At 41.1% G+C, this 114,113-nt stretch overlaps 1 protein-coding gene and 1 non-coding gene across 2 annotated transcripts; both read right to left on the bottom strand.

Annotated features, from left to right (window-relative positions):
* Positions 1-31,073: 31,073 nt before the first annotated feature.
* On the bottom strand, positions 31,074-77,792 carry LOC124712184 (odorant receptor Or2-like). The gene is made up of 5 exons (XM_047242480.1): positions 76,975-77,792; positions 64,513-64,612; positions 50,910-51,011; positions 34,866-35,021; positions 31,074-31,130 (listed from the first exon to the last, which is right to left on the bottom strand). Exons 1-5 carry the CDS (start codon positions 77,790-77,792, stop codon positions 31,074-31,076), a joined length of 1,233 nt encoding a protein of 410 aa, XP_047098436.1.
* Positions 76,427-76,502, bottom strand: Trnas-cga. Its single transcript has one exon. It is a non-coding gene; the product is annotated as a tRNA-Ser (tRNA).
* Positions 77,793-114,113: the final 36,321 nt, after the last annotated feature.

The raw sequence follows: 114,113 nt of genomic DNA, 5'->3' as shown, positions 1-114,113 counted from the left end.
GTAAGAAACATTCTTAATCAAACTGAAATCTGATAACAGTGCCACAAAGTCTGGTTATTATTTGATGCAATTTGTTCGTAACATTTGTAATCTTAGAAACTCTTCAACTGTCTTTACCATTAATATGTATCAACACCTTGTATTCAATCACGTAAGTACTATGTGTCTCCAAAGGAAAATGCAGCCAGTAAAGAATGAAATTAATTTATTCATTCTTGGTGCAGGTATTGTACAAGACTAGGAGGTCATAATCAAAGCTGTTGAATACTTCTAGCACGGGTTGCCTAAATAAGTGCATACAGAATTAATAAATAATTATTTTTGTGCCATTTTGAAGTTATTTGTTGCACTGTATAGTGTATTTAAGTACCCAGACGTATTTTGGAAGGACGAAAGTTCTGAATTTTTGTCTCGTCTACGATGCTTAGTGAAATCGGTTGTCGCCTCGTCAATATAAACGTCCTAGAATTCGCTTTTATAGATTTATGAAAGTCATGAAGAAGCTAAATCAAATTGGTCTGGTTGGGATGTGAATCATGACCCAAATGTCAGTCCGGTGTTCCAATCACTGTGCCACGAGTTCTTTGACATGTTTGAGGCAGTGACCATTTTCACACTGAAGACATAAAATACTGCATGGTTGCAAGAGTTGCTTTAAAACCTTCACATGAGACGTTAGTCACGTGGCACTTTCGGAACAACACCTGTAACATGCACTTTTTTGTGACTGCCTCGGATGTGGCATCATTTTGGATACATACAGCGTAGCTAAGGATGACCGCAGTTTTAGTGCTGAAATGCCGTATCTATTTGTTTGTAGGTTAAAGCTGCACGGCAGGAGAAAATTCAGCGAGTCGGTAGACTGAGATTATCTGATTAATCACATTACGTAGAGCAATGTTCATAGTAATAGGGTTCCGTACATCAGCCGGTAAAGACGAAATACTTATAAGATCATTATTTTGTCCATCTGTCTCTATATGTGTAACTGCTACCACTCGTTTTTCTCAAGAACTGGTAGAGGTATTGAGTTGAAATTTATATCTCATACCTAGGTCAAGAACCACTAGGCGGAATAATAGATTCAAGCTGCTAAGTCAATGTAATCAAAAGATACTGCATTTATTTGTACATTCACGAACTAAGTCATCAAAACACAAAGGGTACTTTCTGTTAACTTAGAATCACGAAATTTGGCAAGAAGCAAGGTTTCACAGTACAATTAAAGGAAAATTTCCGATAATTGTCCATTTGGATCTATATCTCGTAAAAAACATTACAAACTTAAGTAAAGAATCTCAGGAACTACTCGGGACTTGATTTGATTTTCATTTATATGTAGAGTCGGTCATGAGGATAGTTTGTATATATAATCTACAAATATAATTACCGCTAATTGGCTGAGTTCCCTACCACAGTGAAAGCGATGCCTCTGCCAACTAGCTGTGATAGGCGTAAGAACACTCGTGTACCTCGCCACGTTGGCACAAGCATCACAGGTCCTTTACGAAGAGTTCTACGTATAATAATTCGCTGATTTTGCCATTGACTCGTTTTTAATCTATACAGAAGAGTCAAACAACCTGGCACACCTGCCTAATATCGTGTAGGGCCCCCATGAGCTTGCGAGAGAGCCGCAACACGACGTGGCGTGGACTCGACTAATGCCTGAAATAGTGCTGGAGGGAACTGACACCATGAATCCTGTAGGGCTGTCCATAAATCCGTGTGGTGTGCAGGGTTAGAGAGGGGCGGAGATCTCTTCCGAACAGCACGTTGCAAGGCACCCCATATATGGTCCCGTTGCATGGCACCCCATATATGGTCCTTTATGTTCATGTCTGGGGAATTTGTTGGCCAGTGGAAATGCTTAAACTCAGAAGAGTGTTCATGAAGCTACTCTGTAGCAATTCTGGACGTGTGTGACGTCGAACTGTCCTGCTGGAATTGCCCAAGTCCGTCGGAATGCACAAGAATGGATGCAGGTGATCAGACAGGATGCTTACATACGTGTCACCTGTCAGAGTCGTATCTAGACTTATCAGGGGTCCCGTATCGCTCCAACTGCACACGCCCCATACCATTACAGAGCCTGATCCAGCTTGAACACTTTCTGCTGACATGTAGGGTCCATGGATTCATGAGGTTGTCTCCATAAACGTAGCCGTCCAACCGCTCTATACAATTTGAAACAAGACTCGTCCTACTAGGCAAGATTTTTCCAGTCATCAACAGTCCAATGTTGGTGTTGACGGGCCCAGGCGAGGCATAAGACTTTGTGTCGTGCAGTTATCAAGGGTACACCAGTGGGCATTCGGCTCCGAAACTCCATATCGATAATGTTTCGTTGTGTGGCTCGCACGCTGACACTTGTTGATGGCCCAGCACTGAAATCTGCAAAAATTTGCGGAAGGGTTGCACTTCTGTCAACCTGAACAATTACTTTCAATCATCGTTGGTCCCGTTATTTCAGGATCTTTTTCCAGCGGCAGCGATGTCGGAGATTTGATGTTTTACGGGATTCTTGATATACACGGTACACTCGTGAAATGGTCGTAGGGGAAATCCCCACTTCATCGCTACCTTGGAGATGCTGTGTTTCGTCGCTCGTGCGCCGACTTTTTTAACACCACATCCAAACTCACTTAAATGTTCATAACCTGCCATTGTAGCAGCAGTAAATGATCTAATAAACGATCTAACAACTGCGCCAGACACTTGTTGCCTTATATACACGTTGCTGAAGGCAGCGCCGTCTTCTGCCTATTTACATATGTGTATTTCAATACACATGGCTATACCAATTTCTTTAAAGCTTCAATGTATAATGTTTTAAAGGTAACAAATACTAGTAGCTGATTCATCATTGCATTCTCATTGTTTGGTACGAGGTTCTGATATCACATGAAATGTCTGTTGAAGCGTTCCACAGAACAGCGTGAAATTTGTCTTACAAAAGCCCAGTTACAGGTTTTACCGTTTTCTTCTCTGGCGGCTTCCACCAAATCTTAGTATTAAGTGCGATGAGAACGAAAGCGGTCGAAGTCAGTGCGTCTGCAGTAGCCAGTTAGCATAGAATGTTAATCTTCAAAATTGAAAGTAATACATTCTTAAGACTCTTCGAATTCCCGGAACCTATATTTTTACCGATATCGATATCGATAACCGATAACACTCCTTGAGATTCTCGTTTCCTGGGATGAATGAAGTATCTACATACATAATTGTACGGAACCCTCAAAGGCCAACACATATACACTTGTCTGTTTTTTCAAAACTCATCTTGCAGTTTTCGTTGGGAAAGAATATGGGAGCAGCTGTAGGGATTAAAATCATGGTGACCGAGACTGAAGACTTGCTATTTAAAATTTTATTGGATATGTGGATGACGCACATAAACGGTAGAGGTTGGGGAACCCCAATCCATTTCCTATTTATGAGTAAGTGAATAATTGTGAAATTAACAACCATAGAGGTAATTCACTAACCTCGGTGCCTAGCAAGAAATACTCAAGGATATGAAAGATGTCATTGGGAAAAATTTGAGTACAAAACCTGAGGTAAAGATTTAATGAAAACGAGCAGATTGTGCAACTATAAAGCTGAGCCAAAAACACTATACTAGAGAAACTGCAAAGATTGTTTTTGACATGTCCAGCGAGCCTAAAAGAAACCGTCTTTCAAGATTAATTAAGGAGACAAGAGCAGAAAGAAAGAAAAGATGAGAACGTTCAAAAAAGCCATGGGGGAATGGAATAGAAGTGGCTCTGCAAGACAGGGGTCTGTCGATGGTAGAAGCAGTAACCGCGACAACAGTCACACGAGGTCCTGATACTGCGGCACCGTTAGGCAGATGAGGTCAGGGTAAAGTATGTAACCGTAAAAATTAATTACTCAAGTGTTTAAATGCAGCGTTGTACGAAGAAATCTGTAATAACTCACTGATGGTGAGGTGGTGCAATGTTTGAGACAATGGACCCGCATTTTCGAAAGTCTGGCCATCCAAATTTAGGTTTTCTGTGGTTTTAACTAAATCAACTACAGTGAATGCTAGGAAGTTTCCACTGAATAAGAATTTCAGCACCCCATAATTTGTACTGGATAGTGCTGCGTAACTGACCACTACACAACAACGACGGTAGGTTATTCACAATCTATGACTTATTGACCTAGGTGAAGTAAACCACTGAAATATTATTTAGCACATTTTTACACCAGTAAATATCTCGATTTAATTGGTGAAGATGTTTAAAGTAATAATTTGAAGGAGATTCCAAGACTGAATTTGTAATGTGCAGCATGTCTGTTGCTTGTAAATATGAATTGGACCATATTTTTGCAAACTACTGCTTGCATTGTGTTCATTAGCGTATAAATATCAATGTCGCGCTTCGCAGTTCACTAAATGAAACATTTTCTCGGCTGAATCATACATAATTATCTCTTTCTTGCAATAACTATGTGCTTCATTGCTTTTCGTAAACTCTTGTGTTAACGTCATTACTTTTTCTTCTCATTTATGAACAAGTATAATGAAATCTGACACATTTAATGTCAGTGCAGTCTATGTAAGTGTTTCAACCAAAGGAAATCGTACGTTCTCCAGACATATTAAGTCTCACCTGTATCTATGTTAATGAATACAGGCCAAATGAATGAATAAAAATTTGTGCTAAGGCCGGATGATGCAGTGGCTGTGGCATCTATCGAGCAGGAGACCCAGATTCGAATCCCAGGTTGTTAAATGTTTTAATTCAGTTCTTCGGCCTGTATTCATTGTCATGTAAGTTTCAAATTACTACTAACATTCGCGTCTATGTAAAAAGGTAAGTGTGGTGCATGGTCATTGTTGACTTGCTTTTCTGCAAGTGTGGTATATACTGTATATCTCTGTGTATCTCATGTGTATTATGTCATCAGTCTCCTGAAATGAGGCATATCTTATAATAAACTGTGTATCTCAATAAAAAATCTATTCTCACAATTTTTTATACTTTGACAATCTAGAGTTTTAGAAGCTGCACTTAAGACTGCAGTGCCATGTTTAATACTTCTGTCGTTTACCTCAATTTTTTTCCTTTTGACAGCGGTAAAATCAAGCCATTGGTTTGCTTTTCTACTATTGGGAGGACCACAAGTGGAGAGCGGAAAAACAAATGCCTGATGTAAAACTAATTTTTTCACTTATGTTCAGCTATGTAAGGTCTATGTATACACTTGCTGATGATTCCTGGAAATATCAACTCCTTTTGTCAATTTATTACTGAAGCACAAGTTTTGTTCCATTATTCTGAATGTATGTTGTAGACAGTCCAGTTCAAAGGAGACTCTGGATCGTATATCAAACACAAGAGAGACTTGCTTCGTTATTCACTGAAACTGTAATTCTAATGTAATTTTCTGACGCAGTATTCACTGACCTTACAGTACCGATTACACAGCGAAAAAATACTCAATACATACGTACTTACCGAGTAAATAAGAAGTACAAACTCAGAATGAGAACACGTGCTAATAATTATTATAGACTGTTTTACAGACACAGCAGCGGTATACTGAGAAGGATTACGATATGAGACACAAAGTGTATGCCTACAGTTCATTTACATTCATGCTATTCTTCCATACAAGAGGTATGTGTAATTTGACAGAGCAGTTATTTGTTTCCTGTGCCAATTTTTTGTCTTTTCTTCCTTTCTGTTAGAGTGGTCCGTTTGAAAACCAGCCATTTACAGAATTCGGTTCTTTTGAACCAAGTTTCATAAACTAGAAGGGGATAAAGGTGTTCCAAGTTTGGAATACAGATTGCCAGATCACTTACTAAACTTTAGAGCATTGGAAACTTTCCAAAAATCTAAGCCGTAACAGGGGAAAGCGGAGTTATCTCCACTATGATTCCGTCCGAAACAAAACTACACTGTGTCATCAAAAGTATCCGAACACCTCCAAAAACTTACGTTTATCATATTAGTTTCATTGTACTGCCACCTACTGACAGGTACTCCATGTCAGAGACCTCAGTAGTCACTATACATTGTGAGAGAGCAGAAGGGGGCGCTCCGCAGAACTCACGGACTTGGTCAGGTGATTGGGAGTCACTTGTGTCATACGCCTGTACGCGAGATTTCCTCACTCCTAGGCGTCCCTGGGTTCACTCTTTCAGATGTGATGGTGAAGTGGAAACATGAAGGGACACAAAAGCGTACAGGTTGTCTGTTGACTGACAGAGACCGCTGATAGTTGAAGAGGATCGTAATGTGTAAGAGGCAGACATCTATCCAGACCATCGCACATGAATTCCAAACTGCATCAAAATCCATTGCAAGTGCTATGACAGTTGGCGGGAGGTGGGAAAACTTGGATTTCATGGTCGAGTGGCCGGTCATAAACCACGCATCACCCCGGTAAATGCCAAACGACGCCAGGCGGGGTGTGAGGAGAGTAGACATTGGACGATTGAACAGTGGATAAACGTTGTGTGGAGTGACGAATCACGGTACACAGTGTGGCGGTCCGATGGTAGGGTGTGAGCATGGCGAATGCCCTGTGAACGTCATCTGAACTTCGATGTTTTAAGCATCTTCTTCCTTCCCACTGTTGAAGAACAATTCGGGGATGACGTTCGCACCTTTCGACACGATCGAGAACCTATTCATAATGCACGGCCTGTGGCGGAGTGGTTACACGACAATAACGTCCCTGTAATGGACTGGCCTGCACGGAGTCCTGACCTGTATCCTATAGAACACCTTCGGGATGCTTTGGAACGCCGATTTCGTGCCAGGCCTCACCGACCGACATCGATACCTCTCCTCAGTGCAGCACTCCGGAAAGAATGTTCTGCCATTCCGTAACAAACCTTCCAGCACCTGACTGAGCGTATTCCTGCGAGAGGGAAACTGTCATCAACTCTAAGGGGGGGCCAACATCATACTGAATTCCAGCATTACTGATTGAGGGCGCCACGAACGTGTAAGTCATTTTCAGCCAGGTGTTGGGACACTTTTCATCACATAGTGTATGAAGGCCTAGTGGGTGCGCATATGTACTATGCATAACACTCTAATCCTGTTTAGGTGTAACTGCATTCGCTGAGCATCGAAACTAACAGACTGAACATTAAGTACCAGTCTGTACAACTTGCTCCCATGTAATGAAAACACTACATTTCACTGCTCTTTCTTAGGTCGTAATTGTGGCGATGAAAGAAAGGAGTGTCTTCTTTCCGTTCTACAGTGTGTAAATACCTAATAAGTGAGCATTTAGATGGTCAAAACGGAATTTCAGTAGCCAGTACATATTTCCACCAAAGTCATGTAGCGTCCTGCAGGGTTTAAATGTCATGCTGTCTTTTGTAAAGCAGATCGCGTTCAAAAATATCTCGTGATTCATAAACGTTTTAACCATTTTCATCTGGAATGGACTTGAGTTAAGGCTTTGAAGACATCAACACAAGGACATTCTGGTTATTTGCGACAAGTGTAGTCACAGCTCAGAGAGGGACTCTCTTATGCAAAGAAGGAAGAAAACCTTCGTTTATTAGAGTAGTACTCGTACTGCACGTGATATTATTGGCTAGTACCTTTTTTAATAAAGTGTGCAACATTGACATAACATAGTCCTAGTCATAGTCCTAGTACATCAAAGTGAAAGCGTCCACCCGCTCCCCTCCCCCCGCCACAAATCGCCCTAAAAAAAAGCAGTTTCGAGGTATGAAATGCACCAAATTAGCGATATTTTACACACAGAAGTGCTTTTAGGAATGCAGTTTCCCTGCTTTTACTTTACGGAGTAGTCAGTTTCGTCATTTTCTTTCTTAGGGGAAGGATAATATAAATGGCACTTAATAATTCTGCGCGCCATGGATACCAGTAGCACAGTTTGCAGTTGTTACCAATTTTAAGGATGCATAATGGCTCTAAGATCAATATAATTCAGAGGAAATAATGTAGATGTCTTATATACATTTACAAATGAACACTGATCGGAATGTGAATATATACAATGGTTTGAGTGGTGGTGTACTCCCACACTACCGAATTTATGTAGCAAATGTGTCGTAAATATGAGGTCACGTAGTCACATAAATTAATACTGTGAACTCTTTACTGCACAGTGCCTACTATGATATGCATAGTTAAACCATTGTGGTATTTACCTACAAAAAGCAAATTTTCTTACATTGACGTACACTGAAGAGCCAGAAAAACTGGTACACCTGCTTGATACGTGTAGGGCCCCCCCCCCCCCCCCAAAAGCACGCAGATGTGTCGCAACACGACGTCGCATGGATAAAAGTAATGTCTAAAGCAGTGCTGGACGCAACTGACACCACGAATCCAGCAGGGTTGTCCATAAACCAGTAAGAGTACGTGAGGGATGGAGACCTTTTCTGAACAGCACGCTGCCAGGCATCCCAGATATGCTGAATAATGTTCACGTCTTGAGAGTTTCGTGGGCAGCGGAAATGTCTAAACACGGAAGAGTGTTCATGGAGCCACTCTGTAACAATTATGGATGTATTGGGTGACGCATTGTCCTGCTGGAATTGCCCAAGTCCGTCGGAATTCGCAATGAACATGAATGGACGCAAGTGATCAAACAGGATTCTTACAAATGTGTCACTCGTCAGGGAAGTATCAGGGGTCCCATATCACTCCAATTGGACATGCCCCACACCTTTACAGAACCTCCACCATCTTGAACAGTCCCCTGCTAACATGCAAGGTCGGCCGGCTCATGACGTTGTCTACATACCCGTACACGTCCATCCGCTCGATACAATCTGAAACGAGACTCGTCCAACGAGGCAACACGTTTCCAGTAATCAACAATTCAATGTCGTTGTTGACTGGCCCAGGCTAAGCGTAAAGCTTTGTGTCGTGCAGTTATCAAGTGTACATTAGTGAACCTTTGACAACGAAACCCTATATCGATGATGTTTCGTTGAATGGTTCGCATACTGACGCTTGTCGATGGCCCAGTATTGGAATCTGCAGCAGTTTGCAGTAGGGCTGCACTTCTGTCACGTTGAACGATTTTCTCCAGTCATCGTTCGCCCCTTTATTGCAGGATCTTTTTCCGGCCGCAGCGATGTCGGAGATTTAATGTTTTTCCTGGTTCCTGAAATCCACGGCAAACTCGTGAAATGGTCGTACGGGAAAATCTGCACTTCATCACTACCTCGGAGATGCAGTATTGCATCGCTCATGCGCCGACTATGACACCTCATTCAAAAGCACTTAAATCTTGATAACCTACCATGTTAGCAACAGTAACCGACCTAATAACTGCACCGGACACTTGCTGTCTTATATAGGCGTTGCCGACCGCAGTGCCGTCTTCTGCCTTTTTATATATCTCTGTGTTTGAATATGTATGCCTATGCCGGTTTCTTTTGCGCTTCAGTGTATTTCAGTTTGATAATTTACTACCGCTTTTAGTAATAAATTATTACGGTGTGAAAATCGGGTACATGAGTTTAATATAAAAAATTTATCTCGCCTCAGTGTTACACGAAATACGTACACTGATCAGGCCAGAAGCTATCGACGTAAATCCGATAAGTCGATAGCAGCGTTACCTGGCGAGGAATGACTGTTAGACACATGCACGGTGCATGTAGTATCAGTGACCGTGTTGTCTGCCTGCAGAATGGGGAGGTCGCGTGATGTGAGTTTGACCGAGGGCAGACTGTGATGCCCCGGCAGCTCGGCACGAGAATTTTGGAAACTCCACCACTTGGTTTCCGAGGAGTGCTGTGGAGAGTATCTTCAACAAGTGGTGGAACAAGAGTGAAACCAGGTCCAGATGAGGTTAGTTGGCCACGCCTCATTGCAGTTGTCGGACGTCGTAGGCTGGGCAGACTGGTAAAAGAAGACAGGCGGCGAACTGTGGTGGTACTGACATCACATTTTAATGCTGGTCTGAGATTACGAGCGTATCTGAACACACAGTGCATCTAACACTCATAACAATGAGCTTCCGCAGCCGGCGATCCTTGCATGTGCCAATGTTAACACCATGACATCTGCAAGTACGACTGACATGGGCACGTGAACAGCAACACTGGACGTCAGCGCTGTGGTGGAGCGTTGCATGGTCTGAAGAATCCCGATACATTCTTCATCATGCCGATGGGAGGGCGTGATTCCGTCGTCTTCCATTGGAAGAATTCCTTAACGACGGCAGGGAGGAAAGCTTGCGGCGGCTCCATTGTGCTCTGGGGAACATTCACGTGGACACGTGGATTCATGCGTCCAGTGCAGCAAGGCACCATGACGACCGAGGAGTACCGTACACTGGTTGCAGACCACATACAACCCCTTCATGACGATCACGTTTCTCGTCAGCAGTGGTATTTTTCAACAAGACAGTGCACCGGACAGGAGTGTGATCGAATGGTTCGAGGAACACAGTAGCGAGTTCCAATAGAGATGATGGCCCCCAGCTCGCGCGGCTGCGTATAGGACAGTAGTGAGACCCAAGGTTGAATACTGTTCAAGCGTTAGGGATCCCCACGATGTCGGGGACACCGAAACACTTCAGAAGCGGGCTGCTAGATTTGTTACCGGTAGGTTCGAAAACACGCAGGTATTACGGATACGCTGCAAGAACTCAAATGGGAATCACTGGAGGGAAGGTCACACTGCTTTCGACGAGCAGTTTTGAGAATATTACGAGACCCGGAATTTGACTGCCGGCAACGGGCATTTCGCATAAGGGCGAAAAAATTAGTAGTTTTTCGCTTCGCACTACCTGGAGTGGAACACGAAAGGAAATGACCAGTACTGGTACGAGTTACCCTGCACCATGCAATCTACGGTAGCCAGCGGAATATGTATGTACATGCAGTTGTAGATGAAACGGTCCCATCTATTTCCTTCTTATTCCTGAAGTATTCTGAGATTGTGCTCAGTCTCTAATGACCTCGGTATCGACGACACGTTGAAGTCTCATTTTCCTTCCGTTCCAGTAGTAGCAGGTTACGTACACAGATTTTCCTAAACAGACCAACTTCTTCCAGTAGTATGAAAGATCTCAACATGAAGGTATTCACAAACTCTGGTATGAAGATCGTTAGTCTATAAGCTAACATAGTTGGCTGCGTGACAACGTTTACATAAAAAAGTAATATAGTAACTGGCAGCATTAATTTGAGTCTTCCACAATTAATGCTGCCTGTAAATGAGATTCTTCTTTATCACGATTTTCTTGCCTTCCAGTCTCTATGCCACAGTTTGTCTCTAAACTAATGTTTTACCGTCAATTCCGTGCTTAAATCAAGTTTTAGTTCTTTTTAATTAACATTAATAATTTCAGAACACTTACATTTTTAAGTCTAATAATAATTCAGTAGCCAATTATGACTCGTTAGATGAAGTTCTTTCTCCCCTTGCATCTAATCAGGTCCGAGCGATATGAAAACCACCTTAGAACCACCTCACTCCTCCTCTGTTTCACAGACGAATTTGTCGGTTTTTTGAAAGAATTTTCTCAGAAACTTCTACCACAACTGTTACCACAAAGTCATACGCACCAGGAATACACTAATGAATTCTTATCTGTACATTAGCCGAGAATCAGGTCGATGTTTTGAGTCTATCCCGCCAATTTCTCAGTTGAAAGTAAGAAATTAGCCGAAAAATCGCTGCACATTGGCCTGTTGACGCTGTTGTTATACCGAAAGGAGAACATCAACGAAATTTGGCGAGAGTGTCAGTTTTGCTATATTGGACAGACCTTGAGGTCAAGCTGCACTGCGCTCAGAGAACACCAGAGGAGTAGAACATTAATAAAGCCATTGCCGAACATTGCGTAAATGAAAACCGCAGACTCATAGATGGAAAGGGTGCAAGACTCAGTAAGTAGATATTTTAGAAATTAAGTAACAACTGTGAGTATCCACACATTTGCTACTGAACGAGCAAAGCCAGTTCAGTTATTCACTCCTTTTTAGATAATAATGCAGCCCCTACGTAAGCGAGGAATCTGGGTGCTTTCATTCACATAACAAAATTCCATTGCTGTGCGTAGCTCTACTACAGAGCTTGATCCGTCATAGTTGTTGTAAATGCTTTGTTAATGAATTTTGTAACTTGTCCTATAGAATTTTGTAAATTCATGATAATTTTGTCAGATTTGTCAACAGAGGTAACTTCGACAGTTCAAATCAAGAGTGGCTTATAGATTCCTGACATGGTCAGTCTCGGGGCGGTCTCGAATGTATGGTAACTGAAGAAAGCTTCACAAGCCAAGATCGATAGAAAAGCATTTCATTAGATGACCCGTTTCAACAAAGTTATGTTGTCATCGTCGGATCTTATGATTTTTAATTTTTACAAGATATTATTCATCACTGTTAAAAGTCACTTAAGACTGCGTGTGTACAGCCCCGTCCCGTAATCAGTTCGCTTTGGCATGTCAAAAGGAAAAGTATTATGTACAAATATAAACAAGGCTGTATTGCGCAAAGTAATGATGTTTATGCTTGTAAATAATACGTTGACATTTTACATGCTGATATGCTGTAATCTTCACAGTATGGAGCCGTACAAAGCAATATTGTAAAAATTTAAACTCAAAAGATATGACTGATATAGCATAGCTCTGCCAAAATCGGTCGGTCATCCAATAAAATGAAATTTTAGAGATCTTGGCCTATGAAGTTTCCTTCAGTTACCAATACTGGACTGTTTAAGAAGTTGGAATGCTTATTTTTGCTTGGTTTTCATCTTTAATATCAATTAATAGAAAATGGGCTTATAACCCGATACCAAGTTCACACATAAATAATAAAGCTTGTGAAATAAGATTAACAGGTGTTTCGTTTAGTTATTACTCCATCATTGTTCGTTATAAACTTGAATACATTTTTCGTTGGAACACGAGGAAACGTCTAATTTATTTTTCTAATCAACTAGGTCTGCGAATTTGTTGAATACATTAAGACAAACAATTTTCTTGAATAGTATCATTCTGTTTCCTTTTCTCTTACCCGTAGTAGGTAATCGGACCATGTGAATGGTTAAAATGATTTATATATATACATTGAGAGACAATATTTAGTTGGGTGTTATTTGTCAACGTATTAGCAATACCATTTTTTCAAAGTGAGATGTGCACCTGAAATCACGGATTAAGCCAAAATAAGCGATAGCGTATCTTAAAATAACTACTTCGCTTCCATACTATAATAGATGTATCTACTTGTAATACAGCAATACCAACGTTTTAAAGATTTTACTGCTAAATGTGTTTTAGGTTATATTCGAATGGAAAACTTCAGTCCTGGACTTTCTGAACACGCAACGTATGTCCGTAGGAATGGATTATACAGGATATATCTGGAAGAGAGTGGTACACTATTTCTCGCAGGTTGTAGACAAACCCTGTGCTGTTCAAAAATACTTCCGGAATTCATTAAGAAGTTCTTACAAGCAGCATTTGTAACATTGTTTCACCAACTTTAGATGAGGACGTTATGAATGAGATTAGTATATCAAATACCTACGTATGTCGTTTCTTGGTTGCAATATCAGATAATTTACTGTAGATGTCGCGGCTGTATGCTTGGACCTCACTGAAGATCTAATTTTATGGAGTCTCATTGTGAAATATGTTTAGTGACTAATAAATATGTCGCATAGTTATGACGTACATTAATAGCTGGATGTATCCTTTAAATTTTGACGTATGCCTTTTTTTCGTGGATCATTAGTAGTATGTGCATGGAACCTACAGAACACGATGTTTGTAATTCTCACTTCATACACGTTAGTCGCCTCTGTGCAGATCAATTACGGCGGTGAAGCCAAGGCAAGGCGGTGAGGTGTTGGCGCATGTGCACTCACTCACACAGACACACAAAAACGAGCGCAAACATATCCACCAATCTGCCCCCCTCCGTCACACACTGGCTTTTCTTTCCCAATAGAATTCTGATAAATTTCTTCCCTAATGCCTCATATAACAGGTAGAGTGCTTGTGTTTACTTGTGCACTTGAAGCCCCCCCCCCCCCCATTTGTGCTCTGATGTTATGATCAGACAGCTTGATCTTGAACCAGTTCACGCTTACACCATGTACCTGACAGTCGAAACTTTTTTTTTTTTTAGAGGAATGTCCCCGAATAGTCTCTACGAAAAAATAATGTTGCTTTTCCTATTTATAATTCTGTTGACGAATGAACCATCGTTTACAGGCAATGGGCAAATCGATATTCTCAATAGACACTACTGCTCATTAGGTAATTCACTGTTGTTAAGCGAAATGGTTAGAAAGTTACCTCGGTCTTTCAATGTGTGATACCGATATAACATATGTCCTTCCCGTTCCACACAGATAATTTGCAGATTATTGGTTCAAGCGTTCAGGAAACGCAAAACACCTCTGAAGTAAATTAAATAAAGAGCTCTGCAAGGAAATAAAACTGCTGAAGACATGAAATGCTGAACAACACGTTATTGTGCTGCAGTTAGTGTACATGAAATTCATCATGCAATATTGTCCGCCCGCCATCGATTTCTAGCATGTATCAGTGCCAAAGATAAAGTTTTGGAATACTCAGTGTGACAGTCATATTAAGAAACACATTAACGCACCTGAGGATCGAATTTGCTCAGATATGGTAGATTTGGAGAAATATTATTGGGTCATCTTCGGATGACGACAGGCAGCAGCTTTCAGTGCCAGTTTTCAGGTTCCTAATATCAGTAGTTGGGTTCTTAGCACAGTTTTAACTTCATATTTTACACTATCAGTTAAATATTCCAACATTATATTCTCCAGTTCTTACAACTAGATTTTCCGTATCACATTTTAATAACTTGCAGTATCAATACGGTCTGATCAGCTACAATAGTTTCGAGCTGTAATGTACGTAGGTGGCCATATCTGATAGCAGTGTACACGGGCCGCATTAACAGGCATGGAACTCCACTGCCCGTTGCCAAATACGAACGTGTGTTCTCTGCTGGTCGTGAGGAAAGGATGGCGAGCGTGTGCCCAAAGATGGCTCCTGATGACAGAATAACAACATTTATTGATCAGCCGCAATACATTGGTTGTGGACCATTTGGGCTTCCACTCGCAATGCTCTTTGTGGTGACGGAGGTAACTAGCAGACGTTCACACGTGTGACGTGTGCCTACTACTGCATCTGAAGCAGCGATGGCGGAACTCGAAGCTACTGCCTCGAAAGCAGCGCTGAGACCTTTCAGGGACTTACTGCAGCAGCTGGAACCCTGCGCCACGGGCCTCTGTTGTGCTGCCGGCTGGGGACCGGGGCAGTGGACAGATGAGTGCACCATCACTGCCGACGTCCCCGGCGACGGCAGTCTGGCGTCGGCACAACAGGGTCCCCGACTCCTGCTCCGGTCACGGCTTTTGCGGCGGCGGCGTCCCAAGATGATGGCGCCCATGCGTTACAGCAAAACACCCCAAGCGATGGCTCCCATGACAGGAGGTTGCCCGTGCACGGCGTCGGTCGATAGTTACGGTGGCGGTGACACTCTGGCAATCTGACGGCATGCATTAAGACGGTGACCATTACGATTACTGCAATGGCAGTGACGACTCCCAATTGGTGGCGACGCTAAGTCACACAGGCTGTGCGTCACTCCAAGGCTTCACGACGGACTGTGTTGACTAACTGGCTTCTGGTCCTTAAATACGGCTTTTTGCTGCTGATGTTTGCTGTTCTTCTTCCCAAGTAGGTTGGTGACCCGATTACCGCCCTTGATGTCGACACCCTTACTTGCTGTCAGCTGCTTCTTGTCTCGTCTTTCTCTGTGCGGCAAGCTGGCCGTGGCAATAGCATTCTCCTGCGTATTGCTGAACTCGGCGCTCCGTCGACCGAGTTACGCAAAGGTATCGTAGTACTGAAGAGCGCACCCGAATGTAACGCACCTACGACTTCAGACTCCCAAGATTCCTTAACATTTTAACTAACTTTGTTACTGCAAAACTCGCTCCTTTAACTAACTCATTCACTGTTGTCTTTCGAACCTCTACAGTATTTAGGACTACCTGGCCTGCTAACATTATTTGATCCACATAGACATTGTGACCATTTCATGATGCCAACCTCTATCGTAGACACATATTTACACTTTTGCCATCTGTTCTTATTTTATCAGTCAGGTAGACTTCTTCTGTTCTGTAGTTGCCGACTATGCCGAGGTTTCCGCTACTGCTGCTGCTGTGTGTGGTCAGCTATCTTCTGTGCTGTCATACGCTGTTGTCCTCTTCATCTGCTATAAATTACGCTACGACTATCCTTTAATGTATCTACACCTAACTTCTGGTACCACATTTGTTCACATGCACTGTTTCTAGAACTTTGGGCTCTGAGAAGTATGGCTGTAGGCAGTCTAGTGCACAGTTAAAGTTCGTTGCACTAGCAGGCGTTACAGTCGCTTGACGTCATCAACATGGTGGCAACAGAAAATAAAAAAAATCAATATGGTGGGAAATACGAAAATGAAAGACAGCCAAAGCGGGAGATACAAAATTAAAGATAACAATTATTAGAAAATTTAAAAATATATGTGTTTTATGATAAAAAATTCTGCATTAAATGTGACTGTGATGGTTAAAGAAAAGAAAACGAGAAGTGGTACTGATAGGTGAAATTTTGCATCCCATAACTAGTACAAAATTGGTAGGAAAATTACACTAATTGTTTTTAACGTTCATTAAACTGAATACATCACAATGCACGATGGCGGTATTCTATTATAAAAATTTTCATAGGGATACAGAAGTACACACACACACACACACACACACACACACACACACACACACACACACACACATGCATACACACAATATTATTATTTTTGTGCACTTTTCATATATATCTTCATTTGAACAGGGCTCCTGGTTCAAAAGTATTTCTTTGTAAATAATGTTTCCTAGTCACATAATCAAACACACACACGCACACGCACAAACATACATACATACATCGATACACATATATACATACACACCTGGGCTCCTGGTTCAAAAGTATTTCTCTGTAAAAAATGTTTCCTAGTCACATAGTCAAACACACACACACACACACACACACACACACAGACACACGCACAAACATACATACATACATCAATACACATATATACATGCACACCTGGGTGTGGTACCATTTGCAAAAGTATTTTCCAGTTTACTTCATCTCTTTCTTCTTGCAATGCCAAATTTAATCTCCTGTCTTTAATGGTTACTTGAAGGACACATCATCATCATGATATATTACAAATGGAATGGGAGGAAGAAAACTAAAGAAAATGCGTTAGATATAAATTTCATTATAATATTTTTTACTGTTTCATGCAGCACATCACATTTAATGTATCTTTCTTTCACACATATAAAACTTTGGCAAGTATCACAAATTGTTTGACATTTTGCCTTGTCTCACTATATTTTAATACTGAAGACAAAACAGATACCGTGAACATTACTGTTCTGTGGCCTTGCGAGTGGAAATTCATCTTTAGTGCTCTGTGCATCGAACTGTGGACTGTATAAAGACAGTTATATTGGTGTGAAAGTCAAGCTTGCGGTCTTCCATTTTGAGTTGAGGTTAATAAACAGGCAGCCTGCAATTTAAATGCGCTATTACACTGTCATTAATTGTTACATATAAAATAATGTCCATGAATTATAATTATCCGATGCACCCTGCCCTGCACTCTTTGAAAACTGTCAAAATTTCTTTACACAGCATTTATCTACAGTATAATGTTTGGGAGCAGATTTAGGAATTTATTGAAATTTTGTTGGCGAATGCTGATTAACAAGATAGGCATTGTCATATTGCAGCCGCTCAACTATCTTTCAGGACAGCTGAATGCTGGCTCTTGAGAACCTCCATCACGAAGTACACAATATCAATTATTCAAAATGGACTACCACCCGCAATCTGCAGTGTCATGTCATGCAAAACACACGTCAGACGGGATATTACATTGAAGTGTATGAAATTAAAAGAACAATATTGATCTTCCTTAGGACATTAACTGATCATATTCCACCAAGTACAAATTACAGTAACAGCAACATAAATCTCCTTTACAGCTGAAGTTTCTGACTGTATGACAGAACGAGAACTGTACAAACATGATGACTTGCCTGTAAAATAACACTTACTAGTGTGAATTTGTGACTTATTACACAAGCAATTAAATTTATTATGGGAGTAAACAGATATGGTACAGAAATAGTGTATAGTTATGTTAAAATAGCCAAGATCTAAGAAAGAACTTACTGTGAAGTTTAACAGAATATTAGTTGTTTTTAACACATACATTGAAGTTAGATTTCACACAGAAGTATTATTAGCATTCATTGAATTCAAAGCCAACATGTATTACAATTAATTAATCTGGTTAGGATTCACATGGCCAGATTCACTCAGCCTTTGCAATACTTAGTGTTTATTACGCATTTCGATCTGTACACATTACAATACACCACTCTGCTAACACTCATTGGTAAACCAAATGTACCCATTTACTCCGTGCATAACTGCACCACAAAACAAAACTGGATCATTTGCACACATATCTTGTTTCAATAGCTAACAGTAAATAGTCCGCAATAATTTGTTTCCTACAGAAATCATACCATTCTTATCTAATTTTTCATACAGATTTCAATGGCTGCCTCATGTGCTTAACAATGATGTGCTTACTTCTGAATATGAACCTTGCTGTAAGCAATGTCACATGGATGCACAGTGCCAAGTTGATATAACACCTCCTATTAAAATATGCTGTCATGGTTGTAACAATGAATAAATAGACTAATGTTTCTTTCGCAGAAATATGTGTAGTCAATGTAATTCAGCCAGTCAGTTGAATAATGCTAATGAGAATGTTCTACTTCATACACGTATAAACGTGTGTGCAAGAATCAGCTACCTCATTTACTGAGCCACATTGACAATATTTTTTATAAACTCGTAATCCATACAAGATACGATGTGCAGTAGTTCATAAAGTCATAATATAAACCTTGTTGCTAGAAGTTCAGTCTGTCTGTCAGCATTGCTAATGCACACTATACAATACTCAAATTCGTAACATTCAAAGTTCTATGATGTTTTCTGTAAATGTGAGCATCCCGTTCCAACACAGCTTCTCTGTGCATACTAAGTATTGAAATCTTCCTCCAAAACATTAGGATGTTAATAGGTGTATGCGCTGTGTCATACTCTGTCATCATCTCCATCTCTATGTACCCTCTAGAGTTTCACACAGAGCCGCAATTGTACCATCAATACAGCAGTCTGACCCTAACACATTGATCGTTTATACTTCAATTAATGCTTTAAAGCTATGGTAAGCTGCAAACCCAACACACTCATGTTTAGACCCACTAGAAGTCGAGTTATATGTATTGCCTAACAGTACTAATCTGCTGGTACTTAAGTGAAACACGGCAAGGTGGGTGAGTTGTGGTGACGGCTGCTGTGGTGACGCTGAGCCGTCTGATGAATCAGAGAGATGACTTGTGGGCTCCTGCTGCTGTGCTCGCACAATTTTAGTTTTCACACCTGTGTGTCCTGGTCATGGATTTCTGCCAGTACCAGGTAAGGGACACACTGTGCTGCTGGAAAAAAAGTGTAACTACGAACGGTTATAGTAATAAATGATTAATTACAACATTAGTAATAATTATTATTAATAACTGAGGGACAAGTTCTTACATTCAGATCTGTCTTCTTCTGTTTTTTATTGTAGCAGGTCCCTCAACTATGACATTCAGACCTAAAAGGAGAGGAAAATTGATTTTTATAATAAAAAATAGATGAGGAGGTGAACTTAATTCCAACTAGCCAAGAAATAGTGGCCCAAAACGGTGGAGCCACCCAGCAATTAGACGATCGCATCAATGCATGATAACTTTGACATAGCGCAACTGGTCAAGAACAGCAGTGTTCAACGATGTTTTTACATAATGCCAAGTGCTGAGAGCAAATCAGGTGATTGGGGGGGGGGGGGGGGGGAATGGGAATAGATGGGGACAGGGAGTGATCTTGAATATAGCAGGGACAGTTTATCAACAGTAATCTGACAATAGAAGTGATGATGCTAACATTGCTTTCCTTGGACCAGAATGCTCCCTGCCACAGTACTCACAGGGTCAGAGCCTGAAGGCGAATGCCCTCAAAATAATGATGCATCAGTAGATGGAGGCAATGAACAAGATTATATAGAAGGGCAGACTTTAAAATAAAGAAGAGGTACATCGCGTGTACTATTTATTTGAAGGCCATGAAATCACTCGAAAATTGCGCTGCGAAAGCAAAGGGAAGAAAGCCAGAAAGACAGAGGACGACAAAGACAAATTTCTTCAGAAAAGGCGGGACAATACTCTGGTAAGATGTAGAAAGCCACGAAGTAGACACATCAATACTATTACCAGTGGTCATGATTGTGTTAGTGTCAAGAATAGGAGTGAAGAGGTATCATCTGATGGACCATAATGTGAAGATGAATAAATCAGAGAGTAAATAATGTGGAAGGGAAGGGAACGGTTCAGAGACTCTGAGACAGAGGAAGATAAAGGTAATGAAGACAAAGAAGTTGGACGGAAGATGGATTTTGCAGAAAGGCAACTTATGGGAGCAGACTGAAGCAGAGGACGCTACAGCGAAGAAACTAGTAACAGTAGAAATATCAATCAACAAGAAAATATTTTATCAGAAAGAGCAAATCACTGTGGAAGGACAATATTCACAGATAGTCAGTGTTTCTGAACTATTCCTGCGTGTCATCAAGAATGGAGTAACAGTAGCAAGCACCAGAGTTCTTTGATTAATTAATCCATGAGGTATAGGAACGTCAGTAAGAACACACCGCCACAACAAAGTAAGTATCGAAACAAAAAATAAGGAAGCCATCACCTGCAGAAGAAGAAACTGCAAACCGAGATGATCAATGAAGAGCTGATTTACGATGATTAGGCGATTTATTAAGAGAATTTGTTAAGGAGAAAGAGTTTTGCGAAGTTTTGTTACTGGCTTGTTCTATCTGTTACATGGCAATTAAATGAAGTAACTTTTTTTTATAAATGAAAGCCAGAGAAGTCGGTTGAGATTATGCCGAGAGTCGCTGTTACAGCTGTCAACCGAGTGCGTCATGCTACCGATTGTCGGGAAAACCAGAGTGTCAGTGTTGGAAGGTGACAGTGGCCTATTGGGCGACGGAGTGAGTGATGAAACAGTTTAATATGTATAATCAGAGGGATGTGGTATCACAGTCGTGGGCTACCACATGCCAGTAAGCATATCTCCGGCCAGGCCATGTCATCAGCTGTTTATAAACATTTTAACAGCCAGTGAACTGTGGGGAGTAGGGCCCACTATTCCCAACTAGCGATGTGGCTGCGGTGACAGCGATGAAGTTTCATTGTGTGTATGAGTGCAACTCACTTCAATTTGTTAAAACTTTCACACACATAAATCTCACTCTGGTAGTAACAGATTAACGTAACTCTAGGAAATTCTAATAGGAATGATTGTCTCTTCTCAGAATTTCACGAGGCAAAATGTGACAGTAAATTTTATCTACAGCTAGTTAATACCATGTATTGTAGCAAACGTGTGTCTCTTTGACTATTTTTGTTGTATCTTTATTTGCGTATCAACTTCAACGTAAAGGAAAAGTAACATAAATATATGTAAGTCGTTTCTTATGCAGATTCTGTGTAAAGCTTTTGTAAAAGGTAATACTTTGGTGTAATAGGAGAAAAGTAAATTTTTATTAAGACGGAAGTTATGAATGAAGACGAAAAGTTTACGATTGGAGGCTGAAGAGCAAGGACGGATGGAATGGATATGTCAATCTATTAGTGGAAAAATAAGTTGTATTTTGCGAAGTGAATTTGTTTCCTTGGTAGTATCGGATATATGGTGAAATGTGAAGAAACGAAGCGTGGATGTGGCAGCCTTTGAGATGGGGATGTGATAGTGTGAAGATAGACGAAAAGGACGTGAAGCATTATCAATAGAGAAAGGTAGTAATGCAAAAAAAGAGGAAGAGAGGAAGAAGTTTTAAACTCTAGAGACGAGTGGAGCGAGTGAGTTGCCACACACTTACGAGGGTATCATTGTTATAATGGATCATGCACATTTTAGGAAGAGATGACGACATTTGAAACTATGAATGGAAAAGATTGCATGAGAGATGATTCAGGAGACAAGATTTAAAGTTGTAGAATTAGCACAAGATAGGTAACAACAGCCCTCAATATGTCAGAAAGACGAACACTGCACGTGGTTTTCATCACGAGAACGTGAATAAGCCAATTGATAGCCACAAATTTTTACGAGCAGTATATGGAGGTATGTGATACAGAAGTAGAATTTCATAACAGTAAGTGTACACTAATCAACTCCATGTTATCTTAACCTTTTTATAAAATACCTTGAAGCGCTGCTGGCATATTTAACACCAAGTGATTACTAGCAAATTTAACATGGGTTTTCTCTAAAACTGTCTTAGTAAGAATTTACTGGCGTCGGCAGCATTATCATTCAACTTAATTCCAACTGTAAATTTTCTAACTGGAATAGCTACTTGCTAAAAAGGAACCACTTACAGTACATTTATAAAAATATCTAGTGAAAAAAATTATGTTACGGTATCAATGGTCAATGCAGTTCCTTCTGATAAATGTTAACACTGATTAGAATATAGAATCCAATAGTTCTGAATTCAAGAATATAGTCAATAAGGCAAGAATTCATTATTTTAGGAAACTACTACAAGTCATGTACTTGAGTGATGTAGCAATAATGCCATGAACGAAAAACACAGAATCTTCATTGAAAACGCTTACTTTATTTTAAGACTGTTTTTCACAAGAACTAATCCAGCTTACATAAAGGTTTACTGAAAAGCAACGGATTACTCAAGGAATAAAGGTGTCTCGCAAGACAAGAAAGAAGCTAACTGACAGTCAGAGTTCTGGTGTTGATGCTACAACTCAGGATAGAACACCTCGCAAAACAATGAACATAGTAATGCAGAAATCAAAGAAATCGTCAGCTAACGAAATAAAGGCAAAACTGGCTACAGTGAAGAAACAGACAGGTAGGACCAGAGATGAAGAGGGCCGTATAGCATGATGTGTGGTATATTCGTAAAGGACATGTGCAGTGACATACAAATTTTTTACAAGCATATGATAACAACTATTAAAAAATAGGTTTGTCATCTTTAGTAAATGCTTCCATCAAATCTCGCAACAACCTTCACATATAACTTGTGTAGTTTGCATACGACCTTCACTGCAACAGTAGAAGTAATGTCCACAATAAAATTTTTTAAACTGAACGAGTAATAGAGCTTGTGAAATTAAGCCTTTCTATAAGAAACTAGATTAAGTAATTTCGGTTCGGTTTACTTTTGCCAGCATTCACTAAAATTTTATTTGAGGTAGTTCATAGTCCACGACTTAACCATCTGACAACAAATAATATATTATAAAAGTCACTGTTCGGATCTCTAAAGTTTTCAGGTATTGTGAGGTTTAGTTACACCTCTAGTAAGAATATTATACATACCTTATTCGTCAATAATTACAAGCCAGTGGTGTATTTTTCGATCTCTGTCATTTAACTGTATAAATCAAAATATCCTCACAAGTAAATTATAATACTACAGGAACTGCAGCAAAATGCTTCAGATCAAGTTTTTCCGACGGCTAATAAAGGGTTTCAGTAGAAAACAGACATGTGTTATGCTATCATTCGTCTTCCAGCTGACAGCTACTTATGTGTGATGTCTCACAAGTCACAAGGTTTTCTCTTATGACTCTTCTTGTTTTCTTATAAGTATCAATGATCTTTCTTATCTAATATTATCAGTTGCCAAGTTTCTTTTGTTTGCAGGAGATCCAAACGTTGGAACAAATAGTGAAAAAATGACACATTAAGTAGACAGTGTACTTATTTTTCATGGAGAGTCACAAATATTTTGCAGCCTGTTTTTTGTCAGTGAACTTTGAAAAAAATATTATATTCCATTTAAATTTATAAGGGTTGCCCCATCTCCCCTGCCCCACAACTGCCTACCCATATATTTCTTAAATATGACAGCAAGTAAATACATGAAGGTATCATTGTCACAAAATCTGACAAAGGCAACAGTATTGTGCTTTTGAACAAATGTAATTATGTAGATAAAGTTAATGATTCCCTTAATACCACAGGCTTCCAAGTCCTTCCTAAAGACCCTACTACATTGTTCAAAGAGGATATTAAATATGCAATCACTTCATGCAAAAACATATTCTCTGAATGTGAAGCAAAACTGTTAACTAATATGAACCCAGTGCCTCCTAGAATGTATGGGCTTCCTAAACGGCATAAACAAGATGTTCCTATTCGTTCAGTTGTATCATCATTCATTACTCCATCTTACAAACTAATCAGTAAACTGGATGTCCTAATTAAATGCAAGACTAAATTCAAATCAAAGCATGGTATTTCAAACTCTGCGGACCTAGTAAACTAGTTAAAAGGTATATCTGTCTCACAAAGTGATAAATTAGTATCCTTTGATGTCAGCAGTTTGTTTTCTAACATACCAGTAGTAGAATGCATTGATATTCTGACAGAGCCGATGCACAGGTCTAACGTCAATCCTGTGGAATTGAATGACTTGAGACTGGCCACACAGACATGCCTCACACAGAACTATTTCCAGTTCCAAGGGACTCTTTATAAACAATTTGATGGCTTAGCTATGGGTTCCCCTCTTAATCCACTTTTGGCTGAAATATTTATGGACCATTTTGAACAAAATTTTCTAAAAACAGAATCTTTGAGTGCAAACATCAAATACTGGTTTAGATATGTAGATGATATCCTGTGTATGTGGACTGGTACTACGAAACAACTCAACACATTCTTGAAAAACCTAAACAGTCAACATAAAAATACCCAGTTCACTATGGAGATTGGCATCAAATCCATAAACTTCTTAGATCTCATCATTGACATCAGTACACACGCACACACTGTTTCAAATTTACAGATAAACAACAACTACACACACAGTAATACCTTCTTGCTCACAACACCCCATAGCTCAAAAACATGCAGCTTTTCACTCAATGGTACACCGTATCATATCTGTCCCCATGTCCAGAGATGATTTTAAAGCAGAGTTAGATACAATAAAATTTATTGCCGCAGCCAATGGCTACAATCGAGTACTTATTGATCGCCTCTTGGACAGGAAACAAAAACGGAAAATTATACCCCTCCTCTATGTCCCACCTACTTCCCCATCCACTGTCTGCAAGAAATGGTGTACACTACAATTTCTAGGTCAGGTATCACAGATTGTACCCAAAGCACTGAAATCCTGCAAGTATAGGCTTTCCTACTATGCAAGGAACACCACAGCCCAGTGTGTTTTTAATAGCAAAGACAAGATCCAGTTATTAACCCCAGTGTGGTATACAAAATCACCTGTTCTGATTGTGACAAATTTTACATTGCTCAGTCAGGCAGAGACATATCAACTAGGCTCGCTAAACATGAATGCAGTTGGAGGTTGCAGAATTCAGATTCTGCATTTGCTGAGCATGTACTGACTCAGGGTCACAACTACCAGCCAGTGTCCCATATGCTTCACTTAGCAAACAAAGGCCATGAACTCAACCTGCTGGAAGCCCTGGAAATTAACAAACATCTTGCTCACAGTCCAGATCTCATCCTAAATGACCAGACTAGGCTCAGCACTTCCCCTCTCCTAAACTTCATATAATCATCTTTATTGTTCATTACTTCCCACACTCTCTCTTCCTACATATTCCCATTTTCCTGTATTCATTCAGTTGTTTTGTTTTATTGAAGTTGTCTTTGTATTCCACATTGACTGTAGTTTCAATATTTAAGGCTTTCTTTTAACTGGTTCTTGTATTACTGTCCATGTTTAACACCCCTTGTAGTTGTCTCATCAAATACTGTTCATATTTTACTTTGCTCATTTATGTAATGAAAACTGTCACACAGCAATTACTTTGATTATAATGTTAATGTTAAAATGCAGTACCACCACACTCTCAAACTGTAGGTTCCCTCAAACACCTCCATTTTCTTCCATTTATTTATTTCTGTTTACCTTGTTGATATTGCTTAAGTTCCTTATGTATTCTGTATTTATATTGATAACTGCCTCTTCTTTTAATTGATTGCTTATCACTCTCCATGTTTTGTACCTCCTGATGCAGCCGTGTCTAGTACTAATTTTATTTTATTTTGTTTATTAATAGAAATTGCTATGTAGGAATGCTATTCCTATTTTGTGCTAAACGTTTACCTGTCTACTCCATTGTTATTTATGTACTGTTCAGTTTTTACTTTTTCATTGCACAGATGTTACTTACTGTATGTTTCTACTTCAGTCTAGATATGTTACTTCTCTTCTGATGTTGTCTGCTAACATTTAACTTCTTTGGTGATAATACTCAGTAAATGTCCGATGATGACCTTTTAAGCCTATAACCGGTTAACAATAAAAGTAATATTGTGGAACAAAAGCAAACTGGTGCTTTTCGTTTATTATGATGTTGTTCTACCAAGAACCGAAGCAGGATTCTATTAATAAAAGAAGTTGGCACTATTAAGTTCTCGGGATTGCAGTTTGATGACAAACTGAACTAGGAGGAACACACCACACGACTGCTGAAGCACCTTAAAAAGCGATATTTGGAATGTTCATGTTGTCAAAAATAGATGATACAAAAATTAAAATGATAGCATATCTTGCTTCCTTTCATTCCACAATGTTGTGTGTTATCATTTTTTGAAGTAATTCATGAATGCAAGCTGAAGTTTTCTAATCCCAGAAACGTGAAATATGATCCATTAGTTGTGTAAATTCAATAACTTTCTGCATAGACTTCTTTAAAGAAACAAGAACACTAACTAATGTTACCATATATACATATGCCTTAAATAAATCTGTGAATAAAATATAGTGGAATCAGTACTAGAAACAAACTTAATCCTCACAAATATTTAAAGTCTTAAAGGCACTTACTATGTTCCAGCAAGGTGTCTGTTAATTATGAACACATATTTTTAAAAAAATCCAGTAGCACAAAAATTTCAACTACTTCTAAGGTTCAGCTCCATCCACTCCACTGACGATTATATTAGCAGTTGTCTTTGATGTGTATGTGTTATTAATAATATCAAATAATTTTGTCATTGCGTACAGTCAGGGAAACAACGCCATTAGTGTAAATAAAACTGTAAAATAATGTTATTTTTGGTGGTGTGTAGCAGAAATAGCTTAAGAATTAACGTATCTAAAGCAGTATAATGAAAATTTTACTTGTTTTGCGACAAGGCGATTATTAACTTTTAACAAAGAGTTACTCCATATCCATGGGGACCACTTTGTTTGGGTTCTGTGGTATATTAGTAGTGTGCCTATGAGACTTGCAGTACACTGTGTATGTAATTCTGACGTCAAACATCCTAGTCGCCTATATGCAGGCCGTGAGCTCAACACATGGTGGAGAGGAGTTGGCACATGGGCGCGCCTGTACACACACGCACACACACACACACACACACACAGACACACACACGCGCGCGTGCGCGTGCGCGCGCACATGCACTTACTAAAATGTATGGAAATTAAAACTTCCCCGAAGTGTACATTGTTACATTAAATTTTATGCGATTTTCCCTACGGTAACAAATTGCTCACAATATTTCGGCGCAGAGTCTTGAGTCCATCCACAGGTGGGTATTGGCGAAAGCACACTAAGCTCTCATATTTCAGACCCCATTGGCACAGAAACAGAGATGTAGGAGCAAAGGTGATACATCCTGACAGCAGGCGGGGTTTATTTCAGTAGGTGTGAGTTGGACCAGTGTCTAATGACCCGTGTTACGTGCAATTAGAAGTGACAATATGATCAACTTCGTTGTATTGGAACTTCGTGTGAGAGACGGCGTTGCTCTGCTTTTTTCACTGACCACATCAACTCATGAAGAACACATATGTGATCTAATAGTTGGCTTCAGAGAATAAGTTATAGTCAAAGGTGTGCTAAATGTTGTCTTCGTTTAATGTGTGATTGATTGTTGCTGACAGCATTAAACCCGTAAAATGGATCATAACTTTCTTCTTTGATTGAGTAGTGCTTCAGGATTTATGAATACTTGCGGAAGCCGGTTTTGGTCACTTTAACGCGAGCTGGGGCACCGCAGCCGCCAAAAGCGAAGTGCCTTCAGGTGGGCCAGAGAGGAGAGTGTCCTGATACACTCTTAGCTTATCAGGAATACTACAGTGAAAAACTTAAAGTGAGATTCAATTTTTATGGGAAAACACCCGTTAGCAACAGTGGTTGGACTCGTCGCTGATTCTGAAGGGTAGTACAAGTAGAAGGAGTTTGTTCAGGAATGTAAGCTTTACAGGAAACAGAGAGAAAGAGCAATTTTATTGTAAGCACGTTTCAGAGTGAGTTCGATTGGGACGAACATGTGTAGAGCATCATAATATCAAAATTGTGTATTGTCAGAAAAGTGATATATCTTATGTCACAGTCAGCTAAAATGTTACATTTGGATGTGCAAGTTTGAGGTAGTTCGCTATGGGTGTTGACTCAAAGTTGGAGGAAGTAATGGCCAACGTGTGTAAGACAATGAACTGATTGCAGCTATCAGGAACCACTTGAGTATGGCAACAAATCTGCCGAAAAACGATGGAGAACATAGGATATCACCAAAGGAGACATCCAGAAATTCTGCAAGTTGCAAGTACATCAGGAAAACAACGGATAGCTGAGAGGACAGAATGCTGCAATGTTTTCTGGTCATGCCCATAATGTTTTCTAGTACACTTAATTAAGATGTTTACTGGAAAGAAATTTTAATGAACTTCTCCGACATATAAATGGAGACATTTCGGCTCTTTCTGCAATTTCTAAATTTGGAATTAAACAACTAAACATTTTAATAAATTGATCATGCACCACTTATCGATTTGTTATTGTGTAGATTTATCAGAAACTCATCATTTACAATATAAAAATTTATTGCACAACAATGTACATTGTAGATGACTAATTAAGTGGGTTAAAAATTCGCCATATTGTATCCCTCACAAATTTTTAAGAATAGTAGTATCTGCAGCAACAACTCGAGAGGAAATGACTTAAATTTCGAAATGCTAAAGCTTTAAATTAGTCACAGAATTTTTCAATATAGAGCCACAAATTGTTTGATTACTAGTTCTATAACATAAAACGTCTGACAGGCTGTGAAATCTAAATTGACATATCCGTTGTAGAATATTTCTATATTTTTAATGATATTTATACAGGAACTGGTGGCATATCTAGTGAAATTCAAAGTCTTGTAATTTTTTTCTTTAAATTTAAGTATATTCAACAATTGTATGATTAATATAAAAAACTATATGTTCCTTGTATTAAGTTTAAGTCGCTGTAGTTTTAACTAATCTGTAAAAGGCCAGCATGTAGCTATACTCTTAAACCAATTTCTTCATATGCTGTGAGCTTATGTCATATGTATCATTTCAGTGAAGGTAATATTAGTGATCTACACAACATGGTATTAATGACATAGCTGTCAACTATACCTGTAAATCATTATCAAAGTACTATAAATCACTTTTTACACTCAACAATAGTATGGATTTAGCTGTTTGGATGTCAATGACAATTATATGAATTGCTCATATTAAAAATAAAATATATGTTCTATGAGATTGAACAGGATCAAATTATGAAACTGGACATACACCTCTAGTCTTACTATAACTGAAGATAATTTAGTTCCAAAATTTTTGGGATACCATACAGTTCCTTTCATAATTTCAAAAACTTTTTATTTTGGTTGATGAATAGAGATCACCGCATAAGTATGATTATAGCAACAACTGCACTGTCCACTATAATACTTTTAGTGGATAAACACATGAAAGTTACTGGATAGTACTTAAATATATGTACATATAATTTAGACTATCTACTTATGTTTTATATTTTAAATACATAGGGTGAATAAAATCACAGGTGTCTAATACTGACCTTTATGTTTTGCTATGAAAGCTTTAAAATCAGTGAAGTCTCCAAAGCAGAAGCATTTATAAATCAAATATAACGAAAAGTACATCTGTATTTTTGTACAATTGTGACAGCAAATCAGGTTACTAATGCAAGCAACCGAATTAAACTAAAGAAAAAAACTAAATTCATCATAACTTTCAGATGTGTACAACAGATTTCTCTGTAGCTGACATTTCATTTACAGTTCGTTTCCAGTAGCAAGAAATAAACCATGAACTTAAAGAATTTGGCTTATAAACTGTAATTTGTTTTATGTTCTATATAGCATTTAAAGTGAAATTTTGGTACCAGAAATATCTACACCTTAATACATAATTATCTGGAATAAAGGTTCTCTTTGCATAATGCAATTAACATTCATTCATAAACAGAAACAATGACATTTTTGGTATGTGGGATTATCAGGGTCCATAGCTGCATAATATCATTATTTGATGACCAACCTCTCTTCCTGTTTCAACAAAATGTTCAATACAACATTTACGTCAAATCCACAAATTATAGTAGGTTACATATATAATAAACACCTTTTCAAGGAGAAATGTTATATTTGCATGGCAAAAATTATAAATGTAAGAAAGAGGCTATCAATGGAAAAATGTTATGTTTATCTTTTGTGTAATTCATTGTTTTTCTACAGGTCTTTGTTAGGAGCAGAATAAATAATTTAATTTTTGTTCCTTTATTACATAATATTTTATTACACTACATAGATAGATACATTACACTCAACAATGTCTGTAGTGTCCTTTACAAATCGTTAATATCTTTTAATTAATATTACATTAACATTCCATAGCTTCTATTCTATTGATTACATCAGGTAATTTAAAATAGTAGTGCAACATGTGTACTAGCCTTGGGAGCTCCAACGTGACTTAAAAGCTGAACAAACGAATTCACAGACCTTCAGCTCCGAATAATTTGGTTCTAACGTCTATTCATTTGACCCAACAATGCGTAGTATGAATAGGATGCATTCACCAGCTGTAAGATAAATATGTAAAATGAGATCACTGGAAGTGTTTCGATGTTTTCGTAAATATATGTAATCAAAGTCCATTACCTTTGGGATTACACTCGAAATGCACACACATCCTGTAACAAAGTAATCTCTATGGGAAAGTGATGATCATTTAGACCAAATAGAAAACAGTAGTCGATCGAGAAAAACGAAGACACGTACAGAAAAGTGTTTCTAACAGACGTCACCCAGAATGGATGGCTTTTCGAGCGCTCAATAGGGATATGTCGTAGAGTGGGCTACTGAAGCCTAAGAGAGATAGACGCCGTGCTAGGTGAAGAAGTGTGTCAAACAAGACTCAACTATATGTGCATTCATTGCGTAGGGAATTTCACCAAAAAAAGGAAACCCCACGTTGTTAAGAATCGTGCGTTTCTAAGAGTGCGTATGCGGTAGTGTATACAAAACGAACAGCGAGTTTGCTAGGAACCGCCGTGTGGTACACAAGTTTAGAGCTGATGTATAATACACCCTACTTTTAGTGCTCTTTTACACATGCTGTTAGATGTTTCAAGACGTTTTCCTTATATTACGAATTTGGCTTACGAGGAACAAGAAGTGGTTGTGAGGCTTATTTAGATAGGAACTGTGGTTGATATTAATAAATAAACGTTCTAATACTGAGTACCAATGGGGCTAGGGACAGTTCTAAACGTCAAACTGAAGACCCGAAGCCAATGGCGATAGAAAATCTGAGCCAACAAGGAAGCTGGTTTCCACAGAAGACCTGAACCTCAAGTACCTGCGCTTTGCAGCCAATTCACAGCCAATTAAGTTATCCAAACTGTCTATACAGCGTATTCAGGTAGTGAAATTGGTATAGTACCGCTTGTGAATGGCAGGATAAGAGTCCGTGTGTCCATACAGTGCAAAGTTTCCAGTCAGCTCAAGGACTAGTCTCGGTGTACGTCCCACTATGAAGTAAAATAAAATCTAATTCTCATGAAAAAAGGTGGGTTAAACAGTCTATAAGTATTTAAATTGTGCGAAAAAAAGCTTATGTACACCTGAGAACCATAGACCGCCTGATTTATTACTCAATACATATCGGTAAGTGTTGGACACTCACAGGCACTTTGTACTTTAACAGGTAAAGAATGTATACATTCTCCTGTATGACGTCACGTAGGAGCACTTGAGAACAGGCGTGCACACGCGTGTCTGCTGTTTGTGTGTATGGGTTGTTGTTGTTGTTGTGTGTGTGTGTGTGTGTGTGTGTGTGTGTGTGTGTGTGTGTGTGTGTGTGTGTGTGTGTGTGAGTGAGTGAGTGAGTGAGTTTGTGTAAAACCTTTGGCTCATCATATTACAGTTGCTTCACAAATACGTTTTTACCCTAAACAGTTTTTTTACTGAAACTTCCACTTCACAATGTGTTGTATCCCTCCGTTAAATTACGTATGTGTGTAAATTACGTGTCTACCTTTCTTTTGTAAACTATACTAACTGACCCATGTATTGATACAGTCGGTCGGAAATATCACGTAAAGACAAATAGGAAAATCTTGTGGGGAAGTAGGACGGCTGTGAGGGTATTCCCTCTGTTCTAGAAGATAATAAAGGGTCCGTAGTAAACGTCATAAGGTGTGAGCTTTGTGCTTGGAAACCAAGTAACAGTATGCACCCAGAAAATGGCTTGCGTGGCAGAAAACGTATGAATATTACCCAACGTCGCACAATCATATTGATTAATCAGCCTCCAACGGTCGTTATTTGTTGCAACGGCATGAAGAACAGGTATAGATGATCCTTAGCATTTTATCACACAATTATCTAGAGAGAAGAGCCTGAATCCAGATAAAAGTGCTATGAATGAGCTACCCTATGAAAGAGGCTGTATGGACAATGTGAAGAACGTCCTCCAGTCTCGCCCCCATGTACATTCTCCCAATTTTAGTGAAGATTACATTGTGCTCTGTACAAATTTCCACTAGTACCTTTCATTCTTTTCCCGCAGTCATGTTCACCTACTGTTACACGTTCTTTTCTTTCCCTATTATCGAGCCTCAGTCTCCCATAATAATTAAAATTACGTCTCCCTTACCAATCAGGGTATTTCATGTAATGTCATGATAGTTCTTTCTATCATCAGCAGTGTTAGTAGCTATTTAAATTGGTGTTGGCTTTGTATCTGTCTTGGATGTGAGAAAGCGCTAATCGTACTACTCATAGTAGCTTACTGCTATTCTTTCCTTTGTCTCATTCTTAGACATAATCCAGCATTATCCGTATATGATTTTGTATGTATAATCCTGTATTTGCCTTAGTAGAAGTCCTTTCTTCCTGCCATCCCTCTTATACTCTCTATAACTTCTAAACTTTCGTTACACTTTCTGAATTCTGTAGCCTAACAAGTTTATTTTTCCTTGTGATAAATTCCTCGTAAGTAATCAACGTCGGAGATATTGTACCCAGGAGTACGTGATATTCATTGTACCGTACAGTACATAGGCATTTACTCAGGAAATATAAAACGTTTTGATTCAATTGCATTCAGCTGGTTTCAACAACAGCGTAAAAAAGCAATGTTGGGTAACGTCTGATGGTCAGATGAGTCATTCATCGAGGTAGTGAACTAGTGGATGAGTTGCTACTCGGCTTGAGGAATTTTGTGCTGGTTTGGCCATACCACAGATATTTCTTCGATGCGCTTGAACTTACTATAGTAGGCTGTCTGTATAATTTTGCTACTTCATGTTATGCGAAATAGTCTTCATTCACATGTACTGTAAATGAACCTTGCTGTCATTCCCGTCAAGATAATAACTAATAATATACATAGAAAGGTGAGATTAAGCAACTTTACTACTACTCAAATTCGCCAGAGCAAATTTTCAGCGAAATTGAAATGAATACACCAGGTTACTTTTTTTCTCGATACTTTAATTTCTATTTCAAATATAATCTCAGAGATTACTAAGTTATCTCAACAGCACTGAGATAAGTTTCTTAAAGTACGTTAAAGTTACTGGTTTACACTAACTTTCGTTTAGTGGTAACGCCTTCATTGTATCAGTGTTTTGAGCATTATGTTTTAATTGTATAAGCACAGTAATTTTAGGGTATACAGTCCTCATGAACGCACATTCTTGAAAAGTGTACGCACCTGTGAGGTGGTTGTAGAACACGTTTCGCAGAAGGAAGAAATGATTTACAATTACAAATATTTCAGTTTTATGTTAAACTTTTCTTTCCGACTAGTTACATCTGTGGTTGTAGTAAAATAACCATTAAAGACAGTCTGAAAGTTTGTTATATTTAAGTAACATTAAGGAACCAAATAATGAATATTAGCATATATCTAACTTTAGCTGACAATCTTCAAACTATTGTTCATATTTACGTACCTAAAATTGAGTAATCTTGGCTAAACTGCACTATTCTTGCCTTTAATTGTGTTCATAACTGTGCTACAACTCAGATTTCACTCTTTAGGCCTTAAAACGATGAAGACAGATGTGGCGTGAACTATTACTTTCGACCTTAACTAATATGTGCTATGGCTTGACGTAAGACATGAGTAAGGCTATTACGTTCAAATTAACGTAAATGTAGTGCGCTTGGAAAAGCAATGAGTCGGCAAATTTTAGTAATACATATTACCCTCATGACAGGATAATTTTAGCAAAAATGAGAGGGGTATCATAGACTTATGCGGTTGCACAGAGTATTCACATTAAAGCCTAGATGATAATACTTACAGAGACGAAGGCTTCCCTGTTGATAGGGTAGATGTGTCCAGCAGTGAGAACCAGTGGTTTCTGGGCGCGGCTGATGAGGATCCTGAGAGCGCGTTTGAAACGTCCACTTGCCTCCACCCAGGAACAGCTGTATGCTGAGAACACTACCGCCTCTGCCTGTGGAAAGCAAAACAGTTCAAGTAATAAAATTAGAAGGATGATCAGCATTGCCCGTAATTTTGTTGATTTACTAACAATAAAATAAATTTTCGATCACATAATCATCATCTTCAGTGCTGGAAGTTAAACATTTTCACATAGCTATTAGTGAATAAGAAAAAAAACCACAAGTACACCTGAGTATAAAGCAACTGTTCGTAAGAACATACATTTGGGACAAATTAAAGCTCGTTGGCGCTGGTGTCTAGTTACTATCAGTAACAGAAGCTATGAAACGATCACAATAACTGAAGCCGATGTTTACATTCACCTATACAGCAGACCTCGGTGTGCCAGGGCCTTGGAACGCCCTCTATGTGACATGTGTCACGTGAAGACTTAACATTACTTTATTTGGCAAAAGATTACGACAAAATACCAAATGTGCACTTGCAAATCATTAACTGAATATTTCAAATTTAAAATTGTACATTACAAACGCATACAAAAAGGAAGGGGAAAGCGTTGGCAAGATGTGCATTTCCCCCTTCCTTTACGCTATGCGTTTTTAATGTACAATTTTAAATTTGAAATATTCAGTTAATGATTTGCAAGTGCACATTTGGTATTTTGTCGTATTCTTTTGCCAAATAAAGTAATGTTAAGTCTTCCCGTGACACATGTCACATAGAGGGCATTCCAAGCCCCTATCACACCGACGTCTGCTGTATTGGTGAATGTAAGTAGCGGCTTCAGTTATTGTGGTCGTTTCATAGCTTCTGTTACTTGTAATAACTAGACACCAGTGTCTACGAGATTTAGTTTGTTGTTCACTAATCGCTATATGAAAATTTTTAACTTCCAGCACTGAAGATGATCATTATGTGCTCGAAAATCGATTTTACTGTTAATAAATCATCAAAATTACGGCCAACGCTGACCATTCTTCTAATTTTGTTTATCATATGGTTCTTTTCCACACAGCACTCTATGGAGTCGCCAATCAATTCAAGAAATTTTCTTGTACTGCCATGTTGAGGAAACATCACTAACTCTCAAGTCAAAAGAGAAAATTATTGCGTCCTTCTTTTGTACTGTTCGTGTTTTGCTAAAGAATAAACTTTACACACCTTAAATATTTTTCAAAGTAGGTCAATATCTGCGTCATATCGTTTCTCTGGAGAAGGATTCCAAATATGCATGATTTATTGATTGAAATTTATATTTTGAAGAGAAAACCCTACTGCAGATTTTCATGTCCTGTCAATGAAGAGGTCATTACAGACAGAGGACAAAAGTTTGGCAGGAACGACGAACAGAGGATATTTATTTCTTACTGCTGCCCATGAACCATGGACCTTGCCGTTGGTGGAGAGGCTTGCGTGCCTCAGCGATACAGATAGCCCCACCGTAGGTGCAACCACAACGGAGGGGTATCTGTTGAGAGGCCAGACAAACTTGTGGTTCCTGAAGAGGGGCAGCAGCCTTTTCAGTAGTTGCAAGGGCAACAGTCTGGATGATTGACTGATCTGGCCTTGTAACAATAACCATAACGGCCTTGCTGTGCTGGTACTGCGAACGGCTGAAAGCAAGGGGAAACTACAGCCGTAATTTTTCCCGAGGGCATGCAGCTTTACTGTATGATTACATGATGATGGCGTCCTCTTGGGTAAAATATTCCGGAGGTAAAATAGTCCCCCATTCGGATCTCCGGGCGGGGACTACTCAAGAGGATGTCGTTATCAGGAGAAAGAAAACTGGCGTTCTACGGATCGGAGCGTGGAATGTCAGATCCCTTAATCGGGCAGGTAGGTTAGAGAATTTAAAAAGGGAAATGGATAGGTTGAAGTTAGATATAGTGGGGATTAGTGAAGTTCGGTGGCAGGAGGAACAAGACTTCTGGTCAGGTGACTACAGGGTTATAAACACAAAATCAAATAGGGGTAATGCAGGAGTAGGTTTAATAATGAATAGGAAAATAGGAATGCGGGTAAGCTACTACAGACAGCATAGTGAACGCATTATTGTGGCCAAGATAGATACGAAGCCCACACCTACTACAGTAGTAAAAGTTTATATGCCAACTAGCTCTGCAGATGACGAAGAAATTGAAGAAATGTATGATGAAATAAAAGAAATTATTCAGATTGTGAAGGGAGACGAAAATTTAATAGTCATGGGTGACTGGAATTCGAGTGTAGGAAAAGGGAGAGAAGGAAACATAGTAGGTGAATATGGATTGGGGGACAGAAATGAAAGAGGAAGCCGCCTGGTAGAATTTTGCACAGAGCACAACATAATCATAACTAACACCTGGTTTAAGAATCATGAAAGAAGGTTGTATACATGGAAGAACCCTGGAGATACTAAAAGGTACCAGATAGATTATATAATGGTAAGACAGAGATTTAGGAACCAGGTTTTAAATTGTAAGACATTTCCAGGGGCAGATGTGGACTCTGACCACAATCTATTGGTTATGACCTGTAGATTAAAACTGAATAAACTGCAAAAAGGTGGGAATTTAAGGAGATGGGACCTGGATAAACTAAAAGAACCGGAGGTTGTACAGAGATTCAGGGAGAGCATAACGGAGCAATTGACAGGAATGGGGGAAATAAATACAGTAGAAGAAGAATGGGTAGCTTTGAGGGATGAAGTAGTGAAGGCAGCAGAGGATCAAGTAGGTAAAAAGACGAGGGCTAGTAGAAATCCTTGGGTAACAGAAGAAATATTGAATTTAATTGATGAAAGGAGAAAATATAAAAATGCAGTAAGTGAAACAGGCAAAAAGGGATACAAACGTCTCAAAAATGAGATCGACAGGAAGTGCAAAATGGCTAAGCAGGGATGGCTAGAGGACAAATGTAAGGATGTAGAGGCCTATCTCACTAGGGGTAAGATAGATACCGCCTACAGGAAAATTAAAGAGACCTTTGGAGATAAGAGAACGACTTGTATGAATATCAAGAGCTCAGATGGAAACCCAGTTCTAAGCAAAGAAGGGAAAGCAGAAAGGTGGAAGGAGTATATAGAGGGTCTATACAAGGGCGATGTACTTCAGGACAATATTATGGAAATGGAAGAGGATGTAGATGAAGATGAAATGGGAGATATGATACTGCGTGAAGAGTTTGACAGAGCACTGAAAGACCTGAGTCGAAACAAGGCCCCCGGAGTAGACAATATTCCATTGGAACTACTGACGGCCGTGGGAGAGCCAGCCCTGACAAAACTCTACCATCTGGTGAGCAAGATGTATGAAACAGGCGAAATACCCTCAGACTTCAAGAAGAATATAATAATTCCAATCCCAAAGAAAGCAGGTGTTGACAGATGTGAAAATTACCGAACTATCAGCTTAATAAGTCACAGCTGCAAAATACTAACACGAATTCTTTACAGACGAATGGAAAAACTAGTAGAAGCCAACCTCGGGGAAGATCAGTTTGCATTCCGTAGAAACACTGGAACACGTGAGGCAATACTGACCTTACGACTTATCTTAGAAGAAAGATTAAGGAAAGGCAAACCTACGTTTCTAGCATTTGTAGACTTAGAGAAAGCTGTTGACAATGTTGACTGGAATACTCTCTTTCAAACTCTAAAGGTGGCAGGGGTAAAATACAGGGAGCGAAAGGCTATTTACAATTTGTACAGAAACCAGATGGCAGTTATAAGAGTCGAGGGACATGAAAGGGAAGCAGTGGTTGGGAAGGGAGTAAGACAGGGTTGTAGCCTCTCCCCGATGTTGTTCAATCTGTATATTGAGCAAGCAGTAAAGGAAACAAAAGAAAAATTCGGAGTAGGTATTAAAATTCATGGAGAAGAAATAAAAACTTTGAGGTTCGCCGATGACATTGTAATTCTGTCAGAGACAGCCAAGGACTTGGAAGAGCAGTTGAATGGAATGGACAGTGTCTTGAAAGGAGGATATAAGATGAACATCAACAAAAGCAAAACAAGGATAATGGAATGTAGTCTAATTAAGTCGGGTGATGCTGAGGGAATCAGATTAGGAAATGAGGCACTTAAAGTAGTAAAGGAGTTTTGCTATTTGGGGAGCAAAATAACTGATGATGGTCGAAGTAGAGAGGATATAAAATGTAGGCTGGCAATGGCAAGGAAAGCGTTTCTGAAGAAGAGAAATTTGTTAACATCCAGTATTGATTTAAGTGTCAGGAAGTCATTTCTGAAAGTATTTGTATGGAGTGTAGCCATGTATGGAAGTGAAACATGGACGATAAGTAGTTTGGACAAGAAGAGAATAGAAGCTTTCGAAATGTGGTGCTACAGAAGAATGCTGAAGATTAGATGGGTAGATCACATAACTAATGAGGAAGTATTGAATAGGATTGGGGAGAAGAGAAGTTTGTGGCACAACTTGACCAGAAGAAGGGATCGGTTGGTAGGACATGTTCTGAGGCATCAAGGGATCACCAATTTAGTATTGGAGGGCAGCGTGGAGGGTAAAAATCGTAGAGGGAGACCAAGAGATGAATACACTAAGCAGATTCAGAAGGATGTAGGTTGCAGTAGGTACTGGGAGATGAAAAAGCTTGCACAGGATAGAGTAGCATGGAGAGCTGCATCAAACCAGTCTCAGGACTGAAGACTACAACAACAACAACTCCTGCTAACAAACTAAACATTGTAACTGTACAAATATCACATCATCTGCATTTGGTCTATGTACGTCCTGTCATACACAAAGGAATATGCTAATCTTTGAACAAGGGAATGATTTATAACACCCTCCCCACCCCTGACACCCAGAACGAAGGGATTATTTATGAGGCCCCTCCAGACCTGCCACCTGAATAGTAGATGACTTACGTCTTCTTCCCCTCTCTTTGTGAGGCGAAATAAGGCTACACCACCCCTCCCTTGATTTAGTACCTCCTCCCCTATGATTCAAGGAGCATGGCTATTATGCTGCTGGGTCCTTAAATGTCAAAAACATAGTTGACAATATAGCAGGAGGTCGAAAGGGCATAGCTGGTCAAACATGTCTGCCTGTATGATGACACCATCTGACACAGTGACCAAGAAAGCGACTGGTACGATCTGTGGCATCATGAACCCTCTTTCCCCTCTCCCTTAGAGGACTCATGTTCTGCATCTCATGTATTATTACATTATACAATAGTGCGAGCACACTGGTGGGATGATTTACAAGGGAGTTACACAGTGGTTCATTTTAGCATTTGCTGCATGCCTTTTTACGTAATGGTAAAGGTCAGTACAGTAGATTCCAACATGAATTGTCGACCATCGTCAACCCTACGATCTGAGTGTAAAAAAGATCCCTAGTATCACATTAAAAGCCACACTTCAGGGTCCTATACTATGTAAGAATGGTTGACAATTAAAAGCAGCCCTGCTGCACTCATAAAAAATCTATTATCCCACGAGTTACTATACGATACATATACACCTTTGTTGAGCACTCTAAAGATGCACCTGTTAAGTGGTTTCGATACCATTTCTGCTGAGACGCACTCCAGTGCTGCTTTATCGCCTGCTTTCATGCATACAGAATCCAAGGTGTTTCGAAAGGCTGAGCGAGTGTTGAAGTTTCTATAAACGTACCTTTTAAAGAGCTCAACAAACCTTTTGTAGATGGCATTGATGATGTTTTCTGAAGCAGATGTCTTGGAGGGACCCCTTGTATTTTTATTCTTATAGTTGTCAATTTTGCAATCCCTTTGTGATCTCGCCACAGAAATCCATGCAAGAGGAAGGCTGAAAAGTTATAAAAGGCTCCAAATGATCACTGTACATCAGAGCAGAAATTATGGTGGCGATACACTTCAATTGGCTTTCATCAGGTTCAATGGGGTTGCAGCAACAGAGTCCTTATGGAAGAGTTCAGCCATTTGTGAGGTGTTAACAGTGTCAAGCGCTGTCAAGAACGTCGCCCTATTGCTCATGAGATTGTGAACTGTCGTCTTCTATGGCGAAATGTGGAAACAACACCCCAAGGGAAGGAGTGGTTCCATTGACGCAATTTTGCCACTCCCTGAGGCCTCTCCTGTCGATTCTTAGGGGCTGTATATCTGAAATGTTTCCCCTCAGCCACCCATACGAAATTTGCGTGATTTCAACACGTGGCCTCTGACATTAAATTAGACATGAAGAGTGGTGAAAAGTGGGTAACAGAGGGTGTGCTACTTCACTCAGCCTTTTTTTGGACGAGATCTTGTAAAAAATCAGTCACACTCCTTCAATGGAACCATACAGGAACTCGCCTTAAGCAATTTACGCAAAAAGCAAAATTCTAAATCTGAATGGCAAGCTTCCGGAAGATGTCGGCAAGCTTCTATCAAAGCTGAATAAATTTTCAGCTGCCAAGATCGCTAAAATCATTTATTCATATAGACGACCCGTTCGACAATTCTCTTTAGCCATCTTCGGAAGGTGAGACCGAAAATGCTACGATATAGCAACTACCATAACAGCAAACGTACTATATCCAAGGTTTACGATACATGAAATAGAAACATAACTATATTTACGTTATTACACAATCTTCTCCTTCAATAGAGTAAGTGTTGATATTCTGTGTTGCTATCGTGAGCTATAGTAGAAGTCCGCATGTCACTTTTAATAACAGCTATGTACATAAATGTTGTTGCACCGATTACAAATGTTCACATTCATCGCCATTTTACAACTGACATATCCCAGCGCAAACGTTCTTTCTAATACGTAAGTACATCTGATATCGCAGTGGTAGTACGACCTGATATTGTCATTTGATATCGTAATTACAAATGCCTAAATTATTACCATAACATTTAAACCTGTCCTTGGTTCTTGTGTTTCCCAAAATTCCTCTCTTCGTCGATTCTACGGCCAGGCTCCTCATTTCTTATCTGTCCACCTAATTTCCAACATATTACTATAGAACCACATCTCAAACGCTTCTTTACTCTTCCTTTGCGATTTTCCCACAGTCCACGATTCCTTTCAGTTCAGTATTGTGCTAAAAATGTACATTTTCATAAATTTATTTCTGCAGTTAAGAGCGATGTTTAACGTTATATTTCTGTTGATCATGAATACACCCTTTACCTGTGCTGGCCTGCCTCTTATATCCGTCATCTTGTTATTTAGCTTCCGAGGCATCGGAATTCTCGCTCTTTGTCTACTTCGTGTTATCAATTTTGATATTAATTTTATCGCTAATTTCATTGACGCTACTCCTCATTCCACCCAGGTGGGTATCTCCGTTAGCTTGATAATTCTTTTGTCTGCTGTGTGAGGCTGGGCTCTTGTACGTCTTGGTACTACATTTCCTAGCCGGAAAATACCTTGCGCAGGGCGATGGTAATGTGACGTGCGCGATACCTCAGTACGGGTCTACCAGAAACGATCTTCCTGAAGCATGTCATTGTTGACTGATTTTAACTTACATAGCCTTTTAATCGGCCATCCGATAGTGTAGTTATATTTTTCGAAGTTGTCCACCGCTGATACGCGAAGCAGTTCAGCTATGTGTCCCGAGCAAGAGCATTTTTTTAAATAATCTTGTTTCTCAAGAGTGGCCCATTCTCCTGCATATCGCCAGCAGAACTTGAGACACCTTACATCTGAAATGACACTCGTCGTTCAACGCATAAATAGGTTAAAATTTGTTTGTTATATTTGACAAGTTCCATATATTATATTTTTTACAGATCTACTACTCGCGAGCTTTCTTTACTGTCATACCTGTGCCCAATGATAGACTTCTGTACATTCACAGCTTCGTATGTTAAGCTACTTTCTTTGCTGAAGTTCCATGAGGTGACAGCAGCGCTGGCCAATCAGAAGCGAGTGCGAGAATATACTCCACGTGGCCTACAAGTTTTGAATGGGAGCAAAGGCTTTTTCTTCGTGAGTGTTCTGTTGTAGAGTGTTCTTGAGTGAAAGTTTGTTTACGCCTGTGTGTGACATAGAGTGCTAATGAACGTCACTGCACAGAATTATGCTGAGAAAAGAGAACTATGTATGAAAACACCAATGGGTTTGAATTGGGAAAGTTGTAACCAGAATTATATGTACCTCTTCTCCATGAATCTGCCTTGGAATATTAGGTAATATTTCTCCAAATACATGATCGACGAGCCTTATTGAGATAATGGGATTTTGCAGTGTGCTGTTTGGAGCTACGAGGAATTTGAGCAGACTCCGTTCTGTTCATACACCGTTATTTAATTTGTGGCTGAGTTTAGCATGCTCGTATTTCCCTCACTAAAATGTTTTTGCATGTTGTATACTAATGAAATCTACATTACGGAGGAACTCTTTGTATGACTGTGTCGAGAGCACGACGTGAGCCGTGTACCGTTAATCTTATTGTTCCGTGTAAAGCCTTTGTATTCTTGGAGTCCAGTGACAACTTCAAAAGTTAAACACGGTCTCATGGCTTTATTTACGATTAATTCTATCAGTTTAACTGAATGAGATGTATTTATGTGATGGCGGCACTGAGCAACCACGAGAACGTACGTGCTTCATGCAGAAGGAATAGAAGAAACCGTCATGTATCTTTAATTCAGTAAACAGTTCAGTTACCACTAATTCTGTTTTCATATGAATTATTGATACATCAAAAAATTCTTTCATTTTAGTAAATTATTTTTAGTTCACAAAAGGTAAGTTTGCCTTGAGATCATCAGAGCACCAGTTGCTTTATCATTGTAATAATGTGTTTTGTGATAAGGTTACATTACCAACCCACAACAATGAAGTGTAGTGAAGACTGAACTCTGGATTTTGGCACACACCCTCTGATTAAATCAAATTTAGATGTTACTTATAGGATCGAAAAGGAGTTTCAATAACGTGATAGTTAATCAGTGATCAACAGTAAGTATTATAAGACGGCAAAGAATATATGTTGTGTGAAGCATGTGTGTATATAGCGATTCATATATGCAGGCAGTCACACTGAATAATATAATTATTTTCTTTGGTGATTGGTTCACTTTACATAGGGGCGTTTTTAATTAGGGAAATTTCATGTGAAGGCTTACCACAAGAAAATGCTTTTGTTTATTCTCTTTCGTTTTACAATGTTTCTGACGTACCACACACAATCCATGAGCTGAAGTATGACACAAGTAATACATGAAGATTCTCATTCACAGCACATATGTCTGGGTATGGCGGGTCGTATCCTGCAGTAACAACATACACTAGTTCCAACATAAATAACTTTGTAGCCATACAAGTAACATTTTATTTTAATGCTGGTTTCACAAGCTCTGTTCCTGAAAATAACTAACGAATGGTTTGTGACTCATTTTAGCATGATAATACGTCAAACAGCAAAAGTAAAATATTTGTTTTCCCTCTGAGAGCAGCACCTGCAACCTACGTCCTCAGTTATTTGCTGGGTGTTATCTCTGTGAAGTGTACTGTGCTGTAATTGTAACTTACCTAATTCATAATGGTTTAGTAAAATAAATTAATTGAAACTTATAATGACGCACTTAGTAACATAAGCTGCCAAAGAACTCATCATGCGATTTCGTAAGCACTGAAAAGCATAAAAACTGCACCTGTAGTTGCGATGCTGTTCACTACAATCTGTGCTACGCAGCTATGCAATTAGTTCTTGATCTCGCTGCTAAGCATACAGCAACGCTATGCCGCACAAAATTACTTTTGTAAATAGACATACTTTTCATATACTTGTAAAGGACAAATACATATGCGAGTGGGGCACAGGTCACTGAACAACGGTGCTTTTTCTTTTGTCTTTATTCAGTGTCGTTTCATTTGGGACTTCCGGAACTCATATGAATTTCAGATCGATGTAATCACCAGAGGGCGCCAAACGGTCACACACAGAGCAGTGACGTGACTGATACGGTGTCCCTTGACTCTCGGGAGGCGTTCAATAAGACTCCGCACTACCGTTTAATGGACAGAATACAAACTTACTCAATATCATACCATATTCATGACTACATTCAGGTCTTCCTAGGTGTGAGGGAACACAACGTACTCAACAGGACGATTACGTCAGACGCAAACTTTTGGTGCAATCCGACGGAGTGTTGTAGGGTTATTACGGTTTACTATAGTATATAAATGATCTTGTGGACAACTTAGCAGGACCACGTGAGGCTTTCTACGAATGATGCTGTTGCTGCAATGCCAGGAAAGAATCGACCTTTGGTGCAGTGATAGACAGTTTTGATCGAGACGAGAGGTATTTGTAACGCTCATGCTTCATTTCACGAATGAATAAATTATTATCTTAAATGTGCTGATTGAGGCTCTGCTGACGAAGTAAGTGTTTCATTGATTCACGGGCGTCGCGTCGGATAGTGTTGTGGAAGCTGCACAGCAAATGTATTAGCGAGCCATTGGGGCAACGCGTCAGTAAGCACTTAAAAATAACGAGCAGCTGTCTCGTTGAAATAATGTGCAGCTTCCATAAAATTATCAGATGCGAGCCTGTGAACCAATGGAGCAAATATCTTAATTATTGTCTATGGCGGAGAGATTACGCCATGTGATGAAGCAGAGGCGAATATTTATAGTGGCGTCAGTGTGAAGCTAAAGTGGAATAACGTTTCAAGGAAGCCAGATGACTGATGCAAACAACGAGGACGATTCAAAATTTTAAAATTAAAGGCTACAGGAAGTTAGAAAAAGGGCTTGAAATACTAAAACCCAAAAGTCAGATACAAAAAGATACTAAAAATTAGGCCCATTTTGTGTGTGTGTGTGTGTGTGTGTGTGTGTATGTGTGTGTGTGTGTGTGTGTGTGTGTGTGCGAACGTGCGTAAACTAGTTTCTGAACAGTACAGAATGAACTCTGCCGAAGTAATTGTGCAATGGCGAGCCAGGGATACTACAAAAAACATCCATCAACCACACACCGTGTAGCGTCACGAATAAGATGGGCGACGAATGTTTCCCGAGACGGGGTAAAACCACGGTGACGGTCGGAGGCATTGACCTCCTAATGACGGAGAAAAGTATGGAGAAATTATAGTAACAGTCGCATGATAGACGATTAGAGCACACAGGACCTGTCTAACATGTGGCCAAATGAGTGCACAAAAAGGGCATTGGGGCATAGCCTTTAGTTAAGTTTACCAAATGCCGATGATGCAATTCTTGAAAATATGTTCAATGAACGTTGTTAAAATTACGAAAAGACAGTAACTTGTACTGATTAACACGACGTGGCAAAAGACCGTTTTTCAGTGACCTCAGCGCTAATCGTGGCTGGCATAACAACCGTATTCAGTAGCGAATATTCAAGCAGATACATGCGTTTAGAACAAAGAACATTTTGTTTAGCGGCGTCATTTGACGGAGACGGATTCTGTATTGACGGTATGCCGTCGCAAGATATCAGTATGCGAGGGTTATTCGGAAGGAAAGGTCCGATAGGGTGGGAAATGGGAACAGTGAAAATCCAATGAAGCTTTGAGCAGATGTGTTGGGCTATGTCGCTAGTACGCCCGTCCATCACGTCAAGTAACTCTTTTCAGTTCTGAGAGGACAGTGATCACGTAAAGATGCTCACAACATTAGTGTCTCCCGCAAAGTTTGAGGGCCTGATGTCATGCAACCCACATCACATAACTGTCATGCGTTTCCTTTTGAATGACAATACTCGGCCGCATTCTGAAGGGGCAATGAAGATTCTCCTGCAGCGTTTTCAATGGGAAGTGGTTTACCACCCCCAATAGAGCCTGTAATTGACTCTCTCTGCGTTTAATCTCTGCTCACATGAACCGCTAGCTATGAAGACAACGTTCTGGCACAGACATCGAGCTGTGGACCAGCGTAGAGAATTGGCAGGAAACTCAGGCGGCTTTCTTCTATGACGAGAATATTGGAAAGTAGGTGCAATGCTATGACAAATGTCCAACTCGGAGCGGCAACTATGTAGAGAAGTAGCTGGAAGGTGTAACTAACTGTTGCAAGTAAAACATTTTTGATTTTCACAGTGGTTTCCTTTTTGCCACCGATCGGACCTTACTTCCCGAATAGACCTCGTAATTGGCTAAAGAATCTGAATGTACAGATGTAACGGACATAAGTGCAGACGTATTTTTGTGTGGTACCTTAATATGTATGCACAGCAGTGTGTTGGCTGTTTTTTCTCTGAGTCAACAATCTTCATACAAACGCATCACAAACGTTATGATCTGATGTTCTCTGTATAGTCGTAACTGCACGGCTAAGTGTAATACGCCTGTCATTATAGACGTACCATTTTGCGTCCATGTATCCGCACTTCAACACCTGACCTGATACTTAGGGGGAAATAAGCATTAATGGCTTGCTCTTGCCACACGTACTTGTAAATACTAACCAACTTATAAACATAGGACCTCTAATATCTATAATTATTTGTCTGCAGATGATGTAAATACCAATGTAATGTATTTCAGTACACCTCACCAGTTCCCAAGAGAAATATCTGCGGTTATACTCGTTAAACCGTGTACATTTTTGCTGCAGCACTCTCGCGTAATCCAACGTCATCCGAAGGTTTTTCAGTCCCTGAAAACGTTAAGAAGAGTCATCCAGCACATATTGACAACGGAAGATAAGAATTCCACGTTTCGCCGCCAACCGTTGCTGCCGACACTGAGAAGACGCCAACTGCAGGAACTTTGAGCTCTGAGTGGCCAACACATGACTGTCCAGTGCCTAGAGAGACTGTGTACTGAATATATCATCTTCTGGGAGAGAGACAGTAAACGTTAATTAATTTAACATCCTCACAGAAGAAAATTTAAGAATCCAGTAGTTCACTCACTTTCATTCAATGCCTAATGTAAAAGCTATTCGCTACTAATAATGTTACGTTTGGAAGACAGTGGGGCACTTTGCGTTTCGTTTTAGTGTTAGTTTTGTAATACTGTCGTACATGTGTGTGTCCAAGTCTCCAAATTCCGTTTCGAAATCGAATTTTCGGGCGTTATGCATTCTTAGATGAGTGGAAACCTATGGTGGAGCTTGTTGACAGTGCAGTTTGTGTACAGAAGAATATTCACTTTTCGACAGTCACAAAATACTAGATACTTTGACATACCGACACAGGTAGACGACACTCACAGTGGGTTGTTTCATGGAGGGGAGGTGAGAGTACAAGCAGAGAAAACGAGAAGGTCCATAAAATACACATGCAGGCACCTGGCCCAAAAAGATGGTTCATGGCTCCACTCCCAGCGATGGGACAACTACTTTGTGTGGGGGCCTCTTAGAAAGGACTGCGGGCGCTCTATCGACTTACGTGGAGTTAGAAAGAGAACTGACGTATGTGAACGTAAATCGATTACTTCATTGGACTGATTCATAGCATTCGTCAGTTAGATCGGAACGCATTTCACTGCAGGTTGCTAGATTTAATTTTATATGGTGTTGGTCACTTTTCATTGAAGGAAGGCCGATTTTCTGAGAATAATTAAAAATGGCTCTGAACACTATGGGAGTTATCTTCTGAGGTCATCAGTCCCCTAGAACTTAAACTACTTAAACCTAACAAACCTAAGGACGTCACACACATCCATGCCCGAGGCAGGATTCGAACCTGCGACCGTAGCGGTCGCGCGGTTCCAGACTGTAGCGCCTAGAACCGCTCGGCCACCCTCGCCGGCAGAGAATAATTAAGAAACAGCTGCCGGGTACGTCGCATGTAGCGTATAAGTAGATGGTAACAACCAGTACTGTCCAGTTAAACTATCAGCGATTAATCATTGGAAACAGAAACAAACGTAAAAGAATCAAAACTAAACATCAGTTGGAATGAGTGTACAAAACTTCTTGCAGGGAAAGTAGATTCCCGTCTGAGAGCTATCCAATCAATCTCAAGTAAATTTGATTCATCCACTAAAACACATGGTTTACAGAACATTCATTCGAGCGATTGATGAGTGATGCTATGACGTCACAATCGAAATTTACAGATTTTTCCCCTTCATCTTATTAATGTAAAATGTGGAAACATACACTGTAGAGTGCGCAACCGATAGATATGAAACCTTTGGGATATATGAACTGTATCAGAGACACCACAGCTGTGGGCATAAATGTAATTTCTAAATAGACAAAGGTCATCAGCTTTGTTCTGATGTTAGTCAGATGGGTGCTCAGCTTTAATTCTTATCCGGAGATCAAATGTGTAATCAGATGCCGGGAATACTTAAATGTATGGGAATCATATAAAAGTATTACGCTCACAGGTAAGATTTCTTTGTTTTTCTGTCATAGGTATCGACTAGTCCCTGTGATGACAAACTATAAAAAATGGCTCTGAGCGCTATGCGACTTAACTTCTGAGGTCATCAGTCGCCTAGAACTTAGAACTAATTAAACCTAACTAACCTAAGGACATCACACACATCCATGCCCGAGGCAGGATTCGAACCTGCGACCGTAGCGGTCTCTCGGTTCCAAACTGTAGCGCCTAGAACCGCACCGCCACTCTCACCGGCAGAGAAACTGTATTTCATGAAAAGTTTTCTGTAACGTTGCCTTAATTGCTATTTATTTCAAGTCAGAACTTACAGAATGACAGTATTTTCTCTTCTAAGTTACTTTATGTCACTTCAGTCCGTTTAAATAGAAACGGTGACGTTAAAATGCTCATCTATTTGACCCTTAGTAAGTACGATTAATAAAGGAGATTCAGAAGATACAGCGAAAACTGGTACACTTCGTCAATATTTAATTTAATAAGAGCTAGAACTTTAGGGAGATATTCGTTTAACTCCATGGCAGGCATTAGAAGAAAAGCATACTGCTTCACATAGAGATTTGGATATGACAAATTGCAGGCAACCGTATACATTCAACGAAGTTTCACAACAGGTGATTTAAAGAAACGAGAGCAGCTACTGAAACCTCGTGACAGTCACTCTGCTGTTGCACCGTTCACGAATACAACAGGGAATGAACAGGTGAAATCGTATTTCTGTAGGTACGTACCTCCACCAGAGACCTTAAGATGATTTGCAGAGAAGACACGTAAACGCACATGCGAAGTTTACATCTAATGAACCAAGATTTCTTATCCAAATGTTTGCGGAATTTGATCGTAATTGACTCCAAGATCTAAATCTCTGCCGTCCCGCTCAAAGAGGGCAGCTTATTACCTTTCACTATCCATTCCAGAGTACCACACTAGCATAGCTGCTCGGCACACTACCAAATTCTGTGCGCAGCAACTTCTGGTTGCAACCTAGGTATATTTCAGTATTAGCACCTGAGGACATCTAATTTTATACTTGACGACATCTGATGCCTTCAACACGGTCTGTTGCCCAGTTAGCATTTTCTCAGTTTAACATTTTATCTTATTTTATTTCACTGTCTTTTATTTTATTGCCGGCCGAGTGGCCGAGCGGTTCTAGGCGTTACAGTCTGGAACCGCGCGACCGCTACGACCGCAGGTTCGAATCCTGCCTCGGGCATGGATGTGTGTAATGTCCTTAGGTTAGTTAGGTTCTAGGGGACTGATGATCACAGCAGTTAAGTCCCATAGTTCTCAGAGCCATTTCAACCTTTTTCTAAATTTTATTTGTGTTTCTTTTTTTTGGGGGGGGGGGGGGCGGGGGGGGCGTTTCATAAGAGAAGAGATGAATAGCTTGAACAAATCAGTAACGTATTTCGTTCAACAGAAAGCGGATAGTATCATGTTTGACTATTCCGGTGATCATTACTGTCAAGGTAAGGGCATAAAGAGGTCAAACATAGACTGTTTCAACTTCTGTCGTAAATCTATTTAGACATGGCATTTAAAAAACTGAATTCTTCCACTGACTTTATGAATGTCTCGCACGCAGAGTTTGTAAATGGCAAATTAGAAAAGAAGGTCCTTAACGAAATTGACGTTGATGGTTTTGGATTTCCATTGTCAAATCTCCAACACGTACTTACCTGCTCGGTTACATTGTGTGCGGCCCAGCAGTAAAGGAACACGTGACTACTTGGTACTGGAAGGAAAGAGGCGCACATGAGCACTGCACTGAAGTCTGTACTCTGTAAAAACAAAGATAAAAAATGTATCACAGCAGAGAAACTAAGGGATGAAACCAAATAAAATATCGCAAACTGTTAAGATGTGCAAATCGGTGTCAAAGAAGTGTCTTAAACACTTTACAAATAGTAGTTAACAATACATGTATGGTCATCTCAGACGTACTTTGGCCTATACATTAATCAGTCACCTATCTAATATCTTCCGTCCAGGTTTGCCACTGATAACAGCAGCGACGCGACTTAGCATGGAAGCAATGAGAGCTTGACAGATTGCTGGGGGGAGTTGCCACCACATTTGCACACACAGCTCACCTAATCCCCGTAAATTCCGGGGAGAGTGACGATTAGCTTTGACACCACGTTCAGTTACATCCAAGATGTGTCGATAGGGCTCGAATCTGCTTAGTTTGGCGGAGGGGCAGCACTTCAATTGGAACTCGCCACTGTGTTCCTCGTATCATTCCTTGTGACAAAGCGCATTACCTTGTTGAAAGATGCCACTGCTGTTGGACAATGTCATCCTCATGAAGGGGTGCACATGGTCTGCCACCAGTGTACGATACTCCTTGGTCATCGTGATGCTTTGCTCGAGCTCCACTGGACCAATGGATGTCAACGTCAATATTCCTCTAAGCGTAATGGAGCCGACGCCGCCAGCTTGCCTCCGTCCCGAAGTACAGAGGTCAAGGAGCTGTTCATTTTGAAGACAACGGATTCGCTCCCTCCCACCTGCATGACGCAGAAGGTATCGGGATTCATCAGACCGTCCAGAGCTCTGCCAATGCACCAGCGTCCAGTGCCAATGGTCTCGTGCCCATTTCAGTCATAGTTGCCGCTGCCATGCTGCTAGCATTCGCAAATGGGTGGTCGGCTCCGGAGGCCCTTCGTTAGGGCGTTCAGTGCACTGCGTGTTCACACTTGTACACTGCCCAGCATTCAAGTCTGACTACTTCCACCACAATTCGCCACCTGTCTTGTTTTAGCAGTGTGCGCAGCGTACCACGTCCGACATCTGTAATACGGGTAGCTGCCCAACCTAACGATGTCAGGACGAGATTTCACCGCGGTTTCGCCAAATGTCGAAGACTCTCACCACAGCACTCCTCGAACTCCGGACAGGCCATTCAGTTTCCCAAATGCTCGTGCCGAGCCTCTTGCCCATCACCATCTGCCCCCTGTCAAACTCAGACAGATCGGGCGCTCTCCCATTTCTACATACCGACAGCACTCTCACTGATACTACATACGCCGTGAGTGTGTCTGACTTGCATAGGATGGACAAGCGTGGAGAGTTGCATCAAACAAGTCTTCGGACTGATGATCAGGCTATGCTCATACCACTATGCACCACAGAGCAGCGTAATTTCGGTAAAAAATAATAGCACTTTAACACCGACAGGTATGATATAAATATATAAAGTGCCCCTCTCCATCCTGAAGAAAGCCTCCGTAAGCCGCCGATAAGTCGCCTATTCTACTATTTGTTGTAATTAGTTTTGACAAGACAGTGCCCCTACTAGGGCATTAACGGCACTGGTAGCATTAACGGCGCCCCGTTTACTTATATATGTCCTCATTATCCACTTACATATGTCCTCATTATCCACTGTTCCTTCGAGGACAAAGGATGTGACAAAAATGGCTTATCCACGGCTCAAGTATTGTTCCCACAGTATTTAGTGTATCAGGCAATCAAACATCCTACCACTGGGTAGAAATAGCGGTTTATGGGATCCTGGGGACATGCCGTTTAGGTGTGCCCATTGATTAGCTGCCGAATGAAAATGGCAGTGTTCCAGTGTAGTTTTAATCCGACAGGAGAGATTATCCTCCGAAATAAGCACAGTGTTCAAGCATTATGAAACAGTCTGGCAACTGAAGCTTTCTTTATGTTCACGTTTGCTTCTGAATATGTACTGCTGTTCTCGAAACTTGGTTTTTCCTTGAACCAACACAATTTCTTCTTATTAAACACAAAACTTGTTTCAGTGAAGTTTCATCATTGTTTTCATTAATATTCAGCCAAATGTAAAGAAATTTAGCATGGTAATGATTCATGTATCTAAGAGGATTATGGAACACTTTGAACTATGTCTATCAGGTTACCTAAACGCAGGTGCGGTGACCATGACATCTTTAGGAAGGTAAATGGCGTTAAATATCAAAATTAAAGACGCCATTGGAAGGAAAACGTGAAGATGGAAAATGGCACTGGTGAGATGCTGAAAAATATAAAGTAGCGCTGTGTGTGAAAACCTAAAAACATGAAAGAGAACGGTGGCGGGAAATCGAAAAATACGTGATATGGTTCTGACAGGAAATTTAAAAATCAAAGCTGAAGCTGCAAATTTTTCTTAGCTTCCATAAAAATGAAACAGTCAATCACAGCACTTAAAAATATAAGATGGTGGTGGTGAGGAAATTAAAAAAAAATTTTTCTTCCGTTAAAATGAAGTAAACAATCACAATGTTGTATTTTGTCAGACATTAAAACGAAACAAAGATGGTATGGTGTGAAAGTAAAGAAAAAAAAGAATAGCTTCCATTAAAACTGAAACAGCCAATTGCGGCACAGTACTTTATTACGTAAAACAAAGGACCCAATCAGTATGTAGCCCACAATATTCAGAGACATCCAAATGGGTTCCGGTATTTCCAGGTGCAACTGTTATCTCATTTTCTTCATCTGAAGTGGCACCATGTTCAAAAACTATTTGAGTGTTCTGCTCTACGCAATTATGTATGGCAAATATTGTAGCCTCATCAGTAGGTTTCATTGCTCTTATGCTCTACTCTTTCAGCGACAACCTTTAAGTGTGTAATATCAACAGGTAAGCTCCACTGTTTAAGAATGATTGACATTGTTTTCTGTCAGATTAATGCTAAACCCCTTATTAAACTTTAAACTGAAGAAACTGCCAACTGCAATAAGTAAATTTTGTGTATTATGAGATTTTTATTTTTCGTGCAATATATCAGTGAAAAAGTGCATTTATTATTATGTCACCTTCGAGAGAAAAATCACATGCAACTTTCCTTCGCGGTACAAATTTCATTTTTCATTTCCAATAGTAACCTCAGACAAATACATTTAGCTTACTACAAGTACAAATGTTTATCATCTGTTGCTGATAAATCTACCTTCTATTTTTGATCTGTTGAAACTACATGTCATTTTCATTCCATAATGTACATGTGCACGCATCATATCAGACATTGGTTAAGAGGAATTAAAAACATATTGTAGCGAAAAAAATTATTACACAGGGCAAGTGTGTGTTGACTGTAACATGCAAATGTGTTTCTTTGTTACAATAAGGTACTGCTAAATAAAATGTCATACACGCACACAGTAATAACCCCATGGAACAGTACTCACATTACAATCTGGAATGAAATGCTTATGGTCTTTATTCGAAAACTAGAATTTTTTTTATCCCACGGACATACAACTAGCAACATTCAACGTACATGAGGAGCAGATGCACTGATGGCAAAATCTAATTTTCAAATGAGTATTATTTGTCACGAAAATTTTAATGATACTGAATCATACATACTTAATTTAATGTTCGATAAGCTAATTACAGTAGGGATGGTTTTGTTAGATATTTTAAAGACTCATCTTATGGACTTTCTTTATGGACATTTACCAAATGTATCTCCAGGAAAGGATGTAAAACTGTGTTAGGGGGATATCAGGTGGTTTGATATTTCTGGTTCGCCTGTAAATAACAGATATAACATGTCACTAGTAAATGAAAAGACGGCTGATTATTCAAAGACGATTTGAATGAAGAATCTATTACTGAATGTTTTGGTCAGTGAACTGAAATGGTTGCACTTCACACTGCATCAGGAAGACAAGCACAGACAAAGATTGTGAAACAGTCTTCTGTTAAAGAGTTAATGTTTGATGATTAATGGCAATCTGCATTGTTTTCTAATGTCAAAAGCACTGTACGGTATGTTATTCAAACCCATCATGACTGGCTATAAAGACAATACACATTCATCTTTTAAGATCTTCATCCAAACTTTCCCATTCTAGACTACTATGACTGACTTCAACAAACTTTATGGATAGCTTACGCATTTTTTATAACTTGAGCTACTGAAGCCCTTTTCTTCATCATCAGATTGCAAAATGGAGGTGTCATAGTACTACATTGCGCAAAATCTCCCAATTATATATGTGCAGAGTACTCTATCATGATATGACTTACTTCTAGTAGTGCACAGCTAGCTTTATAATTCCGCCTAATCAGCGACCAATAATTCCGCAGTCCTAAAGCATGCCATGTATCACTGAATCGACAGAAATGTTCGTGTAATTTTCTCAGACAAGCCAGGACAAGTTGTATCTCGATCCAACAAACAAAAATACTCTTCCAGCTGTTTCAGACTGACCGATGCATACTCTTCCCGAGGAATCCACATGTGTATCATATTACAGCAAGCCGAGAGTCACATGCATTGTCGAGTAAGCGTCAGATAGATAACAAAATGAAATGGTTTATAGATATGTCAAGTGTTATTTATTTAAGCATGAGTTATATCATTAACTACATCTGTATTATGATTACCAAATATACCAATCAAGCGTTGTTAAAACATCAAACAAATCATTTGGTTACTATTGAATACTGGATCTGTTTCCGGAAAATTCAGATCACTCAGATACTTTAGAACATGACGCTAATTTACACAAAATTCAGATCGTTTGGGATACGTTTGAACATGACAGTCAGCGTTATTGCATGCCTCTTCACCTGTAGCAGCACGTCACCGGTAAGCTTTGTGTATACCTAGCAGTGAGTCACCACGCGCATCCTGGGCTGTGTTTGTCTGTTAGCTGCCTGTTGGAAGCCGCCGCTGGCTCGTGTCTTGTGCAGTCTTGCATCTACAGTGCGAGTTATGTTGATGTCCTGGATGTAAAAAAGTTTTCTCGAGATAAAATAGATTCAATCCTGCTATACAGATATATATTGTAAGAAGCAGCATTCTATTTCTTGTTATGGAAACACATCGGCATTTCGCTCGTTTGTGTAAAGTTACACAGTTCAGATGTCGATATTTTTTATTTTATAGGATAGGAAAACAGAGTGACTCATCATTTTTTTGGTGTTGCACAGGTCTTCATGGTATTTTCGGGTCTCTGTGTCAATAAATTTTGCTGTGGCGACAATTCGATATGGCTTCCTAGTGTATCAAAGTGAAAGCGTGCTGGAATTTGAGACACATGTTTTTTACTTCCAGAAATAGTCTTATTTAAGCTTCATTCATAGGCAAAATAAAATATTATTTGCAGACAATCATTCTCCACGTCGTAGGTACTACTAGTACAGGTACATTTCGTGACAAGTTTCAAGTAAGTGATATGACTTGGAGATGTGTTAATCCCGAGGAAATAATTTGGACTACCATAAATAAACGATGTCTGCAGTTGAAAATTGATCTAAATGTGTACACATTCCATTGATTGATTCCAAAATTGATACAGACAGCCGTTGTTATGCAGATGGGTTACCATGCAATTACATAAACATTTCATACCTCGGATTCAGTTTTTCAGATTGTCTTTAAATACAAAACAGTTCAATACTCCAATGCAGGTGCTGTATTTCAGTATGCCACTTTAAGATGCTCACTGGACGATTCACAATGTTCATTCTTTCTTTATTAATTTGCTATGACAGTAATTTCTTTTTTAATTTCACACTGCATGGGAAAAAAATTTTCTACTTCAAAGAGTGTATCATGTATGTACAACGACCAGTAAGACGATGCATATTTGTGTCACCATAAATCATCATCGCAGCTTTCTGTAAACTGACTATCACTGCACCACCCACTAGTATGTAGAGTGTAATGGAAGTCATCTTGTCGAATGACCGTAATTCACCCACCCTAAATACTGATCATGATTGACCCACACAACAGTATCAAGGGGGTAAGAGTAGTCAGCCTATCAACTGACCAGCGTTGGCCGACCCTCTAAACTAACCATCATTGTCTCACCCAGTAGTTTTCTGAAGCGTAATGGCAGTCATCTTTTAAGCTGACCACAGTCACCCTACCCTGAAAAACAACCGTTAGTGCCACAATAGTATCCATATTCTTATATTTTTCATGTATATGGTTCGAAAATATATAATGAAGACGTAAAAAGCTACTTGAACTGTGGAATCTTTAAGAAAAGTGAACCAAATTATTGCTGTAGGTGTGTCGATTAGAATTAGATTGTACATATTAGCACACTACAAATCAGAATGAGGACTGATAATAAATGTTTAATTCTCGACAAAATATCCATACTAAACTATCAGTGCTGTACATAAAGTGAAACTGAAGCTGAGTTTGTGCTACAAAAAATCCTTAGACACCTTCTTCAACCACTGCAGATATTGGAATAGGTACTCCGTAAGAGGATAGGTCAAGACAAAAAATAAAGCCAAAGAAAACAATGTACTAATGAAAGCAGAAAGTTGAGATATTGAAGAAGAAGAGAAGAAGAAGAAAAGGAGCAGGATGATTACAATGGGGAAGGTGATGACGATGTAGAAGAACAGGATAATTACAATGAGGAAGATGATGTTCATGGCTGGAAGTTGCTGTCCAACAAATCGTCAACATCTGTCAAATTTATCCGCCGGCATAGCCCAAATTAACTGGTAGCGCAATAAAATTTAGTGATAGCTTTGAAAGTGACAGTCAATAGTTCATATGATAACAATATCATCTGAAGATTAACATCGGGATGAATCGATTATTTCTTGAAGTTAACTGTGTCTGTGGAAAATAAAGACTCAGCTGCATAACGGGAAGCTGGGTATGAGAACATGTCGTTAGTTGAAAGATATCCAAGAAAGGAGCATGTCGCAAACTCGAAAGATATAGAAACAGTTCACGTAATTATTGCATATCGGAAGCACGTGTTGGATCTTGGCAACAGCTGGTGACAAATCGCATTTGATTTCAAACGACATTTGAACATATAGGCAGAATTGTAGTGATATTGTTACAGAAGGTGACAGCTTCTGTGCGCCTACTCCCAGCAACAAACAGATCAACACAAATTTAGAAACACCACACTCAACATAAACACACAGAACACAAACAAACACAGCTCATCCAAACAAAAAACAAATGGCGCACACTCACCTACAACAACAAAGCTACTCACAGGTTTAGAAACATATCAAAAAACAAGGACTGAAAATACCCTGCAGAACAGACAGCCCTATACATAAAACTCAGGGCAACCAGTACAAACGCAAATAAAACGCATCTGGAAGCCATCAGCTCACATGTCAAGACTGCAGTTCAGTTTATGTTGGACAGACAGGTAGAAATTACAGCACCAGATACATAGAACACGAAGAGCCCTTAAGAGGAACAGCAGTCATTCTGCATTTGCCTATCACCTTATGGGCATGAATGACAGGCTAAAGGACACGAACACTGGCCTAAAAATTCTTAAATTCAGCCGCAGCTGCCCACAGAGATTCGTAATAGAAGATAATTAACATATACAAAACGCCACAGCAGAAGTAAAGCAAATTATGAATGAATATACCGCACTTTCTGTGGAACCCTGTTCTCAGCTCTGAAGGAACTATCAAAAGATCAATCCGCATAACACACACACACGCACATGCACACACACATACACACACATCGACGCCCAGCGCCATTTGGTGATGGAACAAGTGAATATTACACACCCTTTAGGGGCATTAGAAACTGGAATCAACATAAAGTGAGAGCACTCAGTTTACATACACAGCTACTCCCCTCTGACTCACCAGTTCACAAAGGTCACTGAAAACCAACATAACCCCACAGTATTTCGAAAGCTAGTATTTAAATCAAACAAATGATAATTCAAAAATAAAACAAGCAACCTCTGAAGACTGTTGAACATAATATAATGACATTAGTAGAACTATTTAACATTATCAATATGAAAAAGGGAATAATCTGATTTTAGGCTTAACATTTTGGTAAATATACGCAACATAACACTGAAAATACCCAAATAATTGCGGATGAGTAACTGAAGCAAACTATCAGCTGAAATGTAAATATTAGACACCCACATAAAAATTATACACTAATTGTAAGATATATTTTTCTGTTACTAATTTTGTAAATGTATATACAATTCTCAGAACTGTCTATATTATCATGTAAAATTTCACAGAGCCACATTTCCACAATTACATATATATTCCTCATAGAAATGGCCTATTGACAAGTAACGGGACAGATCCAGAAAATGTCTCTGCAGATTCCGTATTTCTGGATTTTCAGAAGCCTTTGACAACAGTGCTCACAAGTGAATTCTAGTCAAATTGCAAGCCTATAGAATGTCGTTGAAGTTGTGCCACTGGATTCGTGATATTCTGTCGGTAAGACCACACATCGTAGTAACTGGGAGGAAGCCAGTGAGTGAAATATAAATGATACCTTAGGGTCCCCCAAGGACTGCTATAAACTGTCTGCTACTCCAAAGCTATATAACCAATTTAAATGCAGTCTGAGCAGTCCTGTTAGACTATTTGCAGACGATGTTACTGTTTATCGTCCAATAAAGTCATCAAAAGATGAAGAATGAATATAACGAGATGTCTGCATGGTACATTGAAATGGAAACTGACACAAAATAATAAAAAATGAGAGTTCGCACAGATGAGCTTAGTTAATTGTAGTGATCTTCATGTTCAATGGACCTTTTGCAACATAAATAGTAATGATGTGAAATCAACATCGTAAATGAAATTTTAAGTATGGCAATTTTATGGAAATTACCCTATAAATATGCAGATATGAGTTAGTAATTCCTACCCACCACCTTTTAGACATTACGACAATATAAATCCTTCTATAGAACAGAAAGAGTTGTCATGTAGAATCTTTTTCATTTTGTTTTTAAATTTTACTTTGCTTTCTTTCATACATTTTGTATCACTGGATAAGTTACGAAACATTTTAGTTGCAGCATTTTGCATCGCCTTTTGTGCCAAAGACAACCTTAATGTGGAGTCATCAGTGTCACTTGTCCTTGTGGTGTTGTAATTCTTCTTTTGCACTGCAGTTAATCATTTACAACAAACTTCATAAATGATTAAATATACCATGAATCAGTAGTGAGTATACCTAATTCCTTAAGGTCATACACTAAAAAATAGTCATGGGTGAACACCACTTGTTATTCTTACAGCACATTTTTCAATAATGAAAACTTTCTTTCTTTGAGATATGACTTTATTCGATGACAAGATGCAAAATATGTCAAACTGCTGATTGGAACGAGTCTAAGTGCAAATTTGGCTGAGCTACACTGTTTTAGGAGATGTTTAACTTCTCATAAAAATGTACATGTAAGAATTTGGAATTTTCCACGATATTTATTATTTCCTGACCATGTGTTCACTTAAGACAGGTGTACTACGCCAAGATATGTAGAAGTAAGTGTGTTGTGCCTTCTTAAGATTCAGGGTGAGACTATTAGAAGAAAACCAGTCAAAGACAATTTTAAGAATATTGTTTACCATTTCTTCTGTTTTTGTATTTATGCTTAGGTTCATTATTAGTGCCATCTGCAAAAGGAAATAAGACACAAATTGGTTAACATGAAGGGTATTCGGAAATTCCTGTTACGAACTTCTAGGACGTAAAGGCAGTTGAGTACATAATATTCTGAAAAGGAACCCATGTCCATAAACGTATCATTTCTGTTGTATGACGATTTCCGTTTAGATATTTAACTCATCCACATCTTCTTGAGGAACTGAATTAGGCGTTACACAGAACAATTATTAGGTTATAACTCGAAATGAAACGTAACCAAACATTCAATTACCACTTAAACACATTTTTTGTATTAGTACTTAAATATTACTTGTTTACATTGTTCCAAAACAAAAATGTAGCCACCATACTGTATGTACAGAACAGTACTGATGTGTTACAACAGCGGCTCGATATGGAGACCACCAACTAAGTTACGGACATTTTTCCTACGAAGCATGTTCGGGTGAACACTCTCAGTCCCACTTATGTCCCTTCAGTTTATCATATAGTTGCCAGAACTAATGCCAGCAGATCTTCCTCTGTCCCCACATATGCCTCTATATTAAACTTTGCATACGACCCCACAGGAAGTAGTCCATAGAAGTAAATCCCCTCTTCCCGATTGTATACCAGGGCAATCAACCCTGAGACTTTACTCTTTCCCTCTGCAGACATGGATGCGCTAAACATCTGAACTGAAACTGTAGTAGACGAAAACGGTAAGTTTCTGGACATGTGTTCCTAATGTAGATGCTCTGTACTCACTCCGTTGTGTAGGTCCTAGTAGTTCTTAACGGGAATTTCCGAGCCCCTGTATACAAGGAACGGTAGTGGTCTTACGATTGATCATTGGGGAACCTCATATACGGTTTACTAGGCATAACGTTCTGCACTCCCTTAGTTATGTATGACATTACCCATTGGTTGGCTTTACCATCATCTTCTTAAAACTTCAATGTACCCAGGAGGCAACTGTGATTCACACAGTCAAATGCCTTAGACAGGTCGCATAAAAATACCAACCATACCTATTTTATTACTTTTGGTGGGGAACACGTAAATGGACATTCATTAGAGCAACTCTTATGAAATGCAAACTGTGATTTGCTGAGGATATTATTGCAGCGCAGGTGAGATACAGTTCTGGAATACACAATCTCCTCAAAAAGTTTCGAAATTTATATCAGTAGTGAACGTAAGAGTTCCTTTAATTTCGGTTACATAAGAAGTGACGTACACTGAAGAGGCAAAGAAACTGATACAGCTACCTAATAGCGTGTGGGGCCCCAGCGAGCACTCAGCGTGCCGCATCGCGACTTGGCGTGGACTCGAAGTTTGTTGTAAATGATTAACTGCAGCACAAAAGAATAATTACAACACCACAAGGACAAGTGACGCTTATTACTCTACATTAAGGTTGTCTTTGGCACAAAAAGCGATGCAAAACGCTGCAACTAAAAATATTTGGTAACTTAACAGTAATATAAAATGTCTGAATTAGCGCTGAAGGTAACGGACACCATGACTCTGTATGTCCATCTTTTCAGAGATGGTTGCGGAACAGCTGTTAAATACAGGATGTCAAATTAAATGCCATCTGGACGTCTAGTTTCCAGACTTACTTCATTTGGCTACTTGTTTCGGCCATTTACTACGTCGACTGTCGGCACATGATGGTTGGAGGTATCACTGTAGCAAGCAGAAAAGTACCAATACCAGTATTGCTGACCCATGTTTTGATCACAACCGAAGTAGAATCTTCCTACACGTCGGTCAAGGACCTGGAGATGGCTTGGTAACTCGCCGAAACTGGCAGCCAGTAAAACTACACTGCTGGAATGTGTTTAATTTGACATCATGACACCATGAATTCTACAGGGCTGTCCATAAATCCATAAGAGTACGAGGGGCTGGAGATCTCTTCTGAAAAGCACGTTGCAATGTATCCTAGATATGTTCAATAACGTTCGTTGCTGGGGAGTTTGGTGGCCAGCGGAAGTGTTTAAACTCAGAAGAGTGTTCCTGGAGCCACTCTGTAGCAATCCTGGATTGTGGGGTGTCGCATTGTTTTACTGGAGTGGCCCAAGCCCGTCGGAATGCACAATGGACATGAATGCTCATGTATGTGTCACCTGTCAGAGTCGTATCTAGGCGTATCAAGGGTCCAATATCATTCTAACTGCACACGCCTCACACCCTTACAGAGGCTCCGCCTGCTGATGTGCAGGGTCCATGAAGTCAAGTGCTTGTCTCCATACCCGTACACGTCCTCCCGCTCTACATAATTTGAAACGAGGCAACACGTTTCAAGTCATCAACAGTCCAATGTCGGTGTTGACGGGCCCAGGTGAGGCTTCAAGATTTGTGTCGTGCAGTCATCAAGGATGAATGTGAATTCGACTCCTAAAGTCTCTATCGATGATGTTTCGTTGAATGGTTCGCACGCTGAAACTTGTTGATAGCCCAGCATTGATATCTGCAGCAATTTGAGGGAGGGTTGCACTTCTGTCTACTTGAACGATTCTCTTCAGTCGTCGTTGGTCCCGCTCTTGCAGGATCTTTTTCCGGCCATAGCGATGTCAGAGAGTTGAGATTTTGCCGGATTCCTGATATTCACGGTACACTCGTGAAATTGTCCTACGGGAAAATCCCCACCTCATCGCTACGTCGGAGATGCTGTGTCGCATCGCTCATGCGCCGACTATGACACCACGTTCAAGCTCACTTAAATCTTGATAACCTGCCACTGTAGCAACAGTAACCGACCTAACAACTGCACCAGATACTTGTTGTCTTATGTGGGCGTTGCTGGCCGCAGCGCCGTATTCTGCCTTTTTATATACCTCTGTATTTGAATACGCTTGCCTATACCAGTTTCTTTGGCGCTTCAGTGCGTATTTAATAGTTTATTCAGCTAAATATCTATGGATTCAAATCTCAAACCAATTAAATTGGAATCATCACACAGAAAATGTTGGGAGAGAGGAGAACCGAAGACTGCGTTTTTTAACAGCAGACTCTGAAGATGCAACAAATGCGATAAAGAGACTGCCTACACTACGCTTATCCGTCCTATTCCTGAATAGTGCTGAATGGTATGAGGCCAATACTAGATGGGGTTGATGAAACACATCGAATAGTTCAAAGAAGGACAGTTCGTTTTGCATTACCTCTAAATACGGGAGAGTGTGTCACGGATATGATAATTCGGGTGGCCATAATACAACAAAGACGTTTCTCGTTGGGGCAAGGTCGTTTAACGAAATTTCCATCATCGACTATTTCCCCCGAAGGCAACCGACCGACCAGAGTGAATCGCAGAACAGTCTTGTACTAGTATATTTCGATCTAGATGTGAAGGTTGGCTAGTCAGAGCAATACAAAAGTAAGTAACAGGTTACTTTGATTTCTTCGAGTATTAACTCGCTTACTGTTTCACCCACTATAAGTCATATTCTTTATCCTGACTGAATAATTAAGCGTTATCCCTTGCTTTCAAGCAACTTCCCTGCATCATTTCGGAATAACTCTTGATGCCCGTGAATTGACTGTTATTGGAAATGGCGATGATATCGTGTAAGCTCAGTAATGGAATTTTTTTCACGACCGCCAAGCCAATGATGGAAATCACACTTCACTGTCCGTTGTGACCTCATCCATAACATATCATTTATATTTGCCGAAGAATTCAGTTTTTACTCTGTCTTCCACATACAATATCTGCAATGCATTCAAGTTCACCGCACAAAAAGGTAGTGAATGGATGGTTTCACGTTTTATAAGTCTATACGCACTGCCATGGGCTTTCGAGCACAGAGTGTTATCTGTGTCAAAGTACTTTCCGTTCTTACACGAAATTCTTACGTCAGATAACAATTTGACAAGGCCTTTGTTACATTTCAAAAGTTTTAAAATATCTTACGTATGTCGCTTGAAATAATGCCACACACGCGACGAGAACGCAGCAGCAAAACTGTGTCATTACGACGGAACTCATAGTGTCCTGCAGGTGCTTAATGAACCTGGAACAGAGAGAAAGTACGTTTAGTTGCACTAGACACATCTGAGGCCAACTGTACTTAATTTTAAAACAAAAACTGATTCTAGGTTGGAGGATTTTGAAAGGCAACTGTCTACAATGTCATGTTATTTTAAGAAACTAAGAATATATGAAAACACAACAACCATTAATGTTTTTCTGTTAAAATTAACGAAAGCGTACATTGCAGAAAAATACTTTCATTAGTTTGCAATAGACCATATGACATATTTTAAGTTGTTGTCACAATATCTCTTTTAATTCATTATTATTCCAAATTAAATGTTTGTGGCATATTATGTGTTAGAAAACGTATTTACGACATTCTGATTAACTACAAATAACTTACAGTTGAAAGTCTGTCGAACTGTAACGTCTTCTTCGCTACCTTACATACTGAAGCGTCGGGAGGAGGGGGGGACAACTCTTTCTCTCCTTCATGCAGGGCTTTACACATTATTTTCTCTTTCCACTATTGTGCTTTCAGTGTACCATAGTACCACATTCCACCCATGAACAGTCGTACGAAGTTTCTTATGTTATCCAGCAGGTCATTTACAATGACGAACAAGACCACTATGACCACCCGCTTATTAGGGCGTTGAACCAACTTTGGAACACAGAACAACAGTGATCCTGCTTCACATGTCCTCGAAAAGTCATTGGTGCGTTTTTAAAGCCACGTGTGACCAGATGTCTCTGCACAAGTGATACAGTTCCTGTAATACACTGTGAAGTACGACAACACAATGTCTAATAATTTTTTCACATAGTTAATTCTGCAACAATAATGTAAGGTGTAATATCTGTGATATGTACCTTTTACCATTTTATTAATGTCATCATATAATTAATAGTTAATGAATTATTTCCAATAAACTAACCAAAAAAGAGAATTTGAATTACAATGTAGCAAAAACATTCACCTAGTCAGTAAAGTTTGCTATTGTATAGATCCAAAGAACACGTTTAAAATATGCGCATTGTCGGGCAGAAGGCGTCAGCTGAGAGAGTTGCTAGCGACAAGTGGTCAAGTGGGCGGGAATTTAAGGAGTAAACTGCAATTTTTTTTTATGGTCAGCCATATTACGTGGTTCTAAATAGACACAGTACATTGCCAACAAGAGGAATTAATTTCAAGAAGAGTCCTGTGAGCCCAAACGTGTTATGTGGAGCGACGATAAAGAAGAGCCTGTTGTCATACATAGTCGACTGTTTATGCCTTGCATCGCATCAGCAGCAACTCATCAAAGGAAGATCCGCATAGTTTCATCTTTAGGCTGTACAAGGATAGCCAACGCAATAGTTCTTCTTAATTGAATAACACAGTGTAGTGCAGCAACTATTGTAGTGTAAATTAACTTTACCTCATGTACCTAATAGGGTCCTAATCTATCACCATTACCGGCTGCGGGAATAGTATCAGAGAAAAAATAGTAAAATATTGGAAATGATGAGCTTAGTTAATGTTCGTAACTGAGATAATGAAGTACAATTAGAAAACTGAGAACTATCTAAAACTGCCATTTAACAGCAGTGAACTTTGTTGCTTGGTAGAGCAACTATAGTTAAAGAATAATGAATAATTGTAAAAATATAAAACCGTGATTTAAATGAATCTTGAAAAAATATTATTTCGGAATAATATATTTCATGTTTTGAGCACATTGCAAACTCTGCACACAGTTGGAAATTACTAAGCGAAAAATTACGAAGTTCCAGAAATAACTTACTGTAATAGCAAACAAGTATTTATGAACACCCATATTTCTAAAATCAGTATTAGTTAGCGTTGCATTCCAGTGCGTAACGCAAAGCTATTCATTAAGGGAACTGTTTTGCGAACAATTAACTTTTGCGTACGTATGTTCAATACAAATTATTTTGTTGTTTTTCTGCTTAGGTCATGGTATTAACTGGGTTTCTGTATCTGAGATCGAGACAGTGCTTTTGGTTCCGTTCTCGACTGATTCCGGTTCAGTGAATAGTTCGCAATTACAGTCTGTTAGCAACTAATAATCACACAGTAGTTATTACTCGCATAGTGAGCTGGCGACGGTTCTTTAATAATATGGAATCTAAAATTATATTACATTGAGTTTATTTATTCCAAATCTCACTAAGTATTTCACACTTTTACCTTTATTGTCAATATTTCTTTCGATCGTAATCGGGCAAAAATAGTCGCGCAGTAACAATTCAGTCAGAACTGTATCTGCACTTACTCGGGTATTCATTATTATTCTACCCAAACAACTGGAAATATTCGGTGCATGTGTGGTTTGAAACTCCTAAATAACCAGAAGTGTAGGTCCGTTATAAGTTCATATAAATTATGGGCCGGTAGTTTATTGGTACAGTGCTGCTGCCCATTAGCTTCTCATAGGGGGTTGAACTGGGTTGGGACAGACGAATTTGATAGCCACGTTAATAGGACGGTGCCTAGGGTAATTCGTTCCCGGACCTTCGTTGCGATGACGCTTCCAGGGTGGCTGCTAGGGGACTGACGTTCTCTGCTGAAGAAGGATGAGGAGTGAAACCATGAAAGGTCCACTCAACGTTATTACAACTTCTTTATTGCAGTTTGTTTCCACCTCATTGAATTGGAACTGTAGGTAAACATGGCGGGAGAGGAGAATGACACGGCGTTGGCCTCTCGCTGCGGACTGTACGCCCTGGTGCTGCTGATGCTGCTTCGCCTGATACTTGTATTGCACGGTCGGGGCAGGTGTGGCCAGAGGCAATGTCTGCGAGAACTTCTGACAACATCATGCACCCATGCGCTGACCTTAGAGGACTTGTTGGTACCCCAGAAAGGGCATGTGTGTCTAGAACTCCTCGTCGGACTTCCACGTCCGCGCAAAGTGCAGTACTTCCGTGGCACACAGATGCTTAGGCGGCAGGCTGTGGTTCGAATCCCAACAGTGGTGGACGCGTCTAGGTGTAGGTCGTTGGCACTCCGCTAAGCATCGCACGATCGTCGTCACGAAAATGACAACCTGTCACAGTGCCAACAGGCTAACGGTGGTGGACGTAAATGGCGCTGCTCCCTGCTGCCTTTGTGCTGATATGGCGAAAAGCGACCGGCTAAAGTCGAGACTGGTATTTTAGTTCTGAATTACTGGTCTTTTTCGGTATTTGTTTGGTCTCTGTTATAAAAGGTGTTTTTCTTTTTTACGACTAACTGGGTACAAAGCAGAAATATAATAAGCAGCAGATATAAAATTTCTCGTAATTGAATGAATTTTATCCATAGTGGATGCTGTCGAACTCCGTGACTGTTCCTTTATGGGGTTGTAGAAAAATATCCGCTACCAGTCACAATAAAAGGTTGTTTATTCGTCACACGAACGGTTTCGGGCTTGTGCCCATCTTCAGGTGTTTATACATTCGTTTACATGTTTGTACTGTTGGAGATCACTGTATAAATATAAAAAAAATATTTGCTGGTGACTATACAAATACAAGTGGGACAATTGTAAGTGGTAAGGCAGCATTTGACGAAATATATCTGTACTTACAAAAAGATGAAGCACCATTATTACAGATATGCTGTGATGATAGTTTCGCCATTTAGTTACACACTTATGGTCATTTTTACGTCCATATATCAGGTATAGCTCCATATTACACTATTACGATGTGCACTACACTATGTTTACATACAAACATGTGGGCTGTGGTCAAAGAACTACGATGTAGCAGATGTAAAGATGTTGTTCACACACAAACTCGTAGGTTCAGGTCAAAGAACTTAGCCACAGGTAGTGCAAAGGTGTTGCATATATAGAAATTTAAAAAGCTATTATACACTGCGACATTTCTTGACACACATTATGAATATTTTTGGACCACATTTTTGACGGAAAACTTAGGTCTAGGAAGTACAATGTTGTTATATACATGAAATCACTCAAAGCTATTACAAATAAAAAAAATAAAAAAATGACAGCTAGAACTGTTTTGAGCCACACTGTTGTCAGAGAACTTAGATCTAGGAGGTACAATAATGTTACGTATATGATTTTTTTAAAATGGCTATTACACATTATAGAATCCCAGTTACAGCTTGTGTTTACAATATGACTATTACAAATTATGACAATGACCCTTGGACTGTTGTATGACTGCTACATTAAATTTCATAGAATGTTACTTTGTTATTATATCAGAGGATAATTATTTTCTGTTTTTGAATATTTCATGAAATATGTGAAGATAGGATTTGTTTGCAAGTTCCACTTGTTCATTCAGAACAAGGTCTGGTGAGTTAGAGGTGTGGATATAAATTTCTAGTTCTTCAAGCAGATTCATTTTCTTTCCTTTGTTCACAGTGTGTAGTATTTGTAGGCTTTCTGTAATGGCTGTGGCTGAGTGACCATGGTCTTTTAGGTGCATTGCAAAGGTGGATTTATCAAAATTATTTAGCCGGAAGGCATCCATATGCTCACGGTTTATTATAGTGAAACTCCTTCCAGTTTGGCCTATGTAGAACTGTGGGCAATTGTATCACTTTTCGATTTTTTTTGCGTATTTAATTTAAAATTTAATTTAATTTAATATCTTGAGTCTATGTATCTTGAATGTAAGGAAGTCAAAATTTGTTTTGAATAGAGTGATCAGTGTAACGTGTACAGAATATGGACTGAGAGTCAACAGAATAAAGACGAAAGTAATGAGAAATAGCAGAAATATGGACCGCGAGAAACTTAACATCAGGATGGGTAATCACGAAGTAGATGAAGTTCAGGAATTTTGCTAGTTAGGCAGCAAAATGATCCATGACGGATGGAGCGAGGACGACATAAAAAGCAGACTGGCACTGGCAAAAATTACAAAAACCGAAATCGGTTATTTCACAAAACAGTTATTATTATGACCGGTTTTGCCGGCCGCGGTGGCCGAGCCGTTCTAGGCGCTTCAGTCCGGAACAGTGCAACTGCTACGGTCGCAGGTTCGAATCCTGCCTCGGCTTTGGATGTGTGTGATGTCCTTAGTTTAAGTAGTTCTAAGTTCTAGGGGACTGATGACCTCAGATTTTAAGTCCCATAGTGCTCTGAGCCATTTGAGCCATTTTTTGACCGGTTTTGACAGTCGTATTATCCTGCCGCTGAAAAGAAACAATATAACCCAAAAATGATTGTTTCAGCGATAACCACTATACCTACTTTGAGATAGTGCTGGCGTTTTTGTGTCACGCAAGTTATCTGGAACAGAGACATTGAAAGGATGTTACAAGCGCGAACTGGTCTGGTTGCAGTACTTCCTGGTAGCTGGCCTGGTTTCGCCACTCAGTAGGCTGTGTTGGGGAAGAGGTGTTGGTTCACTCAGCACTTGGGCCACTGAGCGGCACTTCACTGACTCCATTGTGGCCTGATTACCTCCCATGCGCTCCGTTTCGGACTCGCAAGTCAAATCATAACTTTTCTCGCTTTACAGGTCCTCCCCTCTATGGAAACAATCAGTCATCGAATTTTGATGAAATATATACACTAGTTTATTTGCAGTTATTTAAATTTCACATTTCCACCTTTACTCGCAGTATCACTTTGTCCTTTACACTATTTACGTTTTCTGTTTGACATCAGTAGCACTTGGGTCCATGAACAGCTCTTGTTTATGGTTCACTTTGTCGTTTGTCAAATTTATCATGTTCTTTTGACTGAATTGAAACAGTAGATTTAAGGTTCACAGGCATGAGATGTGGCCTATTTTCGCTTGAAATAGTTGTATGTAATTCCTATCACTGCTGAAATACGGTAGGCTGTTGAGGTTGAGGATCCTATAGTTTACTAGCTGCGGATGATTTTCAGTACGGTACCTTTGTACATGGTCTCAAAAGCGCTCCGTTGATATGGGACCATTTTGCACAGCTAACATTTACTCTAGAGATATAAGTAGTGTTGAGACTAATGTGTGATTAATGTAAGTTTGGTTTCTTCCAGGTAGAAATAGGAGGGGTAGTTCGGGCACATAAATCGGTGTATTACTTGTATTTAAGTTGATAATTCGTGTTATGCTGTTGGGTAATAGGAACAGTGCTCTGGATGTATGACAATGGTTAACACTGATTGACAGACCTCGACCTTGTTGTTATTTTCTTTGTGTGCCACTTTATTAACCTTGCTAATAACAAATACAAATAATAACTGGTTTGCTATAGAAGATAATCGGTGTAGAGGTGCAATTTGGGAAAATTCTGTTTTGCATGTAAGTATTCAGATGTTCTGTCACAGATTTGTGTGGATGAAACAAGATAAGGTCAAATGACCTAATAACGGTATGTAGCTGTTCCGAAAGGCAGGTGTTGGTTGCCCCAGACTGATAGTATAGTAATTCCAGCGCGGATAGCAGGCTATGGGATTGTCTGTTTGATGGCAATGGAGTTGTTGGATATCACCAGTAATAATTCGTGCACTTCGGACTGTACACCGTTTGTAGAGCTTAGTGCTTAACACCCAAATCTACAGTCCTTACAAGTTACCAGCACCAGTACAGTGAACTGCAAATAAAAACTGACAGTCGATAAAAAAGCACAAGGCAATCGGAATACCAACATGAAAAACAAAAGCGCTACGAGCTTATGCACCAGCCTAATAGTTCATGTCAGCCGCATTCGTCCTTTTAAAGGAATTATAGAGGTGCCGCGTCCAGGCCGCAGCATCTTCGGAAGGTGCGAGAGAAATTTGTGGGAAAAAATGTGAGATGGAAAAGACTAGCTAAGAAAAGGAAGAGAGTTCTGCTGTTATCCTGATACACCACCATGCAGTGAGGCCTGGAGAATGAATAGTAAAATAACAACAGGATTTCCTCTTCCTTTACGGCGAAATGTTCTACAACAGGTCAAGATGCAGTTGTAACACCAGGCTTCCAGCTCTGGACGGAAAGGCAAAGAAATACAGAAAGCTCCATTATAATACGGCTGTTATGTTGTAAAATTCTAAAAACCATCCAGGTACGTGCTCTAATAGATGATACCTTATTTTCATGCCATCGGACGTGATATGTCAAACCAGAAGCAGACCCTAGAGTTAGATTGCAATGTTCGAGCACTGGAGAACGAAATCCTGCGGCTAGAAAGCACATTTGACGACTTACAATTCATGATAAGTAAACAGGTTTAGTGATAAGCAGGGAGGGTGCTAGGGAAAGTTCCTGCGGTTAACTTTTGCATGACTCATAGACAGCTACCTAACACTGTGGAGTTAGTCCCTGGAGTACGACAAGACAACAGGTTCGCCAGGCAGCCGGCTCAAGAAAGTAGTGTCAGGAACAGTCGACACGGACAACCTAGGTAAGATAGACAAGGCACTACAGAGAAGTGTAGGACGATTGGCACGGCAACCAGAAGACAGTGGAGAAAGACTAAGTGATGGTTACCAGATATCTGCACGCCTCTGCCAAAACGCTACTAGTGTCCCACATTCGGGCAACAGCCGATCTTGGTCATTCTTAGGGACTGCCTGGCTAACGTAGATACCTATCTAGTAACTGCGGAATTACTTGGGACTCTTGGTGATAGATTTACTGATAAGCGCATTCCGACCACTGAGCTAAAGAAAGATCTTTTAGACGCTGATTGCATGAATTGTACAGCATAATTTTGCTTTATTTTCAGTGTAATTAAAGATAAAATTGAAAATAGAAGTTTCTTTGTAGGGGCCCAACACTCCACTACCCTAGGTTTATCGTTCTGTACTATTTATGCCGCGCCAACCACTGCTTGGTAACTAAAAATAGAAGTTTGATGCTTCGCCTCACCCGCTGCAATTTTTTACTTTACTTTTCTTTCCTAAATACTGGAGTTCCGGTTACTTTCATTTCTGTTCAACCCCTGCATATAGCATAAATGTAGGCGAAATCGGTGATGACGAGTATGTGCAGTCCTCTTGTGAATGTGCCTGGCCGAAACTAGACAGCGTACTCCATCAAGTAACGTAAACGCACAGCCTGTGGAGCAAGGGCCAAGTGTCGCTACTGTCGGCCTTTCTATGCGCTGTGGCACCAGGAGCGCAGAAGTGGCGAGGTTACCACGTCAGCTCTTTACCCAGAGTTTCCCTCGGGCACTCATTTTAACAGGATGATCAGTTGATGTGGGACGTCCTGTAGGGTCTGGGTGAGGAAACATCTTGATTCGTAACACCCCATGGCCGGAGACTAGTGCTCTGCCCCCTAGACCACGATGGCCACACGTAATAATCATTTACTGGTGGAAACTATGTCGTCCTATGTACCGTTTCCGATATATCGAACGTCAAAAATGAGTTGTGTTCGTATGGTGTATTCAGAGCCTGTCGTTATTCTTTGACGGAAGTTTCGTTTTCTCCATGAGCTTTATAATAGTCGAGCTTCATGTTTGCTGTTGGAGTCTTGCACATATTGATGGTGGCAGACCGAAAGGCGATTTGGGCTGTAAGTTAAAACGAATGAATTTTACGGGTATCAAATAATTTCAGCAGCTATAAAAAGTTTCGGTAGTTATGTTGTGTGGGGATAGCATGCTCTTATTCTTGCCTCTTGTAGCTGCATTTTAGCCTGCGAAAAATTACAGAAGACTGCATCGATAGACAGATCATGAGCCTCAAGAGATGAATAGATGGGCAGCCTGGCTGCAGAAGATATAACTGTCGAAACCGGTCGTACTTGTTAAATATTTCAATTATAGTTGCAAGAGCAATAGTTTTGTGATAATGGCAAATCGTTGTACCTCTGCCCTTATAAGGCTGATATAAATATACGTTCATAGGGATCGAAAACGTGAACAAATGGTGCAGGAACCAGTCCTACGCTTTTTGCAGGTATTTCAGCTTTCTGATTGTGCTCGTTCGATCCTACGTAATAGTTGGATGGAATGAGTCCAGTATTACTAGAATTCAAGATGAGTATCTTAAGCAGTGCCTCATAACACACAGTTTGTGGCTGAATCTCACTTCTGTTTATCTACATCTAACCTCTAGTCTATAGGGTGTGTGCGACATAATACTTGTTATAGCAATACATAGTGATTTTCTCATGTTTACCGCATTGCTGTTTTATGGGAAGGCTTTTTTGTTATTTCAAGAAGTATTAGCTTAAACGTCTTGTGGACCATCCAGGAGCAATTAATAATGAAACTTAATAATGCCTGATGTTCTCCACTGAAATCTGGTACTCTGAATTTTAAGATATATTAGGTGTCATCTAGTGAGTGTACGAGTTTACATACTGGAGCATTGCTGTTTCTCTGCTTCTCTCTTGTAGCAATTAAACATGTCTGTGAGCGTTAGCGTTGCCTACGTTAGATGTAGACAGCAATCTGACGTGCGTTTAACACATGAGAATAATGGCAGGAAATTCATTTGAAGTGTTCACGGCCGATTTCCTGCCTCGTCTTCTATTTTGTTCTCATTTTTAGTGTCTAATGATCCTGTCGTCAAAGTAGCTTTAAATACTTTCTTACAAACTCGTGTAATATCCTTGTTAGTCCAATATCGTTTTTCCGGTAAATGAAGGCAACTTCACAAGCCAGTATCTCTAAAAGACATTTTATTGGATGAACGCTTTCGACATAGCTATTCTGTCATCATCGGATGTTTGTTGAAACCGCTCATTCAAAAATATTCTTTCTTAGCTGTTTTGGTTTTTGAAGTTTTCTTCAGTTACCATGCACTGCAAATCGCCCCGGTACTGACAATTTCGTGGGTATATAACATAATCTTTCTTTTCAGCATTTCTTTCGTTAAACACTCTCCCTATACCTAAACCTCGAATTTGTCGTTCCTGGTGGTCTAATGGAAAGCGCATGCCTGGAGACGAATCCAGATCAGCTGATGGAAATTTTCAGTCTGCCATTAACCACTTGCCAACGATGTGAAGAGTCCCCTAGAATGGTAGGTGTTTTGGATACCATACTAAGCTGTAGGTCCCATTTTTACGATTGGGTAAATGGAATAACTTAGGGCCAGACAAGTCACTGACGTGGCGTCCAATCAAGAGACTTGCACTATACCGTTGCGCCGCACCAAAACTAAGTAGTCCTTCAGTATTCCATCCGATACTCTCTTTATCTCAGATGTTAGTGCGATAGGACAGACCCTCGTAGTTATCCGCATACTTTATGGTCAATACTAAATTTTGTAGATAGTTTTCCTTTTGTAGTGTGTTTTCCAATGTTTCATTAATGTCAGTTCCAAGCATCATATATTCTAATGCCATGTATGTTGTTATTTTTGTTTAAAGACTGGCTTGACGCAGCGCTCCACGCCAATCTACCCGTCCAAAGCTCTTCATCTTTATATAAACTATTGCAATCTAGATCCGTAAAACCTGTTTACGCTTCCCATACCTTCGTCTCTCTCTCTCTAGACCCCGTTCCTGCTCCTCATTTCCCCATCCCTTCCCAAACACATACACAGACACACACACATACACACACACACACACACACACACACACACACACATACACACGCACACAAAGCCTTCTGTCACACTTGACTATTCCTTGAACTATTCTTTGATCTATTCCTTGATGCCTTGAGATGACTCCTATTGGACAATACCTTTTTTACCATCATTTCTCCACAGTACGACTCACTATCTCGCCATAGTTTATTCTATCTACTCACCTATCTTCAAAAGTCTCTTGTAGCACCATATTCCGAAAACTTTTCTCCTCTTATTGACTGTATCGAAGGTTACGTTTCAGAGCAGTGCTTTCAGGAATGACTTGTTAAAACAAATTTATGTCACATATTAACGTATTACTCGCTTCTGTAAAAGCTTTCCCCTTATTGCCAGTCTCCATTTTATATCCACTTTTTCTTGTGACATCGTTAGCTGTTTCTGCTCACTACTTGTTACCTGTAATTCCCTAATCCAATTGCCCCATCATCACTTAAGTCTATCAGGCTCCATTGTACTCGTCTGAATTTTAATGATGTTCTCAAGACACTCTGTATTCCTTCCCGTAAACGTGATCTTCCTATCTCTGGTAGGACTATAAGGTCATCGGCAAATATTATGCTCCTATTGGTTCCCTCTGAATTTACATTTGGTTTCAAAATTGGTCCTTTCTTTTTGTGAATTGAAGTAACTCTTTTGTCAGCCGATGCGCCAGTGTTGGGTTCTTAAATTCTAACTACTGGGATCTGAATTCTCAACAAATTGTAGATACCACATCACTTCCTTTAGGTTATCCCTGATATCTTCAGAAATCCGCAGAGTGTATTCCAGTCAACACCGCGTATAATGACATTTTACATTATGGTTAACTCTGCAATTCAGTCCACCCTTTTCAACCAGAAACAGGCTATTAGGTATATTATTCAACGTAACAAAATCAACCTGTACGCTTGTGGAAACATACAAAGAGTAAGTACTACTTTTAAACTCTAAATCTCTGTAGTTCCACTTTTATACTGATGGTTTTGGGTTCTCGGCTGTTCAACACAAAATGTCGAATTAGAACACCTTTCGCCGTCTAAATTTCTGCTAGTTATTTTATTTGAGCAAACCAGTTCCAGCTCTACATAACGCCATCTTCAGGCCCCCTGACCGACATGCAGGAAGAAACCCACCTCAGATCGAGTCAAAATAGGGACCAACATGCAATGACTGGTATCCATAACTCTTTGAAGGAACGGTAAGTGATGATCGAAGGGATCGCTGTGTCAAATATCTACGGAAGCCGGTCACTGAGTGCGGGTCCCTACTTTGACTAGAACGGAGGTGGGTTTCGTCCTACACGTCGGTGACAGGGCCTGAAGATGGCGTATCGTAGTACTGAAACTGAAACTTCCTGGCAGATTAAAACTGTGTGCACCGACCGAGACTCGAACTCGGGACCTTTGCCTTTCGCGGGCAAGTGCTCTACCATCTGAGCTACCGAAGTGCTTCGGTAGCTCAGATGGTAGAGCACTTGCCCGTGAAAAGCAAAGGTCCCGAGTTCGACTCTGGTCGGTGCACACAGCTTTAATCTGCCAGGAAGTTTCATATCAGCGCACACTCCGCTGCAGAGTAAAAATCTCATTCTGGAGTACTGAAACTGGTTGCTCAAATAAAATACCAACTGGAACTTTAGAGAGTTGAATAATTTTTAAATCGGCATGTTATAGTTTACTCTAATGTTTATCTATGTGGACAACGACGCATTTCTCTTCATTCAGAGTTGGTCTCTGTACCAAGACAATGTCTTATCGGATTTGAGTAGACATTACAACAATACTTAACATTCAACAAAAAAGTTGGGTTATTGTAATTTATTATTGTGTTTCACAGCGCGTCAGGTATCTTGCACATTACGGACAAACTTCATAGCGCTAATTCAGGTATATACTACCGAAATTATCCATTTTACGTAACGTACCTGAGAATTTTCTGATGAGTTTCGATACAAAGACACAAATTTTGGTACATTTTATCGCAGGTGTCTGCTGGCATGCCGTTCATGCGTCTCGCCCCATCTTCTAGATTTTCTTCGCAGTCCTCCGTTGTCAGACTGGCTATGCGCAGCGAAAGTATCCGCAGCTGCGCGGCCACGAGAATCATGACTGCCATGAACAGCAGGTCGACGCTGTAGCCCAGCTGACTCGTCCACGCTCCTACGACGCACTGCGAGGCGTACGACAGTGCATAGTAGTGGGTGTTGTTGTCCCAGGCGTGTTGAACCAGTGGCAGGCGGCGTTCTCCTGGATGCGCCACGAGCGGCGTGGGGAACCACACGAAGCACTGCGCGAACATGAAGAGCAGTATTCCCAGGGTGAGGCGGAACGCGCGCCTCTGGGAGTCCTTCTGGATGTCGGCCAAGGCAGGATCCGCGAAGCACGACTCACTCTGCAGAGATACGAGCGTCTCCACGCGTCGAGCCAGCGCGTAGTACTGCCGCCGGTTGCTCCTGGAGAAGGCCATCTTGATGGTGTTGCAGCCGATATATACGGTACTGGTAAGCACCAGTGTCGTCTCCTCCATGTCCCCCCAGCTGTAGTAGATGGCCAGCGAACCCTCTATCGCGTTCCAGACGCCCAGCGCGAGGCCCAGAGCCCCGTACGCCTCAAACATCGAGGAACCAGGCAGTTGCCACACACCACATAACCACAGATGGCGGATGTTCAGCTTGAGGATCGACTGCCCGCTAGCCGTCCAGGACAGAGGCAGTTCCATATCATCTGCTACCTCTCCCCCCATCTAGTACTGGTATCAGTCCCGATGACTACTATTACCCTTCCTGTACTGACTTGCGAACTAGTACACAGTGGATCTTCTACTTTGTACTCCTTATGATGTGTCAGGACAGCAAATGAAAGCTACTCTGAGCCGTTCACAATGTTACTGTGACTGCTTCTGAAGGAGCCCTATGTTATATACACGGCCGCAAATGGCAGAATGAAAAGGCTTCATAATGGGATTTAAATAAATCAGCCACTCCGTAACATTTTGTAGTTGATTAATTTATAATCTTCCATATTTACTCATTTCTGGGTTATGTAACATAAACAAACGAACAAGGTGACTGAAATAAAATATGAAAGTGTTCCGTTGGAACAGCTCGACTCACCGAAACTGATCGATGGTGGTGATTAAAAGTAATAACACTCTCTTCTCTCGCATCCAACAGACGACGTAGTTCTCATAATGTAGTTCATAAGAACAGCGAGCTTTCTTATGTGATTCGTATACTAGTACACGTCACACAAATTTCTCACTAACGGTAAATCGAGGGAGCTGAGAAGATGACAGTGACACAAGAAAGCAAAATGTTCCTAGACTAAACTGAGCTGCAATGAACTGATACTGCTGAAACACCTTTTGAATAAACGCGCCCGCATCTCGTGGTCGTGCGGTAGCGTTCTCGCTTCCCACGCCCGGGTTCCCGGGTTCGATTCCCGGCGGGGTCAGGGATTTTCTCTGCCTCGTGATGGCTGGGTGTTGTGTGATGTCCTTAGGTTCGTTAGGTTTAAGTAGTTCTAAGTTCTAGGGGACTAATGACCATAGATGTTAAGTCCCATAGTGCTCAGAGCCATTTGAACCAATAAACGCGCTTTAGTTGCATAACTTTTTTGTTATTAGCACCGAGCTGTTTACGACAACGGTCGAAATTTAATCACACACTGTATATTCTGTTTGGTTGGTCTCTTTTCTTACAAGTATGCGACCCATATTACAAAACTGATAACAGAACGATCGCTAATTTTACTAACGTCACTTTCGCTTAGTGAGGAAATGCTCAGTATTGTCATGAACAATGTATTCAAGGTAACACGCATACTGTATGTCATATCCAACAAGTCAGAACAGTGTGACCACCTGCTTACAGCCGGTATGTCCACCTCCGGCACGGACAACAACAGCGACTCGATGCGGCATGGAAGCAATGAGATCTTGATAGGTCGCTGGAGGGAGCTGGTACCACATCTGCAAACACAAGTCACCTAGTTCCCATAATTGCCCGGGAGTGGCGATAAGCTCTGATGCCACGTCCAGTAACATTCCACATGTGTTCGATCGATTTCAGATGTGGTGAGTTAGGGGATCAGCATGTCAATTGGAACTCGCTGTTGTGGTCCTCTAAACACTCCGTCACAATCCTGGCCATGTGACATGGCGCATTGTCTTGTTGAAAAATGCCTTTACCATCGGGAAACATGATCGTCATGAAGGGGTGTACGTGGTCTGCAATCAGAGTACGATACACCATGGTTGTCATGGTGCCTTGCACGAGTTCACTGGATTCATGGATGCCAACGTGAATGCTATCCAGGGCATAATGGAGGCGCGGCCAGCTTTTCTTCATTTGTACGAGCGTGCAGGAGCTGTTCCGTTGGTAGACGACGGATTCGCGCACTTCCATCGGCATGATGAAGAAGGTTTCGGGATTCGTCAGACCATGCAACGCTCTTCCAGAATACCAACGTTCAGTTCCGATGGTCACATGCCCATTTCAGTGGTAGCTGCCGATGTCGTAGTGTTAACATTGGCCCATGTATATATCGCCAGCTGCGGAGGCCCATCGTTAAGAGTGTTCGGTGCAATGTATGTTGACACACACTTGTAGTCTGGCCAGCATTAAACTATGATGTTAGTTCCACCACAGTTCACCATCCGCCCTGTTTTACTAGTCTACTCAAATTACGACGTCCGACATCTACACTCAATCTCATAAATTAAGGATAATTGCAGAATGTGATGCCACACAACGTCGCACTACACAAAACTGGCGCTAATAGTATAGGCACATAGGGAACATAGACGACACAGATCTGTAAACCCACGGCCGGCCGCGGTAGTCTAGCGGTTCTAGGCGCTCAGTCCGGAACCGCGTGACTGCTACGGTCGCAGGTTCGAATCCTGCCTCGGGCATGGATGTGTGTGATGTCCTTAGGTTAGTTAGGTTTAAGTAGTTCTAAGTTCTAGGGGACTGATAACCACAGATGTTAAGTCCCATAGTGCTCAGAGCCATTTGGACCATTTTTTTTTTTTTTGTAAATCCACAGTATCGGTGATAAGTTGAGACAACCGTCCCGAAACACATGTGCTACAAAACGCCACTGTTTCCTGCTCATGTACCCCGACATCAATATAGGATATGACCACCATGCACACGACACAGGCCGCACAACGGGTTTGCATACTCTGGATCAGGTGGATGAGCAGCTGCTGCGGTATAGCCTCCTATTCTTGCACCAGTGCCTGTCGGAGCTCCTGAAGTGTCCTAGGGGTTTGAAGACGTGCATCAATACGTCGACCGAGAGCGACTCAGACGTGCTCGATGGGGTTTAGGTCTGGAGAATAGGCAGGCCACTCCATTCGCCTGATATCTTCTGTTTCAAGATACTCCTCCACGATGGCAACTCGGTGGGACCGTGCGTTATCATCCATCAGATGGAAGGTGGACCCACTGCACTCCCGAAAAGGCGGAAATACTGGTGCAAAATGACTTCCCGATACACCTGACCTGTCACCGTTCATCTGTAAAAGACATGTAGGGGTGTAAGTGCACCAATCATAATCCCACCCCACACCATCAAACCAAGACCTCCACACAGTTCCCATTCAAGGACATTAAGGGATTGGTACCTGGTTCATGGTTCACGTCAGATGAAAACCAGGCGAGAATCACTATTCAGACTATACCTGGACTCGTCCGTGAACATAACCTGGGACCATTGTTCCAATGACCTTGAACTGTGTTCTTGACACCAGGCATTACGGGCTCTCCTGTGACCAGGGGTCAGTGGAATGCACCTTGCAGGTCTCCGGGCGAAAATAAACCATGTCTATTGAGTCGTCTGTAGACTGTGTGTCTGGAGACAACTCTTCCAGTGGCGGCGGTAAAGTCCCGAGCAAGGCTACCTGCAGTACTCCGTGGCCGTCTTCGGGTACTGATGGTGAGATATCGTTCTTTTTGTGGTGTTGTACACTGTGGACGTCCCATATTGTAGCGCCTGGACACATTTCCTGGGCTGGAATCGTTGCCATGATCATGAGATCACACTTTGTGGCACACGGAGGACCGTGCTACGACCTGCTGTGTTTGACCAGCCTTCAGTCTCCCTAGTATTCGACCCCTCATAACGTTTTCTTTGAGTCATTTTCAACACACAGTCACCATTAGCACGTCTGAAAACGTCTGCCCGCTTACTCCCTGCACCGTACTCTGACATGCACCAACAGACTTCTGCGTATGTGGACTGCTTCCAGCGCCACCGTGCGACGACCGCAGGTCAAATGCACCGATTGGTCATACCCCGAGGCGATTTAAACCCGCAAACCTTCCACCAGAGCGTTGTTTCGCCAAGTATCAGCATTATCCTTAATTTATGAGCATAAGTGTATAATGAGCGGTGGCAGCCCAACCCCACGTAGTCTGGACGTCGTTTCACCTTGGTTTCGGTACATGTTGAAGACAGCACTCTTCGAACACCAGGCAAGTCGTGCAGTTTTGGAAATGCTCGTGCCTCCGGGTCATCAGCATCTGCAGTCAGTCACACTCAGATAGATAGCTCACCTTCCCCATTCTGCACACAGACAGCACGCTCATTAGTAATACCGTACATGCATCGTGCTTATTTCCGACTAGCAGTCATTTCTCGCCAGTTAACGCTGCTACCTCCTGGATTGGCTTATATCGATAGTAGGTGGTCACAATATTATGGATTATCAGTGTACAAATTTAATACTGTATTTTATTCGACACAGTTGCTCCATGTTTAAGTGGATAAAAGTCAGCTTTCGGATTTAGAGGTATCTCAGTGAGTCCTAATATTTTCGCTCTGCTATATGGATTATTTAACCTCTGGGAAATATTTGTATATTTGAAAAATTCCGAGTAACAACTTGGTTTGGATAAGACATTGATGTCATTCTGTGAAAGTGGTGAAGAATTACAGGACCTGAAATTTGTTTGAAAATTCCACACGATGGGCAGGATGAAGAAGATGTAAGTTAAATAATTAGCCTTTTTTTTAGCTGAATGGGATCACTACGAAACAGATCCACGCCATTTTCGGAACCAGCGCTTTTCATTGGTTGGGTTGGCACCAGAGGCCGCTTTCGAACTGAGGAAAGGAAGCCTAGCTTCGGCAGCGCGAAGTATGAAATTTCGTTGATTATCAGTAAAATTAAAACAACACATGGTATACAATCATACAAGCTAAGGTACTACAAGGACTACTTTCAACTCAATGATTTAAAAACCTTTCAAGAAACGAAGTTTAAGAAACAGTTATCAGTTACCTGATGTGAAGCGTATTTACGATTTACTATAAAACATAAACTTTCACTCTCAGTCAGTACACTTGCATTAACATACTATAGTAAATGCAGAAGCCTAGCATACCGTCAATAAGCTCGACATACAAAAGGATCCTCTTTAGTGTTTACTTGGGTGGTCAATCTTCCTCTATGACTGGTATGACGACAGTTATTCCTATACGACGACAGTTGTGCCTGGGGAGGACAATGTATCGCCTTAGGCCTTGTTGGTAATGGCTCAGAGTTGGTGGAAGGGACTCGCTGACTGTCACCCTACGTGCACGAGAGAAACCCACCGCTTCACTAAATACCTGCCGGCGGAAATCAGAAGTAATGGATGCTGAGAACACTTAAAATGTGAGACCAATTTCAAGTTGTTCCCGGCACGGCATGGTATCACACGGGAACGCGGAAGCAATACCGACCAATTTCAAGTTGTTCCCGGCACGGCATGGTATCACACGGGAACGCGGAAGCAATACCCAGAAGCTCGCACATCAATGGAAATACAGCTTCCTAGAAGTCGGAATTGAGAGGAAGAGAACGGATGAAGAACATTCTAATGGCTGGCAATAATATTTCTCCAACCAATTTCACGATGTGAGACATTCACTCCGGCTCTTCGGCAGCACAGCACAAGGGAGTCAGCAGGAACTGGGAGTCTGAAGGTATTCTTCTGATGTCCTCTTTCTTCTTCTGAAGATACGTCTGGAGCAGTCTTCGTCATGTGCTCGTCTACACCTACATTAACATACACAATCCGTAAGCAAACGTACTGTGCATGGCGGAGTCTACACTGAACCACTACTAGGCATTTCCCTTTCTTGTTTCACTAGCAACCAGACCGAGAGAAAAACGACTAGCTAGGTGACCGTATAAGCCGCAGTTTCTCGTATCTTCGTGGTTCTTACTCGAAATATGTGTTGTCGGTAGTATAATCGCTCTGCAAGCAGCTTCAAATGACGGTTCTATAAATTTTCTCAGTAGTCCCTCGAAAAGAACGTCGCATTCCTTCCAGGGCTTGCAAATTTAGTTCGGACCTATCGGACACAAATCTAGTAGCCCACCTGTCGGTTGCTTTCACGTCTTCCTCTCATTCGACCTGACGGGAATCCCATGTGCTCGAGCAGTACTCAGGAATGGGTCGCACACTTTCCTAAAATTCTCCCTATAAACCGAAGTCGACTATTCACCTCCCTACTAAGTCCTTACGTTCTAGTTCCATTTCATATCGCTTTGAAAGATCACTCCTAGGTATTCAGGCGATATGACTGTGCCAAGCAGCACAATACTAATGCTGTATTCGAACATTATGGTATTGTTTTCCAATACATCTGCATTAACTTACAGTTTTCTACTTTTAGACCGTTCTGCGCTTCATCCCGCGAACTAGAAATTTCGTCTAAGTCGTCTTGTACCCCACCGACAGTATAGGATAATTTCACTAGTTTCGATAATCTAGTTTTCGGTTTATGTTGTAACCTAGCATGTTCCATGTTGCTCATAATTTGTACCTGCTCCATTATTTAAAATATACGCTTGCCTATACATCAACTACATCTAGAGCTTTCCATCATCAGTGAGAGGATTTGTTAACTGAACTTAGTACAGCTGCAAACCTTTTTTTAAATCTCTGATGGACCAATATTTAGACACATATCTATCTACATACTCCACAAATAATACCACATGCTGTTAGTAACTCACACTTCAGAATTATCAGCTCAACAACTCAGCGACTACTATTTTCTCTCATCTGCATTGAGTCTAATTAGAAACGTCGATAGAAAATTGTATGCAACATGCCGTTAATATTTAGACGTTTCCTTTTTGATCGAAAAAATTCTAAAGCATCGCAAAATAGTTACGATAAAAGAGAAATCATATAAGACTTCGCTGTTGCGACTGTACTGTCTGCGCAGTGCTGTGCTTGTGTTATCATCCACCCTGTCACCAGAGATACCTGATGAGAGCCTGGCGCCAGCTTGCAGTGTCTGGTGAGATGGACGACAATTTAAAAACATAGCCGCCTGAAGACTGCACTTTTTGCGTAACATGCAAACACATACTACTTACATTAAGCAAGTGATGGTTAAATTATCTGTCAAAACTGGTTAAATCTAGATTACAGGATGTGAGACAATGGTGGTTAATTGATAACGTGGTACTGACTCTATAACTCTTACTAGATCTCACAGATGAAATAAAGTTCTTCACTTTCACTTTCGCGTACTAGAAAGCCATATAGCAATGGCACTACCACCAAATCTATTGCCATAGGGACTTGTGAATACAATAAAGTTTAGTACAATACTCAAAAACTCTCTTTTCTTCTTCTACAAGGTAAAAAAACTGAAATATCCTTGTGTTTACCTATTCAAAGCTTTACATTCTATTAAAGAGTTTGAAAGACATCTGGTCCTATCGACCCGCCTTTCTCCCTCTCTCTTTATCTGATCGAACAGACAGTTACAGACTCTGTGATAGTGAGACAATTAGAGAATGTTGACGGTGGTGGTGATGCTGAATTTAATGGAAGCTAGATGTACAAAGTGATTAGAGGTGGAGGAGCCGTCGAGCGCTTGTTTTGTCGGATGACCACGGCTATAGCAGGTGAGGCTTAATGGTGCCAGTCCTGAGCACAGGGCAAGACACAGATATAGAGAGAGCGAAGTGAGACGCAGGCCGGCTCCTTAGCAAAGCAGAAGACGGCGTAAGCTGCGGGGGACACTTGTCATAGGAACCAGGGGTCCCAGAGAGGGGCCACACTATATTGTCCATGATGCCAAACGCTTTGTAACTGCTTTCGCCGAGATGTGTAAGACTGAGGGAATGGCAGCTGTTCCCTGCCGAGACAAAGGCCATTCCAACTGTTTCGGCAGGAGTCCTCATGTTGTTGTCTGGGAAGCTTGCTGTATACCGGTATTAGCTAGGTCAGCAAAACCATTTCACTAGAACAGGTGAAATGGGGCGACACTGCATAAAACCGCACACTGGGTGGCCAAGAGAGGTGTGGCGTTCTTTTCCCTCTTTTTTTTTTTAATTGAGGTGATGTAAACACACAAGCCAAGTTATTTCCCAAGCGCACCAAATAACAGTGTATTGATTGGGACACAGACCAAGATATAACAAAAACTACCAGCAGGTTACCTTCCATTTGGAAAGCGGTTGCACTCAGCGACTGTTACATTGACTTGTAAATGATAGATTGCTGCAATCTGTAATTTACAAAACGTAACAGTTTTCGTTACCTCGAAACGTCTTAGGGTTGAAGGAACAGGTTTTTTCCCATCTTACGCAGGGAGTATCTATGGTACATGAAATGATATGCGATTTGCACCGACTTTCAGTTGGTGGTTTTGCTTTTTGGCGCAAACTCTTCGTGAAGATTTTGGCGGACTTGAATGTAATGTGTGTAAGCTGCGGAGTAATTCGTGAACCGCCGAGAGTAGTCGATTCAGTCTTGGAGAAAATACGTGGTTTTGGACTCAGAGCCTGGGCGCGCAGGTGGGTCAGAATGGGAGAAGGAGATGGAGGTTGTAATCTTACCCTCCCACAGAGATTTATCTGTCTCTAAAAGTTTCGAAAGCTTCAAGAGGCGTATGGTATGCAAAAGAAAAACTATTTACTTGTCTTCATTTTCTATTGTTGTTGGCTGCAGTTCCCGCGTCTAGAGATACATTCTTGAGACTGAAATGTTGATTTAATAGATTCCTGTTGACCTCAATAATATTCGAATATTTGCCTGTTCTACTGTTGAATTTCATGTTTTGTCACGTTTTCAATGTCACGCCGTCTTTATAATTTCCACTTAATATTCCAAATTACATTATTAGTGTCGATCATAAAAATACGTCTGTATCCATCAGAGACATACCCACTACCACTTACATTCCACGGCTCTCCCAAAGAGATTACAAACCAAATCAATTTCCCTTTATACATTTTTGTCTGAAATATAATACATTGTATACGAAATCAATTGAAATTCTTTCAGTGAAACAGCCGAGAATGTTCATCTATGCAAGATTTAAGATACCATTTGGTATCGCCTGTTTCTATAAAAAAAGGTAATGTTAGAGGAGTAATCCTTTATACTGAAAAATATGGTAACACGAGAGCAGGAAGAGAATAACGTTCTCTTATGGAAGAAACAGAAACTGTAATTATTCGTGACAATCTCTACTACAGAGTAATCCGCTGGCCGTCCCAAAGAAAGACATGCAGACGTTGGAGAAAAAGTTTTGGAATTCGTCTATGAAAGGAGGAAAAATGGCCAACCTATGGCTATTGACTCCATAGAAAACGAAGCAAAAAATTGGCTGCAGGGCTTAGTATATAAAGACTAGAGCTTAAGGTTAGCCATGCATCACTTTATGAATTGGATGGGCTTATCTCTGCGGCGCTGAGGTTGCCAAAAGCTTCCGCATGATTTTCAGAAAAAGTTTCAACAGTTTCAGCAGTATGTCACGACACTTCAAAAAGAGAATAATTTCTCGATGGGCCGAATTGGCAACGCTGACGCGACACCATTTCTGTTCGATATGCCATGTAATTACACGATTCATCAGAAGGAGACAAAAGCAGCTACCATTGAAATATCAGGGTGTGAAAAACAGTGCATAACTGTAACGCTGGGAATCACAGCAGATGGGCACAAACTTCTCCATTTCTTAATCTACAAACGGAAATCAAGCTAGAAGATCTCTAAAAATGAAAATCTGTTCCGTGATGACGCCATTGTTTGATATCAAGTGAAGGAATAGATGAGGGAAACATTAATGCTATACTAGCCCCCAAACGTACGGGAAATACATCCTGGTGGGCTTACCAAACCACCACCAATGCTTTGTCTTGGTACATTTCGTGGTCATCACACTGGCGACTTAAGAAAGCCTAGCCAATAGCCTGCTCGAGGAGTGACGTCAGTATAGATAAAAGTATCGAAGGTTACATTCACGAACAGTATCAAAAGTGATATTGCCAGCGAAACTATGAACAGCTCCGACAGGAGAAATGGAGCGTGATGTTACCCTCTTCAGTCCACATTGTGTTTCGGCTCCCTGTAAAAGTATCGGATCACCAATGATCACAAAATTACTCAAGAAATGCTGTATTACAAATAGTCTGGACGGAAGTGAAGGAGATGTACTTCGTAACGACACAGAGGATGGTGGGGAAAGAGGAAATTGTTTCTGATGTAGACTCCTCCAAGGATATCAGTAATGATGACATTAGTGAATACCAATGAGTCTAAGGATACTCGTAATGATCAAATTAGTGAATAAGGATGGGTAACGCAGGTAGTTTACGTATGTTTTTAGCATAGTATGCAGGTGACCAAGTTAGACATTCTTTTTTAACAAAGACGGTGTCACTTAACAATGGGACAGTTAAAAGTTATTGTATTGATAACTCATCTACATGCCTGTCGTGTAAAATAAATGCAGCCTACCATGGGCGCGTCAACAAACTCTCTTTTTATGATTTAATTATTAGAAATTGGTGTGTGCATTACATTCCACAGCGTATTAGATTTGCTTAGATCCAAAAACCTGTTATTCAAGTAGACAAAATCCCTTGAGCACCTTCATAAATGTTAGTTGTCGATGTGGGAATAATACGAGTAATCTTGGCATAAAGATACAAGTTGTCATCTCCAGTTTCACATTTCATATCATCTACATTAAAAACCCGTTGAGTATTATCTTCACCGCAGGGTCACTTTACGGGTGGATTTGTGTATTAGAGATGTTGAAATGCTGAAGTTCAGATGGCTAAATGGTTCAAATGGCTCTGAGCACTGTGAGACTTAACATCTGAGTTCACCAGCTCCCTGGAACTTAGAACTACTTAAACCTACCAACGTAAGGACAACACACATATCCAAGCCCGGGGCAGGATTCGAACTGCGACCGTAGCAGTCGCGCGGTTCCCGGCTGAAGCACCTTGAACCACTCGGCCACCGCGGCCGGCTGCTGAAGTTCATTATAGTTACCAACATACATTCCGTTCAGGGAGAATTTTGTGTAAACTGTCATATCCTGCCAGGACTTAGAGCGTTTATGGCTCTTTAGTGACGTAGCAGGCCGCTATTGTGGAATGAGTTTTGCGTGTAAGTCATTGCCTAGCAGAACCAGATTTTGTTTAAACAACTTCATTTGCAAACTGATAATTTACAATTAATCATCAGTTAATTGATTACGACAGGATTTTGAACCATTACCTCGGCGGTAACTGTAGTGGCTGGAGCGAATTTGATTTATGCTTTCCTACTACGTGTTCTATTGCTGACGGCGTTGGTGCCATCGCTGTTCTTTTGGAAGGGTTATTTATTATATGTTTGCAACATAGGGGAGATTATTCCTCGGTTGTAGGTAATTTATATTCGGGTTGATAATAATGATATGTTAGATCATGACATGGATGGTAATAAGGAGCTAAGCACAGCTAGCATCCGATGAGAGTAGATATCGAGATTTCGGCTTAGATCATGTGCAAAACAGGGAGGTACACGAATTTGTGCACGAATTGATCACCTTTAGTGCAGGTCAGTCAGGTCAGAGTGGTGACAGTAGGGAGAAGTTAACATCAGATGGCAAAGAAATGTCCAGTGTATTCGACAACATTGAGAATGAAGGGGCAGCAGGTTCACAACATGTAGAAGTAGCAATCATCATCCAAAATGCGGTGACAAGAGAGGGCAAGAGATCGGTTTCGCCACCACAGTGAGCCAGTAAATATGTTCATAATCATTTACTCAAGATTTAGCAAAAAACAAAAATAAGCAAGAGCATGCAGATCGAAACCATTTTCAAATTTTTAAAACAGGTGAAGAGTAAAGAAGGAAAGAAAGTATTTTTAAAACAGACAGAAAAGTAAGTACAGGAATTCACAAGGAAATTAGAACAGAACATAATTGATATCAGAAACGAGAGAGAAAAAATTCAACGGACAGCAACAGAATTCAAACATAAGGCAGCTGACCCGGAGGAGATGCAGGGCTAGCTCATACTGAAGCATTAGGAGCAATAAATGAGGCACCTCTCGCGAAGAAACATGCGAGACAACCAAAACATGAGTTTGTCAAATGAGGAAGGTGCTAAGTACTCTAGAAGAGCACGGCAAGAAAATTGTAAAAGAAACACAGGAACTGATAGGATTGGTGAGGATATGTTAAATGAACAACAGCATGAAGATCTCAAGAAAGTACAGAAGGATTACTCTGGAATTAGTACACAGCAGAACGAAGTTGTTAGAGACATCAGAGAGATCCTAGATCACGTAAAACGCATTTAAAATAGATCAACAAAGAAACCTATGGTTGACAGCGATCACAGAAATTGAATGGAGCGATAGGATAATACGGAAAGATCACATTCAGATATAACACAATTTGTGCATACCATAGAACCACCAGCGTGTCGTGTGGCTGTTGAAGGCCCACAGCAAATAAGCGCACCACGAGACGTGAGTCAGGGCGTGTATAGTTTCAGAATTGTCTATCAACATGGAGACGTGGAGGGCGGAGGAGCGGATAGAGGTTCAGGGCACTCTCTTGTCCTAGGGGTGGGAAATTGCCCCCAAAGGCGGAAGAATCAGCAATGATCAACGACATGAGGATGCAGAAGGCAATGGAAACCACTGTATTAAAGACACGTAACGTTTATCCACACGACGTGTGACCTGTATTTGAAGAAGTGTCGTGATGATCTCTCCATTGGCAAAAGATTCCAGAATAGTCCCCCATTCGGATCTCCGGGAGAGGACTGCCAAGGGGGAGGTTATCATGAGAAAACGATTGAATAATCAACGAAAGGATAACGTTCTACGAGTCGGGGCGTGGAATGTCAGAAGCTTGAACGTGGTAGGGAAACTAGAAAATCTGAAAAGGGAAATGCAAAGGCTCAATCTAGATATAGTAGGGGTCAGTGTAGTGAAGTGGAAGGAAGACAAGGATTTGTGGTCAGATGAGTATCGGGTAATATCAACACCAGCAGAAAATGGTATAACAGGTGTAGGATTCGTTATGAATAGGAAGGTAGGGCAGAGGGTGTGTTGCTGTGAACAGTTCAGTGACCGGGTTGTTCTAATCACAATCGACAGCAGACCAACACCGACAACGATAGTTCAGGTATACATGCCGACGTCGCAACCTGAAGATGAGCAGATAGAGAAAGTGTATGAGGATATTGAAAGGGTAATGCAGTATGTAAAGGGGGACGAAAATCTAATAGTCATGGGCGACTGGAATGCAGTTGTGGGGGAAGGAGTAGAAGAAAAGGTTACAGGAGAATATGGGCGTGGGACAAGGAATGAAAGAGGAGAAAGACTAATTGAGTTCTGTAACAAGTTTCAGCTAGTAATAGCGAATACCCTGTTCAAGAATCACAAGAGGAGGAGGTATACCAGGAAAAGGCCAGGAGATACGGGAAGATTTCAATTAGATTACATCATGGTCAGACAGAGATTCCGAAATCAGATACTGGATTGTAAGGCGTACCCAGGAGCAGATATAGACTCAGATCACAATATAGTAGTGATGAAGAGTAGGCTGAAGTTCAAGACATTAGTTAGGAAGAATCAATACGCAAAGAAGTGGGATACGGAAGTACTAAGGAATGACGAGATACGTTTGAAGTTCTCTAACGCTATAGATACAGCAATAAGAAATAGTGCAGTAGGCAGTACAGTTGAAGAGGAATGGACATCTCTAAAAAGGGCCATCACAGAAGTTGGGTAGAAAAACAAAGGTACAAAGAAGGTAGCTGCGAAGAAACCATAGGTAACAGAAGAAATACTTCAGTTGATTGATGAAAGGAGGAAGTGCAAACATGTTCCGGGAAAATCAGGAATACATTGAAAGCCTCTATGACGGTGAAGATTTGTATGATATGATAGAAGGAGAAACAGGAGTCGATTTAGAAGAAATAGGGGATCCAGTATTAGAATCGGAATTTAAAAGAGCTTTGGAGGACTTACGGTCAAACAAGGCAGAAGGGATAGATAACATTCCATCAGAATTTCTAAAATCACTGGTGGAAGTGGCAACAAAACGACTATTCACGTTGGTGTGTAGAATATATGAGTCTGGCGATATACCATCTGACTTTCGGAAAAGCATCATCCACACAATTCCGAAGACGGCAAGAGCTGACAAGTGCGAGAATTATCGCACAATCAGCTTAACAGCTCATACATCGAAGCTGCTTACAAGAATAATATACAGAAGAATGGAAAAGAAAATTGAGAATGCGCTAGGTGACGATCAGTTTGGCTATAGGAAAAGTAAAGGGACGAGATAGGCAATTCTGGCGTTACGGCTAATAATGGAAGCAAGGCTAAAGAAAAATCAAGACACTTTCATAGGATTTGTCGACCTGGAAAAAGCGTTTGACAATATAAAATGGTGCAAGCTGTTCGAGATCCTGAAAAAAGTAAGGGTAAGTTATAGGGAGAGACGGGTCATATACAACATGTACAACAACCAAGAGGGAATAATAAGAGTGGACGATCAAGAACGAAGTGCACGTATTAAGAAGGGTGTAAGACAAGGCTGTAGCCTTTCGCCCCTACTCTTCAATCTGTACATAGAGGAAACAATGATGGAAATAAAACAAGGTTCAGGAGTGGAATTAAAATACAATGTGAAAGGATATCAATGATACGATTCGATGATGACATTGCTATCCTGAGTGAAAGTGTAGAAGAATTAAATGATCTGCTGAACCGAATGTACAGTCTAATGAGTAGACAGTATGGTTTGAGAGTAAATCGGAGAAAGACGAAGGTAATGAGAAGTAGTAGAAATGAGAACACCGAGAATCTTAACATCAGGATTGATGGTCATGCAGTCAATGAAGTTAAGGAATTCTGCTACCTAGGCAGTAAAATAACCAATGACGGACGGAGCAAGGAGGACATCAAAAGCAGACTCGCTATGGCAAAAAAGGTATTTCTGGTCAAGAGAAGTCTACTAATATGAAATACCGGCCTTAATTTGAGGAAGAAATTTCTGAGAGTGTACGTCTGGAGTAGAGCATTGTATGATAGTGAAACATGGACTGTGGGAAAACCGGAACAGAAGAGATTCGAAGCATTTGAGATGTGGTGCTATAGACGAACGTTGAAAATTAGGTGGACTGATAAGTAAGGAATGAGGAGGTTCTACGCAGAATCGGAGAGGAAAGGAATATGTGGAAAACACTGATAAGGAGAAGGGACAGGATGATAGGACATCTGCTAAGACATGAGGGAATGACTTCCATGGTACTAGAGGGAGCTGTAGAGGGCAAATACTGTAGAGGAAGACAGAGATTGGAATACGTCAAGCCAATAATTGAGGACGTAGGTTGCAAGTGCTACTCTGAGATGAAGAGGTTAGCACAGGAAAGGAATTCTTGGCGGGCCGCATCAAACCAGTCAGTAGACTGATGACCAAAAAAAAAAAATGGAGACATGAATCACTCAATAGTGAGGAAAATAGTGCATAATGATGTTACACGACGCAGTGAAGAAGAACACATTTCAGAAACTAGGAAACAAGCGATCAAAAATAATGGTATGTAATTTGACCACAAAAGTTTCGTATCTGTTCAAAACTTTCAAAAATATGAGGACAGCAGGAATTTATTGGAGTACGCAATCTGATATGTCGATGCCTGTTTCTTGGCAATTAGGGTGATTAACAGAAGGAGCGTATACTTTATTTAAATTTATACTGTTGCTATATAATTAGTTAGTATAATATGTGGCTACCTTTCACAAGTCGTTTGTGTCATCTGTGGAGACATGGAGTTTTCAGTCGCACAGAAAAAAAACCTGTAACTGCAGACACTTGTAGCACTTACAAAGAATTTGTGGATAAATTCCTCACCATTTATTGGTGTCGAGATATGCAGAACAGGATAAAATAGAAGGTCATGGTGTGCCAAGACTTAGAATCATCGGGAGTCAAACCCTGTCAAGGTATTCAAGAAGAGCCAGTTTCTGAACGAACCATGTAGTAACAGTGAAATTACTCGTTTCTGTTACTGAGACCGTCGTTCAAATACAGCAGGTACTCGTATACGGTGCAGAGAATATACTGTAAGATTTAAAAGAATTCTCTTTGAACAAGAGTTTGCCTACGAAACGCACAAAGTACGAGAGAAGACGACCTATGACGGTAACTTCTGGGAAATGCTGAATAGGACAAATGAGAGTAGAAGTAACAACAATAATTGAAATAGATCTTTTCGGTGGACACGACAGACGTAACCCCTCCAAATTAAAAGACTAACTACAACTACTTTCATGGTGGAAATAGCAACCGCTATTAGGAAAGAATAAGTGGAAATTTGGAGATGTGGCCTCTGCACCCAGGTGACGAACGTAGTAATGGTCACCTGGTCAGTGATTAACAGAAGGAGCGTATAGAGATTAAAAAATTCATGTTAGGCATACTTTATTTAAATTTAGACTGTTGTTATATAATTAGTTAGTATAATATGTGGCTACCTTACACAAGTAGTTTGTGTCATCCTAGGGTTGCAATGATTACTGTGGTGTCATTCAGCTCGCAATAATCCGAGTGTGGTGGATATCTTCAAATTTGCTCGATTTTCAATTACTTCATGGAGAAAGAAGGCGAGAGAGAGTCACAGATTCAAACGAAAAAATTTTGTACCTAATTATCAGTAACGAGATTATGCAGAGAGTTGCTCCCCTGTTTCCTGTCTTTTCTCTGTGATAGAATCACAACGTTTGTAATCCTACTCCAACTAAGCAATGTTCGAGTTGTTATCTTCTCGAAGCATGGTCATCCATTCACTTGTTTTGCCATCATTAACATTCGTTTGTGTTGCTGTAATTGGCCACGCAGGAGCTGCGTGTTTGCCTGAGCTTTTACTAGAGTTCATCTGGTGTCCACAGAGTGAATAGTGGTTGGACTCAGGATTAGCTTTTGAGCTTTGCCAATACTACTTTAGTGTGAGGATCCATTCATTAAGTGTTTCTTGTTACACCCCTTGCCAAAGTACGTGTCACGCACTCAGTTCCGTCTTGGGGTCGGTTAATGGACAGCATGAATAGTGCAAGTCATTTGGCGGTGTAATGTATCGAGCAGCATCCAATGAATGGGTAGCAAAAGGTAACTATCTTACTGAGCCATGGTCGGCTCGTTCGTTTTGAACATTCTGTCACCATCTAGTGGCTTCTTATTCCTCCCTCAGTTATTATCTGAACGAGTTGCTCACTTGCCTTCGTCAGTGGAAGAAGCAGCATTTATCGATACTGGTACTCCTGTAACTTCTTTGGTGTAACAGGTATATTTCCGTGGCATGGTGTGTGTGGCGATTGGTCAGTTGCGGACGGACCAGCAGCGGAGTCATTCGGGGGACGCAGCAGCAGTGAAGTCTGGACAGAGCGCCAGTGAGGTGTGGACAGCCAGTACTCGCCGACCGCTGGCGACACACATGTACTGTCCAACAGAAAGAGACTGAAGTGAGAACACCGTTGGTCGGTCGCCTCATTGGGCGATGTGTATTTGGTCTTCAAACCACTTCTGGGCCCCTTCAATTGGTCATCTTGCAGGACTTGGGTCGGTTCCTTCCTTGTGCAGAGAGGTCAGGTGGCCGATTGGCTGGTGTTCCCTCTGCTTGGTTGAGTCCGAACCAGTATTTCCGCGTCGCCTCGCGTCGGAGTTCAATCGGGATGGAGATCCAGTAACGTCTGCATAGCCAGTACTCGATGACCACTGGCAATGCTCATGCACTGTCCAGCGGAAATAGACTTGAGCGGGGACGACCACTGGTTGGTCATTCGGTCGGTCACCTCGTCGGGTGTCATGTATTTGGTCTTCCGACCGCTTCTGGGCCCCTTCAATTGGTCATCTTATGGGACATGGGTCGGTTCCTTCCTTGTGTAGAGGTGTCGGGTGGCCAATGGGCCGGTGTTCCCTCTGCATGGTTTGGTCCAAGCCAATGTCTCTGGGTCATCGTGTGTCCGATTTGCGAATGGACATCAAGGGAGTCGGTCACGGAGCAACAATCAAGTTGGAGCAGCAGTCGGGGATGAAGGAGCGTCGGGTCCGAAGCTCCAGTGAATTACGGACAGCCAGTACTTGCCGACCACTGGCGAAACACATGGACTATCTGACTGAAGAAGACTGGATTGGGAACCACCGTTGGTTGGTCATTCGGTTGGTCGTCTCATCGACCTACGTGTATTTGATCTTTTGACCGTTTCCGGGTGTGGGTAGTTGGTCAGTTGCGGCGGAGCAGCGAGGAAGTCTCTTCGGGGTGTGATCAGGCTGGGGCCACTGGCGGCATGCAGTCCCAGTCGGAGTTCTGTGGCACTTGCTGTGAGGACTGCTAAGTTTAGCGCCCATCACACCTGCATACTAGAGTTGAGTAATCAGTGAACCTGTCAAGAAAGCTCAACCATTGTGACATCTCTTCGTTGATTGCTGGTTGTTGCATCGTGGGCCATCTCCGCAAGCAGAAACGTGATGGTGAGTTAGAGTCAGCAAAGTTTTACAGCCGTCTCCCTGTATGGTGTTTAACCTTTGAAATGATTATATTTTATTAATGAAGTGCACCAGTGGCATCTTATGCCTTGTGGCCATTGACATACCGGTTACCTGCCTTGGTAATTAGCATAGTTTTGTAGCAGTGTGTCTTCCTTGCCATGTTGATGCTGTCCAGCATGACATGTAGTTCAACAGCTTGGTGTTGTTCTCCTTTTCTCTTTGAGTGTTTGTTGTGCCTTGACTGTGTTTATACACCAATTATTAAGACATAATCCTGCTGCGACCCTCGCCTTCGCTGGTTATTTGGTGTAATTGATTCGGCGGTTGGTTGGTTCCATAGCCGTCCATAGGTCGTGCTGCAACCCAATTGGTAAGTGTTACGCTTGGCTGGTCTGTCTCACTACACTGTGGTTAGAGTTTCCTCCGCAGGCCGACCGTTGGAACACTTCTGAGCACCACTGTTTGTTGCTTGTGATTGTCATTTTATTTGGTCTTAGATACTGTGCCAGGCCTTCAGCCGTGTACTAATATTGTCTGTTTTATGTTTATTATCTGGCCTTCACCCAAACTTCATAACAACCTTAAGATTAGGCCTTCAGCAGTGTTTCATTTACAATTCTTGTTGCTCTGTATTTTGGCCTCCAGCCGCGTTTGTTTCAGAATCTGTGGTTGTAATTTGTAAATCCTGGTCTGTAAGGTTTCTCTTTACTTATTTTCAATACCTGAAATGGCCCTCAGATGTGTTCTATAAATGTTTATCTTAAGGTCATCTTTAATTATTGAGTAATTCCTTGGGCCTTCAGCATACAGGACACTTCAAGTTTTCTTAAGATGTTTTTCTGTTGTACTGTGTAAAGGCTTAAAGTCTCTCTTTTAGTATGTAAATATTTTTTTTAATTGGGCTTTCAGCCAAAGAATTAACTTGAATTTTCCTTAACATGGCCTTTCGCCGGAACATATTGTAATTTTACTTAAGTAAGGCCTTCACCCGTTACTCTAAATCCTGGTGTTTTAAAAGCAATCATTTGATTCTGGAGAAGTTACTTGGGCCCTCAGCCGTGAATTGATCTTTGTTGTTTTAAAGAGAAAACTGTACATTGGTTTGGGCAATAAAGTTGTGTGTTGAGTGGGTTGTTTGGGGAAGGAGACCAGACAGGGTGGTCATCGGTCTCATCGGATTAGGGAAGGACGGGGAAGGAAGTCATTCGTGCCCATTCAAAGGAACCATCCTGGCATTTTCCTGGAACGATATAGGGAAATCACGGAAAACCTAACTCAGGATGACCTGATGCGAGTTGATCCGTCGTCCTCCTGAATGCGAGTCCAGTGTGATAGCCACAGTGCCACCTCGCTCTGGTCTGTTCTTGTATAACTAACAATAATTGACCTTGGCCCCCTTACACAACCTGATCCGCTCTGTCCTGCGAAACCACATTTCACTTACAATCGAAACAATGAACGACAGGAGTTCATATCTTTGTGCACCAACGATCTGAGCAGACATGAGCACACCGTACAAAAATTTTTTCATGTAAGAGAATGTGTATCATGTCATTAATACCCATCAATGAGTTTCAGAGAGAGAAAACAAAACAATGAATCGTCCTGTAGTGTATCATGTTTGTTATGTACGAACAAGCTACGGAGTCTGGACACGTGCCAAGCAATAAGAAGCTCTTCGTCATCGGGGTGATCTACCTCTTGGGAAGATATAGGTATCTAGGGTTGAAAAGTATGAACACACTTCAATGTTCATAAGATTTAGTCAACCGCAATACTTTACTGCAAAGATGTACCATAGGTTTTATGTTTATGTCAGATTGACCCCGATTATAAACTTTAGCCGTCATTGTTGACGTTTGTGTGCGAGTATATCAACAGTCTGTGCCGATTTCCCGGCCATGCACGCAACCACTATGAACGTTCTGTGTCGTAATTGCAGTTTCATATCTGTTCTTAATCGTACGTTAAAATAAGAGGAATGTTGCCTAATAGTGGAGGGAATAGGTAAACATTATCTTAAGAAGTAATTGCATGTTATTGGGATGTACTCATGCTGTCATAAGGTAAATAGTAGAACTGGTACTTTTCAACGTGCGTGCTGCATCAAGGGCAGTTACACTTGCTACAGACTGTTTCCTCATTTCACCCATATTTTTGAGATTTGTGAACCATCATGCACATACTACAATACTAGTTAAGCAAGAGCAAGAGTCACTTTTGTTACTATATATTACGGGAATTTCATTTTTGTACTCACATTGCCAGTGCCTTTCTTTCAGTTGTAAATTATTATTGTAAATCAGTTTACCAATCGATTGCTGATGGCATGTGTGAAGCGTTTGCAGAGTTGGATCTGGCTCCTGACGGCTTATACATAAGATGCGTCATGTCAACGTGGTGCAGACAGTGGGATGACATCCAGTTAGTGGTGAACAGCTGACTGGGACCCCAGGCTGACAACCATTGACAGAATGGGACTTCTGAGGTACGTAGCATTGCCTACCTACGTGAGCGCAATGCTGGGAGCCAAAAGTGGCAAAGTGCGTCCCAGGAGGACAAACGCATTGTTGACAACCTCCAGAAGTAGAAGACACCACGACATATGTGGTGGCACAGTCACACAGTGCTTCCCCTGGGCACGACCACCTGGAGGATTCCTCGAAGGTTTAAAAGTTCCTTGTAGATATCTAACAATTACTGCTACATTTCCCTGGAATCAGATCCCACAACCTTCTTGACAATTCAATACTAGTAACTCATTACCTTCAGCCACGCTGTAACCAATTGCATTTTTTTCTCCTAGCGTGACTAGTCAGCTCATGTGATCCATGGAAACGGACCTGATCAGGACCAACGAACATCAACTGGTACTTGAATAGCGACTCCACGCCTATTGTGTTACTTCTTAATTCTTTCAGATCGTATCTTTCTCACCATAGAGCCACGTTTAACGCGCTCTTAACCTTGTGAGGCACTACAATCAGGATTACCAACTGGAAGAGAATTGTATCAGAATACAATTTAGAGGAGCCAATAAGACTGTCTGCACGAACTGTCATAATTGCCACCTTGTCCTCCCAACACAGAAACAAAAGAGTCTGCCGTTCCACAACATGCTGGTTTTGACGGGTGGGACGTATGTCTGGCACCCCCCACAGCTGTACTAAAAAACTCGAATCATGATTCACAGCCCAAAGTGATAGTGATGTGTGAAGTGTAATGAAGGGTCACTGTACAGTCATTTGACACTTTCAAAACTACGATTACAGTTTCTGAGACTGGCATTTCTCACGTCGCTGAAATGGTATCATAACATATTTGACTACATTTGGAAACAATTATATATAACAATTGTATTTCTCTGTAAGATCTTATTTTCAATGTTTTCCCAGTTTCCATTGTTCTTTGCCTTGCACTTAATGACCAAACCTGACACCAATTCTCCGTGAACTCATTGGTTGGCTATGTCCCCACTGACATCACGCATTCATTGTTGTTGTTCTAATGTGTGTTTGTATTTAACTTACACTCCATTTGTTAAGTTTATCATTACAGAGTTAACACGTTTCTGTTTTCGTAATATCACGTACAGTGACATATATCTAACACAAATATTTTGTTTACATGTAACTCAGCTTTCATGTCTAGCATCCTGTTTGCAAACTGTAATTCACAGTGGGTACTCTTACACAGTTATCCACTTCAACTTAGTATTGCCACATGCCTCATTCGACACATGCCCCATCTCCAATTTCATTCACATTTATTGCTATAATTCTTTTTCCCATGACACCATGATTTACTGTAGGCGCTAAACAAGTTTCTACGTACTGGTATTATGTGCACATAGCACATACCACTTGTCTCACTAGTTATTGAATTTGTCATGAATTAGTGAGTGTTGACTCTTGGAAATGGTTCAAATGGCTCTGAGCACTATGGGACTTAACTTCTGAGGTCATCAGTCGCCTAGAACTTAGAACTACTTAAACCTAACTAACCTAAGGACATCACATACATCCATGCCCGAGGCAGGATTCGAACCTGCGACCGTAGTGGTCCCATGGTTCCAGACTGTAGCGCCTAGAACCGCTCGGCCACTCCGGCCGGCTATCCGCCATCCAGTTTGTAAGGATCTTACCGGTCGTGACAGCTGACTATTTTATTCGTCCACGTGTCATCTTAATACAATACAATTGCTGAAAAGGTAATTTTTTCACACATGTAACACTATTAGTAGTCTACAGGCAGTCTTAGGCGACAAAATATATAAACTTATAGACGAATCCTCCTCCTTAGCTGAGTGCTCACTGTGCCTGCCACGTGGGAGCTCTTGGAAATTATTGAACGTAGGACACTGTCAAATAAAAGATCTATTTCTGCAAGCATAAAGAGCGCATTATACACTCCTGGAAATTGAAATAAGAACACCGTGAATTCATTGTCCCAGGAAGGGGAAACTTTATTGACACATTCCTGGGGTCAGATACATCACATGATCACACTGACAGAACCACAGGCACATAGACACAGGCAACAGAGCATGCACAATGTCGGCACTAGTACAGTGTATATCCACCTTTCGCAGCAATGCAGGCTGCTATTCTCCCATGGAGACGATCGTAGAGATGCTGGATGTAGTCCTGTGGAACGGCTTGCCATGCCATTTCCACCTGGCGCCTCAGTTGGACCAGCGTTCGTGCTGGACGTGCAGACCGCGTGAGACGACGCTTCATCCAGTCCCAAGCATGCTCAATGCGGGACAGATCCGGAGATCTTGCTGGCCAGGGTAGTTGACTTACACCTTCTACAGCACGTTGGGTGGCACGGGATACATGCGGACGTGCATTGTCCTGTTGGAACAGCAAGTTCCCTTGCCGGTCTAGGAATGGTAGAACGATGGGTTCGATGACGGTTTTGATGTACCGTGCACTATTCAGTGTCCCTTCGACGATCACCAGTGGTGTACGGCCAGTGTAGGAGATCGCTCCCCACACCATGATGCCGGGTGTTGGCCCTGTGTGCCTCGGTCGTATGCAGTCCTGATTGTGGCGCTCACCTGCACGGCGCCAAACACGCATACGACCATCATTGGCACCAAGGCAGAAGCGACTCTCATCGCTGAAGACGACACGTCTCCATTCGTCCCTCCATTCACGCCTGTCGCGACACCACTGGAGGCGGGCTGCACGATGTTGGGGCGTGAGCGGAAGACGGCCTAACGGTGTGCGGGACCGTAGCCCAGCTTCATGGAGACGGTTGCGAATGGTCCTCGCCGATACCCCAGGAGCAACAGTGTCCCTAATTTGCTGGGAAGTGGCGGTGCGGTCCCCTAAGGCACTGCGTAGGATCCTACGGTCTTGGCGTGCATCCGTGCGTCGCTGCGGTCCGGTCCCAGGTCGACGGGCACGTGCACCTTCCGCCGACCACTGGCGACAACATCGATGTACTGTGGAGACCTCACGCCCCACGTGTTGAGCAATTCGGCGATACGTCCACCCGGCCTCCCGCATGCCCACTATACGCCCTCGCTCAAAGTCCGTCAACTGCACATACGGTTCACGTCCACGCTGTCGCGGCATGCTACCAGTGTTAAAGACTGCGATGGAGCTCCGTATGCCACGGCAAACTGGCTGACACTGACGGCGGCGGTGAACAAATGCTGCGCAGCTAGCGCCATTCGACGGCCAAAACCGCGGTTCCTGGTGTGTCCGCTGTGCTGTGCGTGTGATCATTGCTTGTACAGCCCTCTCGCAGTGTCCGGAGCAAGTATGGTGGGTCTGACACACCGGTGTCAATGTGTTCTTTTTTCCATTTCCAGGAGTGTATATTGAAATTAAAATGTGTGTGTTGCAGATTTATTGTGAATGAGACACTTTAATCTATGTGATGTAGATGTAGGAATATTATAAAGAGGATTTATCATATACGGATATGTATATGTTGTCATGTAGAAAAAATGGGTCAAAAGTTTTCATGCCAAAGGTAAGGCTTGGCCGTGCGGTCTAACGCACGGCTTTCCGCGCGGGAAGGAGCACGAATCCGCCCGGCGGATTTATGTCGAGATCCGGTGAACTGGCCAGCCTGTGGATGGTTTTTAGGTGGTTTTCCATCTGCCTCGGCGAATACGGGCTGGTTCCCGTTATTCCGCCTCAGTTACACTATCTCGGCGATTGCTACGCAAACAAGTTCTCCACGTACGCGTACACCACCATTACTCCACCACGCAAACATAGGGGTTACACTCGTCTGGTGTGAGAAGTTACCTGGGGGGCTCCACCCGGGGCCGAACCGCACAATAACCCTGGGTTCGGTGTGGGGCGGCAGAGGGGTGGACTGCTGTAGTCGTCGTGGAGTTGTGGAACACTGCGGCTCCGGCGGGGACGGAACCACCTCCGTCGTTTCTGGGTCCCCAGTTAACATACAATACAAGACAATACAAAGGTAAGGTTGGCCAAAAGAATTTCTCAGAATCTATTGCCGTGTTTCGAGAATGTGAATAAATTTGTAGATCGCCTTTTGCCAGAGATCTTTTCGGTACAAAATGTACCCAGGGAGGAGGTAACAAGGATTAATTTAACCCAGATAAATGATGGCAGAAGTTGAGACGTAGAAAGAGTCGGTTCTGATAATCTTCCTCAGGCATCAGACTAGTGCAATAGCTCTTATTGATAACCGATGAGAGTGATCATGCTTTCACACTTCAGTGCTATTATTTCCAACATGTTCCGATATGAGGCGTACAAAGAGGAAATGAGAGAATTTAAAGCCGCATGGCAGAGACACAGAGAGTTCTTGCGCTAGAGCCCTTGTATGGAATAGTGCCACGCATTTCAGTGGGGAACTGCCCAGCTGTCGATTAGGGTGTGTCCCATTGAGGACCAGTGTTGACGAGCAGTCTCCTGTGACAGCGTGTTTTGTCGCTTACCTTGAAGATTCCTGTCAACTAATATGAACGTCAGGAAGCCTTTATATCTGCCTTATTTTCACTTCATTTATTCAGTGGATCAGACATAGAATTAGGGTACTTTCATTAGGTTTGGAAGGGTTTGTGGTCAATGCCACTATTAATGAAGGTTGTCAGTAGTTGTAATACTGAATTCAGTGGTAGTTCTGTGAATAACTTTATTAGAAGTAACGGATCTGAGCATTTATTTTGATGGACAGCCATGGCTGTGGCAGGGGACGTTCATTGGTACCAGTTCAGAGAACACGGTCGGTTGTGAGAGCTGTTATCGACTGAAAGGAGGAATACTTTGTCGTGTGCTTTTGCACAATGCACGCCGGTGCAGAGGACACAGCGTAAGCCACAGGGTTTCCAGTGGCCATGGGAAGTGGGCCATCCAGAGTAAGCCATAGTGTATCGTCCCAGAGACCAGAGGTAGAACATTTTACAACTGATTTCACTGAGACCGATGGACCAAGGGACTGACAGGGACTGACAATGTTTCTTGATTGAGGAGAAGTGCATCCCGCCATTCCTGCATCGGTCCTCACGTTATTTCTTGGGAATCTTCTCATAAGATCTGTGTCAATTAGGCCTATGAAATCACTTCGCCGAAGCAGCTGAAATGGAGTGGCACTGCAGAACGCCAGAGGCTGTGTTGGTGGGAGATCTCCTGCGTTTTCTTAAGGCCACTTAGGCCTACAAGCCGTGCTGTTTCCCACGCATCCTAAATAATCATTCAAAACGATGAGGACAACACAAACACCCAGACCCCAGGCAAAGAAAATCCCCAACCCGGCCGGGAATCAAACGTGGGATCCCGTAATCCAGAGATAGCAATGCTAGCCACTAGACCACGAGCTGCAGACAATTCTATAAACGAACGTAAGTTGGTGTGAATGTTACGTATGAGCTAGTGGACAATTATGCACTCAAGGGACAAACTAAACCCTGCCCCATGTCTCTATGTTGCAACATAATGGATGTATTAGCATCCACTAAAAATGCCTTTATTGTTGACAAAACACAACATTCCATATATCACGAAGGGCTTTTCCACAAGACAAGTATTTTCGTCAAGGAACTTCCAGTGGAAACGAGCCACCGCTTATGATCAGAATCTCTTCTAGTCCCTTTCTACAGAAATCCATGTACCTGGATGTGAAAAAGTTCATTAGTATCCGTCAAACACAAAACAACAATAGCAACAACAACAGCATTGTGGATTGTGCCTGTACCGTAACAGTATGGTGTTAAAAAATTAAAAATTAATGTATTTCTTGTTTGTTTAATGATTTTTTCATTGCCAGTAAGATAAACATCAATTTGGCAACGGACTATGATAAATAATACTGGTTACTTACGTTTCAGTTTTCATAATGCAATTTATTCAACTAAAATTATTCAGGATTAAAAAAAAACAGTTTTTAACTTAGTAAATCTATTAAAAATAATCTCAGGTCTCTTATTTTATACAGATGAACCTTAAAACAAAATATTGTTGCATGACAATATCCACAGAATACTTGTTTTCAATTAAAACCTTCAATCAGACATAATGGGTCCATGGGCCACAGGGTATGTAAATGTGGAAAACTGCATTATTTTTATAATATGTAGGTATAACTAAGAGAGGCGCCAATTATAACATGCCAACTTTGTAAACCCTTAGGTCAACATTGAGGCTACTCAGTTTGATTCAAACGCTCGATTTCATACCCACCAGGTGCAAGGCACGATTGACTCTCGGATTATGAGCCGCAATGTTTTCTCCTCCCCAACATTGTGTCTACCATATTTTAAAAATTCGTCTTAGTACAACTAATATTGATACACCACCTACTAGGTCCTGATGATCAGGAATCAGCACATATGGTGATCTGAGCCTGTATCCCTGGTACTGGAATTTACGAGGGTAAGTTAATTATTATCCGCAATTTAGTTATTTTTTTTATTTTGGTAGGACTGTCGTTTTACGTGGGTGACGCATGATTTATTTATTTGTTGTTATATATGTGCAATTTCCAAGCTGCTAGTTTAGTTTCGTTATCGCCGCCGTGCTGTTAATCATGGCTGCTCTGCTGTCTATTTGCACCAAAGAAGAGCAACGTTCAGTGTTCCGTTTTTTGTGGTCGGAAGGCGTATCAGGGCCAAAAGTCATCGAAGACTTTCGGTACAGTAAAGGAACAGTGTTTTGCCACAACGGAGTGTCTACGATTGAATTGAAAAATTCCGAAATGGGCTCAGAAGTGTTACGCACGATGAAGGAGCCGGACGACCGTTCACTGCCACAAATTAAGAAACCATTGAGGGCTCACGTGAAATAATTCTCTTAGACAGACGATTGACTGTTGACGAAGAGGCACATTGCCTGCAAATTAGTCACGGTTCTGCCTACGAAATCATCCACAGCAGACTTCGGTTTGCTAAAGTTTCTGCAATATGGGTCCCAAAACAACTCACACAGTTGCATAAACAAACGCGCTTGGACATCTGCAAAAAACATTTGGATCGCTATGGTAACGAAGGGGGGAACTTCTTAGACAGTATCATTACTAGTGCCGAAACATGGATCCATCATTACGAGCTGGAGAGTAAACGGCAGGTTATAGACTGGAAACATTCAAAATCGTCGTGCAAGAAAAAGTTCAAGACCCAACCGTCCGCAAGAAAACTGATGGTTGCGGTTTATTGGGACGCACAAGGCCCAGTAGTGGGACGTTATGGGAAAAAGGGCACAACAATAAATAGTGTACGTTCCAGTGAGATGCTTACTGCCATGCTAAAGCCTGCAATTCGAAGCAAACGCTGAGGATTTCTGTCAAAAGGTGTTGTGATGTTGCACGACAATGACCGTCCGCATACTGCTACCCAAACTGGTGAAACGATCCAGATACTTGAATTTGAAGTACTGGAACATCCTCCATATACTCTCGATCTTGCCCCTTCAGAACTGTCACTTCTCTGGTCCACTCAAACAGGCACTAAGGGGCCGTCGATTTGCCTCGGACGAAGCAGTGAAAGAAGCGGTGGATTCCTGGCTCGCAGGTCAAACGAGAACCGTGTTTTATGAGGGCATCGGGAAGCTTGTACAATGGTGGACCGAGTGCGTTGAAATGTAAGGAGAATATGTCAAAAAATGATGTTCTTGTAAGTTTTCTATTTGATTACAATAAAATTTTATAACTACTTTGCGGATTATAATTGACTTACCCTCGTACACAATGGCAGACACAAAGTGTGCGCACAACCTTCAGAGAACTTCTCCTACCTTGAAGCATTTGGGAACTGTTAATCAGCGTTTTATTTTCTGCACTGTTATGGTGTTATACATTATACGTCCTCTTGGGTGACTAATGTCTTCTCTTCCACGTATTCCAGCTGAATTTCATATAACTTAAAGTTGACTACTTTGGTAAAAGAGTTACCATTAAATGAAGTCATTCCATCAGTTTTAAAACTTTATTTTTGTGTTACTATTACATACACAATGTTGAGACCACCAAGTCTGGATACAATTTGACTGTTTACTGAAGCAAATCTAAAATGGAGTGGAGATTCATAAATACAGGGTTATTACAAATGATTGAAGCGATTTCACAGCTCTACAATAACTTTATTATTTGAGATATTTTCACAATGCTTTGCACACACATACAAAAACTCAAAAAGTTTTTTTAGGAATTCACAAATGTTCGATATGTCCCCATTTAATGATTCGGCAGACATCAAGCCGATAATCAAGTTCCTCCCACACTCGACGCAGCATGTCCCCATCAATGAGTTCGAAAGCATCGGTGATGCGAGCTCGCAGTTCTGGCACGTTTCTTGGTAGAGGAGGTTTAAACACTGAATCTTTCACATAACCTCACAGAAAGTAATCGCATGGGGTTAATTCGGGAGAGCGTGGAGGCCATGAGATGAATTGCTGATCATGACCTTCACCACGACCGATCCATCGGTTTTCCAATCTCCTGTTTAAGAAATGCCGAACATCATGATGGAAGTGCGGTGGAGCACCATCCTGTTGAAAGATGATGTCGGTGCTGTCGCTCGCCAGTTGTGGCATGAGCCAATTTTCCAGCATGTCCAGATACACGTGTCCTGTAACGTTTTTTTCGCAGAAGAAAAAGGGGCCGTAAACTTTAAACTGTGAGATTGCACAAAACACGTTAACTTTTGGTGAATTGCGAATTTGCTGCACGAATGCGTGAGGATTCTCTACCGCCCAGATTCGCACATTGTGTTTGTTCACTTTACCATTAAGAAAAAATGTTGGTTCATCACTGAAAACAAGTTTCGCACTGAACGCATCCTCTTCCATGAGCTGTTGCAACCGCGCCGAAAATTCAAAGCGTTTGACTTTGTCATCGGGTGTCAGGGCTTGTAGCAATTGTAAACGGTAAGGCTTCTGCTTTAGCCTTTTCCGTAAGATTTTACAAACCGTCGGCTGTGGTACGTTTAGCTCCCTGCTTGCTTTATTCGTCGACTTCCGCGGGCTAGGCGTGAAACTTGCCCGCACGAGCTCAACCGTTTCTTCGCTCACTGCAGGCCGACCCGTTGATTTCCCCTTACAGAGGCATCCAGAAGCTTTAAACAGCGCATCCCATCGCCGAATGGAGTTAGCAGTTGGTGGATCTTTGTTGAACTTCGTCCTGAAGTGTCGATGCACTGTTATGACTGACTGATGTGAGTGCATTTCAAGCACGACATACGCTTTCTCGGCTCCTGTCGCCATTTTGTCTCACTGTGCTCTCGAGCGTTCTGGTGGCAGAAACCTGAAGTGCGGCTTCAGCCGAACAAAACTTTATGAGTTTTTCTACGTATCTGTAGTGTGTCGTGACCATATGTCAATGAATGGAGCTACAGTGAATTTATGAAATCGCTTCAATCATTTGTAATAGCCCTGTAGTTTTTCATGTACACTCTTATATGGTAAACTTCTTGGATACATCGTTTTCAGTGAATACTTGAATATATGATCACTTTACATTGGCACTTGTATTTACTATAAATACTAACATCTTATATCCCTGCTAGGTGTAACCTGCTTTGCCCTTATATTGTGTTTTAAATGGTTTGTAAACCTTTTCTTGCGTATCTAGAATAGATTATATTCTTCCTTCGTGGAAACTAACGTTGCCAAATACCGGTCTTTCCCTTTCTTGAATTTAATTTGCAGTTTTCTTTTGTGCACTCATAACATATTAATTTCACCTAAAGAAATAATTTCTGTAATACGAAATTGTTTAAGTCTACATGATACATTGCTTATATTTGTTAGGACATACGAAACAAAATTATTTGTAGAAACTAATCAAAATTGCAGTAACTACACACACTAAAAAAAAAGTTTTGCATCACCAAGTTCCCAGAACTCCTGAAGATAGACGTTGACTATGCATATTGTATCAAAGACACAGTCCCTTTGACTGTTCAGAGAGGTCACTAAAAACGCTAAACGATGTAAAGAAACATGCACGAGCGCCCCTCTTAGACGGAGGGGATCCGACAGCCGATCAGATCCAGTCGTTCCACCAGGAATGAGGTTCACGGCTAGTGTTGTCGGTAGTTCAACCATGCCTAGACCGTCAATACCGCGGTTCGATCGCGTCCACATTGTTCCTTTGTGCCAGGTAGGGTCTCAACACGGGAAGCGTCCAGGCGTCTCAGAGTGAACGAAAGCGATGTTGTTCTGACATGGAGGAGATACAGGGGGACAGGAAATGTCGGTGACATGCCTCGCTGAGGCCGCCCAAGTGCTACTACTGCACTGGATGACCGCTCCCTACTGATAATGGTTCGGAGGGACTCTGACAGCAACGCTACCATGCTGAATAATGCATTTTGTGCAACTTTAGGACGTCGTGTTACGACTCAAATTGTGCGCAGTAGGTTGCATGATGCGCAACTTTACTCCCGACGTCCAGGCGAGTTCCATCTTTGCAACCATGACACCAGCGCGGTACAGACGGGCCCATCAACATGCCGCATGAACCGCTCAGGATTCGCATCACATTCTCTTCATCGATGAGTGTGGCATTGTTCTTAAACCAGACAATCGTCGGAGACATGTTTGGAGCCAACCCGGTCAGGATGAACACTGTCCAGCGAGTGACGCGAGGTGGAGGTTTCCTGCTGTTTTTGGATGGCATTGTATGAGGCCGGTGTAAGCCACTTGTGGCCATGGACGGCGCCGTAACGGCTGTACGATACGTGAATGCCTTGCTCCGACCGATAGTGCAACCATATCGGCACCATATGGCGAAGCATTCGTCTTCATGGACAACAATGCGCACCCCAGTCGTGGACATCTTGTGAATGACTCCCTTCAGGATAACGACATCTCTCGACTATGGTGGCCATCATGTTCTCCAGACATGAATACTATCGAAAATGCCTGGAATAGATTGAAAACGGCTCTTTATGGACAACGTGGCCCACCTACCATTCTGAGGGATCTACACCGAATCGACGTTGAGGAGTGGGACAATCTGGACCAACAGTACCTTGATGAACTTGTGGATAGTATGCCACGACGAATACAGGCATGCTTCGATGCAGGAGGACCTGCTGCTGGGTATTAGAGGTACCAGATATCGCTGTATTGTGGTAGAACTGCAATGTGTGGTTTTCACAAGCAACAAAAAGGGCGGAAATGATCTGTATGTTGAACTCTATTCCAATATTCTGTACAGGTTCCAGAACTCTCGGAGCTGACGTGATGTAAAACTTTTTTGGTGTAAGTACGCCGGCCGCTGTGGGTGAGCAGTTCTAGATGCTTAAGTCCGGAACCGCGTTGCTGCTGCAATCGCCGGTTTCGAACCCTGCCACGGACATGGACTTTTGTAATGTCCTTAGGTTAGTTAGGTTTAAGTAGTTCTAAGTCTATGGGACTGATGACCTCAGATGTTAAGTCCCATAGTGCTTAGAGCCATTTGAACCAATTTTTGGTGTGACTATATTTGATGGTGTTATGCGCATCGATGTCGTGGATTGAGAAAAATTGGTGACTACTGCTGTAATTAAACATATATACTTATATTATCTTCATTGGATCCAGTGTTACTGATTTACACTTAGTTTAGAGGTAAATAATTGAAACCATAAGCAGACAGCACATAGTTTGTAATCTTTTCACGTTCTTCATTGTCTGGAAGATTTACTTGTATACCATACAACGTCTGTGAATTCTTATTGTTGATGTAGAGAAAACTGAGAATTTTCATAAACAGGAAACAGCAACTATTCTGCAAACTGTCCAGAAACTTTCACCACATACAAGCGAATGGCACAGACTAAAGTGAAAGAAGTTGTGGAAAATGTTTCTAGCCATTTAATACCCGTGCACAGTCTACCACGTGACCAAACACACCAATAACTGTGAGGTTATGAGCCCAGTCTAGTAGCAGCATGTTCTCCAGCCAAGAAGGTGTAGAAGCATCTTGTAGACACGTATCAGAAACACCCTGCGAGATGGTGGCCGATACTTCTTCCACTGCTACAGAGTTCCGATCACCCATTATTGTTAGATTTTCATCTCCCTTTACGTAATAATTTACTCATCCAATTACTTCAGAAATTGTCTTTATCTCTTCACCTTCTATTTGTGATGTCGACATGTATTCTTGAACTGTTGTTGGTGTCGGTTTCTTGACGGTTCTGGTAAGAATATCCGTTTAACTGATTTGTTCACAGTATCTCACTCTGTGCCCTACTTTACTATTGAAGATGAGTCCTCCTCCCGTTATACCGTTTTCTGTTGCTGTTGATTTTACACCTATTCATCTGAGCAGAAATCGTTGTCTTGTCCCCATTTCACTTCACTGACCCTCCCTAAGTCTATATCCAGCCTTTGCATTTCCCTTTTCAGTTTTTCTAGCTTCCCTACTGAAATTCCTGGACTATCAGGTCAGAGCAGGTGAGGTTATGTGTGTGGAAAAGGGCCAAAATAGGTTGCTGTCAGTTACACTCAACATATAAAGTTAAAATACGTAATAACCTAAGCAAGAATTAGACACCCTCAAGGTTTTTAACGAAAGATCTCCTTTGATTTGAATTAAATCAGTTGAAAGCCATATACGAAAATCCGAGGCCCATGGCGAAGCAAGCAATCGAGTTACAGAAGTTCTTCTTGATGGTTCACATTTTTTTAAAAAAAGTTTTTGCTTCAATAAAAATAGGCTGAAGGCCACACATTAACCAAGAATAGTGTTATGGCTTAAGGCCAAAACAAAGATATTCAATGTTATTTCGAAATAGGCTGAAACCCGGCTGAAGGCCGCATATCAACCAAACAATTTAAAGGCTTAAAACCTAAGAAGAAGGGCTTTCAATTTAACAGGCTGTGGGTCTTAGCTTAAAACCATTCATTAAGACTCGTATTAAGGCCACATCTAAAGAATAACAATGTTATGGCCCAGGGGCAAGACAAAAATTTTAATTTTTAATTTAAGAGACGCTAAATTCGGCTGAAGGCCACGTACTAAAAAATACCAATGTTATGACCTAAGGGCAAGACAAAAATTTTAAAATTTTAATTTAAGAGAGATTAAAACTCGGCTGAAAGCCTCACACTACGTCAAAACAATTTTACGGCTTAAGGCCTAGGAAGAAGACCTTTCAATTTCAAAAGTCTGAGGGCCTTAGCTTAAAACATTTAATGCAAACTCTTCGAAAGGCTTCACACCCAAAAAAATAACAATGTTATGACTTAATGGCAAGAGCAAGATTTTGAATTTTCAGTTTAAGAGAGTTTAAAACTCGGCTGAAGGCCACACAACATGGAGAAAACAATTTCACGGCTTAAGGCCTAAAGAGAAAAAAAACTTACAATTTTGATAAGCTAAAACTCGGATGAAGGCCACACAGAGTACTTAAGACTAAAAGGAAATCCCTATGTAAAACACAAGGAGCAGCGCTCAGAAAGTTCCAATGGTCGGTCTGGGAAGTAACACTAACGCACATTTAGATGAGACAGGCAGCCAGACCGACAATCTCTTAATCGGAAAGCAACCCAACCGAAGCCCAGCCGACAAACCAACCAAAAATATCAGTTGTGCTCCACCCGACGAGCAAAACGAGAACGAGCCGTCAATATCTCAGCGTTCTGGATACTGGTGCCCAATCCAGCCAAGTCAGAATAAACGGCCAAAACTACCATCAATACCTCATCTGCCGAACTACACGCTGTGCTGGGCAGCAAGGACACGACAAGGAAAATGCAATGTCAAAAACTACGTCAACGCCCAGGGCAGGTAACCGGAACGTTAACGGCCACAAGGCAGAAGATACCGCTGGTTCACTTCATTAATGGAGGAGTGCATTAATTTAAGTAAAACCCCATCCAAGAAAACGGCTGCAATTCTAGCCGACTTCAGTGCACACACGTTGCTGCTAGCAGGAATCTCGCAGAAAGCAACAACCAGGATCAAACGAAGAGAAATGACAGCAGTTGAGGCTTGATAGTAGGTTAAGTGAGCACTCAACTTTAGGGTCCAAGATCGGTGGGCGACGAACTTCGTAACCCTCGCAAGAAGTGCCTCACAACTCCAACCGCGCTTGCATGCCGCAGCGGCTCTGGCCCGATTCCTCGTGACTGGGACCTCCTCGCTGCCCTGCGCCAACCGACCAACCGCCACCACCCACAAACAGTGAAAGGACCAAACAGACGTCGGCTGATGGGACGACAGACCGAACGACCAACCAATGGTCGTTCCCGCTCCAGTCTCTTTCAGTCAGACAGTCATGTGTGTCGCCAGCGGTCGGCAAGTACTGGCTGCCCGCACCTCACTGGTGCTCCGTCCCCGACGCTCCTTCACCACCGACCGCTGCTCTGTCCCCGACGGCACTGCTAGTCCATCTCCAACTAACTTTGAGACACAAGACGACCCGGAAATACTATTCGTCGCTCGACAGATGGTACGACAGTGCACTATAGATACGCGTTACTGATGCCACTCGCAGGGAAGTAAGCAGGAAGTTAGTGACGCCAGTAAATGGAATAAGAAAACGAGGCGGCAGTACCCTAATAGAAGATGACAAACAATAAATGGCATGAACATGAGGCATGCATGGCTGACCTACCACATTCCAAAATCTGACAATCCGTGCCCTTTCATTCGTTATTTAATCTTTTTCTCTTGTTCCACTCCTCCCTAGCAGTCCCGTTAAAGAGATTCGAAAGAGGGACGAATCAAAATCTTTTACCGCTGGTGAGATCTCCATGACACTTCTTCATTTATGGACCATATGTCGCGTGGAAACCTAATATGTATCTTTGTTCGAGTAGCTTCCATAGATTTCTGACTCCCTATGCCGTTGATCACTGCTGATTCTTCCTCATGTTACACCTAGTTTCTCATACCGAGGACGAGAGGCTGGCCTGAAACTGCGTCTGCCGCTACGCTTTCCTTCAGAAGGCCACTTGCAGAGCGAGTAGGCCTCCTTATACCAGAAGCCACGGCCACTTGTGATGTCCTATTAAAAAATTAAACAGTGCTTGTGATCACACTGTGAATGCAGGACGTACAGTTTACTGGTCAAAGACGCTACAACTGGACCAGTAGTTCAAGAGTCTAACATAGCATTTGCAAAACCGAAAATGGTCTGTTCTCGGAATATGTGTGCAATCTCTGAACTTTAGCGTGTGAAGAACATTAAATGAAGACTTCAACAAGGAAACACTGACGACTGCCAAACACAAGAAACACTGTGAAACTCGTACATGTGCTAGGACACGTCTAGATGATATCTAATGAGTCGTATGTTTTGCACAAAAACAGGCAGCAGCATTTAATGAGAGTTTTTTGAAGTTGGTGACTGAAATATGCGCTACTGAATTGGTTGTAATATCTACAGATGCTCCCTGTCATGATGCTACCACCCCGATAAAGAGGAATATTTTTACTGACTTAGAGATATTGTATTTGAGCAGTTTCTTAACATCAAGAGTTGTTAGTTTTGCGGGACTTAATAGTGGAGTTGGGTCTCGATTAATAATGGGTACGGTTCATACGTTTGGTGAAAAAACACTGGACAACTTTGAGAGTAAATTAATTAAAGTATATCATCAGCCGCAAGGTCAAATTATCAGTGGATTTTTCCAACATCTGTAAGTATATACGGAATCAACCAATTTCGAATTTAAGGTCAGTTACAGACGTAGAAACTGCCGAGCAAGATATAATATTGGTATTTCAGGGTGTGAGAGTGTTCCGAGGGGCAGAATGTCTAATGGATCATCATATAATACTGGGAACAGTCATAATCCCCCTAAGATCCAAATATGTAGAGG

The sequence above is a fragment of the Schistocerca piceifrons genome, chromosome 8 (genome assembly GCF_021461385.2).
Source record: "Schistocerca piceifrons isolate TAMUIC-IGC-003096 chromosome 8, iqSchPice1.1, whole genome shotgun sequence".
Classification (NCBI taxonomy): domain Eukaryota; kingdom Metazoa; phylum Arthropoda; class Insecta; order Orthoptera; family Acrididae; genus Schistocerca; species Schistocerca piceifrons.
Note: the sequence above shows the minus strand (reverse complement) of the source record. Positions and strands in the feature narration are given on the sequence as shown.

Coding starts and splice junctions, on each gene's coding strand:
- LOC124712184 (XM_047242480.1), bottom strand. CDS start 77,792: ATGGGGGGAGAGGTAGCAGATGATATGGAACTGCCTCTGTCCTGGACG. Junction 51,012..64,512: donor CATTATTTCAAGCGACATAC/GTAAGATATTTT, acceptor TTGTTTTTACAG/AGTACAGACTTCAGTGCAGT. Junction 31,131..34,865: donor ACAGGGAAGCCTTCGTCTCT/GTAAGTATTATC, acceptor TTTATCTTACAG/CTGGTGAATGCATCCTATTC.